This window comes from Cavia porcellus, unplaced genomic scaffold, assembly GCF_034190915.1.
Source record: "Cavia porcellus strain 051 isolate PalLab524CR breed Dunkin Hartley unplaced genomic scaffold, mCavPor4.1 scaffold_6, whole genome shotgun sequence".
NCBI lineage: Eukaryota > Metazoa > Chordata > Mammalia > Rodentia > Caviidae > Cavia > Cavia porcellus.
In genome coordinates this window covers 102,023,753-102,167,931 of record NW_026947489.1, presented here as the reverse complement: position 1 = coordinate 102,167,931, position 144,179 = coordinate 102,023,753, and the positions used below count along the sequence as shown (strand labels likewise).

General features: G+C 36.3%; 1 protein-coding gene across 4 annotated transcripts; it reads left to right on the top strand.

Annotated features, from left to right (window-relative positions):
• Nucleotides 1-43,413: 43,413 nt before the first annotated feature.
• Nucleotides 43,414-143,513, top strand: Usp47 (ubiquitin specific peptidase 47). 4 transcript variants are annotated; one of them, XM_013148075.3, is made up of 29 exons: nucleotides 43,414-43,632; nucleotides 65,931-65,990; nucleotides 71,834-72,037; nucleotides 76,243-76,356; nucleotides 78,245-78,383; nucleotides 82,619-82,715; nucleotides 87,508-87,653; nucleotides 88,171-88,250; nucleotides 90,272-90,421; nucleotides 107,181-107,276; nucleotides 107,364-107,516; nucleotides 111,084-111,251; nucleotides 116,195-116,326; nucleotides 116,594-116,670; nucleotides 117,269-117,324; nucleotides 120,089-120,201; nucleotides 121,086-121,190; nucleotides 122,007-122,214; nucleotides 124,299-124,414; nucleotides 126,401-126,520; nucleotides 127,880-128,657; nucleotides 132,961-133,136; nucleotides 133,485-133,565; nucleotides 134,882-134,997; nucleotides 135,318-135,436; nucleotides 137,879-138,009; nucleotides 139,315-139,362; nucleotides 139,458-139,588; nucleotides 140,368-143,513. In XM_013148075.3, the coding sequence occupies exons 1-29, from the start codon at nucleotides 43,594-43,596 to the stop codon at nucleotides 140,540-140,542; spliced, it is 4,128 nt and encodes a 1,375-aa protein (XP_013003529.1). In that variant the 5' UTR covers nucleotides 43,414-43,593; the 3' UTR covers nucleotides 140,543-143,513. The 4 variants fall into 4 exon arrangements, with proteins under 4 accessions (XP_013003529.1, XP_003465804.2, XP_013003530.1 ...); XM_003465756.5 differs by lacking the exon at nucleotides 65,931-65,990; XM_063251903.1 differs by lacking the exons at nucleotides 43,414-43,632; nucleotides 65,931-65,990 and adding an exon at nucleotides 69,745-69,879.
• Nucleotides 143,514-144,179: the final 666 nt, after the last annotated feature.

Below are 144,179 nucleotides of genomic sequence, written 5' to 3'. Positions count from 1 at the left end.
CCCAGGAAAGGTATAGCAATCACAAAATGTCCCTCTTGCACAGGCTGAGGATGTTTACAAATTAAGAACCCTGGCTCCCTGCTAAGTCTCTTAGATAAATTTCTAAACTTCTCAAGTTGATACAATATATCAACCTCTCTCACACACACACCACCTTTATTAATTTTTCATATTTAGTTTTTACAGCAACATTTATTTTTAAATATACACCATAGATGTCCAAATTTTTCCTCTAAATGGTTAACTAGTTATCAGGACCAATTATTATAGAATTCATTCTTTTCCCCTTGAACTAAATTACCACCTTTTCTAAAATATAAAATGCTTATATATCCCAGCATATCTTAGCAGTGTTTTTATCTATCCACCTATTCCTGTGCCAATATGACATTTAACTTACAATATGCTTTGATAGCTTGTATACTTTCTCTTTCATTTGCTTGTATTCTCTCTCTCTCTCTCTCTCTCTCTCTCTCTCTCTCTGTCTCTCTCTTTCTCTTTCTCAGTCTTTTTAGCATATTTTTCTGTACTGCTTTTGGTCATCTATCTTCTGTCTCCATTTTAAGATCATTTTATCAAACCATCTCACTCCAAAGCCACTGGGACCTTCCTAAGAATTGTGTTTAATATATACATTAATTTTGAAATAATTGACAACTTATACTATTATCTTTCAACCCAAAATATGGCATTTTTATTTGTTTATCTTATTGTATGTCCTTCTATAATACATAACTTCTAATGAATTATTTGCTTCACATAAGTCATATACCTTTCTGCTAAATTTTTTCTTACTTTAATCATAGAATATTGTTAATATTCCATTGGTGGGTATTTATTTTATAATGGATAAAAGCCCTTAATTTTTAAATATTTATCCTGCATCTAGACACTTAGCCAAACTCTTTTATTAACTCAAGGAAGTTTTTATCATGGTTTGCTGGATTCTCCATATACATGATCATGTGGTCAGAAGAAATTATTTTTCTTCTCTTTTCCAGTATTTTTACTAAAATATCAAGAATAGTCATTACTATATAGTTTTTATTTAAACTGAAATGGTTGCACTATTTTACCACTTAGTATAAAAACTGGCTATTTGTTTTTGGTAAATACTACTTATTTTATTGAGGTTTTTTGTTAGAAATAGTTGTTAACTTTAGTCAAATGTCTTTCAACTGACATGTTTGTTTTTCCCCTTTAATTGGTGATTGGTGGATTATGATGCTAGACTTCCTATTATTAAACTGTACTTGAATTGTTAGAATAAACAAAGCATGTTTATGATGAATACGCTGCTAAAATCTTCACTAGATTTTATTTTACTTCACTTGCTTAAAAGTTTTGCATCTATATTCACATGCAATTATTGGCCTGCAGCCTAGACTGGCTTATAAAACATTTAAATTATCTATTATTTAAAAATAAGATAAAACTCAATGGTGAGTCTGTCTGGTCTTACTGTCTTCATCACTTATACCTCTGTAATCACCTTTGTAACACCCTGAATAGTCATCGCTGAATTCACATTTTTCACTTCAGTTTATTCCTTCAGGGAATTTAGGTTCTTCTAGGAAATCAGCTGTTCTGTCTGTATTCAAATCTTTTTCCATAGAGGTGTATGTAATAGTCCTGACAATTACTTTAGTTCCTCTGATTTCTAATTTTTCAGGATTTTCACTTTTTTGTCTTTAACGACAATCAGAATTGGAGCTTTTGTCTTTCTGCTCCTGGCCTAGTCTTCCTATCACTTTCACATGGTAACCCAGAGGGTGATTAAAATTAAATCTCTAAGTGTAAATTATTTTGGCTTACTTGATTGAAAAGATTAGTCAATCGAGAGCATTATGTTTTTTACAACAAAATTACTCTAACTTTTCCTTGAACAATACTATCCTGGTCTCAGTAGGATCAGCAATAAAACGTTATTGGGCAAAAACGTGGGGAAATTGAATTATATTCTTTAACAAAGAGATTCATTTGTTTCCTTTGTCCTAAAACTGACTTTTGACCAGTATTAATAATTTCCATGGAAAAAAGCAAAAACTCTTATTTTGAGCTTCTGAATGTTATTTAATTCTACAAAATGGTATTCAAAGTAGCATGAGATTTCATTTGGTTTAATAAAATACTACCTAATTAGGAAGAAGCTTTACTACCATCTCTAGAGATGTATTAATATCATTAAAAAGAACATACGCTTAGAAGTTGTATGTACATTTATAATTTTGTTCCCTTCTGGATGTGAGAGACTATTTAATTAAGATTATTGCTATCTTTAAAGCTTTTTCTCAAAGGCAATATTCTTCATTCTAAGCTACAAATCTTCCTTAGTTAAAAAAATAATTAAAGAAATCTTGAAATTCTAAAAGTGCATATGCTCGGGTTGTATCCAAGAAGGGCCCCCCTCTTCTTCCCCTCTGATCACATTTCCATAGTCTGTGATATACATCGGGGTGGCTTGCTATGCTTGCTTTATTTCTCTCTGAAACAATTTTTAATGATATTTTTTGTGGACAAATGAGAAATATATCAATTCCCCATATATTTCAGATTAAGAAAAAAATTCTCCCCTGGCAGAGAGTTGAGAAAAGTACACCTATGACAGTCCAGAAAAAGGACACAGATTAGTGCTTATTGGCGTATTCTGCTTTGTCCTCAATGCAGACAACTTCTTCACTTTCATGGTTACCATTCTTCCAGTTACCTCGTGCTCTTCTCCTTCCCTTCCATTTCCAAGTTCCACTTTCTTACTTCCCTCCCCCAGTGTGCCATCTGACTTCTGCTGAAATAGTTGTCTCAGAGACCACCTTCTCTGGGAGAAGGGCTGAATTATATCCCCACAAATTTCACATGTTGAAATTCTAGCCCCCAGTGCCTCAGAGTGTGACCTCATCTAGAAGCAGAGAGGGTGCAGATATAATGAGTTAAGATGAGAGCATGCTGGAGTGGAATGGGCCCCTAATCCAATGTGACTGGTGTCTTTATAAAGCAAAAACATTGACATATGCACAAGGAAAAAGGTGAATTAAACAGAGAGTCCAATATTGAGTTGATGCAACTACAAGCCAAAGACTATCAAAGACCAACCACAAAATCTAGAAGAAATAATGGGAGAGATTCCTCCTGTACGAACTTTGGAAGAAACCAACTATAAGAACACCGTGATCTCTGACTTCAGACTCCATAACTACAAGGCAATATATTTTGTTATGGAAGTCACCCCGTGTGAGATACTTTGTTATGGCAGTCCTATTGGAAAGGGAATTTGGAAGTACAGGAAGGGGAATTACTAACATAAATTGAATGATATTTTCTCTGTGCTCATCCACATAGTTTCTTCCTTCAGGTGATAACAGTAGCTATCAAGTCCCTGAATCTCTCCTCTGATGCCACAATGCTACGCAGTCCAGAGATCCTCTTCTTGTATTTCCTCCTCTCGCCTTTTCTGATTTTCTCCACTCTTTAAAAATGTCAGTGCCTTCAAATGTGTGTTCAAAATCATTTCCATTACTAGTGGTAATATTTTTAAATAATTAGAATATCTGTAACTAGAATTTATATGCTAGGTATCCTTCAAAATATTTTTCATATATCATCTGGTTTAATTCTCACAGTCCTCTTAACAAAATGCTATTTTTGACTCCATTGTACAGCAAAGAAAACTAAATCTTAGAGAGAATAACTTGATCAAAGCCTCAAAAAGAATATGTGATAGAACTAAGATTCAAAATGATTCTGAGCATGGGATCTCTTTCACTTTTCCTCTCACTCTTTCTCTATTTAAAAAAAAAAACTTCCATTCCTCCTCCAAATTTTCACCAAATTCTATCACCTTGTTATCTCAGTACAGATAATCCTGTGGTCTATGTTTCTGAGTCATTCCCTTTCCATATTTCAAGTCTGGAGTTTGACCTCAGCACCCCACATGCAGTTCAGACTCCTCTATCCAAACTAGAACTGCTCTGTCTTCCAAGTCTGTTTTGCTTCTGCATCCCTTGATTGATTCTACAATACTTCCAGCCACCGCTTCTTGGTAACTTCATAACATACGGTATTCACCTCCATCCTTTACTCTTTTTATAAATTACCAAGTTGTATCAGTTCTATGCCAAGACATCTAGGTTGCCCTCTCCTACCTGTTCTGTGTAAACTACCCTAATAGTCACCTACTAGTCACCTCTTTGAATTCCATTCCTTACGTTCTCCCATCCATTCTACAGTCCTATCATCAGCCCCTCCTAGAACATCTAGCTCATCAAACTATGCTCTTTGCCTGAAGAATAAGATCCAGCAGTGAAGACCTGTGAGAACCTAGCCTCAGTCTACCTTTCTGATCAATCTCTATTATCAAGCAAAACATCTATCCATTCTACAGAGACCCAGGCTTTCCTTATATTTATACCCAGAATTCCCCTGCATCTCTAATCCGTTAAAGTTTCAGTTCAAATGGTTTTGGTCTACTCTTTCACCAGCTGTATGTTGTCTTGCTTCCTTAGAATTTACTTCACATTTTGTGTATACTAAGTCATTATGACTTTCCACTCCTATTTTAGTTACTTATCTGTCATGTAATACCCACCAAACTATGATTTCATGAAGAGCGGGACCATGGTTCATCTTAGAATTTAGCACAACACTAACGCAATATCTGGCTATGGTCGGTATTTATTGGCTGACTGTACTAGCCAAACTGACTACCAGACTACTTAAAATTCCCAGAACACAGAATGGCTAAACCTTTCAAGTAGACTTCAATCACCGAAACCACCAGATGACCTGGCTCCTGGATCTCACAGTCAGGTCAAAAGTTGTCATTATGTATAGCATTCCTGTTTTGCTCCTGGGGAGTACTCTAACATGACCCATTATGCTGGAGCCAAAGTCCTTTTCTCATCTTTCCCACCAGGTAAGAAGGTGTCATTATTCTTCTTCATAGTTTAGGCCATGGTGGATGCCTAAGCCTCTGTATGGTGATAGCAAAATAACTGATGCCAAAATATTTTAAACCTTTCAGATCCCATTCTATTGCTAAAGCTATTCCTGTGCCCAGAGGCCACCACTAGAAGGCTCTGATATGTGCCTGAAGCCTTGCAGTTTAGCAAATCTGTGAGAAAGCTTGAGGAGAAGCTCCCCAAAGTCTTGGTTTTTAATCCCATGGGAATGCTTGGCAATGCAAACAGATCCTCATCTAGCGGACAGCCAGATAGGATCTGGGAGCCCAGTGGGAAACAAGCATCTCATCCTTGCATATTTGAGAATCCTGAGGGGGGAATTACGCAGGTCTCAAGGCTTCTAGGCAGCACAAGGAAGAAGCTAAATCAGAGCACTGGGAGCTGGTAGTTTAATTTCTTAACCGGATCTGCTTACCTCCACTGCAAAGAGGTAAGTCAAGAAACTACCAGAAATCCTGTATAAGTTCCCCCATATTATTATTTAATGGTATTGTTAATGTTAACATGGCTGGTAAAAATGAGAGCTCACTCTCTGAATAGGAGCATGCTATCTGAATATGTTATTTGAACATACTATCATTTAACCTTAATGTTGCCCCTGTAAAAAATTAATCAGAAAAACTACATTTCAGAAGGATAAGTAATGTCCTAAGGTCACATGGCTTCTATACGCCAGACATTCCCAGGCACCTGTAAAAAAATAAGAAAAAAGACAAGGAAATGTGGGAAAATAAGGTATACACAGATACCCACAAGTAGCTGGGTATTCCTAGAGAACAAAACAGAAAGAAGAGTGCAGAGAAACTGGTTGCCCTTGTATACTATGTCAGACAATTCACTTTATCTTGCAAATGACTGAGAGCCTCTGAAACATTTTACATAGGAGGGAGACACACATCTGACTTAGATGAGAAAAGGACTTTGGCTCCAGCATAATGGGTCATCTTAGAGTACTCCCCAGGAAAAATTGTGGACCAGTTAAGATCAAAGGAAAGGAGACCAGTTGGGAAACTATAGAAGTTACAGTGGAAAGAGATGATGACAGCTCTGTGCTTTCTCCATCTCTTTGATGATAGAGGGCAAGTGTAGAAATGGAGAAATACCTGACAGATAAAATCAGCAGGTCTTGGCAAAGTATTGCACGAGGTTTAGGCTTGATCACATCTCCAGCCTATTCTCCTATACCTCAGACTCACACACACAAATTGACTTGTGGTTGTATGCTGGAACAAATGTAGCAGATTTTCCAATGGCCTTCTAGTTTGATAAACAATGTCAACTAAACAAGAAAAACACTCAGTGGAGACAGGCATTTTACATACATTTAAAATAAGACAATGCAGTAGGGTTTGGACTTCTTTATAACTGAATGGTCAGGGGAAGTTCTCTGAGGAGATGCCATGGGAACTTGCTAAGGCCACATGAAAAGCAGAGAAAGAAGAGGTTTCTGGGATTGGAAGAACCTACAGCAGGCCAGTGCAGCTGGACTAGAACAAGCAACGGAGAAAGGAATACAAAGTAAGATCAGAGAGCTAGGCAGTGGCCAGATCACACAGAACTTTGTAAGGTTAAGAGACTGGACTTTATTGGAAGTATCATGGGATGCTGGTGGAAGATTTTATTTTAAGTGATTTAAATTGTTAGATGGTCACTTGAGCTTCTCTATGAAAAATGCAGGCAGGGCAAGCAGTGAGATTTTTGTAGTCCCCGTAAGAAGTAATACTGGCTTGGAGAAAGGCGAATGGAATAGTTTAATAGTTTAAACGTGGAGGTTAAGAAACAGAATCAAAGGATAGGGGAAACTGAAAAGGAGAAGTTTGGTAGAAAGAAACTGACAGCTTTACTTTAGACTTGTTTAGTCCAAGACACCTATCAGAGATCCAAGGGAATATGCCAAGTAGGCAGTTAAAAATCCAAGTCTGAAATTTTGGGAAGATGTTGAATATAGAAATTTACATTTCAGCCCATAGCTGGAACTTAAAACCAGAGAACCAGGTGCAATTTTTCAGTGAGTAAGAAAGCAAAGAGAAGCCCAAGAAAAGAATTCTGAGAGACACCTTTAGAAGCTGGTGGAGGGGAGATGAGAATATGGGAAAAAATGAGATCAAGCAGCTACTAAGCGGAAAGAAACCAAGACAGTGTGGTGTTCCCCTGACCAAGTACAGATGGTGGTCGAGAGAGGACAATGGACCAATTATGTCTAATACTGATGACCAAGTTATAAAATGGGATGGAGAAGTAATGATTGAACTTCACAACATGAACGCTATCGAGGCATTTGATTTCCAAGCAATGGCGGGGCTCAAGTTAAGTCAGAGTAAGACAAAGGGAGAAGTGGATCATGGCTTTAGAGGCTCCAAACTGTGGTCTTTGCCCTATTGCTTTGGGCCATCCATCATGGCCCAAGTGCTTGGAAGAGGAAAACTATCGAGTTCATGGTGGTGAGAGAGGCACAGAAGAGGAGATAAAGGATCAGAGTCCCTGTATCTCCTTCAAGGGCACACCCCCAAAGGTCCAGCTTCCTTCCACTCACTGATATTTCTACTGCCTCCCAATGGCACCACCAACAGGCAACTGATCCTTTAGTACATGAGACAATGGAGAACATTCCAGACCCAAAATATATCATGAACTCAGTGTCCCTCAGAAGAAAAGCCACCCAACAAAGATAAGTAGCAGCGATGGCATAGGGCTTGAGGGGAGTGATAAAACCTAAGCCAGGTAAAGAGTTCTGTGGGAGAAGCTAAGCAGGACAGGGAGAAAGAAGAACACCTCCAGCTGAGGCTGGGGACTGTCAGTCAGCGCATGCAGTCTGTGTGGCTTTAGAGCTTTTCTTTCCAGCAACTCAAGAGCAGGAGCTAAGAAGACAGAGGAGAGGTGTCATAGTTTTACCATGAGTTTTTTCATAGGTGAGTCCACAAAAAGAAAAGGCAGTGAGATAATCCAGGGTTTTGACAAAGAAGAGACTCAATCAACCACATAAATACACAAGAAAGAGTATCCGGGTCCATATTTGTGGGCTGAGAGAAAAAGAACAACCAGAGACTGGAGAGTCGGTGTGGAAGAAAAGGCAGAGGAGGAGGGTGGTCACCAGACAAGCTGATAGGAAGCAGACCAGAAGGTGTGCTTCAGGATAAGTGAGGAGGTCCTTCACGAACCAGATAATTAGTTCTAGAATCACATTGAAAATGGCCCATCTTTGTCAAAGATACTTTGGTGTCAAGATTAGACACACATCCCCTTGAATTGGCCCTATTCTAACCACTGTACATGCAGACCAACAATGGGAGATGAGCTGAATTAATTGGTTGGCTTTACAATATTGTATGGGTTCACTACAGGTCAGACCTGTCTACTGAGGTAGAGGGGGCACTTTCCTGACCTTCAGAAAAGAGTGACGTGACTGTCATCCAAAGCAATGTCACTCTATGTTTCTGATGTTCCCAAGGTACTCACACTGAGGTTTAAGAACAATCCAGGAAAATCCTCCACTCAGAAATGTTGTTTTCCTCCCACAGGTGAAGACTTGATTTTGATTCAGCTTCTCTTCATTAGGAGAAACAGCTTCCTCAAACTTTAGTACAACTCAACAAACCTTATACAGGCCCACAACTCCATATGTGCCCAGACACAACTGACCCCTAAAGAGAAAGGGCAGCTTCATCTCAGGGGGATGCTGCTATATCTTCACTGTGCTGTGGAATTTGGGAAGAGATAGGGATAAGAAACTACCCTAGCTCCTTGGTATATAGCAAGTGTTCAGTTTGGATAAGTGTTTCCCAAAGACCCATATTGGTCCCTAGGGTGGTTCTGCTGCGAGAAGATCATGTGGGGCCTAGTGAGAGGTCTTCCAGTCAGTAGGAATGTGCCTTTGGAGTGTGTGTGCGTTCAGTCTGTAGATCTAACCAAGGGATTCATACATGGTGGCAATCCCAAGGGTCACGGCCTAAACAAGGATTGAGAACTTCAGCCCCTTCTTTCTCTTTCCTGTACCTGCCACACAATGAAGAGGATAGTGTGCCCACGTGCTTCTGCCATGACTTGCCGCACACTACAGGCCCAGACTGGGCCAATATAAATCCTCTTCCTAAATTGATTATTGCAGGTATTTCATTAATCAGAAAGCTAACTAATGAATTTTAATAAGCACTCAGTAAACATTTTTATTAAAATAAATGAATGAATATACTTAAGAAAAAAGAAACAGGAAAGACATGAAATGCTTGGGAAAAAACAAAAAAATGATCATTTTTGTTTGTTAAAAAAATCTCTTTGTAATCCATCAATAAACAAATGTTTGATTACTCAATTTTTTCCTAGTAAACAGAATGAGGATTATCACATTTTTTAAAATCTTCTTTTCCTGGAAAGGTAGACAACTAACATTTCCATTGTCTACTCTTATACAAATCAGCTAACTTCCCTATATTTGCTAATAATTTAGTGTTAACATTTCAAGAAATTGATATTACATACTTTTCTTTTCAGGGATTGAACTCATGACCTCGCACTCGCCAACAGGAGCTTATGCCACTGAGCTAAATCCCCGGCCCTGCACACTTTTCATAATAGCTAATACATAAAACGTAAATGTGCATCAACAGACAAATAAAGAAAATATAATATACATATATAGTGAAATACTATTCAGTCCTTAAAAATAATGAAATCTTGTATCATAAACATAAGGTAAGATTAACAATATCAACGTATCAACAAGAATGAAAATGCAGAAAGTCATTTTAGAGCAGGAGGGAGGGAGGCAAGAAAAAAGGGAAATGGGTTTTTTTTTTAAAAAGCTGCATTATCTACATGCACCCATTTTCCAAGATGATTGTACATTACATATACTACAAACATGTACAACAGAAAGAAAGGAAATCTAACTATGCACAGAAATGTGAATGGGCCAGGACTATGCAAACCAAAGTCAAATACACAAAGACAAATACTGTGTGGTTTTCCTTACATGTAGAATCTAAAATAATCAAACTTGAGCCAAATGTATGTACTTATTTATGTACTTATTCTAGTCCCAGAAACTTAGGACACTGAAGCAGGCAACTTAGTGACATCTTGTCTGAACATGAGAAATTGAAAGGGTTGGAGCTGTACCTCGGAGCAAAGGCCACAGGTTCAAACTCCAATACCAAAACTAAGTAAATATATATGCCCTTTATACCCAATAAGACAGCTTTTCAAAAAATAAATTGATGTTTTCCCAATTTCCCAGCCCATTTTCTTCAACTCGTACCAAAAAAAAGCTAATATTTAAATTATATCTGTAGAAATGCTAAGGTTTTTTTAAATGTTCTTAATAATACTTCAACATTAAAAAACTGAAAAACTACTTCAAAATTTGGATTCATTCATGTCCGTGTCCCTGAGTAATTGTTATGCTTCAATATTTCCCTTTGTCAAAAACTTTTTATTTTTTAAAGGCTCTTTAGGAATGTTGTTAGTATCATTTCTGCTTTTAAGAAATAAAGGATGAAATCAGTTTTGTCTAAATATTTTTATCTCATCTGGTGTTTTCACACTTGACACACACACATTTTCCCACTAGCTAGTGTCACTAAGGACAGGCAAAATTACACTCAAGTTTTCCTGACTGCTTTTCAGAAGGCTTGCAGTCTCCAAAACATTTTTAGGAGTCACATGAACTTCATTACCAGAATTCAGCATGTTACAAAACACACTCTCAGCCCCTTTTCGCCATGACCTACTTTTTCCAGGCAAATTCAAACCCAGAGGCTGCTCTTCCAAATCTACTCTCTCTCCGCCTCCGAATAGCAAGGAAAGTCGCTCTGGCTGAAGCACTGGAGAACTCTCCCAACTGCTGGGCCTCTCCAGTGGCTGCCTGGCTTCTGTCCTTCTTGGAAGACTCGCAGTTCCTCTCGGGGAGAGGAGAGGACTAGATCCTCTTGAACTCCTTCTGCCTTTCAGAGCTCCTCCCAGCTTCTGCAGACTCACTGAAACAATGACTCTTCCCCACATCCAAACTGACATGTTTAGAAGTTGCTAAAGATAAATACAGCCAGGATTAAGAGTACTGGAGGCAAGTCCTGGTTTTGTTAAAGAGCTTTTGAGTTAGAAAAATCTCTCGACTGTAATCAAAACTAGCTGCCTATTTTTTTTTCAGGGCTTATTGGGCCTGTCTGGGAATCCCTCTTATCTTTCAGGCTCTCTGCACCCGAAATTCATCTTCTGAGTTACATGTTTTCAATTCTAGCACAGATGGACTGGATGACAAAGGAGACTCTATGCTGTGAGGACAGCTGTTTATTTCAGAGATGGCAACTCCTAATACAAGGCCAACAATGATTTCCTTGTGTGCCCTTTCCTGCTTTTGGAATCTGCTTGGATCCCACTATCAAAACAGTAGGAAGAAGTTTTAAGAGCTTCATTGCAGTTACCTCTGGAAATACTGGCTACCTGGTGTGCTCTGTCTTCATCTAGACAGACAAGCATAAATACACACAGTGCTTTTAGGCTTGGTTTTACTTTTCTTGCAAAAAATGGATCATCTGCAAAATCTTTTATAGTTTAAATATGACAATGAGTCTTGACAGTCTTTTTTATAATTTTTTATAAGTGCATGTTTTCAGTGCACAATGTTTGCACTCCTTGCATGGTTAGTAGGTACATAACACAGCTTAATTCCTTTTTCACCCCCTTCTCCTCCTTTCTTCTCCCACCTCCATCTCTTGGTCCTTTTCTCATTGAGAAAGATCTATCTCCCTACTTTCTCTATTATTTTGCTCTTTCTTCACATTTTTAAGTTTCTCACATAAGGAAAATCATGCAATATTTAAACTTGTGTCTCTGATTTATTCCACTCAACATGGCCTCAAGGTGCATCAATTTCCTACATATGACTCAAGTTTATCATTTTTATGGCAGAGTAATAAAGTCTTTTTAAATGTGCTTTTCCCCCTTTTTTTTCTTGTCAATAATATGCAAAAGTAAATATGAAAGAAAAAACCCGTTGTACAAGAAAAATGTCATCTTTGATGACTTTGATTTTATCTAGATCCTTCTTCTCATGTTCAGAATGTTTTTTCTGGGAGTTAGTTTCTTTTTAAAAACAAGACCATTAGATCTATTTGAGATATTTTTCAAAAATTTCAGGTTTTCTAAATCACATCTTCAGGTTTCCTATATACCTGAGACATATTTTGATGATCCATGTAATTTTATATTTTCTTTGAGATGACTTGCTCTTAATTTTCCCTTATAGTCATCACTGTTTTCATCTAATTGGAACTGATTTTCATCTAATTGTAACCACATAATAGAGTCCTGCATGCCCCTGGCCCTACATTAGATGTTACCTATGGTCAGATCTTAAAATATTTAGTAGAGAAAGAATAGATATAGCTCCTTGGAAAGAAAAACATCAAGCCACTGAATTAACAAATATAAATAGGTGGCTAACAAGAATACTTTATGTCTAAGAATAAAACTGATTTTCTTTTGTAAGGTTACACTTGGTGCAATAATCTGATTGCAACACAAGTAGTACTTATCGAATATGTGTAGCAACAGAAGTGCAAGATGATTTGAGTTGCAATCAGCAGTGACTTGATGACTTTAGTAAGAAATGACTACTTTCTTAACTGTGTGCCATACCAACAAAGTGCATCTGTAGTTGGATTGTTAAGCAGAAAATTCTGGGGGCCAGGGATTTAGCTCAGTGGCACAAGCACCTGCCTGGCAAGCACAAGGTCATGAGTTCAATTTCTGGTAGCAAAAACAAGAAAAGAAAATTCTGTTTCCAACTCACCAACTTCAGGAAACTTAAAAAACATTTCTGTTGGATAAGGTTTATTATGGTGGCAGGGATGTTTTGAGCAGTAAAGCTGAGGGTGAATGGCAGGATTTTATCTGAGAACATCTACCAAGGAGAAAAGCTATTTTAAAATGACAGGCAATATCAAGTGACCAAAAAATAAAGGTGCCAATCACAATAACAGCCATATCCATCGCATAATGCATCATAAAACCAACAAAATTGTGTTCTGCTGCTAAGTTACTAGCAAATATCTACATATACCTCGCCTTAAGAATTGTATATTATTCATAATGTTCAATTTACCTTTGTGGAGTCTATTTCTACTTTGAAAATGCTTCAAATTCCATACCACTAAATATAAAATGATTTGTACATTCGCCAGAAGTAGCTATACCATAAATTGAGGGGGAAAGGTACTGGCTGTGAGGTAGTGGCTACAGTTAGGACAGCTCTGTCTTTGGCACTCTGCACAATGTGATGATAAACCCCAGTCTGTCGGGGTCGCTCCCGGCCGGCAGGAAAGACACACGACAAAGTCTGGCGGTGTGCAACCTTGCCTTTATTTGTCTCCGCGTGGGCCCTGTGAGGCCTCCGCTCTGTCGCCAGCCCTTTCTCGCCAGTGGACTTTCTCTATCTCTCTCTGTGCTTCCTCTGTGCTTCTCTCGTGGCGGGAGAGGCATTCACTTTTATAGGGTGACAGTAGCCAATCAGTTCAAAACGCGCGATGCGGGCTGACTGGCTAACATCAGTTGTTGCTAGGCAGACTATCTTACAGAGCGGGTTGTTTAAGTCGCCAGCGCAATCAGGGGGCAGGAAGCAGGCGCCAACTTGGCTCACTCGATGGGAGGGGCAATCTAGCTCAGGCTCCGCTCCCACCCACAGGCCCTACGTCCGCCAAGTAAGGCGACCGGTGTCGGCCGCGGCTCCCAACATCTCCCCCTAATTTATTTACTTTGAATGAATGTATGCATCGCAGCCCGCCCTGGATCGAGTGCAGAGGCTTATGCCCTGTGTTGAGGCCCACCGTAGGCCCTTGGCTTGGACCCTGGTCGGCCGCCCCCGGGTCCGCCAAGGCCTTGAGACCCTCGTCCTTTTTCCAGGGCCAGGAGTGAACTGGACGGAACCTGGATGCACATAGGCATGCACTCATGCCCCTCCGTGTGATCCCCTCGGAGAGGCATCTAGATCTGGGCAGATTCTAGTAATCCAGCGGCTTTCGTGCAGTATGGGGTAGGGCCTGGCTTAGGTCGAGTCGTGCTGGGGAGGCACGCTCTTACCCGTCATTGACTCACCTACCCTGCTGTGTAGTGTCAATAGGGAAGGAGTGCGGAAGACCCGCCACATCTAGACCCGGTCGTAGGCCAGTCGAGCGAGCCATGCGTAAGCCTGGGGGTCATTGTGCCCATCACGGGCTGCTGCCAGGGCCGCATGGGCAACCAGGCGTACTTGACGCCGGGCCGCCGCAAGGCGCCCATTAATAAATGATGTAACCCATCGGAGCAAGAATGGTCCTATAAGCAGGAGCAAGAACAAGGAGCATAGAGGGCCTAACAAGGGTAGCACATAGGGGAGCAAGCCGTTCCAGGCCCCCAAAAAGGGATTGTCCTGCAGTTCTTTTAGGGCTCATCTTGTTGTTGGGTCTGTGGTTGGCCCCTGGTGGAACAGGCCTGATCTTCAGTCGAGGGACTTGTCGCGTCAACCTCTCTGGGACCCACAGTGGTTTTCGTCCCGGTTCCTGCGGAAAAACACAAACCGCGCCTCGGTTCCAGCTAACCACCGGATCCGGGCCCATCCATTGTCATGCCATAGATAACCGCACCTTTGGAGGCAGGCCTTGGCTTACTCCCCCTTTTTGTTTTTTATTTTTTTATTTTTTTTATTTTTGGTCTTTTTCTTTTTTTTTTTTTTTTTTTTTTTATCGGTACCAGGGATCGAACTCGCGATTGCCTGCTTACAAGGCCGGCGCTTATGCCTCTGAGCTAAATCCCCAGCCCCCGTTTCCTTGACCGGCGTTTTTCTCAGCCTGCTCGGCAGAGTAGCCGCCCATGAAAATACCGTCCGCCCCGCGGCGCAACGTCATAGGACGGCGGTCGAGACAGAGTGGAACGGGGCGTCACTTCCTGTGCCGGCTGAGAGAAGGGAGGGTTCCCTGTAGCGGCCTCTCGGCGGGGAGCCGCTTCTGGAGAAGAGCTCCAGGGCGGAGCGGATGGCTCTCTATCTCCTCCCCGCAAGAGAGCGCTCGGGGGCCCTTTCTCCTCTCTCTGCTTTTCTCGGGCGGCGCACGCACACAATTCGCGGCGCAACTCGGCATAGGAGTCAAGGCACGCATGTATCATTTCCCACAGGGGGCGAATAGCCGGCGAAATATCGCCTTCCAATTCCGCCGAGGCGAGGTCCCCGCCTAACTTCTCCCATGACGGCAGGTTTAAATGCCCTGTGGGTAAAAACCAGGGAGCCACCCTATCTATCTCTGCTATGAATAGTTCCAGTGTTTTTTGACCTACCCTGAGGTCTCTAGCTTTTAAAAGCTTTCTAAGGGCCTTTACCAAGGGCCGCACCTCTGCGCTCGGTAAATTACCCATTTTTAACCTCTAAGGGCTGTTACTCACCGCGTGTGACTTAAAGAACCCGTCACCTACGCGTGAGCCTGAGGGGAGTCTAAAAGCCCTGTAGGTGCGCGCCACCCAGAGCCCAGGCTTATCCCCAACTCACCTGTCCGGCAGCACCACGCTGGAGCGTTGCACACCACCGCCGTGTCTCGGGGTTGATCAGTCCCCGTGCGGGTCACCAAATGTCGGGGTCGCTCCCGGCCGGCAGGAAAGACACACGACAAAGTCTGGCGGTGTGCAACCTTGCCTTTATTTATCTCCGCGTGGGCCCCGCGAGGCCTCCGCTCTGTCACCAGCCCTTTCTCGCCGGTGGACTTTCTCTATCTCTCTCTGTGCTTCCTCTGTGCTTCTCTCGTGGCGGGAGAGGCATTCACTTTTATAGGGTGACAGTAGCCAATCAGTTCAAAACGCGCGATGCGGGCTGACTGGCTAACATCAGTTGTTGCTAGGCAGACTATCTTACAGAGCGGGTTGTTTAAGTCGCCAGCGCAATCAGGGGGCAGGAAGCAGGCGCCAACTTGGCTCACTCGATGGGAGGGGCAATCTAGCTCAGGCTCCGCTCCCACCCACAGGCCCTACGTCCGCCAAGTAAGGCGACCGGTGTCGGCCGCGGCTCCCAACACCAGTCTATGAAGTAAAGCTCCAATCAAAACAAAATCAAATAAGGCTGACAAAACTCTTTGGAGAGCAAGGCAAGAGAAGCTTATCCGGTATTTGAATCAAACTTCCTAAAAAGCCTTCATCATCCTGTAATGATTTGATTAGTTCTATAATACGCAGTATATATTCAATGTGTGACAAGATGGGGACAACTATTTGAAGAAAACTAGAGACAATAAGATAGACAGTGAAGATCTCCAGTGGACTTGCTTTGAAATCTGTATTTCTTTAAATTGTTTCCTTATGAACTGTTGTTCTATTTTGATATATTTAATCTTACCCTCTTTAAGATAAAAAACACATGTGTAGGACTGATAATCATATTACTAAGTTTTTGTTGGATCATTGTGCAGAACTGTTGGCAGTGTCACTATTTGAATGTCACTTTATATGCTTTAATTTTGTAAGCTGAACAACTATTTCTAAGACAACAATATGTAACTTATCAACTAGTTTCTCACTGTTTATTTTTCTGTAATTCTGTATTATTTCTACCCTTTTTTCTCCATTTTTTTTGTTTCTTTCTCTTTAAATAATAGTAATTTTTAAAAAAAAAAACTTCCAACCACTGGCGACAACAGGAAGGAATAAAAGTAGAAGACGGGTCTAGATTCCAGTGGTTAATTTAAGTTCACATCATTTCATCTTTGAATCTACCACTCGGATGCATCAGGCCCAATTGGCATCAAGTAAAGAGAGTGTGATTTGCAGAAAGGAGTGAGAGACAGAGAAAACGCATGCTTCCAGCATTCTCGCTGAGCCCTACCAGCCTCTCCCCACAAAGGTGACAGAACTGATGCCAGAAAACACAAAGGAGCAAACCAACAAACAAAACAAACCTGTGGGTGAAGTGGCTAAAGCAGCTGCTGTGGTTTACGTCTAACAGAACCGCCAGAGCCTTCGCTGTTGGGAAGGCGACTGAATCACATAAACTTACTTGTGTTAGGAGAGGAGGAGGGCTGCGGGAGGTCACTATGGCAGGACCTTACTATGGGCAGGACCTTCCTGGCTCCTCTTTGACTCTCTCTGCCTCCAGACTGCCATGAGGTGAGCAGCTTTTCCTCTGCCGTGCTCCTCTGTCAGTTTCTTCTTAAGAGCTAGCCAATCATGGACTGAAATGTGAACTAAAACAAACCTCTCCTTTAAGTTGTGGGGCTCGTATTTTTGTCTCAGGGACAAGAAAAGTGACTAAGATGCAGCTTTCCTTTACAGTCCCTCCTTTCTTGGGCTTTTTCTTATTTGCTTGCTGTCTTCCTGTTTTCTCTAGTTCTGCACATTCACTTTCCACAATCCCACTCTGAGGCTTTGGATGAGATCTTCTGTGTCAATCTGTTGAGGTCAAATATTCTTTTTTTCTTTTTTATTGTAAGTACAATACTGAAGATTGAATCTGGAACTGAGCTACATTACCTGATTGGTTTTTTTCCTGAGGCAGAGTCATGCTAACCCACTAAGTTGCTTTGGCTGGGCTTGAACTCATGATCCTTCTCCATCAGGCTCCCTGAGACCCAGAATTTAGAGCATGGAATTAGATAGCCAGAAGTAACCCTAGAAGTCTCTTTTCTCCTAATTTCCCTCCTGCTGCATAAATTCTCCTATAATAATCCCTACATAAGGGATGATAACTCTGAGTAAACATCTCCCAGATTGTAAATCTAGGCCTCCTGGGCAGCTTCTTCCATTTCTGAAGTATTCTAATCATTAAAAGGTTCTTGGTCGTGCTAGCCAACATTAGTCCCCTGTAGCTTCTCCCCATGTGAGAAATATCAAACAAGCAATCCTTCCTCCTGGCAGCCACTTACTTTGTTTGAAGCCAGCTGTCAACTCCCCATGAAGTACTGTATCCCTGCACTTTAAACATGCCCAACTGCTCCTCATGATGTGATTTACAGGCTCCTAACCATCTTGGTCTTCCTGTCTTGAGTATGTTGCGGATCAACAAAGGCTTTCTTCAAAGGTGTCTTCCAGAAAGGGCCTAAATGTGAAATAAAAGCCTTTGTCTCCTGTTAAAACCCATGCACCAGGGATTGCATGAACAAGAAACAGTGGTGTTTTTATTGTTGCTATCAGAGGGAGGGTTTGGAGAAGAAGGCTTCACCAGGCTTTCCACTTGATGATTTAGGAATTCAATTGTAAAAACTCACAAATAAGAATTGGTCATTTGCAAGGCTGTCTGTTGGGAATTTTTGGAGAAACAAATGAACAAGAAGGCTGGGAATAAGTCCATATGCTATTCCCTACCCCTAGTCCTGTCTCTCCCTACGTGACTCACAATCGAACAGGGCTTTTGACAAGGGAGGCTGATGCCAGTCATCCATTTTAGACTGCCTGCACGGACACAGAATGTTCTCAGGGAGAGGAGCTTGACCTGGCCCCAGAACAGCTGATGAAATCTAGTCCCAAGAGCCACAGGAGTACTTACCACTCCAGCATCACTGGTGCCACTGATTCCCTTCACCCAGCCCCGCTGGGCTGTGCTGTGCAAGCCTCCCCAGTCTGAGGGTTCTTCTTGCTCCTTTGGACCTCAGCCTTCTCACTTGCTGAGACACTCGGTGTTGTAGTCAGGGGTTGTCCACAGAGAACAATTAGGATCAAGATGTGGAGTTTATAATATTATTTTTATAATGGTCACCAGGAGTTAACACAGGAAAATGCAGGAAATCTATCCACAACACCAAAGACATAGATTATTTAGTCAAGATCCTAAACCTCACAGCAATGTCCCACATGAATGCAGATAAAACTCAGACCTCAGGACAATGCCTCCCATGAGTCCAACTGGAGATCCAGAGCCCACAAGAAGGACTCACGCCAGTCTCTTTTACGGATCTGTGCTGGGAAGAACCAAGGGTCAGCGGTGGAAGCCAGAAAGTCTATGCCAGCAGGATGAAGGAGTTGTGCTAGTGGGATGAGGGTTCTATGCTGGAGCCGAGAAGCCACACTCACAACAAAGACCAGGGCTATACTGAAAGCTACCACAGCTGTCCTCAGGCCCCGAGCTCCTCCGACAACAAGCACAGTCAGGTATGTGCCAGGAAGCAGCGTGATGAATTCATCCTGGAGACCAAGCAGCACATGTCTTCCCCTCTGGAGCCAGGAAGCAATGCTCATGTGAGGACCAAAGCCCTCCAGAACCAACTGCTCAGACAACAACTCGTAGGAGAACCCACAATGCCTCCTTAACACCTCAACCTTCAACACCTCCCTTCTTCTCCACCTATTTATCCTGGCAACTTTCCTCAGGTGGAGCATCTTCGCCCAATGCCATGCTGATGGAATCCAGCTGGCGTTAGGTTGACCACCAGTTCTTAATCCATAACACCCGGATACTACACTCTTACTACCTCCCTTCTTGGTTCTGGTACCCACCAGGGCTTCTCCAGCTTCACTGTAGAGCGGGAACTCCAGGCACAGGCTTGTCTGGTTTGCCAAAGAAGTCTCTCGTACCTTGCATTCATTCATATTCCCTTCATATCTATTCACTACTGAAGGGTTGGGAGATTTGCGGCCACCATCTGTGATCAAAGGTGTAGACTGGGGTGTTCAGTTCTTCTGGTCTGCCTCTCACAGAATTGCAATTGATCTTTTTCCAGGTGACAGAACAGGGAACCCCAGCAAGGTAGCAAAGGAACCATGGTGTTAGAGGATAAACTACCTGAGTTCCTTAGTCTTCATCTCCTTAAAAGCTATACTTTTAGCATGTAGTCATACCTCAGTATCCATGGGTTGGAGAGGAAGGTTGGTTCCATGACTCCCATGGACATCAGAATCCTTCAGTGCTCCAGACCCTTATGTAAAATGACCTACACACATCCTCCTGTACAGTTTAAGTCATGCCTAGATTGTATATAATATGTAATACATGTATGTAATGCAATGTAAGTGCTATACTTCTAACTACAAGGATATAATATATAATATGTATTATATGTAATATATATTATGTGTTTTATATATATGTTATATAGGATATAATATATAATATGTATTATATGTTATATATTATATATGTAATATATACTATATATAAGGATATGTATATAATATGTATACATGTATGTAATACAATGTAACTGCTGTACTTCTGACATAAGGATAGGGTGATGTGTATCATATCAACAGATAACCTGCCATGGAGTTCGTTTAACCATATTTAACCACAATAGTTGTTTAAAAAAATTATTCTCCTTTGTTGTTCTTACTATTTACAAAATCCACTATAGTTTTTAAATTATTTTTTGAAAAGTTTATTTAATGGGGTTAACTTGTATGAAAACATTTTGAATTATTTTTAACACTGCTGGATCAATGGCTTGAGGAAAGGAGTTAATTATTATCTGTCCCATATTCTGATCTTTCAAGATAGAGACTTAAGGCCTTATAAGAGTGATGATCCTACAAGATACGCCTTCAAGGGTGTGCAGTTTCTGACACTAGCTTACAATAACACCATTAACAATATATTGTGGCATTTGGTGACACAGGCCTGTGGTGTAGACAGTCCAACCTTATCCTCTGGCCTAGAGGATGTGAGTTACGGTGACTGATGGAAGAGAGTGTTGTGCATAAGTTTAGGCCTGGTGTGCTGATTAATGGTCTCAGTATGAAATACTGGGTCTCTAACCTGGACAGATCATTAGCTCTCAGCAATGTCCAGCATTTGAAGGTCATGGTTATTATTACAAGCCAATAAATACACAAATAATATAAAGCAGAGCAAATGCTCTTCTTATGTGCTAGGGTTATTTAAAAACTACGCTGCATATTTTCATGAATATAGATTCTGTTTGTAGCATAAATCTTCTGTTGGCTTTCACAAAGCAAGTGCAGAGAGTGTTAACAGAATCATATTTCACCGTCACTATTGCATTAAATTTTAACCACTGCAGTCATGGTTATAGAAATATTTTCATTATAAACCAGTATTTTCAAGATCTTGCAATTTAGTTCAAAACTCTCTTTTGGTGAATTGATTACTTCCACATTCATCTCTTAGTTAAGGAATATTGATAAAACTCAATCTTGAAGGTTATTTAAATGTTAAAAATGATCAAATCCACACACAGACTCATATGTATTATGCAGGAAAATAATTCAGCCCCTCTAGGAAGGCAACATTGCTGGCCAGGGTTTCATGCTTATTAAGTACAATATGTTCCGGTGAAAAATAGATATGGTGCCACTATAAACTTATAGTACGGAAAAAGAAACCATAAGCTAATGGCTACTAGAATCATTCTGTTTATTTCTTTAATATCTGATTCACCTCTTCTTCAGTGGTAGAAGAAGGGAGAGAGAGAAGACAGGAGGGAAGGAGAGGAAGGAGAAGAGGGAGAAAGATGAGTTAGGTAATACACAGGGACTAATACAGTGATAAAGAGAGCAATAAAAGAGACCCAAAAAAGATTGCAACTGTCCCAACAATGAAAATTACAGAGATGGGACCAGGGATCTAAGCTCCATAGTACCAGGGTTGGGAGGGAAACTTGTTGGAAAAAAAGAAACTATGTGAGGTCCTCCAAGAACACTGATTGAATTTAGAAGCCTATTAAAGCTTATTCTAGCTCCATTCTTTTTAGCCAAGAGACTGGAACATCATAGTGATTCTTTGTTTTGGGGTGAATTGTACACTGCCAAAATTCATATGTTAAAGCCTTAGTCCCCGGTGGGATTATATCTGGGGATGGGATCTTTAGTGAGGAAATAAAGTTAAATGAGGGCATAAGAGGTATCAGTCAATGTTCCCTAGAGAAACAGATTTAGTATAATACATATAAATACATAAGGATTTACAAGGTAGCCTTACAACTGCTGTCTGCTGAGTCAGATGTGGAAGAGTACAGAAGGGTTGTAAAGTATGCTGGAAATCAGAAGGATCCAGTCAAAGATTGAAGGTCTGGAGCTTCCTACAGAGTCCCCTGTGAGCCTGTATCTGGAGGCCAAAGTGTCCACAATGAAAGGCTGAAGAGTCTGCCCTGCAGGCCAGGAACCAGAAATCTATAGCAAGAGGGAAGACGAGTCTCTCTGAAGAAACCCAGGTGAGATTTCCTTCTTCAATATCCTTTTCATCAGGGTCTAAGCACCCGATGGGTGCCACTCACACCTGGGGCTTCTGTCTTCAGTAAATCCATTCAGACACCCAGAACTATGCTAAACCCATCAGTTAGGTGTTTCTTAGTCAAACTGACACAACAGTTAACTATCACATAAAGGCTAAGTCTTAACCTTACAAACTGTAACATATAGGAAGGGGAAGATTCTTTTTGACTCTCCCTCTCTCTGTCGCTCTTTCTTTCTTCTGTCCCCTCTTTCCTATGTGAGCACACAGCCAGAAGGCCTGCAGTGAGGAGAGAGCCTCACCACTCCTCAGGATCACAGCCACGCTGCAGCCTGATCCTGAACTTCCAGCCCTCGCAACTAAGAAAATAAATGTCTGTTGTCTAAGTCACCCACTCTGGGCTATTTTGTTATGGAAGCCACAAGATACTAACACGTATTTGGATATGAACTGTACTTAAGACATGCAAAGCAGTGCACAATCAGGTGCCAAGAAAACTGGGTCTGTTCTTAGCTCTATATTTCCTTTCATGACTCCCCAATATACAAGACAAAACGATCTACTTAAATATTTTTACCTGGCCTATACACTGCAATAAATTTTAAAAATGAGTCTTTCTCAATATCACACAGTAAAGTTACACGTTTTCTCAAATCATATGGCCAGTCCATTTATTTCAGTCTGTTTTTAAAAAGTAAAATAAAAGGTGAGACATCTACACAGCTGTACAAGGACAGGACAATAGTAAATATAGTGCTTTGACTACCTAACTGGGAACTGTTGCTTTGGGAAATTTTGAAAAATATGTGCTACAATATTAAAAAACATTTAAATGACACAACAATTCTAAGGATAATATAAAAAATAAAAATGACTGAAATAGATGGTTGAAAGACGAATCACTTTTTCCTTATATTTTTATTTTCTAAATGTTGAATCTTTTTCTGTCATTTTCAATTTTTTAAAGTAAATCCAAAAGCACCTGTATGTTCTGTGACTTTTACTAATATATTTTATTAGCTTTTGAAAATTCCAATTGTGATTAGAGTTTCAGTTGATATATTGTCAATTTACACATACATTCAAACATGACTAAAGCTAACCAACCAAGTGTTTCGATTGCAATGAAGTCTGAAAGGTTTAATTTAGCCAAATACCTTCAAAAGACTTTTTCATGATGGATATTGCATAATTACATATATACCTATCTTTCTATAAACATCAAGATTGTCAAGTGCTTCACGATTAAAATGAAAATCTCTTCTTAGGAAAAAGAAAACATGCTATTGTCAGCAAAGCTGAATTCAGACTGCTAAGCATAAATGGGTAGCAAAGGCCTCGAACCATTTACCACTCAATCAACTGAGATTCATAATCACTTACAAGTTGTGATTAAAGCACAGGCGTGATGGCCAGATTACCTGGGTTTAAATCTCTACTCCATTACTTACTAGTACTTTCTGATTCTGGGTATTAGTATGAATTAGGTTTACTATGACAACATTGAAACATGAATGTTTGTTTCTTATTCATGCTATATTTTCCTCATGACGGGGAGGATATTTTGCTCCACATTGTCACTCAGGGATCCAGGGTGATGAAGATCTAGAACCTGGTAGCTGTAGATACTAGCTATAGATACTTTTGAGCACTAGAGAGTTTCAGAGCAGCAGTTAAATCTCTAAGAGAGAAGTCACACATAGCAGTTCTACTCACAGCTAATGACTGTTACTAGTCACTAGGCCATATAACTGCAAGAGGATAATAAAGAAGTCCCTCCACATGCCTAGAAAGAGAAGAGACCCAGGGAAGGATGAACACCTCCAGGATATCTTAGGAAAATTGCTTAATCTTTTTGGTGGCTCCATTTCTTCTTCCCTGGAATGAAGATCATAATAATGTGCATATTAGGATTCTCTAGAAGAACAGAACTAGGGCTGGGGATTTAGCTCAGCGGCATAAGCCCCTGCCTTGCAAGCAGGCAGTCGTGAGTTCGATCCCCGGTACCGATAAAAAAAAGGAAAAAATTAAAAAAAAAAAAAAGAACAGAACTAATATAAAATAGATGTATAATTACACAAAGGTATTTCTTAGGTAGGTTTACAGGATCAGAGGCAAAGAGTCACACTGTCTGTCTGGAGGATCAGAGGAGAAAGAAGGGCCATTTGCAGCCTGGATGGTCAGAGGATTGAGTAGCAGTCAGAGGTTGAAGGTCTAAGACCTAAATGGACAGTCTCCTAAATGGAGTGAGTCTGTGTTGGGAGGTGAAGAAACTGGACATCAGTGTTCAAAGGTAGTAGTGAAGGTTGGAGCTCTTCCAAAAAAGGGAGGGCTGGGGATTTAGCTCAGTGGCATAAGCAGGCAGTCGTGAGTTTGATCCCTGGTACCGATAAAAAAGAAAAAGACAAAAAAAAAAAAAAGCGGGGGGGGGGCACACTTCCTTTTTTTCTTTTTTTGTTCCATCTAGGTCACAAGTTTGTTGGTGCCACTCATATCTAAAATGGGTCTTCCCTTCCCAGTTTGCTGGTTTACATGTCAATGATCCACAGATACACCCGGAATTTTTCTAATCTGCTTGGCAGTTCTTACTTAAGTCAAATTAACATGTCACCGTTAATGATCACACTGTGTATCTCATAAAATTACTGTGAGGATTAAGTTATTACAGATAGATCACTTTGAGCCATGCCAAGGAACAGGGACAATCAGAGGAATCAAGAAAACTCTCTCTACCCTAGAAGTGTACATTATTTGTAGAGAATATAAATTTATATGAAATAATTCAGCAGGAAATCTAATTACTACCTCTCAAAAGTTATCTTAGTTCTGGTTACTCAGTAATGCAAAAAGGCAGAGTAGTATAGAATTATGGAACACAGCCTGTAAAACTGAGTAACGCTTGGTTTTCTCTTGGCTCTGCCATTTACTGTCTGAAACTTAGCCTTCCTAAGCTTCAGTATTACGCTCTATAAGGCAGTGGGTTTAAGAACATTCATCTGTAATTAGTTGTGGGAGTTAAATGCAGAGCAGTTAACAGAATATGCAGCATGTAGTTCAATCAAGAGGAGCTATTATTGCGAATATGTTCTTTTTGGGGAAAGAGTGGTACTAGGATGGTTTAAATCCATTGCACTGAGCTTCACCCCAGCCCTATTTCATTTCATTTCATTGTTTTATTTTGACATCAACTTGGTAAGTCACTAAGTTGTCCAGGCTGGGCTTGAACTGTGATCTCCTGCTTCAGCCTTCCAGAGTGTTAGAATTACAGGTGTGCCCACTACACCCTCTTGCACTGAACCACTAGAGAGGGATCTTCATCCCCCACCTGCTCCATAGCCCTGCAAGATGCTGTTATTGCCATTCACAGAAATGGGTAAAACAGTCCAGAAAAAGGATAATGGAAGTGTTTATTTTTGGTCAAGAATCTTTACTGTCATCTACCTCTTCTTTTGTATTCTTGTGCAGATAGTGGCATAGTCAGGGTGAGTGTTCCCTGTTAACCAAAAGTTAATTTTCAAATCTACCAACCAGATGAACTCACTTCTCCTTTAGGTTTGAAAGAAATGATTTCAAGCCTCTTAAAGTGATAGTTGGTATTTGTTAATGTGAATTCCTAATAAATATGCTCTTGCATTGTATAAAACACAATTTCCTCTAGGGGATCAGTAAATGTATAGTGCTAGTTTTTAGCATAGCAATAAATCAATGTAATTAACCTTATTGAAATATTTTCCACAGAATCAATCCTAGTTCTTTCAGTTTCTTGGTGAGCTTCTAGGAGTGCAGGGAGGAGCAATATAGCCTCTCCTTGCCTTATCCTTGGGGAGTGACAAACATCACAGATGCTGTCCCTCCCTCCCCCATTAGGCTAAAGCCCAGGGGCACAGCAGAAAGAATGCAGCCTTCAGCTGAGGCCCAGCTGCTCGCAGTACCCCTGCGTGACCCACATACTTGGCCCCAGGCTTTCTGCCTCGCTTTTCCCAAAAGCCTGGAGCATGTCAGGAACATCTGTCTGCCTCCCAGCTGTTGCTATTTTAGTCATGTCCACAGTCTCTTTCTTCCTCATCTCTCCCTGACAGGTGGTAGGGAGGACTTCCCAGAGGAGATGAGCCACAAATTCCCTGGTGAGAGTGAGGCTGTGTCTTCCTCTGATGGGGCTAGGTTCCTGACGACCCTGGAGTTGCCTGATTTAATGAAGTCTTTGCTTCCTTTTCACATGATTTCCCTTCTTGGAGCTGTTTTTTTTTTTTTTTCTTTTTGAATAGTGTGTATCAGTGTGAATGTGTATGTTAATGTATGTGTGTTCTTTAAGATACTACATTCTCTTATTTCTTAGCATATATTTATATTATGTCAACTTATACATTACTCACTTTCATAATTGTTTTTTCCTTTTCATAGCCCACAATTTTTGATTTAAAAATATTCTTATTGTATTTATTTAAACAGATTAAATAGCAATTGAAATATGTGATAAATACATGTTTTAAAAATTTATTACAATAAAGAACACTGCCACTAACCCCCTCAAAACACTCCTCTTTGCTTAGAACACACATATTCCATCACTCTTGCCACTTTCTGAAGCAGTTCTAGAAGCCTTCTTTCCAGAGTATGGTAATGTTTGGATCAAGACTGTCCCCCATAGGCCTCACTCATATACTGGCATAGCCAAGGCTTTTGGAAGGTGACTGAATCATGAAAGCAATATGGCTGACTTGCTGTGAGGGAGGGAGAAAGGGACAGTTGAGAGTGTGACCTGGAAGCACATATACCCATTTCCTCCTCCTCTTCCTCCTCCTCCTCCTCCTCCTTCTCCTCCTCCTCTTCCTCCTCCTCTTCCTCCTCCTCCTCCTCCTCTTCTTCTCTTCTTCTTCTTTTCTCTCTCTCTCTCTCTCTTTCTCTCTCTCTCTCTCTCTCTCTCTCTCTCTCTCTCTCTCTCTGCTTCCTGACAGTAATGATGTCATCAGCCTCCCTCTGCTACACCCCTCTGCCATTCCATTCTGCCTTGGAACCATCCAACCATATGTAACTGTAAACCAATATAAATCTCTCCTCTTTTCAGTTGTGAGTGTTAAGGATTTGTCCAAGTGACACGAAAGTAACTAAGATAACTGTCTTTACAAGATGTGATAAACAAATACAGTGAATGCTGCTTATGAGTGCCATCCAATGGAAGCAGGCTCATAAAAACTTGTGTCTTCATTTACCTTATTCACTAGATCTAACAGAGTATAACATCTGATTCTTCTCCAAAGTCAAAATGACCACGAAAGGTAAACATTTTGAGTTGATTCAGGACATCAAGGCAGCCATGACACCACAACTAAAGAGGAATCCTAGATGTGCTTCAAAAAGTGCCAAGAACACTAGGATAAGTGTGTTCAGAGCAAGGGGCAATATTTAGAAGGAGATTCATGAAAATATGTCTTTTACTATAATGAATTTTTAAAATTTAAATATTCACTATACTCTTCTCATCAAACCTTGTGTCTTGGTTACTTTTCTCTCATTGCTGAGACAAAATATCCAACCTCCAAAATTAGAGAAGAAAAGAATTATTCAGCTTACAGTTTTTGGAAGTTTCACTCTGTACTCAGCTGGCTCCAGGGCAGGGTGGCATGGCTTAGGGGAAGCCACTCAGCCTGGCCACAAGAAACAAAAGCAAAAAGACAAAAGGGGAAAACATGCCTCCTTCCCTCCCTTATATTGTATGCTGGCTCCCCACCCCTGGGTGGGTGCAGCATTCATACCACCAATCCCAGTGCAATCACAAATGCTAGATTCAGCCACTTCCATGACTGCATGAGGCTTTGGGGGACATTTAAACAAACCACAGTACTTTGTATTTGTCCCTGCTAATGCTATGATAATGATAAATAAAACATGTCTTGTAGAACTTATATTCTGTTGGAGCAACCATTGAACAACAAATAATATAAATACATGATTACAGTTGTGTTAAAGGCTAAAAAAGAAAGCAGACTGATAAAAGAGGAAAAGACAGGTACCTGACTTTATTCAAAGTGGGAGAAAGGATTCCTTGAGGATATGTTCTTTAAGATGAATTCTGACGGTAATTAGGTCAAGGAGGGGTGAGGAATGGTAGAAAGTGCCATAAAAGTGACCCCAAAAGCTGAAACATCTTCAAAGACCCTGGGGAAACAAAAATCTGGCTTCAGAAACTGAAAAAATGTGGTTGAAACACAAATCAACAAGAAAAATATCTAAAAGAAGCTGGTAATCGGGGAGAGGAAACATCATGAGGAGCCTTGCAGGGCTGGCTAGTGACATTAGTCTTTATTGTGTGAGCTATGGAAAGTCAAAAGAAACCTTACGTGAGTCCAAAATAAAGAAAAATGATACTGTGTGCCAAAAGTATCAGAGGGAGAAAGTACAGACAAAAAGATACCTCATTAGCTTTTGGTCACAGAAATGCAAAAAAAAGTGAGTACTTCAGAGATGTGTTTAAGAGATCAAATTGCTGATGACTAAGGCCTGAAAATTCAAAATATTAGATATGAATTTAAGATTAAAAAGGAAAAACAGCTTAGGAAGAGTCCGGGAACTTCCTAATTAGTAAGAGCACCAGAGAAGCTTTCTCTGAGACAATCACATTTATACTGATAGTAAAGGGGGATACGGCATGACTAGGTTTATGCTAAAAATCTGACCAAAATTTCTGGGTTGTTGGACACACACTCATACACGCACAATTTTAATACACATGAGAGTTTAAAGAGTGCCTATACGTTTAATAAAAAGATTATATAAAATATGATTACATGCTCATTATACATATGAATGTATGACTACTCAAATCGTATCTTTAAGAATCACAACAGACTCAGATGTTTGGCTCACATTCCAGTTCAATGTTGGGCCACAAAAATTGGGCTACTTGGCCTAATTGGCATGCTTGTGAAAGAATGGAATTAGTTAGAGAATGTGTTTGTATTATATAATTTAAATTGTACTTCCAAATATAACGCCATTGTGTTCTTTCTCATTCTCGACAGCATACAGATTCACAGCAACTGAAACTACTGGTTACAAGCAAAGCCAAACACTACTGGGCAGAAACATCTCTAGCCATCTCTATTTCCTTCAGCCTTCTACAGTCAAATTTGTTTCTGACTCTTGAGAAGGTCTGAATCAGGAGAGATGGTTCGTGGCCGTCTGGTACTTCTGGAAAGGTGCCATTGGATCATGAAGACATCAGCATGCTAGGAGTGAGAAACAGGAGTTCCAACTCTGGTTCTAGGCCTGGCTTTGTAGATCATGTTGAATTGATTTATTTCAATTTATTTAACCTCTTTGGGCCTTGATTTTTAAGCTGTAGAATTTGGACAAGATTAAGTTTAGCCATAACATTTATCGTATGATTCACAGAGAAAATATGAAGTCTCTCATATAACATTTCACATACACAATCTCTTTAATTACTCATTAATCCTTTTAACAAACAAGAACTCACAAGTATGCCAAGCATCATTGTAGAATCAGGTGCCCAGCAGTGAATAAAAACAGACTAATATCCTCATGGAATTTATATGTTTGTGTCTGTACTGGCTTCATACAAACCCTAAATCATCACTAATATCTTTAATAAACAGTTTTAAAAAGTGTTTGCTTGTTGCTTCACACTCAATAAAGGAAATAATTTTTCTTTCAATATTCTTCCCCATACCACCTCTTTTACCTAAGAAACCTTTTCCCTGAAGGCATGTATATTTTATGGCATAAAACTACTTATCCATGAGTTGTAGGTCTATTTATATATTAACACACGTAAAGAAATACTCCTATTGAAGTTATTTGTTAGTGTTATCATCACTAGACTATGAAGTCCTTGACTAAGTAACATTTAGCTAGGGATCTGCTAATGCCCAGTAAATACAGACTTAGGAAATAGATCTGAACTATTGGATTATGTTGTATCTCAAACCCCAGGCCTCACGGACTTGCGCAGAAAGAGCTTTACAGCAGGATGATGCCCAAAGCCATCTGACTCCTGGGCTCTTGCTGAATTTCCTTCCTGCCCCTACATTTTTCTCCAACCTCAGGCTTAGCCTCACTCCAGCTCTGCTTCCACAACTGTCCATTCCCATGGAGGCTGCAGATCTATTCTCAGCAGTGGGTCTCCCAGAAGGGCCTCCTAAGTGGGGTGAATGCACCAGAGGGAACAGAAAGTCCATTAAGAAAGAAATATCAGAATATATTCGGGTATATTTATATACACACATGTATACATAGGTATACATACATACACATATTTACACAGTTGTTCACCCACACATGTATACATATATGTACACACAAATGTTACACACATGTACACACATAAACATGTGTGCATGTGAGCATGCATGTGTATCCACATGCATATCTCTGTGTGCATATACACTTAACACATGCATGCATAAACACGTGTGTACATAAATACACAAATGCTTGGGTGCACATGTGTATATGCACATGTGTGTACCTACATATGTTTAGTTTTTATCAAAAAATAAAAATTAAGTTTTACTAACTTTTTATGCATAGATGAGCATTAATACTGCCACCTGGATTGCAAGTTTGATGGCTTTTGTCATATATTGTGCTCAGATCATGTGAAGGGGAAAAAGGAAGAGAGCTTTAAAGCAAAGAGAAGTCACTGAGGGTTAAATAAGGTATAATTACAGATTATGTTATGTGGTTGTAGCTAATATGCTATCACAAAAAAAAGAAGTAAAGATTCCAACCCCAAACCACCACACTCTAAACATAACGCCAACAATATTAAAAGCTCATGTGGCATTCCCTACCTGTTAGACACTGGTCTAAGTGCTTCTTCTCTATTAACTCAGCTAACTGTCCTAAGCACCAGCTATTGACTCCCACTTTAAATCTGAGCAGATGAGGCCTAGAGAGTTGAAGCCAGTTGTGCGTCAGTGGCCAAGTGTTCGCACTCCTTGGAAAGTTCGAAATCACAACACGACAGAAGGAAACTAGAAAATGGTCGAGTGAGTGTTTCTTCTCTTCCTTTTGGTTCACTGCTTTGGTCAGACATCTTAAGAAACTAAAAGCCACAGTGAGGGTGTCAAGTCTGACAAGTTCAACAGTCCAACAAATTGTGGTGAAACTATCAAGAAGATAATGAAATATGGATCTGCATTCATTATCTGCAGAGATGAACTTTGTCTTAAATTGTTTCTTAAATCTTGGGATATGAGTCAACAATATTACAACATACATCACATTTATGAATAAACTGTCAAACTTATATTGATGCTTTACTACATAAGTACCAGGCAAGAAATATTTAGAGGCCACTGTCCAAAGGATAAACAGATGGCCAAGCAACTTGCTCTGAAGACACAGAAGCTTATATTCCAAGATATTTATTGTAGTTACTTTCTGGGAAAGATTCTGTGGGGAAAATAGTTTTAAGCTAAACTTACTACGGATTGTTTATAGGTTAAATAATGTTGGAATATCCCAAACTACTATGAAAGATGTTATAAAGAAAATTTAAAGAACCTATTTTTTTTTTTGTCTCTACTAATAAAGAATGCCTGGCTTCCTAGCATGACGATTAAGATCTTGCACGGCACCTGTGATCCTCTTCTCCCGTCTTTCCCAGTGGCTGTTGCATTCAGGAATGTCTCCTCACTGTATCTCAGTGTAACAATGTTGTATGTTGTACATTTGCTAGTGATCTAGACAGGGCCCATCATTCATAAAGAGACCTCGTTTTCTCACCACAGCACATTCTACCAATCATCTCAAAGGTCATGCCCAGACAGAACCTGTTTACCCACAATGAAAATTTCGCAAGACATATCTACAACTGCATCTTTCTATCATATTCATTTGTTTTATTTATGATGAGGACTACCACGTACAACCACGCAAGTTGTGCATGCACACAAGTGCCTGGCAAAGGATGAGGGGAGCTCGAGTCTAGCTCAGGCTCTGCTCAGCAAGTCAGGAATTGTGAAGTTCCTTTCTCAATTTACACATCAGCCAGCACCAAACTGGAGTGTGAGATCCTTGGGAGTAGAGAACATTCTTAGTCATCTATCTGACATGGTCCCTGGCAACATGCCTGTGAGAAGACTCTCGGGAAGAATACATCGAACTGAATTTCAGAGTCCTTCTACAGATAGAAAGTCCTGACACACTCCATCATGTTTAACCTTCTTTATTCAATTACACAAGAAAAGATTAACACTTCGAGTTTATACTCTTTCAAGCATCTATCACAATACCTAATACTTTAGGGATATTTAGTGGAGATGAGATCAGTTTATTTATTTATTTTTTTGTCTTTTTCCTTTTTATCGGTACCGGGGATTGAACTCACGACTGCCTGCTTGCAAGGCAGGCGCTTATGCCGCTGAGCTAAATCCCCCAGCCCCTAGTTTATTATAACAAATGACCCTTGCTCATATTCCGTTCTTTTCATCATGTTTTCTGACTTATTTTTATAACTTACCTTCCAAGTTTTATTATTTTTTATCTCCCAAAGAGTCTGTATGACAGCAATGCTCACATGCCTATTTTTTAATTTTTTGTAGTTAAATCAAGTAGAATTATAAAATTTATGGTTCCTTGTAAGCAAAAGTACCATATAACATGCTAACAGGAACCAAATTAATGCTGATTACTGACAAAATTGGTGATAGTGATTGCGGTTAATCACTGCTCCAGGCATGGTGGCCCACATCTGTAAGCCCAGCACTCTGGGAGGCTGAGGCAGGAGATTGCAAGTTTTAGCCCAGTCAGGGCAACGTAAAGAGATTCTGTCTCAAAATAAAAAAAATTTTAAAAAGGTCTGAGGATCTAGCTCAGTGTGAAGACCCTGGATTTATTCCATAGTATAAGGTAGGGGGCAGGAGAACATCTGTACTATGTTAGAAAATAAGATAATAATGCTCCTGCAAAGACCCAGTGACCTGTGTGTATAGAAACTTCTATCGACAGCTAACATCTGAAGGTTAAACTTTGTTTTTCTACTAAAAGAAAAAATGAAGAGGGTATAAAGAGATTCCTTTATTTCCTTCTATTGATTCATGAAAACCTTGACTGACAAATTTAGATGAAGTACGCATAAGAAATTACTTTCTCCATGAAATGAAAAAGAATGAAGAAGAGGAAAAGGATAGGAATTCTTTAAAATTTTTCTCCATTGTTTTAAATTTTTTTTCACTTTTGGGGGAAGAAAATTGATAGTTGTTTAGAAAATACCGACTACAAGGATTAAATAAACAAATCTCTAAAGAGTGGTGAGAAAATAGGATCACTTAATCTAGTGTAAACTGCCAAGTACCTCAAAGACTAGTTTGAACATTCAAAATGTAAAGAACCAAAGAACAATGCTGATCAGCTAACATCTAAAAGGTTTTAAAGTGTCCAACTGGTTAAAGAGTAAAAATGATGAGTGTGTGAGGTAAGAAGGGTTGTTTACGTGGTTAGGACTCCATCTCCAACACCATCAAAACTGAAAAGAAACAAAAACGCTATAAAAATGATTAATAATTGCTTCCTTTCTTTAGTGGTAGAACACTTACCACATAATCATCTAGAAAGTTCAAAAACTAATAACTATAGATGTAACTACAGCTTTATCTGTGATGAAAGACACTGGAGTCAGACTTCTTGGATTCCAATCTGGGACCACCATTTATTCTTCTTGTGGTTTTACCAAGTTATTTTTTTCTTTCTGGTTTTTTTCTCTAGAAAGTGAGGATAATATGCATACCTGTTCAGAGAAGGGAATAAGGAGGTCCTGTGTGTAAAATTTCTAATGCAAGGCCTAGACCAGAGTCAGTACTCAAAACATGCTCGTGAATATTGTTATAAAAATAACAAGCTTACTAAAAATAGTAGCAAGCTTATGAATAACAGTAGGCAGTAAAAGACCATAAAAATTCTCAAATACTGAGTATTCACAATGTGGCAGTCATTATGTCATCAGTCAATTTTCATACTTTCATTTTTTTAAAATTTTCTTTTAGAGAGAACGAAGCAAAACAGAATAAAGCTAAGCAGAATAGAACAATGAGAGCAATACAAAACTTCAAAGCAAGATGACAAGAAATAAACAATGGCTATCATAATGTATCTTGTTTTCTTCAAAGTAGCTGCCCATATCATCAGACATTATAAAATCAAACAACACAAAATAGAATAAAATTAGGTAAAACAAAACAAGGAAAGCACATTTTAAAGGGAATAGAGCCAAACAAAACAAAATAAAACCAATCAAAACACTGAAAATGATATAGGACTTCAAACTAGGATACTAGGAAATCAACAATGGCTACCATAATGCCTCTTGTTATCTTCAAAACTGCTGCTTATACTATCAGACATAACAAAATCAAACAAAACAGAATAAAACCAATCAAAACAGGACATTGAGTAACATAAAACAATTAAATGGAACAAAGCAAAACAGTGAGAACAACTTTGGATTACAAAAACAAGATAGGAGGAAATCTTCCATATTTTCTGTACTGTATATCATTATACTCTTACTAAATACTTAGACTACTGGCTTTATACCTGCAAGTCAATCAATCAGTACAAGCATTAAGTTGTTTTTGTATCTCATCTGCTAACAACTCAGCCTGTCCTCTGAATCACCTGGTTGCTTGTGGGAAAGGGAAGCCGTGTTCTTGTCTCCAGACCCGTTCACAGGTTGGCTCACAAGAAGGGTGAGCTGGCTTCTTGTTACGCTTCCCAGGCCCAGCATGGCTTCCCTCTATTCACAAGAAGAGCAGATTGGCTTTTTTTTGTTTTTGCTCCTGGGCTCCACATGGCTTGCAGCAGCTCACAGGAAGGATGAATTGCCATATTTTATTTTAATTAGTTATTTTGAAAATTGTGAAAGAAGCACATATCCTCTGCAAAACTGAAAGAACACAGAATGATTTAATGTGAAAGTAAAAGAGAGAGAGACAGAGAGACAGAGAGACAGAGACAGAGAGAGAGGGAGAAGGAGAGAAGAGAGACAGAGACCCCAATTAACCCGTTTCCATTGAGTTTGAAAACCTCTTTTCCAGAGTCAGAGCTAATCCCTAATTATTTTGGAGGAGGAGAAAGGTACAGGATCGTGTACTGCTACAGACTGCTATGCCCATGCTGGTGCACCTATGTATGATCCCATCTGCTAGTATGCAAATACTATACGTATTATCTCACAACATTCTGGATCCTTTTTCACTTATTATGTCCTAAATGTCCTTCCACATCACTTTTGAAAATAGCTTTTGATATAATTTTGAATTCACAGAAAAACTTGCATATTAACATCTTACAAAAATTAAGGTACTTTTATCAAAAATAAGAAATTATTTTGGTACATTAATATTAACTAAGTTCTGTACTCTACTTGGATTTCACTAAGCTTTCCACAAATGTTTTTTATTTGTTGCAAAACCCAATCCAGCATACCATGTTGTGTTTAGTCTGTGTCAGTTTTTATTTTTTAATAACTGTATACTATTCATAGAGGGGTTATATAAATTACGGAGGCATATAATCTTATTGAAAGTTTTCATGTTGTTTCAAGTTTTTGGTTATTGCAAACAATGTTGTAATTAATATAAATATGTACATATCTGTGCTCTTATAACAATGCATGCATACCTGTGCTCTTTATCTGTGATGAAAGACACTGGAATAGAATAATCTTAGAAATAGAACCACTGAGTCAAAAGAAGTGTGTTTGGAATTGTGTTATGTGTTGTCATATTGTCTGCAAGATGTTTGCACTATTTCAGAGTTCTTGTTTTCTCACAAACATTGTTAATTTAAAAGTGGATTTGTTATTTTCATTTGCAATTATTTAATTAGGAGTAAAGAACATCTGTTTGGATGCATTTCATTTTTTATTAAGTATCCATTTATCTCCTTTAAGCATTCATTTGTTACGCTGGTCATCTTTTCCTTGTTGATTTATAAGAGTTACTTGATATTGAGGAAATTATCCATTTGTCATATTTGTTGCAAATATTTTTTCAGCTGATGTTTTGGGTTTTAAGCCTTATTCCTATTAATATTTTCTTACATACATACAAGTTAAGAATTTTAAATTACTATCTTTTTCTTTGAATTTCTAGACTTCGTTTTTGTTCTGCAGCAATATTTTTTCAAAATATTCACTTTTACGTACATTATTTCCAGACCTAACAGTGCTATAAAGTAATTATTATAGCTCATCCTTAACATTCTCAAAAAATATTGCGAACTCTTCTAATGTTAAATTTATAAATATTACTCTCTTGCAAAGATCTTATGAAATCTTTCAGTAAGATTAGCAACATGCCTCCAATTTTATTTTATTATATTTCTCCTTTTTCTTGCACCTTGAAATCCAAATGCTTGTAAAAGCCCAGAGAAAGCTAGGATGAATCACGGTCAATTTGTCTTTGGTTGCTTAAGCTCTGATATTAACGTTCCTCCTCAGGTATGTTTGCCAAGGCATTTTCTGTTGATGTGAGCTTCTTTTTTAAGCTGTTAAATACACTGACCTATAAGTTTTCTATATGAACATCTTCAGCTCAGAAATAGGTAAGCACTTCTGTGGCAGTGATGTTATTTTATGTCAATAGAAAAATGCTATTTCCGGTCCTTGAGCCAATCTTTTCTGGAGTCACACCAATGGCCTCCCTTTATTGCTTCATGAAAACATTTCTACGTTTTCCTATGTTTCTTCTGGATTATGTTTTATTGAGCATCATGTTAATTTTCTTATCTTTATACGAAAAGTCAGTTGTGTCAATATTCACTGACTTTTTGATTTCACTGATGACTTTTCAAGTAGATTCATTCACTGAAGTAATGTCCCAAATTTGGTTCTTATTTCCTCATTAATGGTGTCATGCCTATCATACATGGACACCATTAACTAACTTAGCCAGAGAGTCGATTATTTTGGCGAAGATCTATGACTTTATTAATTTTTTTCAATGTTGTTTCCAATAATTAAATTTGTTTTCAGAGACACTTGCATATAGAAATGTTTATTCATTTTCATGGAGGTGCTGCATCAGTGGAGAATAATAGATGACGATGAAACTCTGTGAGAGTAGAACTACTGGATGGTTAGTAAGGTTTATTTATTAAGTGACTGGTTCATTCATTTAGCCAATCAATATTTTAAAACATCTATTTGCCAAGAATTATTAGGGCTTTGTATTCCTTAATGGAGTTAGACTAGTGCTGAGATAATTATAGCCAGTCTATATTAATTGCTTAGCATATGCCAGGTAGACACCAAATGTTTTGAACACTGTATCAATTTTCTTACTTGTAAAATGGCAATAAGTAGTAAGACTTGTGCATGAAGGTATTGAAAGGATTGAACAAGAAGGTGGTATATAAGTCAGTTGTCCTGTACAGCAGCTAGAACAGGGCCAGTACACACACAGAAAAGTGGGGGAAATTTTCTTTTTAACCTTATGTAATACAGGCATGATGAAAATTTTTCTTCACTTGTATTAAATACATTTAACATCTTACACACAGTTTCACTGTATTAAATATTGGTAGTTCTTATGTGCACCATTAGTCTTTAAGTTGTATAACTTTGACCACATGCATTTTATAAGAAAGTTTATCCTATATGAATGTGCAATGAATGGCCTTGAAATAGAAAAGAACCATTTTAAGGATTGTCATTAACATTTAAAATACCTTTATTTTTGAATAATCTTAGATTTGTAGAAAAGTTACAAAGACAGAACAGTCTGCTTATGTCCCTCCCTGTTACTCCCATTGATAATATCTAACTTTTATCATAATGAATAGTGGTGTCTGAAATTAAAAACAATACAATTTATATTATCTTCCAAAATGAAATACTTAGATATAAATCTAACAAGATATGTATGAGGCTTTTTTCGAGATGCCAGATTTTTCCAATTTGATCTCTAGGTTTAATGCATTCCCAGCAAATTATTTTGTGGATATTGACAAACTGATTCTAAAGTGTATTTGGAAATATAAAAGGCCTAGAAAAATTGAGCTAATATTTGAAGAAGAAGAAGAAGGAGAAGGAGAAGAGAAGGGGAAGAATGAGTAGGAAGTGAAGGAAGACAAGGAGGAGGAGAAGGAGGAGGAAAGGAGAAGGGGAAGGAGAAGAGGGACAGAGTTGGGCAGTATCTGTTTTCAAGACTTTTGTCCAGCAACAGTAATCAAAATAGTATGATATTGATGAACAAATATATCAATGGAACCAAACTAGGACTAAATAGACATGCAGAAATATAGGCAACTGATTTCTAACAAAAAGTAATATATGGGGAAAGAACTTTTCTCAACAAATTATTGTGGAACAACTGGATGTCTACATGCAAGACAAGCAAGCAAACAAACAAATAATCTAGATATATTTTTTCACGAAAAAATGAAATTAAAATGGATTATAAACCTAAAACACAAAAGCAAACCTATAAAATTCCTAGAAGATAAAGCAGACAAAGGAGAAGAAGGATCTTCTGATGTTGCTGGGCCTGGGGCTAGTTTCCAGATGGAATACCAAGGGCATCATCCATGAAACAAATAACTGATATGCTATAATTCATTAAAGTTTGAAACTTCTGATCTATAAATGATAAAATTAAGAAGATGAAAAGACAGGCCACAAATATGGAGAAAATATTTGTAAAAGACACAGTTCTGATTAAACAACTGTTATCCAAAACATGAAAATAACTTTTAAAATTCATTATAAGAAAATAATATGATTAAAAATGGATGAGACATTTGAATATACACCTCATTAAAGAATAAAAAAGTGGCACGTAAGCATATGAAAAGATATTCTAACATCACATATCTCTAGGGAACTGCAAATTAAGCCACTAGTAAGTTACAATTATACTGCATACCCATTAGAATGACCAAAATTCAAAACACTGACTATAACAAATACTGGTGAGAATCTGACAACAAGAAATCTCATCCATTCCAGGTGAGAATGCAAAATGATGCAGACACATTGGAAAACAGTTTGAAAATTTCTTACCAACTTAACATACCTTAACTATTTAATCCAGCAATTGTTCTTCTTGCTCAAATACATTGAAAATTTATGCCTATGCAAAATCACTCATATGGATGTTTATATATAATTGCCCAAGTTAGAAACAACTGAGATATTTTGTAGTAGTTGAATGGATAAATGAACTGTGGTACATCCAAGCAATGAAATGTCATTTAGTGCTAAAAAGAAATGATCAAGTCGTCAAAAGACATGGAAGAAATTTAAATATATATTGCTAAGTGAAAGAAGTCAATTGGAAGAAGAGAAGTGCAATATTAGTCCAATATTATGACAGCGTGGCAGAGGCCTGACAAGGGAATCAGTACAAACTTTCAGACTACTTGTAAAGGAAGAAGAAGAAATAAATAACTAGAGCACAGAGGATTTTCAAGATAGCAAAATTATTTTGCATGATTCTACAGTGGTGGATACATGCTATGCTTTTGTCAAAATCCTTAGAATGTATGACACCACGTATGAAAATCTTAATGTAAATTATGAAAATTGAGTGATAATGACATATCACTGTAAGTTCATGGACTATAACAATGAAGGGAATTGTGAATGGAAAGGGAGGTTGTGTGTGGATAGTGAAAATATGGGAATTCTATTTTCTGCTCAGTTTTGATGTGAACTTGAAACTGATCTGATACATAAACCTTATTAAATTAGAAAAACTAAAAACTGACATTGTACCAAAATATTAAGCAAATGTAGATTTTATAGATATTTCACCAATTTGTCATTAATGACCCCTTCTTGTTGCAGAATCCAACCTACAGTACCACATTGCATTTAGATGTCGTATGTCTCAATTCTCCCCTGGTGAGTGCCAATTTCTTAGTCTTTTATTAGTTTTTCATTATCTTAACTATCCTGAAAAATACTACATATCCTGGAAAATGTCCCTCAATCTGGGATTATGTAGTTTTTTTTTTTTCATTTTTTGACTAGGTTATGCTGTAAACTTTTTAAAGTGAAGAGAAAAAAAAAAAAGAAAAACATTCCCAAAGAAATTGAAAGAGTAGCAGCCTCTGACTCCCTCTAATCCTGAAATTTGTTGTTTTAGATGTATGTCACCTGAAACACACTATTAATTCAATAAAAATTTATTGAACACATATTGTTATAGGCAGCTGAGTTAGTTAGAAATATTATAGGCAGTCAAATAGGGCTGGGCCCTGGAAGGAGCCAGTCCAGAAGGCCAGATACAACCTTGGAAGAGACAGACACCTCTGCTGTGGGCCAGATCTCAAGACAAAAGGCAAAACAAGTACAACCACACCCTAAGTATAAACCTCAGAGACTGATATTCTAAATAGGCATCAATCACCTTGAGGAAGGCAGCAGGAGGCATTAACCCACCCCCTTAACAGCAAAGACCCTATTCTGTACTCATGCCCACTTGCTACATGATTCACCTCCCCATTTGTCCCTGATTTAATCAATTATACCTGAGCAATTCATCTTATTGGTTGACCATAGTTCTATCCCACCTCATGCCTTGCGAGTTCCCATTTTCTCCACTTTGGACCCACCTCACCTTGTGGTTTTTGCTCTATAAATATCCCTGGAAAAGACAGTCTTTGCAAAGACAGAATTTTTCTTTCTCGCAATAAATATATTTTGTTCTTAACTTCTGAGATTCCTAAAATTCATTCTGTGATTTTAGAGAACACAAACTCCTACCAGACATCTAGTAGGTTGGGAGTTTAATTTCCCTATATCAATATTTTGTACCGTGCACTTGCTAGCCACTGACATATATTAAGGACAACTAGTATAGATTGGAAGATCATGAAAGGCTTCTTTGAGAAGCCTAAATAACAAGATTGGTTGGACTAGGTAAGAGCAAAGATGGAAAGAATTGTCAAGGAAAATTAACTAGCTGGGCTTGGGGGCAGAGACAGACTTTGTGCATTGAAAAACCAGGGGCAGTATAGCTCACATGCTCTTAGGAGGTGGGGCACGGCCGGAAGAGACTGGTCACTGGATGCGGACCCGAAGGGTGGGTGTCTCCCTCCTCTCACTCTCTGCTTCCTGGTGGCCATGATCTGAGCTGCTTGCTTCCCCACTTCTTCCACTCCTCTCAATTGCAGGTGGCTGGTATTGTGATATAGAAAGTGACTAAGACACTCACATTATTATTTCAATTAATCAATCTGTACTAAAATTAATATGTCTAAGAGATGCCCAGAAAGAAATCATGAGTTGTACATAATAGTAGAAGCATACATTAAAAAAAATTATGACAGACATGCTACCTCTAGCTCAAGGTCCACAGAGGCCATCACCTCAACATGTAATGGGGATAACATTTTAAAAATAGGCATTGGGGAATATTTCCATTATATAACCTTATGTGGAAATGACACATGTGTGCTACCCAAGGCTGGAACAATGGTGAGGCAATGGAGTTACTTATCTCCTGTTCAGAATGTAAGGGGATCTAAAAATTTCGGTAGGCAATATAAATAAATAGTTGTAATATTTTACAAAGTTAAATTAACTTAAAAAATCATTGACAAAATATCACAACTTCAAAGACATCATCATTACCATCCCAGAGCTCATGTATACATATTTTAACTTCAAGACAAATTTTCAATGTATTAAGAAATCTTCTGAGCAATGTATTTAAAGAGGCTATGATTTAATAAGAAATATTAAAAATGCATTTTCTGGATGACATCAGGGAAGATGGAAAATTACTAGTTGAATTTCAACAAAAACCTTTGCATGGGTGGATGGAACTGATAGGTACTTGTATTAGTAACAGCAGCCAAAGATGTACTTCTTCTATTAGGATCTACATCTTTCTTTGTTGTCTTTTACAGATTATGACAGCCATTAACCCAAATACAGAAATAACCTGACTGTTGAATCAGCCATTTTAATAATTGTTTCACAAAGGATTACAGATTTTCAAAATTAATAAAGCCTCGTCAATCATAATGAATTCACTTAGTTTTTAGTAGGTAATAGATTTTTATATTATATTTATATTATAAATATAAAAATGTTATTTTAAAAGTTTATTTTGTATTTATGATTTTTACCAATGTTTTATAATGTTATACACAGTATAATGTGTATATACTTACATAAATACATGGTTATCAATTTTTTTGTAAGAAGGAAATATGGGGGCTGGGGATTTAGCTCAAAGGCATAAGCGCCTGCCTTACAAGTTTGTGGTCGTGAGTTCCATCCCTGGTACCGATAAAAAAGAAAATAAAAAGAAGGAAATACGATCTAAAAAAGTTTGGAGAACATAGAACACAGATACATGTAGTTGATACTGTGGGTGTTAGGAACACGGCAGGATTATTTTCTATTATCTCAGCGTGCTGGAAGATCGGTTGCACAGAAGTCTTTATAAAGGACTCCTCGCTGTATTCATAAGGAAAGAAGGAGGATTAGGAAAAATGACTATTGCAACACTTGTTTAGTCTAACGCCTAGCACAATGCTTATTGCCAGAGACGAAAGTTCTCTAAAAACATTTTGAAAGAAGATTATCGGTGGAAGCACACTGCAGCCCTACTCTTGGAGGCTCTGCTCCAAGCTGGCCCAGTGGAAGAGGACGTTCAGGGGCAGCAGCGCTTCTCCAACGCAGTTGAGCTGGGGCCACGGCACCACCGCTCCGCAGGGCAAGGGGCGCCCTCTTCCCCAGCAGGAGTGGGGCCCCGAGGACTCTGCAGCCGGGTGGGGCGGTGAGGAGGGACAGGAATGGCTGGGCACGCGGCGCCTGAACGCGTCCTTTCTGACTCGCAGGTCCCGGGCTTTGTCGGAGGGCGAAGGCCAGGCGGCAGCGCCTGGTGTGGTTCCTTTAACAGGAACAGACGGGGTGTGTGTGCGAAGGACCCCGGGTTCAGGCGCTCTGCTAACCGGAAGCGCGAAGAGTAGGGGCGCTGGAGTCGGACTGGGTTTTCTGCTCTGGTCTCCTGGACTCACAGGGAGTGAAAGAGCCCGACTTAGCATGGAGGGAAGTCTCTGGGGCCTGGTCCTTTCCCTGCCGGCAGAGGGAGTCCCGGCATGTAAGGCCCAGCCTTCCCATAAAGAAAAGCGTTTGCATCTCTCCCTCCCTCGTGAGCCAATTCTGTACCCCCGCGGGCTGAGTGAGAGCTGTGAAGAAAAGCAGCCGACCACAGCTCCAACACCTCGAACGCCGGACGTCGGGCTTGCAGCCCGACAGACCGAATTCTCGCGAGAGTGGCGGCCGCCATTTTTCCATTGATTGAAGTGGGCTGGGGGAGGGGCCGGCGACGAAGGCGGTGGCGGCGGCGGCGGCGCCCTGGGTCGGTGTCTGCGCGTTGGTGTCTGAGGCCCAAGCCGAGGCCTCCGCGGTTGCGGGAGCTGGGCGGCGGGGACGATGACTGCCGTTGCTGTTCTCCCCTGAGACAGAGCGCCGCCGCCACCCTCCCCCTCCCCCCCACGGCGCGGCGGAGGGGAGCGGCCGGAGTGTGAGCGATGGTGCCCAGCGAGGAGAACCAGCTGGTCCCGAAAGAGGTGAGGGGCGGCGGGGGAGTTAGGCCCGGGGCCTGCGGGTGCTGGGGCGCCCCGGCCCGGGCGAGCGGCCGGGAGCCCGGCTGTGGGGGAAGAAGGGGGGCGTGTGGCCCGATGGGCGACAGGCGCGGCGAGCAGTTGAGAGACCGCTGGGTCTCGGGGGCCGGGGGCGGAGACTCCCCCCGCGCTGTGTAAGGGGCACGGAGAACAGAGCGGACGCCCAGGAATCGGATCGGCTCCTGGGTGGTGGTGCTGGTGGCTGAGGGGAGGAGGAGGTGGTCTTTGAAGTCCATATTTAATATGTCGAGCCTAGAGAGAGATCATTTCAAAGAAAACATTCTGGAACAGTTGCCGATGGGCACGGCGGGGTGACGGTGCTGCTTCTGGTTTTGACAGTGGCGGTGGATGGCTTACAGGGCTTGTGAAATCTACACCCGAGTTAAGATCTGTGGGAGGGCGGAATTTACTGTCGAGACTTTTCTACTCCTGTTATTTCGTGCGGTAGTAGTACTCGTTGGCCCTTCTAAATGGGACCTGCCAAACATCGTTGAAAAGTAGTGGATGGGACTTGGATGTAAAGCGGGGGAGATAGTTGAGTGTGACCATATGAGGAGCTGAACTCTTTTTGGTCGTTAGGTTGTGTGTATCAATTTGGGTGACTTCTTAAATTCTTAAAAGCAAGTGATACCAGAAACCTTGACTTCTTGGCTTCCCTTGAACAGAAGTAGAAGATTAAGGGTAGAATCTAGCACTGGCCAGTGAATTTCAATATATTAATAGTATCTCTCGGCTTTATAAATATCTCTAGCGTATTCAAACATGTATTTTTAACTGATGATCATCAAGCTAATGCGTTGGGTTTTTATTTCTCATGTATCTTAAATAGAGACAAGTGTTGCCTTGAACCGAGCAGTGTAGGATCTTGATATTTTTGAGTGATCATTACGCACTTAAAAGTTTTTAAAAATCTTTTTCTGTTTCTTTGTAGCAATTTGTTGCTGCATAAGCAAGTGAGACACAGTGTAACAGTAAAATTGGAGTTATGTACTTGTATAGTCCGAATATTGTTACAACTTTATCAGATGGACAATGAAGGTTGTTTCGCAGTTTTGTAAAGGCAGGATTGTGTCAGGATTTATTCATCAAGCATCGCTAACTAGGTGCCAAGCAGATGCACAAATGAATTAATAAATCTTGCCTGGAGAGCTTTCTAAACTACTAAGACCGGAAAAACTAATATTCCTTGAGCTCCAATCAGGAGCAAAGTACTTCATATTGCATAAGTAACTCTTGTGCAAGGAAGGAAGTGATAGGTGCCAGGAGAAAGGTATAAGCATGTTATTTCCTTTTAGAGCTATATATTGCTGGTTTTCATGTTACAAAAAACAATCCATTCTTAGTTTTTCCACTGTTATAAAAGTGGCATAGATTTACTCTGCTTTAAGAAAAGACCACACAAAAAGAAAAACCATGATTAGATATTTCCATAACAATTTGATTTATAGAAAGCCTAATATAAATACACAGATTCCTAGGAACTTATCTGTTGTGTGGAAACTGATCCCACAGTGCTGCTTTTTACCTTGTGGAAATTTAGAGATTAATCCTCTCTCCATTAAGACTAAGTTCTTATCTCAGACTTCAGGTTCATCATAACTTTTTTCCCTTTTTGCTCTTTTTTTTTTTTTTCTTTCTGGATAATATGGCTTTATTTTGTATTTATTTCTTGGTCTCCTCTTCATCTTATTTTCCCCCTGGTTTTGTTTTGTTTTGTTTTTATGATGGTTGGAAGCATGCCTACATAGTGCTTCCAGATCTGAAGGCCATCATGGGAAGTCCCTCCCTTTTTAAGCTAGCCCACTGATTGTTCTTTGATGGCCATACTCACTCTTCACCAGAGAGATTGCCTCCTCTTCCATGCTTGCTTCTGGATTACTGGAAGCTGTTCCTGAACATTACCAGCCATCTCTTCAATGACAGAATACATTGGGGTCCCCCTCCCGTTTCTCCTCTTCCTTGATTTTCTGTAGTTTGTGTATTTAAAAATTCCTCAATTTTAGTGATATTATGAATCCTGTATGCTCACTCATTTAGTCAAGGCCTTTCTCTTAATTTTTGTGTTCTTAATTATCACTTCTGCTTGATCTTCGTTATTCCTGAATCCTACAGTGCCAAAGCTAAGTGAAAATGGTAGTGATCACCTAGTAATTAATGGGCATTCCCCCCACTTCAAGATAAAGAAGTAGGCTAGGGGATTCAAAGTGATTTATTTAGGGTCAGATGACAAGTAAATGGCAAAGAGAGTAGGGACCCTCTCCCTCCTGCTCCCACACACACCCAGCCTCTGTCTAGGCAACCTCTGACCTTACTGGTTATAGACCTTGATTACGGGTGTGTGCCTTTTTTGCACACCTATAGTTAAATGGGTAATATATTATTCTGGTCCTGAAACTCAGGGACAGATGTACCTTGGAGGACTGCTGAAGAAGGCAGTTTAGTGTACAGGAGTTGACAAACTTTAGTCCATGCGGTTTACAGCCTATTTTTGTATAGCCTATGAATTAAGAGTGACGTTTACATTTTCAAATTGTTGAAAAAAAATATTGTGTGCCACATGCAAATAATATGAAGTTGAAATTTCATTATTGGTACACAGCCATGTCACTTCTTTTCTATTTCCTGTGGCTACAATTTAGAGTTGAGTAGTTGTTGCAGAGACTCAATGCAAGATAAATTTGAAACTATGGAGGGTGGTATTTAAGGCTCAGTATAGTTGGTTGTGGCCAGAAGTGCCTTTCCCCAGTTTATCTCTTTTCCCATGCAACAAGTATTTAATGTAGCCAAACAGGTTTCTCTCTGACTTGCTTTTCACTTGTATTTGTTTAGTCCCTCTTTCCAATTTCTGTTCAAACCTACCTGTTCAAACCTTCATAAATCTTTTTTCCATGAGAACCTCGTATCTCATCTAACTTTAGGGATCTTTTGTTTATAGAAGACCTTTATATATAAATAGAATTAATTTGGCAATTAATAGTACTTTGAAACATCTATTATGGTTTGTAATATACATTTTGTATATTATTTTTTGTGAATTGCTTGACAGCAGAGATCTTTGCACATTTTTCCCTCTTTGCTATTTGTTTTGGTATATATTATAAATCTAGGACAGTGTCCTTCCTGGAGCAGATTTTCACTAAATGTTCATTGATGTTGTTATAGGGTTGTAAGAAAACTTAGAATCCTAACCAGAAATCCTCTGTTTGGAAGTATTCCACAGCATAATTGGCAAGCTGTTTTTCTACTTCATGATTAATCTCTGATAACATCTTTTTCTTAGAAGAGATGTTATTTTAAGTTTTTTGCATTGAGAGAACTCTAGATCTCGGTAATGTCTTTTGATGGTTGTCTCTGGATGAGACAGAAATCTTAAGTATTTCCCATGCCACAGCCTTTTCTCTTTGAAGGTGGAGGAGGGGAGTTGGAGGGTTCATCTCTGTTGAGCGTGAACATCCTAGTTCCTTATCTGTTTCTCAGTTGCTATAGTTTGGATATGATCCAGCATTTTCAGTATTTCTTCTGAATTTTTGTACCCAAGAAAAAACAAAGACAGTATGGTCTGTTCATTGGTGAGAACAACAAAGCTTTTTCCATCACTGATTGATTTTGTTGTATATTTTTAGATTATGGTATATTCATATTGACTTTGAGATTACTTGCTTTAACAGGGTATCCCAATTTTAATTATTGTTTGATTGTTGTTTTATCTTTCTCTCACAAGGATTTGTACCATTAATAGGCAAGTATTCTCTATACAATACTGTACTCTGATATAGGGAAAAGTTAGAACAGGGAAAATTTATCCTTTTTTAAGTATGTTAGTATAATTAAGGGTAAGGTATATACTTATGCTCTTAAAATGATTTAAACTTAACTGCGTGGTGGTATATAGAGGGAAGATACTAATACAAATTAAAGAAAATGAGGGTAAATTAAACTTGCTTGTCTCCGTGCATTTTTATTTTTTTCTGTGCTATAACTACTACTACCATCTGGAGCTGATTTTTGACATAGTGATGATGACACAGTAACCAGTTGTTACTCATTGTTTTTTCATGTACAAAATGCATGTCACATATGTGTACACTTTAACTTACTTGGACTTCTTGACTACATAAAAGGTAGATATTTGAGAAACCCCCGATAGTAAGCTTATTTTTTCTATTATCTAATTTCTTATAAAATCCCTTATCAGTATCTAATGTGGAACACAGCAAATGAATATTCCTTTCGTTTTACTTGTGCTAATTAAATTACTTAGAAATGTGCTAGTGTGATTATTCTTACTTTTGGTAATTCTTATAAAATGAGCCTTTTCCTCCAATTTGAGGTGTTTATTCTTCCTGTAGCAGTAAGAAGCATTTCAAATTATACCCGTCAGTGTCTTAAATAATTTGGAACATTTAATAAAAGTATTTCAGTTGTCATTAGATATGCTCATTTAATAAATTGAAAAAGCTAAATGCAGAGTTATATATGAGTGAAGTATTGTCAAGCAAGAAATGAAAATTTAGGATTATAAATATTGAAAAGCTAGAACAAATATGCTAAAATTTAACCAATTGGTATTTCTTAATATGTGAATTATTGACCTATCCAATTATAGTCTTTGAGGTAGTTATTTATATAGTGTTTATGTTGTCATTTTTTATGCTCACGGTTTGTATTTTTCCCCTGTTGTCTTAGTCTAGGTACGGTGTCTGCCTTGAGTAATCTAGTCTATTCGTATACCTTCAACTTTGTAGGCCTTCCTTCTTCCTTTGCCATTTGCCCTGCAACTACCAGGGTTATTTCTACAACAAACAAGATTATGGCTTATCTGCTTTGAAGTTTCTAATTATTCTTCTCTGATTGCAAATTAAGTAATAGGTACTATTTATAATCACGTTGTGCCAGCCACTATACTAAGCAGTTTACATATTTTCTCTCATTTAATCCTTGTAAGAGCCCTTAAAAGCGGTTATTCCTCATGATTCATTTTACAAATGAAGAAACTGAGGTTTCAAAGGTTAGGTAACTTGCCCATAGTTATGTAGTTATTTGCTTCTGAGTCACAGTGGCCGTAACTAGTAGGAAAGCCCGTCATAATCTGGCTTAAACCTACATCTGTACTACTGTTGCCTTACGTTTGCTAATGTCTTTATGCTTCCTTTCAGTTCTGACTTCTGTGTCTGCTGTCTTTGTCTTTTTCTTTCCTTTCTCATTTCAACCACTTTCTGGAGGGAGCATAATTTTCCTGAGCCCTTACATATCTGAATTTTTTTTTGCCTCTTTTATTTTGTAGTTTGGTTGGGCGGAGAATTCTCAGTCTAACATTTTTTTTTTTTTTTTTCTCAGAATAATGAAGGCATTTCTCTGCTGTCTACTTGAGTTTTTTTCTCTGTTTTGAAACTTTTGGTCTTCTCTGCAAACTGAGGAATCAGTTTTGAAATTCCTGTCTTAGATATCTTGGCATAAGTCTGTATCTGTCTGTTCTGCTAGGTCCAGTGCAGCTTCATTCATTCCGGAATTTACCTCACCAATTCTGGAAATTTTCCTTAAGTAATTTCTTTAATTTTCTTCTCTTCATTTAGGTGAGCCTAGTGGCTGATTTAATTTTCTTGTGTGTTTTCCATTCCTTTTTTCACCTCTTCTTTCTGAGACGTCTTATGCAGATTTATCTTTCATTTCTCCTGTTATTTTATTTCTGCTATAATAAAACCAAACACCTTTTTTTCTTTGAAAAACTGTGTGTGTTTTAGTTGCATAGTCTTAGGAAATACTGGTAGTTTTCTTCTCTGCATATTATTTTTCCTCCAGATTACCTCTTTTGCTTTGAACTACTTGCTTTGGACTTTTGACTTTTATATCAGTCAGTCAGATGAGTAATACTCATTGAAAGTGTAAACATGTTTGAAAGAGGGGCCTTAAAAAGCTGAATGGAAACCACCTATTGATATTTGTTAATTTCTCTCTAGGATATATCTGGATAATTTCCTTATAGATTCCCAGTGTCTTACTCTGTTTGGCCTGCTATAACAAAATACCATAAACTAGGTGGCTTATAAACAACAGTAATTTACTTCTTACAGTTATGAAATCTTACAGTTATCCTGTGTGTATGTTTTGTTTTTAGTTTCCTCATATTAGAGAAAACATGTAATACTGTACTTATTTTTCTGAGTCTGGCTTATTTCACTTAACATGCTGACCTCCATTTCCATCCATTTCCCTGCAGATGTCATTCCTCTTTAAAATGACTAGAGGATACTTGTACTTTTCTATGCATTCAGTCCGTTTGCCTTTTCACTGATTAGGCTAGTTGTTTTTTTGAGTTATTTATGTGTTCTATAGAGTAATCCTCTGTCAGAAGAGTAGCTAGCAAAGATTCTATCATTTTGTAGGCTCTCTTTGACTGTTTCATTTGCTGTGCAGAAGCTTTTTTTATTTGATGTAGATGGAGTTTTTTGGGGGTTTTTTGCTGTTATTTCTTGCCCTATTGGAGTCCTATTTAAGAAGCTTTTGCATGTAGCAGTGACTTAAAGTGTTTTCCCTAGCAATTTCATAGTTTTAGGTCTTGTACCTAGGTAGGTGATTCACATTCTTTTTTGTTTTGGTTTGGTTTTTTGACTTTTTGAGACATAGGGTCTCAATATGCAGTTCAGGCTGGCCTTGAGCTCACTTGGTAGCCCAGGCTGGTCTGGAGCTTGCAGACCTTTCTGCCTCAGCCTGCCCATTGCTGGGATTACAGGCCTGTGCCACTATGTCCATCTTCGGATCCACTTTGAATTGATTTTTTTGTACAGTAGAAGATAGGGTTCTCCCTTTAGTCTTCTACTTAGGGATAGTTTTCTTGGAACCATTTGTTAAAATGGTATTTTTTCTCTAATGTTTGTTTTGGATCCCTTTGTAAGAATCAGATGGCTGTATTTGTGTGGGTTTGTTTCTGCATTCTCTGTTCCATTGATCTACATGTCTTTTTGTGCCAGTACCATGATTTTGTAGTGTAATTTGGAATTGAGTATTAGGGTACTAGCAGCATTGCTGTTTTTGCTAAGGGTATCTTTGGCTGTTCTAGATCTTTTTTATTTCCATATGAATTTAGGAATTTTTTTCTTTTTCTTTTTGTTTAGTTCTGTGATGAATGTGATTGGAATTTTAATGGGGATTGCCTTGAATCTGTAGATCACTTTTGGTCTTATAGCCATTTTAACACTATTCTGCCAATCTATGAACATCAGAGATTTTTCCATCTAGTATTTTCAATTTCTTTTCTCAGTGTTCTGTAATTTTCACTGTAGAAGTCTTCCGTCTTCCTTGCTTAGGTTGATTCTTAGGCATTTTTGGGGTGTCTTTTGTTGTTGGGTTTTGTTTAAACAAAATAAACTTTTACTAGCTTTTGTGAACAGAATTGTTTTCCTGATTGCTTTCTCCGCTGGTTCATTACTGATGTATAGAGAAGTTACTAGTTTTTTTATAATGTTTAGTGTGTATCTTGCTATATGCTAAATTTGTTTATGGTCTAAAAGTCTTTGGTGAAGTCTTTAGGGATCTTCATCTACAAATAAATAAGGATAATTTGACTTCTTCCTTTCTTGTTTATATTCCCTGTAATTCTTTTTCTTGCTTGTTTTCACTAAAATTTCAAGTTCTGTGTTGAGTAAAAGTGGTAAAAGTAGACATTCTTATCTCATTCCTGATTTCAGAGGAAATAGTTTCAGTTTTTCCCCATTCAGTGTGATATCACACACTTTGTTGTCATTTAATGTTATTGCAAAAACTGTTCCTGTTTTGGCCAGGGGATGCTATTTCTAGTTGACCTCCTTATTTACCTTCTTTGCTTTTGGACACTACATAATGCTTATTCTAGTCTAATATTTCCCTTGCCCCCGTCCTAGAATCAACTGTTTCTCCGAGAAGTTCAAAGGTCTGGTATACATTTATGTGCATATCAACCTGCTGTCTGGGTTTCCTTTAGGCTCATATTACAGTCAGCTTCCTTAGTTGAAATAATTGTTACCATTTATTCTTACAGCTTCTGAAATTGTATGTGTGTTTTTTTAATGGACTTGTGCTCTTTAAAATATTTTTTCTTGTTTTCAAGATATTTTGGGAGACAAATACTTGTACAGTCTATTGTTTTTTTGTTTCTGTTTTGCTTTTGGTACCAGGGATTGAACTCACAACCTCACGCTTGCCAGGCAGGCATTTGTGCCACAGAGCTAATAAATCCCAGTTTCTTTTTTTAACCTAGGAATTCCTAACTTAATGCTTTTGTTTACATTTGTACTGTATCCCAGTACTTCAGCATTCTCCAGATATGCTATATACATTCACGTCACTTTTTTGGCTTGAGGAAATACTGTAAAGTATTTCTTTTCATCCAGTTTTAAGTTTAAATGGGTAAAATTTGATTTTCACATGAAAACTACTAGTTAAGTACTTAGATTTATACCTCTGTTTTATTTTTTCTTTCAAACTAGTCGCATAAACTTTTTCTATCTTGTGCCCAGATAGTATAATGATTTGCCAAACTATAAGGAAAGAGATATGAACATTTCCAGAGTAGTAGAGTACCATGATAACCCAAGTTGGATCAGAATAAGAATAGAAAATTGGAAAAAACCTCAGCATTAAATATATGTTTAAACATCTACTACAAATTGCAGTTTCAAAAGACATCTATTAAAGCAGACTCATTAAGGTTCAGGCAACCTGTCTAGATGTCATGATTTGTATATGTGTATTCTTTTATGAGGTTCATTCAAGGATTTTAAAGTGTTCTCCAGGTATTGCTGTTTTAAAAATATAATGTATAGATACTCTTTCTAAAAAGTTTTCAGCAAAATTTTTTGTGATTGGTGTGGGTGGCAAGTAATTTTGACATCAAGATTCTTAAAGAGCCTGCCTGTTTTGCTGAGCCCAGTTTTCAATAGCTGTAGTATAAGGTGGGATGGATACGAATCTATTAGTAAACTGATATCTCTTTGCTTTACTGCACACTTCAGTTTGCACTGTTTGTAGGTGTGGGAATAATTACCCTATCCTTTACATAATGGAACTAAAGTGGACCTTGCATATGTAAACTAATAATGGGAATAAATAATTTCATTTGTACAGAGCTATTGGTGCTGTAGTTGGGAATACAATTTTTATGAAAATTACTAAGATATGAGTAATATGTTTGTGTACATCTTAAATTTTGTTGTTCTTTAAAATGTCTTTGAAAATCCTGCCCAATGAGCAAACTACCCCTCTTGCTTCACACAACAAATCTTTCCTGTTTTTTTCACTTAGCCTGATTGCATTTTTCTAACTCTGAAATCCCATAGCTTTGGCATTTTTGGCATTTGAAAAATTTTATCCTTCTAATAAGTTATTTATATTAGTGCTTTTATTATATTAGAATCTCCTCAAAGTCAAGACATAACTATAGTCCCTAGTTTCTAATACCAGTTATGCCATGTCAGTCAAGTAAGTTGACCTCCCAGTGCCCTAATAAGAATAAAAGTAACTACCCACTAACATTGTCAATAAAATTGAGTTGATACATGTACAGTGAGTTACACATCATAAACATGCAATAAATGTTAGCTGTTACTATCTTTTGTACTACTGTCCCTGTTACTACTGTATTCAGCCTTCTATCCTCCTCAGGGGCCAGCACAGTGTGCTGCTTTACATTGTACAATGAATACTTACTGATTAAGTGAAAATGAAGTCATATTTTAGTTATGTTAGTCATTTGAAATTATAGTTCTGATTACAGCCTATCAGCTGAATAACTTAATGATCATAGTACTAAACTAAATGATTGTTAGATTTGGCAGGTTCTCCTGTATGATCAAGTAAGACCTATCCTTACCGCTTTGAAAAATAGAACGTTTAACAAAATGCAAATACTAAAAATGTTGTCTAAGCTAATGAAGTTCTGAGAAAAACTGGTCTAATATATTTAAATAAACGATTTACTAGATTAACAAATTACTTGTTTGTAAGGATTCAGTGTGAAATGTTATTTTAAAGATTCATTTTAAGAATAGCTTATTTCTGATAGAACCTTGGGTGTTTGATAATTCTGATCTTCTGTAACTCTGGAATAGATTCATTGATGTGGATAGAAAAGATTGTCCCTATCAGTTGTATTATCATGCTTTATTTAAGTAAATTTCTGTTGTGTAGCTGACTGATGAACGAATTGTATTCTTTCACATATTAATATACGTGTTTGTATCTAATATAGGACTTCATAGCAAAAAAGAGCCAGGGCTGTTAAGTGATTTAATTCAGATAAAAATCTGGAATTTATATCTTTCTGAATACAGTGACTAATACCTCTGGCAAAATGATAGGTTGATCTTTAGGAAAGCTATAAACCTCATTTATGACTTAGGTGGAATTTTCCAGCATAATGAAAGCATTGTAGTTTGACTCTAAATGCCTTTCTTTTTTTCAAATGATGCCTGTTTTTATTTAATAATGAATGCACTTTCATTTTTCTTAATGTGAAACTAGTGGTGGCTGCCAAGAAACAGATTCAAAGATGAATAAGGAGCCTAGCCGAATTCTAGGTTCTAGTCTAACTTGTTGGAAGAGACAAAAGATGAGATGTGTGTGTCATGGAGACATAAAGTGGGGTCATAGAGGAGAGAGCAACTGATTTTGTTTAGGTATTCTGTGAGAATAGGACATTTGATCTAGGTCACAAAGGAAGACATGACTCAGAGGAGATGGTGAGAGCCTTTCAATAAAAGGAATAACTTTTAAAACAAGCATTCAAAGTGCATTTTAATTGGCAAAAATCTATTTTAGGTGCTGGGGTGGGGGGCGGGGTTAGTGCATATGGCTGATTGTGTCAAAAAATTCCAAAGGTTTTGTATTGTCTACAAGTGTGTAGATTTTTATTGTTGTAGATACATTAGGGAGCAAGAAATGTTTTGAGATTTTTTTCTCCAGAAAAGGTTAACACATCTGTCTATAATTTTTATAAATATTAATTGATAAAACTTGTTCACTTTTTTTTTTTTTTTTTGGTACCAGAGATTGAACTCAGGACCACATGCTTGCAAGGCAAGCGTTTATGCCACAGAGCTATATCTCGGCCCTTGTTTACATTTTTTACTTACATAAATTTTTTGTCTGTCACATTAAAATTAAAAGTTTACACAAAAATGAAAATGAGTGGAAGACTTGCTAGTACCTTTTTTCTCATCTCTTAAGTTTGCAGTTACATAATTAGGTACTTTTTTATTTTCAAGAATGAAATGTTTCCCATCATAATGCATATGAGTGCATGTTATACATATGAGCCACTTTGGCACAGTGTCCTTTAGCATAATTGTTATTTATTTCTTGTAGGTAGTGAACAGTTTGATGTCTTTAAATAAGCTAATGATAAGACCTCTTGTACTTAGAAACATGCCAGTGGCTGCTCTTTGGCTATGTAGATGTGTAGTCCCAAGCAGTTTCTCACACCCGCTTTTAGAAGGGAAGTTTGCAGGTGAGAAGTTCAGCGTACTAGACATAACTTCTGCTTTTCCCTGGGGGCTGAGGCACAAGGCTTCTAATGATGTACTTTGATAGCCGCTAGTGTGCAAAATGTATCTGTGTGTGCCTTCGGTAGCTGTTGCTTGTTGACTACTTCATCACTGGTCTGTTTGTGGGCACTTGTAGTGACAGGAGCTGTAGTACAGAGATTTCTCTCATTTACTCTTATTTCTGGGCCCCAGTAGCAGCACAGTGACTGAATACATCAAAAAGAATGTTTGAAATTATGAAATGAATGAGATCTTCCAAAGAATATCCCCAGTATTAGTGACCTGGCCTGGATCCCAACCTCCCAAACAAGTGTATGGCGAAAGCTTAAAATAAGTGAGACAAGTGGTATGATTCTAGGGCTCCAGGAGAATCAAAACCCTCTGCAGAGCTGAAGACTAGGGGCCAAGAGAAGTCTCTGGGCAGCCTGTATTTATTTTTTCAGTCAAGAAAAAAATTAGAGTAGATATCACAGCAAACTCAGCAGGATCTTGGGAGTGGTTTAAAGGTTTTTCCTAGTAGCAGATTATGTTAATTTAGGAGAAGTATCTTGACCTGGAGTATAATCCTGAGATGATTTTAGGCTAAGAAGAGTCAATGGGAAATCTCAGATGGGTGGTACCGATAATCCCAATTCTTCCCTTTTATCCCATAAGTAAGTATGTAAAATCAGTCACTGTGAATTTGTCGTCCCCAACATCCCAGTACTCCAAGTAAAATTAAGGCTTTAATACAGAGAAAGCTTGATTACAGTCTCAGTTCTATGCTTGTGTGACTCATCTCCTAAAAGATATAACTGGTTTTAATAATAAATTACCATCTGTGAGATTGCATTTGTTTCATTTTATAAACACAAAATCCTGTGTTAGGTATTTTAATTTTATTTTAAATTTACAGCAAGTTGTTGATTTATTATGTTTGTTTATAGACTTAACAATAATGAAAGGAGTTTGTGAAAAATTAGGTCCCTAAGAACCAACTTCGTTGTTAACTTATGTGAAAAAAATTAATGTATTTGAAACACTTATTTACCACTACATTGTTTACCATTAACATAATACCAATACTATTTTAAGGACTGCAAAAAAAATTAAAAAATAAAGGATATAAAAAAATGAATACCCATGTCTATTTTCTGGGTGAAAAATACTGTATTAGCCTAATCTGACATACTTTGTGATAGTATCAAGTAGTAGAAGAACTTGAATGCAATCTTTTTTAAGAATTCAGGTTTACTGACTTTTACAGGTTTTATATATATATGTATAGTTTCATATGTAATAAAGTTCACCCTTTTAGGGTACATAGTTTTGTGCAGTTATATAGCCACTACAGTAATAAAATATGGATAATTTCTGTAATTTCAAAAAAGTTCTTCTAGTTAACCTCCTTTTTCTGCCTCCAGATTTTAGCAACCACAGATTTGTTTCTGTTGTATTTTGCTGTTTACAGAATGTCATATAAATGCAGTCAGGTAGTATATAGGTTTTGAGTCTGGCTTCTTTCACCTCACATAAAAGATTTGAGATTCATTGATGTTGTTTATATTAACAGTCTGTTCCTTTTTTAATGATGAGTTCTACAGTTTATTCACTTACTAACTGATGGACATTTTGTTTCCAGTTTTTTTCATGATTTTGCTTAAGGCTCTGTAAATATTTGTGTTCATGCTCTTAGGTAGATGTATACTTCATATTGAATGTTTAATTTGTAACAAAAGCTTATTTCTGAAATGTTATGCACTGTTGTGCATTCTAGTCACAGTGTGAGAATTCAGTTGTTCTACATCCTTGTTGATACTTAGCAGTTTTTTAAAAACAAATTTTAATAAGTGTCAGGTAGTATCTCTTTGTGGTATTAATTTGCTTTTCTCTAATGATTAATAATATTGAACATCTTTTTATGTGCTTGGTTTCTTAGAAGCTTAATCTGAGATACTTTGTGCAAATAGTATGTGTTTAAGGTTTTGCTACGTACTTACAGGGAGTAGGAATAAAGAATATCCTCAGAGAATAGGCTTTTTATGTTTTTAAAACTTTGTGAGAAGGTGTGTAGTCAGAAAACAAAAGATCTTTGCAGTTTCCTCATCTCTTACTCTAATCACCGAGGATAACCTTCTGAATTTTTAAATATTGTAAATTGTAGGATTACCTTTATTCTATGCAGTTATTGGCCTTAAATCTACTTTAAGGATACTAACTGATAGTTTTATAATAATACCTTACTTTGTATGGTATTTATTATATTTATTATTGTTGTTGTTGTTACAAGTTATAGAGCTTTTTTTTTAGTACCTGGGATCGAACTCAGGACCTCGCGCTTGCCAGGCAGGCACTTACGCTGCTGAGCTAAATCCCAGGTCCTATAGAGCATTTTCAAGAAATTATTTTTCAATATTTAGAAAAGCTGTAATAGAGGATATGTACTTGACATCTTTGAGGATGCTGAGAGTTGGAGACAAGCGGTTTGTAGGATTCCCCACCTGAAAGGACGATTCTTCTGGCCTGGGAGGAGCTGTCTGCAGTGTTGCACTCTTGCACCGCAGGCTACGTCATAGGAAAAGTCTTTAAACAGTTTTAAATGCCCCTAACGTTTTAAAAGTGGTGTGCTTTCGTGTTCAGAGTATTATAGGAATATAATCATTTTAGTTTAAAATTATCATCCTTGCTTTTAAATAAAACACATGGCAACAGATAAACAAGCTCAGATTTGGTAATAGTAGAACATTCAAAACCTGTAAACAAGTCAATTCTATCCCAAGCTGAGTCACCCCCAGTCAGCAGTACCCTACTCACAGGAATAGTAAAGGGTTTGTTCTCCTCCTGAGAATAGTTTTAGTTTCTAAGTTTAAATACCTAAAATATATTTTTGTAACCTATAATCAGTACTAGAACAATTATTAAATGGAGTAAAGTGTAAAGAATATTAGGATAGAAGTGAGAGGAAAAATAGTGCCTTTGCTATTTTAATGCCACAGACATAATCAGCATTAAAAAGTTTCCCATAGGCCTGTATTACTTACCCTAGAAAACCTGTGTTCACGTGTAATTTTGGGCATTTTGGGTTTCTGAATTTCTTTTACTTATATTTGTAAAATTAGGAGCCTGGTCTAATATCAAAAGGATTATCCAGCTTTAAATACAATTTTGTGTCATATGTGATTAGCTATTTAGTTGATTGGCTTTTAACTGTCAGACACGTTAATTGTAGTCAGATATATTGTAAACAGTTTTAAAGTTCTGAAATTTTATTTACATTTTTAGTTTTCTAATAATTCAGTGCTGTTTGTTGCAACAACTAAAAATGAATTATATAAGATCAAAATGATTTAGTAATCTCTATAATACTGTGGGGTTGTGAAAGCTTGTTTCATGAATATTTTAGAAGAAAATGGAATGTGCTTACTTGATGTGCTTACTCTAATGCTAGAACAGGAGATAGGTATTTTTACTAAATTTTGAAAACATACTTTATCCAGGTAAACCTATTATATTGTATTACTTGAGTATTTTTTAATGCTGTATAACTTGAAAACAAATGTTATATATTGACACGCAATTAATGCTACAACAAGTTACTAATTTAAAACCAGAAAATCCAGATGGATATGTAATGGCATATACTTATAATTCTAGCACTTGGGAGGCTGAGGCAGGAAGATGGCAAATTTGGGACTAGCCCAGGCAGTTTGATGATAGAGGAACCTATCCTAAAATAAAAATACATATAAAACAAAAGCTGGGAATGTAGCTTAGTATAAAGACCCTGAATTCAACCTTTGTACTGTAGTAAGTAAACTTAGAAAATCCATATCATGATGTCTCTCCTAGTAACACAAAATTTTTATATAACTTAATCAGTAAAACATAATCCACTTACAATACCTTTATGCAATGAACTAAGCTTTCAGAATAGTATGAATTCTTTTTTAAGGCCACATATGCAGATTTGAATTTAGAAATAAGTTAAAATAGAAGTCTTTGTTACACTTAAAAACTTAGACACTTATAACCAGTTTGTAAAGTCACTTTCTGAAAATTTACTTTAAAGTTTTGAGAGCACACTTACACTTCTCAAAGTATCAGCTTTAACACATTATATGGTTTTTCTGAATGAATATATTTTGTTTGGGGAATCCTGAAAAGATTCATAATTTCCTTCTGTGCTTGTTTATAGTAGTAAAGACAGTAAAACACTTACTCTCATTTCTTAGCTAAGAATCACGCATATTAAGAATTTGCTTATTTTTCTATACATTATGGCTTTCATATTTTTATTACTTTCTACATTTATGTATTCTTGAATCCGTAAAAGTGGAATAGGCTTCTAAAACCCTTTGACATACTTAAGTATATAAACAAGAAGAGCTAATTTATTTTTTAAAAAATACTGATACAAATCCTAGATATCAGAAATAAATTTTTGAGAAATTTGAGCCTTAAAAATATTCTGGGTATAATTTGATAGTGATGGAACACTTGTAATGGAAGCACATTTCTACAAGCACTTTTGAGTTTTTTTGTGGAAAACAGTACCTTACAAACCAAGATATAATTCATGTGCTCATTGTTATAAGGATGTCATTACTTCTAATCCTTGTTAGAGAAAGAAGCCAAAGAAATATGTACACAAACATGTGTAAGTGAAATCTACATTTATCTTTGTCTGTTTTTTTCTATTTATATATATGTATATACTTGAATTGTATGAAAGCCCTTAATGAACAGGCACAGTTTTAGTTTTTTAATTCCAAGAAAGAAATGGAAGTTTATTTCATGTTTATATATTTATACGCATTGTAGTATAACTATGGATAATATGCAAAACTGTTAGAAACTGTGGAGGCACACAGTTTTACTACTTCCACAGATTTACAGTTTAGATTTTTTTTAAGTTTTGGTAAAATATGCAGAACATTACCGTTTTCTGGCAGTACTGCAGATGGGATCCAGGCCTTTGTATGTGCTAGTAGACAAACACTGTGTCACTGAGCTACGACCCCCCCACCAATCTTCACCATTTTTAAGTGTGCAGTTCAGTGGGTTTAGCACATTGTTGTGCTGTCATCAGCATCATGCATCATAAAGCTTTATTCATCTTGTAAAACCAAGGCTGTACCTGTTAAACAGCTCAGTTTCTTCCCTTGCCTTAGCCATCATTCATTCTACTTTCTGTCCATAAATTTCACTTTTTGGTACTTCATATAGATGGAATTAGGTAATAGTGTTTGTCCATTTTGACTGTTAGAGTTTGTGCATATTATGTACTGAGCTCATCCTCTTATCTCCCTTTTGTTTTTTCCAGTTCTGGTATTAAACCCAGGGCCTCAAACTTGCTAAGCAAATACTTTACCTGATCTATTGTGACACTGATCGATGTGTCTGTTTCTGTATTGGTACCATACAGTCTTCCCCACTATATCTAAATAATAGATCTTGAAATCGGGCATCTTGTGTCTTCCCACTTTATTCTTTTAGTGAGTCCCTTTTGGCATTCTAGTTCCTTTGCTTTTCCTTGTAAATTTTAGAATAATCTTGTCAATTAAGTTACAAAAAGTTCTTCCTCAGATTTGACCTCACTGTGGTTTGAGTGTTTGTTCTAAAACTTATGTTGAAATTTAGTTACTGTTGTCAGAATACTGGACAATGTTTAGGTCATGAAAATTCTACCTCCCTTTACTTATATTTGTAAAATTAGGAGCCTGGTCTAATATCAAAAGGATTATCCAACTTTAAATACAATTTAGACTAAAGGGATTTTCACAGGAATGGGTTCATTGTCTAGAAATGAATTCACACGTACATGCACGAATATACACACATGCCCACTTTGCTGTCTCTCTTGCCCTCTTTTTGCCTTCCTGCCACGTTATAAGAAGGCCCTTAGCAGATGCTATTGTCTTCCTAACCTTCAAGCCAAAAAAACCTGTTCTATGAATTACTGAGTCTCGTGTACTCCTTAGTAGCAGCATATAACAGATCAAGATAGACCTGTGTAATTATTTAGGAAGCATTGGTATCTTTGCTGAGCTTTTCTGTGTAAGACTAGACAGTGTGACTCTTATTTTTAGATCTCTTACTTGACTGATCAGAGGACACACTTTTCTGATTCATTTCTTTTAGGCTTGGTGAAATTTATTTTATGGTCCAGGATATGGTTTTATGTTTTTACTCATGTTTGTTGGGATGCTTTATAAATGTTCATAAAATCCTGTTGTTTTATGGTAACATTGGGAATTTCTGTATTCTTAGTGATTTTCTGTCTGGTTGTTCAAGCACTGTTGGACAGAGGAGGTGTTGAAATTTCACAGCCTGGCTTGTAGATTTGCCTTTCAGTTTCATCAGTTTTGACGTCACACATTTTGCAGCTCTGTCAGTTGGTTCATGCACATTTAGGATTGGTGTATTTTCTTGTCTGATAACTTTTGTTCATTCTGAAGTCTGCTTTTAATTTTTAAAAAATTAACCTATTGCTTCTTTGTTATTGATAAATATATGGTGTATTTTCCGTCCCTTTCATACAAAATATTTCGCATGAAGTCTATGTGCCAAATGTAAATTTACAGAAATATGTATTTGATACATATATCATACATTCTACACGTAGAAACACATATGTATGATTCTACATGAAGTACGTGAGTATAAATATGTATCAAGTTTCTTATGTATTTATGAGACAGGGTCTTATGTAATTTAGGATGGCTTTAAACTTAACTGTATAAGCTAGACTGACTTCACAGTCATGGCAGTCCTGCCTCAGCCTCTCTAGTGCTGGGGTTACAAGCGTGCACCACCATGCTCAATACTGTGTTGAGTAGGGTGTTTTGTTTTATTTTGCTTTGTTTTATTTGAGACAGGGTCTCACATGTAGTGCAGTTTGGCCTTCAATTCACTGTACAGCCCAGGCTCTCCTTGAACTCACAGTGATCCTCCTGCCTCAGCCTCCTAGGATTACAGGCATGAACCACCATGCCTGGATTATATTGAGTTTCTTTAAGGCAGAATATGTTGTTTTTAATCCAGTCTGCCAATCTGTCTTTTAATTGTGTATTTGTACCATTTACATTCCATATCATGATTTGTTATAGTTTGTGTGTCCTTTTTTTTCCTGTATTTTTCTTTTCTGTGAATTACTTACACATTTTTAAAAATTGTTTTGATTAATCTGTAGTATTTGTTATACTTTTTATGCAATATTAAAAGTGATTTCTTCAGATATTACATTTGACATCATAGTCTACTAGTATTATTTTACTATTTTCAAGAAAAAAATATCTTTTTACTGACCTGTGTTTATACTGTGATTGTGCTAAATATTTCCTTACCTATATTTATTACCACATCAGGCAGTGTTTTAATTTGTACTTTTAACTTTTGAGTACTTACAATTTCAAGAGAAGAAACTTGTATTTTATTATAATTTTGCTTAATGTGGTCTTTATTACTGTTTTTCTAAGATCCTTTCTTTGTTAGAAAACTTCCTTTGAGTAGTTTCACTGAAGCCATTTTTAATATTTTCCTTCATTTGAGAAAGTCATGGATTTTGCTTGATTACTAACATGGTTCCTGAAGGGTAATTTTGCTAGATATAGCATTTTGGGTTGGCAGTTATTTTCTGCAAACAACTAAAAACTATTGTATGACGTCTGCTGGCCTCTGCAATTTCTGGTTAAGAGAGCTGTCTCAGGGCTTGGGACAGCATAAGAGAGCAGCATAAGCGCCTGCCTTGCAAGCAGACAGTCGTGAGTTCGGTCCCCAGTACCGATAAAAAAGGAAAAAGACAAAAAAAAAAAAAAAAAAGCTGTCTCCCTTTTCTGTTCTTTTCTTTTTTCTTTCTAATTTTATACTTTCTAGTACTGTTGTCTTCAAATTCATTAATCTTTTCATAAGCAGTGTTCAGTCTGTCCATCCCATCCATTTTATGTTCATCTCAAGTAGTACTTTTCATTTGTAGAAACTTCAGTTTTGAAAAAAATCTTTCAGGATTTTTCTTAACATACAGTCTTCCAGTCTTTAAATACAGAATATGGTTATAAATTTTTATGTGCTAATTTTGTCTTCTGTATCATTTCTGTTAGTTTTTATTCATTGAGTTTTGCCATGTTCTAGGTCATCGTTTTTGCCCCTTTTCATGTCTGCTTATTTTCAGGTGGATACCAGGCATTGTGAATCTTAACCTTGATTGGCATTAGGTATTTTTATTCTTGTAAATAAATATACTAAAATTTCTTTTTAATTATGCACAGTTAGTTTACTTATAACAATTTAGTCCTATTCAAATTTGCCTTTATGCTTTGGAAAGGTTGGAATTACAGCCTTTAGATTTGTGCTTCATTTGGTACCATTAAGTACTCTTTTGCTTTGATGCCTTGTGAATTAGGAGATTTTGTTTAATTCTCTTTGCTAGGAACCTGTGTGTTCTCCAGGGATTCTTTCCTGCACCTTGTTCCTTTATCTCAGTTTTTTCATAGACTTTTGCTAAGTATTCAGCTGAGTATTCCAAGCACATGCCTCTGCAAAGCTCAGTGACTTGCTCTTTAAGCAACTTTCTCCTGTCCTGTATCTGCCCTGTAAATCATAGTTGAACTTCCTTCCCTTATCTTTTGAACTCTCCGTTTCTTTGCAGCTGAAGGAGTGCTTGGTTCTTTCTGAATTCTCCTTCCCTCCACTGCAGGTTGGAAAGTGTCTCACCTTGTTCGCCTTTGCTTTCACAGGAATCATTATCCTGTGTTGCCTGTGGTTCAATGTTAAAAATTATTGTTTCATATATTTCATATAAGTTACTAGGTGTTTAAGAGAAACAGTAAGCCCAGTGTGCTGCATCATCTTGTCTAAAGAGTGGAATGTTTTTGGAGATAGAGAATAAATAAAATATTAGCAAGTGTCAGGTGCTATAAGAACTGTGGGGAAATCTGAGTAAGGAAAGGAGGTAAGTACCAAGGAAATTGTGATTTTTAAGTGCAATGGTAAGAGAAGATGTCTCCTGACTGACAGTTTCAGTTACCTTTCAATAATCTAGTGACTTTTGCTTAAAGATACGCAATTTGGGCAAGGCAGGGCTGTGGCAGCTTGTTTGTGCCATGCTAAGGTGCTACAATAATCTGAAGGCATCCTCCATCAAATGTGTGGTGGCTGATGCAGTTTGGGGTCCCATTTGGGCCACAATTGGTACAGCTGCACGGGTATTTCCTTTTGTCTTCTTGGCTTACTGACGCCGTAGTAGCTAGGTTCTCAGGCAAGGATTGAGCACCAGCCAGCAGTTCTAAACCAGGAAACACAAGGAGTCACTAAGACTGGTCTGCAGTAAAAATGGAGTTGAATTGGACTCTTTCTTTTGCTGGGAGTCGTGTCAAAGAATTTATGGACGTATTTCAGAGCCACCACAGAGATATTTGAGTCAAGGAAGTAAGACTGTCCAGAGAAAAGTGGCTAGGTGCACTGTACAGAAATGTGAAGACCCTGAGGGTGGTGGACGCCTGAGAGTTTAGCTTTATTCGTGTTTTAGTTCCAACTGTGCAGTGTAGCCTCCTTTACAAGGGCTTTGTTTGCTGCTTTTAAGTGCCTAGAACAGTTTTGACAGCTGGTGGCAGTTAGTACTATGTTGTCAGAAAAACAGCCAACATTCTGTATCAGAAATCCTAAAAATGTCTTCATGATCTTTGATCTACTAATTCTTTCTTTGAGAATTATAATCAAGAAAAATTGTTCAGATAAGCAGTTCTGTAGTAATGTGGTGTTGCTTTGATTCCTATTAATAGCAGTTTAGTTGACTAAATCATGGTTTATCTGTAATAGAACAGTGCAGTTTTTACACTAAATGTTTTGGCACGGGAAAGTGAGCATTGAAGGATAAACAGTTTAAATGATCTATAGAAGGATAAAATTTGGCTAGAAATTAACAATCTATAAAATACATCTATAGAATAGAGAAGGCTCTAATAGTGTGTATGTATATATATATATCAAATTATTAATTGCTGTAGACATTATTTTTAGAGTTGCTTTTCTAAAAAGTATGTACTGCTATTAGAATTACATTCTACTGTAAAAGCAGAATCACTTTTTGAACCAATATCTTGATCTCTTTATTAACCAAAGGAGATGAAGGAGACAAATATGAAAAATAGGAGTACAAAAGGCATAGAATGATATAAAATTAAGATTTTCTGAGAGATTATCTTTTCATTGTTACTGTTTGTTTATTTTGTTAGAAAAGCAATTTATGTAAAAATATTTTGTTAGAAAAATGTTATGCAATAAAGAGATTAATATAAAATAGTTGTAGGGCATAATGTTAAACAAACTTATTTTAAGTATAGCTAATGTGGGAAACCCCAAATTTATAAACTAGCAAAATTAGGAATCTCTTGATTTCCTGTATTGTAAGGAACTGAAGAATTCTCTTTAGTAGACTGAAAATATTTTGTGGCTTATTAGTATATTTGATTTGCACATAATTCTTAAGCCACTTCTTGTGCTTTTTTCCCACATTAATCTTACTCTTTATCACTATACCTTAAGTTTTTAGTAACCACACAAGAGCAAGGAAGGCCTAAGGTAAGATTTACAAGTGCAACTTAGGAATCAAGGCCTAGAATGTATACTCATACTTTTATTAATACATATTTTATCACATAAATGTATTTATGTTAATTGTTCTCATTTTACTATCTTCCTTCTTTCTTTTATAGAAGTAATTTGTAATTCATTTTGTTCTTACATACTTAGGATGTGTTTTGGAGATGCAGACAAAATATCTTTGATGAAATGAAGAAGAAATTTTTACAGGTAGTCTGCTGATGTAATTGCTTTAGTGTGATAATCAGCAGAGCAAATAACAGCATGTTAGTATTTTTATTTAATAACAAAGCATGTCTTTTGGGGGGGTACTGGGGATCAAACTCATGACCTTGCACTTGCTAGGGAGGCACTTAAGTCACTGAGCTAAATCCGTAGCCCAGCAAAGCATGTCTTAAGCTTTATACTTATCTAGTTATTTTATTTCTATCCTTTTTAACAGTATGAAAGTCATCTTAATGAATTTGTGTCTGACAGGCTCTTATTTATAACAAGTGTATAGAGAAACCTTTTGTTTTGATTTTTGATATGGTGTTTATTGTTTATGGGCATTTGTTTTGCAGACCTTTTGTGGGATAGTAATAGTGCTAGAAATTAAATAATTTACAAAATTATAACCTAAAACCTTATTTGAAGAATTAAAGCTGTTACCTTCTTGACAGCATTGTGTGATTACTGACATCAACTTCCTTTATGGAATAACTGTTTCTTTAGGTCCCTTGAGCCTCAAGTTTTTTTCTCCCCCAACATCCCCTGTTAATTTCTTCCATGTTGCTCAATGTGGCAAGAGATTAGTTAGGAAAAGGTACCATAAGTAGCATCAGAGTTGGCTGGGTTAGGGAGGGTTGGAGAGAGAATCTTAAAAATAAAACATTTCTTTCATGTAATTTAGTGCCCATGTACAGGAATTGTCACCTATTAAAACCTAAATGAAATTTTATAAATTTCTGTCAGCAAAAATGCATACTATCAAGTTTTTCTTTTAATCTGTGGAAGTGTACTAATAATGAATACTCTTAAGACTTAATTTCTTAGCTCAAATTAGCTTCTGTCCCCAAAATGTACTGTGCATGTATATATTTAAGTTTACAACCATATTATTCTTTCTAATGTTTTGGAAAGAGAGACAGTCTTGAGAGAAAAACAGATTACCTTACTGAATGTAGAAGTTAAAAAAATGGTCTTTCATAATATTTTTTAAAAATCTTGTTTTTTTCTCGGAAAAATCTAATGATAATTTTGTATTTTGTTTAATATTATTTTCTATATGCTGATCACATGTTGAACATGTATCGTCAGTTTTACGCCTTAGTTTGTGTTTTATAATAAGAAATACATAGGAACTATTTTGTAAATAAAAATTATGCTTTCAACACCAGAGAACTCAGATTTGAATTTAGAAATGCTAGAAATGTCAAAACAAGGGGACAGGACAAATTTGCCTTCAGCAGAATTTAAGATTTCTCAGAGCAGTTATCTACAGCAACCACTTCTAACTTTCTTAGCAGCAGGTCTATGCCTGGAAGAATGTGATATGTTTTATGCTTTTAAACCCAGTATGTTTTACCTTTTGTAAAACAAGATTTTGTTGTATTTTTTTTTTTTAAGATTCTTTCTTCAGATTTTGGTTGGAAATTCAGCTTTGTTTCTGCAGTGAGCTTAGACAAACTACAATGTTCAGCATACGCAGTGCTGTATGTAACTGCTGTTGGCTTTATTTCTGGTCTTAGAACTGTGATATTGCCATGAGTTGTTTGTAAAACAAGTTATAATTTTATAATTCACATTGGTTTTTTATATGGCTAGATATTTCTGTATAGAAAGCTTTGTGCCTTTCTGAGAGCTCATCTAGATACAATAAATGGTTTCCTAAGTAGAACACGAGGAGGAAAAGCAAAAAAACAAAAACCTTTGTATTTGTTTTCTTTTTCATTAACTCTTTTGATTAAAAAATTTTGTCCCCTTCCCTAATTTATGATAAATCCCCTAATGTCTTTCCTTAATGTTGGATGTGGTATTTAAATGCCTCCTTCCGCTCCCATCATATCTATCTCAACTGTAATTTGCCTGTTTAAATTTTTCTGCTGTTTTTATCTATTGCTGTGTAACAGCCTGCCCTAAAATTTAGTGATTTAAAAGAACTTAGTTGGTTTAGTCACAATTCTGCGGGGGTGAAATTTAACAAGGGCTCAGCTGTTTATTTCTGCTGCACGTGACATCATACTTGGCTCTAGTGGGCTGGTGGGTGGCTTTGAATGCCATGTCCAAGAAGGCTTTTCTCATATGTCAGACACTTGGGTGCTTCCACTGAGTGGCCACCTTCTCTGCATGGTTACTGGGGCTTCCACTCAGCATGTTGATCCCAGTGTAATTGGATTTCTTACGCACTGACTAGTTTGTAATAGGGAAGCCTCTTGAGAAGTACTAGAGCAGAGCTTGCTGGTTTCTTAAGGCCCAGCTGTAAGTTTATACATTATCACTTTTTTCAGAGTCTGCTGGTCACATGATCAGCCATACTGGGGGGAGAAAGGGAAAAGAGGAACAAAGAGTATTTAGCCATGTATAGTCCTCCTGAAAGATATTACTGTTTTTTTCTTGGGGCATAAATGGTATAAATCTGGAGTAGAGCCTCAAAGAAATTAAGGTAGCAACCCTGATTTCCCAGTTCTAAGAAACATTCTTTTAAATTTACTTATTACATACTTAATTTATATTGTAGAGGACTTTCTCTATTGAAAAACTGTTATAAGATTATTAGTATATTTTGTATCTTATGATGGAATAAAAATTTTCTTATCAGCCTCCAAATTGGATGTGGGAAAAGAGGAAATTTAGTTGGCAGTACTGATTCTGAAAAGTTGATGAAATCTGTGGATGTGGCCACCTGTTAGATTAAATTAGGGTTGAAATAAAGAATGGTCCAAAATACTGGGTATAAAATAATAATTTATGAGTGGCTAGCTTACAGCTTTAAAAAAGCATTTTATTTATTTGTTTAAGTAATTCTAGAATTCAAGTGTAAAATTAATCAGTCTAGACATTTTTGTACAAAGTTTTACATAGGTGTTCATCATAGAAATATTTTTAAAAGTGTAATAAAGTCTGACTTAAGAGTATAATAGAATTGCAATTAATTCATGTAGTAAAAACACTCCTCAGCTGTTTAAATGATGAGTTAGGTGAGTAGAGCATGACAAGAAAATATTTCACAATATATTTATAAATAAGAAAAAAGTTGCACAACATGTATATTTTTTGGGTTATTTTGCTGTTTTGTTTTTGCTGTGCTAAACTGAGCTACCTCCCTAGGCCATACTATAAGCATTCTACTTTAGTGTTTGACTAAGAAATCTGCAGGTCTGTGGTATGCAGGGAAAAAAACCCCAGAAGAATATGCAGGGGTGAGTGAGTGAGTCAGTTGGTTTGTTTGTTTTTGCAATACTACAAACTTGGCATTGAGCTATGTGCCTTTAGCAGGGTTTAGGATTTTTCAGAGCAGTTATCTACATCAACCACTTTTGAATGTTCTTAGCAGCAGGTCTCTCCATGGAAGAATATGATGTGTTTTATACTTTTAAACCCAGTATGTTTTACCTTTAAAAACCAAAGTTTGGTTGTATTTTTCTTTTCTTTTCTTTTTTTCCCCCTCCTTTTTTTGAGATGGGTCTTACTAAGTTTCCCAGGCTGGAATTCGGGAGCTTCTTGCCTCAGTTTCCCAGATTGTTGGGAGTACAAGTGTGACTACAACAAGATGTTAATAGTTATCTCTTGAGTCGTAGAATTAGAAGTCATTTTCCTATTTTTCTTTATAGTCTTACTAGTTTTTTTTTAAAAGAAACAACATAATTGTATGTACAGAAAAATAACACTGTTATTAAAAAAAATAAAAGGCACACATGAAATTAAACTTTGTGTTTACTGTTGCACGAATCCTACAGGTACAATTGTATGGAAGAAAAAGAGTCTAGAATGCTTACACTTTGCACTCAACATATTTAGGGAAAGAACCAGGAACTGATCAAGTCTGGCCATATGACGTTGCCACATTACCATTGTTAAGTACATGGCCCTACAGCACTTGTGATTTCCACTTTCTTAGGTAGGATCCTCTTCCTTGCCATCAACTCTAACTTGTCTGAAGCTTTAAAATTTTGCTACAAAGTATTTTATACCAAGAACACTTGTTTTATTCAAACCTGATCTACCTTTGCAGTACATACTACTATACTACTATACTTACTACTATACTACTATATAATTCAGTATATAAAAGTGGTTGTTGAAAGTATTTTGAGTTGTTCACTCTGTCAACCAGAGTTTTTAAAAAATGGTCCATTTTGCATTTCTTAGTTTAGGATTTAAATATTAATACACACTTTGGTACAGGCTTTTTTCCCCCTAAGAAAAACATATTAGTAATGTTCTTTTTTACTTTTTTCTTATAGAAATGAATTCTTGTTATTTTTAATTTTATAATTTAAAAATAAATGGGCTACTGTTGGTAAATATTTTGATTTGTCTAAAATGTGGTGCTAACCAATCTGTTTTAAATATTCTTTAATAGCAACTTATTTGTGTTCTAAATTGAGTTAACCTTATTTTATATGCTCCTTTGGAAGCCCAAAATTTTTATATTGCAGAAACAAAGTATAATTGGATTACTTCATCAAACAAACTAAAAACTTTGTGGCTGTCCTGTTTTCAGTACTAGTCAATAATTATTTTTAAATGGATAATAGAAACAACAAAAAGTTGGGGTTGATTTTGTTGAAAGAAAGAAATTAATTCTTGGGTTCAGTTCATGTGTTTGTAGTGCCCGATATAAAGATAGTAAGAGTTTCCACATCTGACTTCCATCACCAGATTTGTATAGTAGAAATACTATTCTGAATGAAGGAATACAAGATTGAAAAAATCAAACTTAGCAGGAACCCATTGCCATCATTTTGATGAGATATTCTGATTGTTGCAGGCCAAAATAAAGAAACGTTCAAAGGATATCTAGAAGGTAGAATTGGTAGGGTTTGATGGTGGTGGTGGATGCAGAAAAGAGATAACATGAGAGGATGTTCATCTTAGCTGTCTGGTTTTAGAAGCTGGGCAGATGATGATGCTAGTCATTGAGATGGCCATTACAAGAGGAGGAAAAGGGAAAAAAAATTCCTCTACTTAAGTATTTGATGTAGTTCAGTATACCACTGCCGTGAAAGGTGGAAAAATAATGTTTTTCAAGAGCTTCAGAAAGAGCAAGCTTATTTGAGAAATTCTCCTTTTAAAAATGTTTGTCTTTGTATGTGTGTGTGTGTGTGTGTTTGAGACAGGGTCTCACTATGTAGTTCGGGCTGGCCTTGAGCTCACTTTGTAGCCTAGGCTGGTTTTGAACTCGCAATGATGTTCCTGCCTCAGCCTCCCGAGTGCTGGGATTACAGGCATGAGCCACCATGCCCGGCTAAAAATGTTTGTCTTGTTAATCACTGAATTGTGCACTAGACAAAAAAAGAGAATTTGTGACCCTGATTTGTTTCTAGGCTGACAATTGAAAAGTTGTTGTTGGTCCCCCCACCCCCTTATTTTTCCTTCTCTTCTTGGCTGATCTATTTGGATAAGTTTGTCAGCTCCCAACACATTGATAAATGAATGCTTTTAGGCATTAGTTTATGGGTACAGCAGCATGAACGTTATACCTGGTTATCTATATCCTTAGTTATAGAGTTTATAATCTTTAGTCCTCACCTCACTTCTACAAAATTCCCTTCCTTTCCTCAGGAGACCCTAAAATCTATCGTTTGACTGTCCTAGCCTGGTAATGACACATTTCGAGGGATTAGATTTTGTAATATTGATTCCGAAATGGGCCCCAGTTTTTACAAAACAAACATACATAGTGTTTATATGTTTGATATATGCATCGGAGTATGTTTCAGATATACTATTAGTACTGAATGGGTACTTTGTGAGTTCTAATACATTTAATTATAAATTTTATGGTAATTAGAGTCTTACTGTTTTCCTTTAAAGATAAATAATACTTAAAATGTGTTTTTAAATTTCAGATAGAAAATGCTGCTGAAGAACCTAGAGTCTTATGTATAATACAAGATACTACTAATTCAAAGACAGTGAATGAACGGATCGCTTTAAATTTACCAGCATCTACTCCAGTCAGAAAGCTCTTCGAAGATGTAGCCAACAAAGTAGGCTACATAAATGGAACCTTTGATTTGGTGTGGGGAAATGGAATCAGTACTGCTGATATGGTAAACCCCCAGTTTAAAGCATCTCCCCTAAGCTGCCAGTACTATAATTATAGCCATTATTGTTGTTGTTGTCACTAATGATTATGGTAAATCCTGGCTGTTGTGGTGCCTTTAGTATCATAATAACTACAGTAAGAACCTGTGTGCATCTCAGTACTTAGATCCCTCTTCCCTCTGCTTCCATTCTGGATTCAGCTTTTGTTGTCCAAAAGTTTGCATAATGCCATGTCATCTGTTCTTTCATGTTTGAAAGGAGCTATTATAATGCGGTGTTTACTTTTATATTTTTCAATGAAAAAGTGTCAATCACACATTTTGGACATAAAAGCAAGTAATACATACTTCAGTGTTAACTGAAATTATCTTTCGGTGGTTTTTATTTCTTGGTATTTGTGTTTTTAAGGGCTGGGAATTTAGCTTAGCAGTGCAGCACCTGCCTGACAAGTGCAAGGTTGTGTTTGATTCCCAGTACAAAAAATTAATAAAATAAATAGAAAGAAATAAAGGCAATACAGGATGATCTGACACATTGGCGTTCTTCTTTGGATTTATATTTGTGTCTAGATATATTTCTGGATAACTGTGTATAAACATGTAGCTCTTACTATCAAGTTTAATAAATAGTTTTTAAAGACTGCAGCCTTCTTAGATACCTTCAATGATATGTTTACTTACTTCAGTCTTCTGATTGTTGATTCCTTAGTCATATATCTTCCTTCATTTGCTGCATTTATTTCTTTCATAATATAGCATTTTCTCATATGTTTAGTAATTCTTGTTTTCTATTCATCTTTGTATTTGAGAATCTCTGTTAACTTCTCTGTGGATGCTGATTAAATTTGCTGTGTTGCATTCCTGATTTTTATGAGGAAAGAATGGGACATGCTGCTGGATATGGTGTGTTTATAATTTGTGCTAGAGTCAGCTAGTTCCTGATTGTGAGGTTGGAGGTGATCAGTACCAAGTCAGACAGCACGCTCAGCCTCACCGGCCACAGAGCCCCTTCTTTCCTCTGGGAGGAAATGGATACTACTGTTGCTTAACCTAAGGTAGAAAGGAAGAGAAACCAAACTTAGCCTTTTCCCGCAGGCTCACTGTAATGGCTCCGAGCTCTGCCTCTTGACCTTGGTCTAGAATTTCTTATTATTCTTTTATCTCCACACAGTTTTTTTCCAAGAATTCTGGGCTGTGTTTTCTTCTAGTTTTGTTTGTTTGTAGAATTGTCCACCTCTTTGTTTTTTAATTCCTCAGAATTTCTGGTTTGCTAACGGCATTCTTTTTTTCCTGCATTGTTGCAGATTTCTCTTTAAAAAACTCTTCTTAGACATTTCTTAGAGCTTGAAGGGGATTATTAGTAGACATGTGTTTAGGTTATCATTGGGTCCAATCCTGCGTTAATATGAAGATAAATAGTTACAACTACTGAAATAAAATCTGAAGAACCTCTGATAGACCTCTTTTTTGGGGCCTTTTTTTTTATATAAAGGAGCTAATCTCACTCATGAGGGCTTCACTTTGAAGACCTCCAAAAAGCCCCATCTCTTAATAATTTTGAAAGGATACCAGCACAGCACTGAGGACATGGCAGGGGCACTGATTTTGCATGAGATGGCAAAGGAGACTGTTGAGTTGGACTTCATCTGTACTATTAGGTTTTTTTTTTTTCATCTCCCATCTTAGTTCACTTTTACTCACCTACTTCCTTGAGAATGTTCTTCAATTACCTTAAATCGTAGCACTCACATTACCTTGTTCTAGTTCTAGTTCAGAAAACTTCTGTCATTGTTGACTACCTACTGCTAAAAAATCACATTCCTTGGTTAGCATTTACAACAAACTGTGATTGGTCCTTTACATCTTTGTAACCTTAACTCTTTTGTGGAAACTTTCAAATTATTTTTATATTGCCCCTTTTTATCTTGTGCCATTGCTGCTTTGTTTTCCAAGAAAATGCTGCTAATGGCAAACAAAATGGTACACATCTCTCTTTGGTATGTGGAGACCATTAAGTTGTCTCCACAAGAGAATCAAAAATGTTTGATGTTCCCTGACTTGCCTTTAAAATCGTATTTTGCTGTCTATTTCATAATATATACAGTATGTGAATTTTTAAAAAATGCAGAACTACTGTTTTAAAGTAGTTAACTTTTCTCTCAGTATTGACCAATATGTTGATATTCCCAGCAAGATATAGAAAGATAAACAGTAATCTTAAGATTTGAATATTTCCTGGCATACTACCACATAATTTTTGGAGTTGCCTCTTCTTTTTCAGTGTAAAAGGATAGTTTTAAATTGTCATGTGTCTTCATACATCCTGTTTATCTTTGAGAAGCCTTACTTAATGTTTCATCATGCCACTTTGGAAGCAATTTCTTCTTCTTTGAAGTTCATTGCACTTGTCGTTTGGCCATAAGACTTAACATGGTCTCCTCTTACTGTAGTCACTCATTTGTGTCTTCCCGTTTGGCAGACTGTATTTTGATGGCAGGAATCTCAGTACTGTTTTATGTCCTGCATAGTCTTCAGAGACATTCTTTTATGATAACTTCAAGTAGCTCTACGTTGGGATACCCGTTTCTCCTCAGGATAGCTTCATTGCCGCATTCCCACTTGCCTGCTACATATTGCTACATGTATGCTTGTTTTTACCTTCTTGCTACTTGAGCAGCCCTCTAAATACCACTCATTTAGCTGCCAGCCATATCAACTCACAGACATGTTTATGGAAGTAAAATCTGTGTATTCCACCTCTGTCGTCTGATCTTCTATGTCTTGCCAGAGGATTTAAAGGGCTCAGCTATACCTTCGCTCCGTCCATGTGGGTCCTCATAGCCTTAGGTTTTCTGTGTCCCATTTTTTTTATGGATTTCAGAATGTGAGGTAAAGTTAAGAGATATAAAAGTTTTGTTATTTACTCAACACTTATTTTGCACTTAGTATATTCTTCATACCAGGTATAACTGAATAACTGAATATTTGAATTTTTAAATTGTTGCAGTAAAAAATACTTTGCCTCTTTTAGTCCCATTCTGGACACTTTCTGAAGCGGTTCTGGAAGTCCTCCTCCTATGGGGTTAATGGCAGTGTGTCTCTTACTGTAATAAAATTTTTAATTTAAACAAATGCATCATGTATTTTGTTTACTTTTTGCATTATTCCTAACTCTGTACCAATAATACTTTAATTAGTCTTAATTAACTTCTGAGGTATTTGCTGTTGCAACCTCATAGGTGAGGAAGCAGTCATGGGAAAGTGAAATTCTAAAAGCCTAAATTTACATAGATAATAAGTAGTAGGATCTCTTAAAATTCAATTTTTTTGGGATAATTTCCCAACAAAACTATTTCCATAAAATGAATCTTTTTAAGGAGACATCATCTCTGTTCTTGATGTAACAAAATGTTTTAAAACAGAACAAGAAGATACTCGTATTTTGTCTCTTATTTTTCTCAGCAGTGTTTCAGAGTATGAATAAGTAATCAGTAGAGCTCACCGTTCTGTTTCTCATGCACCAGTGGGAACGTGCATGTCAGAATAACAACCACATAAATGAGTTAGATGAAAACTACTGAGTTTTAGACATTTAATTTTCCAAGGAGTGTTCATTTCCATCCCCTTGGGATCCTTTGAATCCTGGTAGTAGACTTGAAATTGGTATCATTTTCTTGGACACACTTTTCTTTCAATGAGGGCTTTTTCTGAAGCTTATATTACATTAGTTATATTTTAGTTACATTATGTAATTATTTTGATTTGGCGGCAAAGTATATTGCTTATCTGGAATTCTTACTGTATTCAGATATCAAAACATTTATAATTTTAAGTTTATAGATTATCTTTTGTAATTTTCATGAAAATTATTAAATATTATCTTGCATACATTTTAGGGAATAAGAAAATACAGTGCTTATAGATTCTGTTTTTGTGTAGTACTTAATGCTGTCTCCGAATGCCTGCTGTTTCTCTCTGGTTTTGTGGATGTTGGAGCTGAGCCTCTGTCAGTGTAGGTGCACTGTGACTGGGTTTAGCCATCTCAGTTCATGTATAGATGAATTCATTCTAAACCTAGATGAACAGAAATTTGCCAGATTCATTACTGGAAAAAAAATACTATTTAAATCTAGATATATGCCCAATTATTGTATTTTTTAATGACAATTAATGTTCCTCATAATCTGAAATACTATGTTTTATGCTTATAGGCTCCACTGGATCATACCAGTGACAAGACTCTTCTCGATGCTAATTTTGAGCCAGGAAAAAAGAACTTTCTGCATTTGACAGATAAAGATGGTGAACAGCCACAAATACTGCTGGTGAGCTATTTAAAAATCCTTACATTAAAATTTTTGTGTACTTTTACCTACTACCTAGGAATATAATTTTTTCAAAAGAAGGAACAGATGTTTTACAATTGGTATAAGAAATTGCTTTTTTTTTCAGTTGTAATAAGGTGAACACAAAGAACATGTATAATCTATTACCTGTGTGTACAGTCTGTTAATATGGGCTGCTATTTCCTAGGTTACCACTATACCAGAGGTGGCAGTAGGTCTAAGATAGGTTGTAACATCAGAAACTCCTATGTTTTAGTACCCTTTCCTTTTGGTTAAGTATGTACTCACTTGGTTGCTATAAATTATTAACTATTTCAATTTTTTGGTATTTTGTGGAAGAGGGTTTCCACTTCTACTCCCACCACACCCAACTCCACCACCCTCTTTTGGAATAATTAGTGCGTAAGATAAACCCTTTCTGTCCTTCCAATGTTTATTGCAGTTAACATGTATTTTAATACACTTTCCTTTCAAGTCTACTGGCCTAAGAGAGTATCAATTCCAGTTAACTCCAAATTTGAGGGAAATTTTCATAGACAGTTATGACTTTTGAAAGGCTTACCATCTTTAAGTTTTAAAACTACACTTCAAAATACTTTTTTGTTCTCAAATTTAAAGCTGTGGCTAAGTGTGTAATCCAAGGTACTTGGGAGGCTGAGGCAAGATCTCAAGATCTCAAGTGAGGCCAGTTCAAGCAATTTCTTGGGGGCCTGTCTTAAAATGGAGTTAAAAGGGAAGGGGATATAGTCATCACTCCCAGGGTTCAATCCCTAGTATCGCAAAAGAAAACAAATTTGAAAATTATTTACTGTAAAGTAAATCTTATCTGCTGGCTACAGACATATGGTATAAGAATACATTATAGGTTGTGCATTTTAAAAGATTAAGAAAACTTGGTCTGATTCACCTTGCTGTGGTACAGACTGAGGAAACTAAGTTCAGAGAGTTTATGACTTTGTTTAGGGAAAATCTTATTGGATACTTTTCATTTAGAAGTCTACCATGACTAAAATGCATTTTTGGACAATGAATAGTAACTAAGCACCACTTGTACCGAAGCAGTACCAGAATATGTTTCTGACTTTCTTAATCTTGTCTGAAGATTTTGCTTAATGTCATCTATAGCCATACCACCCTGCAAACACTCGAATTTGTCTAATCTCGGAAGCTAAGCAGGGTTAGCCCAGTTAGTACTTGGATGGGAGATTTTGCTTAGTGTCAAATGATACTCAACTATAAATTTACTATGGATTTGGCAAATTCTGGATTCAGAATTTGAGGATTTATGATTTTAAAATATATAGTAATTATTTTTCAGCTCTGTCTTGTTTGTACTACTTTAATGTTCCTTAATTTTTTCAACATCTTCCACATAGATGGGAAGTTTCTTATTAGAGACCATGTGTGACTCCTAACTCCTAACTCACCCAGCAGTCATTGACTGTTCTCTACCGGCCAGGTCTAACTGGCAATGGGAATGTAAACATGAATGTTGGACATTGAGGAGCCCATAGTGGTACTTTGATTTATTAGAACAAAGAAAAAACAGAGAGAAAAGAAAAGAAAAGAAAAAAACTCCTTTGCCTGTGTAAATCAATTGTAAATCAATTTGAAGGAGAATTCAAAAGACAAATTGAGAAAGTAAGCACTTTGGATGGGTACCATCAGTACCTCTCCGAATGTTCATATCAAACATTTTCAAACCTTTATACAGGAAGTGATGAGGATATGTATTCATTTGAATGCCTTGGTGGTAAGAGTAGTGGTAATACCACATCTTTTTTCATTGCCATAGCAATTAGCATGTCTGTATTTATTGTTTCAGAATATTTCTTATTCAGTAAATATTGGTTATTCTGCATTTCAGGAGGATTCCAGTAATGTAGATGACAGTGTTCATGACAGGTTTATCGGCCCTCTTCCAAGAGAAGGATCTGTGGGCTCCACCAGTGATTATGTCAGCCAAAGCTACTCCTATTCATCTATTTTGAATAAGTCAGAAACTGGTAAGATTTGTTGGTGTTGTATTTTCATAAAATTGTGAGGCATGATCAATTGAGTACTCTCCTTGATCAAGAGTAATCTTAGCAATTTCCAGCCTAGTTCTTTCATTTTATGGTTAGGCCAGAGCAAGATTACAAGCTAGCAGCAGCTAAGTTAGAATGAGAGTGTGGTTTCCCTTTCCTTTGAGCTATTGTTGTTCTTAGTATTGTTTCTCTATTTAGTATTAAAGATAACTGGCTGTTACATTTTTTTTAATTTTTATTTTTATTTTAAAGGGGGTAAAATTAAACACAACAAAACAGAACAAAATAGGACATAAGAAAGCAGTGTAAGAGATATAAATTTCAAAGCTAGATGACCTGAGATCTTCACTATCTATCATATTGTCTCTTGTTTTCTTCCAAATAGTTGTCCATGTCTTTACATACAGAGAATTCATACAAAACAACATAGTATAAAACTGATCCAAACAGAATGAGGAAGACGTTTTAGGTCTTCAAAACCAGACAGTAGGGAAGTCACTAATGGCTGTCGTAGAGTCTCTCATTCTTTTCAAAATAACTGTCCATACTTTCATGTATATTGAAGTTCAACAAAACAAAACAGGCGCGGGGTGGGGGGGTCGCTTGGTTTCCTGGTGCTCCAGGTCCCAGCACGGCGGGGGTCCCAGTAAATGCTGGAGGCTCCGGTCCTGGGCTGCTGTAGCCTGCCATACTCACAGCCACTCACCAGGGAGGAGGGGTTGCTTGGTTTCCCTGCGGCCCTTCAGGTCCGAGCTTGGTGCGGGTCCCAGTAAACACCAGTGGCTCCCATCCCATCCTGGGCTGCCAGAGCCTGCCATGGATATTACATTTTGAAGGAAGACTTTTTGATAATTTCTTATTTCAACTCCAATGTTAAACTTTTTTAGTCAACTTTAGAAAGTCTTTGTTACTTCATTTTAAGATTAAAATAGACTTAATATGTTTCCATTTTGAACTGGGATAGACTATGTATTGGGTTTGTTGTATCTTTTAATGTTATGTTTGAAGGGATGGTATTATTTTTAAATTTTTGTATTTTTCATGTTGAAGGAAATAGAAACAGATTATCAAAGAAGCCTTGGCATGGCTAATTCTATAGAGTTACATTGTGGGTTTTGTTTTAATAACATCTGTAATTTTCCATTTACTATATTTTGTAATTAGAGCTTAAAATAATTTCCTTATGGCTAATCACATTGCAGACTGGTAAATAATAATACAAATTAGCCATATTAGTATTTGGATAATTTATATTAATAGAACCTTTGCTGCACACTATACAAAGCATAAAAGAGGTTGTGCTTCAAAATTATTTTGTTAGTCACTGTTGAGTTTGCATTTTCTAAAGAAAATACTATAAATCTTGGCACCATTTGTGAAATGTTTTCATTGGAAAATGCTCTCATGATTTCAGCTCCGTGCTGTAGGAACATGTTTCTCAGAAATGCCAAGGGTTTAAGGCTTAAATTCTTCCCCATCTTGTCTCCCACCTCGTTCTGGGAGTCAGCACTGTTGACAGATGATGGGTGGGAGGATGAATTTTGAGGGGTAAATAGCAGACTGAAGACTGGTGTGGTTCACATGTAATTGGAAAGCAAATTTATGACACTTATCTTTAGCTAGTTTCTTTGACATTAGTTTTACTCTTATCTGTTCCAAGAAGGGGTCTATTTGAATTTTCCTTCCTTATTGGTTCATGTAGGATTTGCTTCTACATGTGACTTCAGTGGGAAGGCATATGTTCTCACACTCTTCTTTCTTACTGGCTGTTACTAAAAATATTGATTCATGCCAAGGATTTAGTTCAGTGGTGCAGTGCCTGCCTACAAGCTGAGTTTGATTACCAGTTCACCCCCTCAAAATAGAACTCTTAAAAATATTGATTCACAACTATTTCAGATTACAGACCCACTTGATAATGGCTGTCACATGAAGTTTGATTTAGATGCTACATAATGACGGAAGATTTCTATGAATTCGCTAGTACTTTTATCAGTCTCACTAAAATCTTCGTATTTGGGGAAAAAAAGTAGTACATTCCATGTGAGACACTTGTACTAAGTCAAGTATAAAAGATCATAGATTTCTGTGTTTTTAATTGCTAATGGCAAAATGAACAATGAAAAAAATAATTGCTGTTACTCAACCTCTAACTTCTGCCTGCATCCTTTAATTCTTTTAGACTACAGAAGAGAAATAGAGTCACAAATAAATGATGTAGGATTGATCTTTAGTAACACAAAGGGCAATAGCAGTAATCATTTATCTTGTAAGGTTCCAAATAGATGATAGTCTCTGTCAAGGAAATGGAAGAGGATGGAAAAGGGAAATCCCAGGCAGGCTCAGCTTGTCTGACTATTATTGTTGTAGGGAAGAGTCTGTTTATATGAACTAAGAATGCAGTGATGCTTTTCATTATTAATAAATAGGCCAGATTTCACATAGATTTGTGTTACTCGTAAGTTGCACACAACTCCTTCACATGTAGCTGCTACTGTGCTAAACAGTAGTAGAATAAAAAAGAAATGAGACTTGAGCCCTGGTCTTACAGTCTGGTAGAGGAAGAAATAAGTAGGTAGTTACAGAACAGGGAGATGAAAGTTTAATATAAATGGATTAAGAAGAGAATGTATGAGAAACTGAGGTTGGGGCAGTCAGGGATTGAAGCTGTTTATGGATTATGTAATAGTGTAGAGTAAAATACATAAATGCTGTACACATGTTCTTAAAGATGCACAGCATAAGAATGCACAAACTTGAGCCTTAACATAAAATGAGATAGCTGCTTGGTCTCTTGGAATCATATTAATGCAGATGGTGTGGGTCTGTATCACTCTTTGCATAGCATCCCGTATCACTCTTTGCATAGCATCCCAATCTATATGATTTCATATTTGAAGGCCTTGAGAGGAAGTCACTTTGCATTACTTGACTTCTGCTTTTGTCAATTTTCATTTAATAAATTTGTGTCTTATTAAGTGTGATCTAAAGGTAAAATAAATGTTTAAATTTTTAAAAAATTTACATTAACTGGGGATTTAGCTCAGTGGTATAAGCACCTGCCTGGCAAGCACAAAGTCTTGAGTTCAATCCCTGGTACAAAAAAAAAATTATCATTAAGAACACATTAGTGTTAGTCCAGGTCTCGTGGTACAACACCTGTAATCCAGCTCTAGGGTGGCTGAGGCAGGAGGATCCCGATGAGTTCAAGGCCAGCCTACACTACATAGTGAGACCCTGTCTTAAAAAAACAAAACAGAGCAACAAACACATTGCTATTAATTTCCCTCAAAGTATTTTCTCGCTCCCAGACACACTTATCCCATCATTATTGCTGCTTTCTGAAGCAGTTCTGGAGGTCATCGTTAGTAGTGTCTTTAGTTATGTATCTTAGCTTCAGTGTCCTGAATCAAGTCCAAACATTTACCTATCACAGTCATTCTGACTTTGGGGAAAAACCAGAAGTCAAACAAAGCACTAGATCTGATGAATAAGGTGGAGGAAGACATACTGTAATATTTTTGCAAGTGTGGCTTTCCACTGAATAGCACTTAACAGCATATTTTTTATCATACCTTGTAAAAACACTCGTAAAACTGGACCTTTAGAACTGCTTCAGAAGGTGGCAAGAACGATGGGATAAGTGTGTTCAAAATGAAGGGGGGAGGTGAGGTACTTTTGAGAGTGATTAATGGCAATGTCTTTTACATTATAATAATTTTTAAAATTTGTGTTCACTGTATATTTGGATCACACCTCATAGTTCACTAATTCTTGGTAGAAATTGATGTGTAGGGCAGATAACAAGAATGATTGGTTATATTCAGTCTACCTGTGTTGCAGATTATATGTTACTTAAAGTGAGAATGTTTATACTTTTCTGTTTAAATCCACAACTGTTAGATTTCTGGAAGTTTATTTCTATGGTAACATAACATATAATATTAAATATATTACTTTCAAAGTTTCGTTAAATGCCATGTAATAGCCATGTATAAATCTGGACATCTATAACAGGATATTGTAACTTTTTCTGAGAAAAAAGTTTCATATGATTTACGTATTAGAGAAGAGATCTTCCTTAGGAAGGGCAAGGGAAGCTTATTCCCTAGAATAAAAGTAATTTCTCAATCTCAATTATGTATTAAATTCATGTAGTTACCTTTATTATAGCCACATGCTAATTTATGTATATTTGCATTTTCTCTTTAAAGGATATGTGGGATTAGTAAACCAGGCAATGACTTGCTATTTGAATAGCCTTTTGCAAACTCTTTTTATGACTCCTGAATTTAGGAATGCATTATATAAGTGAGTATTTTTTAAATATTCTATAACTAATATTGATTTAACTTGCAGATCTTATTTTTAATTAAAGTATAATGTGTTTAATTTATGTGTATATATGTATCTAAAAGACTATTTACATTAGATACTTCAAAATGTTAGGGAAGAAGTCCCTATTTAAATAAACTCTAAAATCAGTCATTCATTTTTATTACTGTCCTATTATGATTCATTTAGTATACCCTTGCTTAACATTTTAATACACATATATAAATTTTAAATGCTTTAAAGTAGTAGTAAGCTGATATTTCCTTTTTGTATTTTTTAAGCAACACCTTTGAAATGATATAAATACGGATTTGAAAGAGTTTTGAAAGTTTATATTACTGGTTGTATTTTTCAGCATCATAGTGTATTATTTTCATCTGCAAGTTTTTGATTTGACTTCACTTGTAAAGTTGACTTTTTTCATTCAATATTGTCTTGGTTACTTTTACTTTTCTCTGGTTGCTGAGACAAAACACCTGACATCCAAAATGAAGGAAGAAAAGGCTTATTTACTCACTGTTTGTAGAGATTTCAGTCCATAATCAGCTGGCTCCAAAGCAGTGTAGCATGGCACAGGGGCAACACTTCAAGGCAGCAGCCAGACAAAAAGGGAAGAAAACAAGCCTCTTCTCCTGGCTTATATTGTACACAGGTCATCCTACCCCTTCTTCAGGGTGGGGTGTAGTACTCACAAAATCTCCCTGCCCTCCTTTGGCACAGGATGAGAATATTTGCATAGTAAGAACCCTGGCTCCCTGCTAAGTCTCTCAGTTAAACTTCTAAACTTTTCAAGTTGACACAATGTATCAGTCATAACATATAACATATATAATTGGTTGCTTAATAGTATTTATGTGCTAAGCACTTAATAGGTAGAGAGTGTTAGAAATAAGATCTTTATTGTTCAGTAATATTTGGATCTTGCCAAAATAGCAGTATATATACATACAGTCCACCAAAAAATAAATGTGTACACAGCTCAGGAAAGAAAAGTGAGCATAAATATTTTAATTTATTAAGATATTATGAGATTAATACAAATTATCTTTGGCCTCCATAATTACAAAAGGTGCTTGAATTTGGTGGCTATTAGCTTCCAGACACTTAGTACAGTGAACTTGTGGTTTGGATAACCTTGGCTATTAGTCACATGCATTTTCAATTTCTCTGAGGGTCTGCAGTATAATGAGTTTTCTGCAATAAGTGACATCTTTCAAGGGTCTCCCATAACTAACACCATCTGTTGAAGTATCCCATCATACTATTTTTCTTTTTCTGAAGTATGTATGTTTTGTTGATAGAGTATGTGTGTGAAATAGTTTAAATAAATGTTTAAGGACAGCTAAATGCTGTGAAAGTTTAGAGAGTAGGGAAACGGATGAAGCTTGGAAGAGTGGCTCAGTGTAAAAAATAGAGCTTGAGCTGTGTCATGAAGCCAAGTTAAGTACTTGTTCAAGGTCATACTGTTAAGTTTTCCGTGTTAGAAGAAAAAGGTCATATTAGAAGGTTCAAGGTCATACTGTTAAGTTTTCCGTGTTAGAAGAAAAAGGTCATATTAGACAGGAAGACTTCTAAAAGCCCAAATGAGTAACATAAATGCTACCCAAGTGTCTCATGAGTCTTCCTAGTACTTCATAAACTTCATTTAATTGTCACAGTGACTACAGGAATTACATGCTATTATTACTCCCATTTTACAAAGGAAGTAAACTGGAGAGCACAAAAAAGATTAAGTACTTTGTCCAGGGCCACACTTCTAGAAGTGACACCCAGTAGAAGTCAGAACTATTACCCTACTGTTTCTATATTGTAGCTCATCTGAATAAATACACTGTGGTGTATTTTATGCAGATTGGCAGATTAGCATAACCAGTTTTTTCAGAGTACTGGAAAGTGAGGTAAATAGACAGAGTGAAGCCTGCCCTTAACTCTAGGAAGACTAAGTAGTCCAGGATGATGTGCATGCTCTGGCACATACTGTGTAGCAATAGAGAATTCCAGGAGCTTGCTTGACTATGAATTCTAATACCTGAGAGTAGTCAGTGAATTTATAGCACTGTGGGAAAAATTAAGAGCATAGTCAGGGTTAATCATTCACCGTACAGTTATTGGGCACTTATAGTATGTTTTCTATTTGGTAGGTTTATAGTGATGAATAAGATAAAGTCCCTTCTTCAAAGTTTCCTGAGGTAAACCTATACAGATAAGTTCATTTTATGCAGTATGTACTGTCCTAGTGACTTTCTCATTGCTGGGCCAAAATACCTGATACCCAAAATTTAAAAGAGAAAAGGCTTATCTTGGCTCATGGTTCAGTCATCTTAGTCCGAGGATGGCATGACACAAAGGCATGGCAGAGGAGAGTTTCTCGTGGCATGGTGGTAGACATTAAGCAAAGAGTCAAGGAAGGACCCAGGAAGGGAGATACAACTTTCTGGGTCCCACCCACAGTGATCCGCCTCTTGGGCCAGGTTCTGCCTCCTAACAGCAAGTCAGCTATAATGCTGCTGTATTTCAGTCACTGTTAAAGCTCCACCTATGAGTATGTGAGGGTCTTGGGGGACACTTAGATACAAACCATAATGCATACTCATGAAGAAGACAGTCATGTGGACAGAGTAACTCTGAAGAGGAGTAACTTTAGGTAGGTAGCCCAGCTGGCAACACTGAAAGTCCTAGGAAGAGCGCTCAAGGCCTGAGAGCCACAAGTGCAAAGGCCTTTGAGGAGCCAAAGAAGTCCTGTGTGAGGGAGCTCAGGGAAGGGAGTTTGGGTGAGACGTGGGTCAGGGAGGATGGCCACATGCTTAGTAGCCCGAGGGAACAGAGTGAAGTTTATAGCAGGTGGCAAACAAAGCCTGGGAGCACTTGCGGTGTTTCGTAATGTTCTTCACTGACTGAGTACCTTGCTGTACTGCGCTGGGTAGCACTAGCATGAAGGATTTATCTGTTTGCTTTTATACTGGCCAACAGAGATCCATTTTGCCTAAGAGACTTATAAGTAACATGGTAAATACACTGTATTAGGAAAGTTTACATAGTGCAAATATGCAAGATTGATTTGAAAGATAGCCCTGGAAGAATATGTCACTACACCAGACATGGATACATGAGTGTCAAGATGATCATGGTAGCAGTGGTAATATAATAGTCAAAACCGATACAATGATTCCTTTTTTAGTTACGGGGAAGAATCAACATACGGAGCCCAAGTTTCTAACTTTAGTTATCCGAATTAATAGCAGGTACTAAAAAGATTTGAAAACCTTTAAGGAATTTATACCAAGAATAAAGGACAGGTAAAAATTCGGTTTTACTATACAGTAATTCTCCACTAGTGAATTTCCATTGCAAGAAAAGTGAGCATTATCTGTTTTAACATCATGGTTCCCTCAAAGCTAGTGAAAGAATTTTAAATTCTGTAATGTCAGTTTTAAATACCTTCCACTGAGGACATCTGGCATAGAAGAGAGCAGGGAATTGGGTATAGAAAAGGGGAAAGTTAAGGCAGGTGAGGTGTCACATAAGGTGTAGAAGTGTTTGCAGGAAGCCTTGAGTAAGAAAGTGAAATGTACTTAGTTAACATCTGAGATACAGGGGCACTCCAGTGTGTAAAAAACAGGGCAGGATCACAGAGCTGTGATGTTTTATTCAGTACTTCTGTGGCAGACTATACTCAGAATTTAAAAAGTTTGTAAACTGCAACAGAGAAAAATTAATATTCAAGGCTTTTGTGAAACTGAAAATTGAGGAAGTGAAAAGTATTAATCATATTACTAACTTAAGATACAGAATACCATTAATATCATTGTTAATATTTTATTTTCAGTGTTTTATTGAATATAGAATCATCTTAAAAGCTTATATGGGTACCTTAATCAGTATTCAACATTAGTCTCCCAATCTTTATTTCTACCGTGAGGTAGGTCCTTTACATTCTTCCACTGGGAATTCACCTATTGCTGAGACAGACCTGCACCTCAGGCTAGCTGACTGTTTATAATTTGCAGTTGTTTCATTACTTCCACAGTATTCTAAAACTTTTCATTATGGACAATTTTAAATATTCAAAATTTTATAATGAATTCCTCTTTAGCCATTGCACATCTTTGCACATCATCAGCTTGTGGTTAGTCTCTTCTTAATCTGTAACCTTCCACCCTGATTGCTTAGAAGGCATATCCCTGTTATATCATCTGTAAATTATATCAGGGGGTAGTATTACCATTTCTGTAATTAAAAAAGAAAACAAACAAAGATCTGTGTAATTGCCTCTTAATTTTGTGTTCAAAGCAGGCTTCAAACATAATTTATATATTACCATTCATTAATAAGAGCCTTGATCTATTTAATCTGTTCTTAACCCCCCTCCCATCGTCTCTATAATTTCTGAAAATTTATATGTTGGAAACTGATTTTTTCATTTTATATTTTTTCCAGAATTTGGATTTTGATAATTGAATGCCTTGATGTCATTTAATACTGTTCTATACTTTGTGAATTAATAATTAAGAGTTTTCAGCTTTTACAGTTACTTGTAAGTGATCTTGCTTTTCATTCTTAGAAGACTTGCATTTTCACACTTCTTGGTAAAATCTAAGATTCTTCTGAACTTACAGAAAAAGAGTGTTTCATTAGATATTCTTAGTTTGAGTTAATATCCAAACTGTATATCTTTCAGAATAAGACTTATGTTGTTATGATTTTTGATATTATGCTTTAAAGAATAAAACTATTTTATAAATAATTATCAAATGTTTCATTTTAAAAGGTGGGAATTTGAAGAATCTGAAGAAGATCCAGTGACAAGCATCCCGTACCAACTTCAGAGGCTTTTCGTTTTGTTACAAACGAGCAAAAAGAGAGCAATCGAAACCACAGATGTTACAAGGAGCTTTGGATGGGATAGTAGTGAGGGTACTAATTTTTCTTTAATGATAAGAGTTTCTCACACAAAGGAATGCTGGAAGACAGGAATATAGACACATTACACATGTTAACAACTTAATTACTTTTACCTTAAACTTTCTCATTGATTTTTGCTATGATTTTAAAGTAACTTGTTTTTCAGTATTTAAGGTATAAGGTGTAAATTTTCGATCAGTTAAAATTTCATTATGTACTATTTGTTTGAACTTATGCTAGAAATTTAAGAATTTTGTCTTAAAATTTTTAAACACATTTTTAATTCTGTATTGAAAATTGAAAAATATTATTGTATCAGAAAGCTTGTAGTATTTATAAAACACTGAGATCTCAATTATTTTCCTTATGATTGTCTTTTCCTTACTGTAATGTGTATTTTTGTGCTACTATAGAATTTAGCATTATTGAAAGTAAACTTTCTGTGGCTACTTGTTTGTTTTTAAACAAATAACTAGTGTTTCATTATGCTGTGTATTGCTATTTTTAATTAAATTTTGTCTTAAAATAGCTTGGCAACAGCATGATGTACAAGAACTATGCCGAGTTATGTTTGATGCTTTGGAGCAGAAATGGAAGCAAACAGAGCAGGTAATTTCTGTTTCTCAAGTCAAGGGAACTGTGTCCTGATAAATCATTACATTTAAATAGCTTTTATTCTATTGGCATGTTTGATGATTTGTATTATTCTAGTGGTTAAAAGCACTGAATACAGAATTGAAATTCCTAGATTTACATTTGACTGTTAACTAAGTCATCAACATCGTTGTTAAACTTGCCTAGAACTCAGTTCCTATCTTTAAACTAAGAAAGTTGGGCTATCTAATCAAGAAGATACTTTTTGACTCTTAAAATTATATAACATATGTATAATCATATACAGTATAATATATGTATATTGTATATGATTTTGGAGGGATGATTTTTGAACGGTATTTCCAGAGACTTGTGAGGTAAATTATGTCTGATAATCTATAACACATTTTAAAATGCAGTCATCTAGTGTTACCTTCATTTTGCCCACTGAAATATAATCATATTCTTTTGATATTGAGAATTTGTAGTAGTGTGACCCTATTCTTAATGGAAACAGGAGCAGATTAGGAGTAATCTAATAATATAGATTATATACTATAGTTATTAGATATATAATGGGGATGAGGACTGAGGCTGAGCTTTTTCTAGCTCAGTGTGCCGTAGAGTATCACAGGGATGAAAGAGGGAAAATATGTGAGGTAGCTTGGATTGCAAACAGTAGGTTGCAATTCTTCCACGAGTTATGAAATCAGTGTGGGGAATCCATTAGCAGTTTCAAAACTGGAATTGAATAGAAAAGTGTAAGAAAGCACCACATAAGTAAAGGTAAGTCATTTTATGAAACTTTAGTTATTGTTTAATATTCTGGCTTCTGATGTAAATTGTTTTCTTATGGTGGTTTGATATTTAAAAAGTACTGGCTGGAATCACTTTGTAATACTCTCCTATATGTAGAAGACAATTACGTTTAAGGCAATGAATAAAGAAACCTTCATTAAATAAATAGTATTAGAGTAGATAATAATAGCTGATTCAGTTTAAAGACTTATGGGTCTTACACATTTTAACATTTTAAGAAAAAGAAATTTAGGAAGTATACTGTAGTGCACTTTTCCTCTGGCCTACTCCTATTTAGGAAGTAATGGAAAAACAAGTTTATTTAGAGTAGTTCATTAAAACTCAAGTTCTACTTAGGCCTGTGGGGCTTTCTTTTACTAACTTATGTAGATAGTATTTAGGGCTGTTTCTTCTTCAAAGGTACGAAGTTTATCCTTCTTCCTCATTGCAACCCTAACCATGGGCCAACACTTCCCTCAGCTTGGGCATTCCTACTGCGTTCCCAAGTTTTGATAGAGGAAACTTGAGGCAAGACATTTATATGGAGAGTCCTTACTTAGGGAGTTACCTGCCTACTTTGAGCAAGAAGAGCCCCAGCTGGCTGAGGACTAGGCGAGAAGTCCTTTCTTTAGGTGAGAATAATTTGAGAGAGATGTTTTAAGATATTGTTTCAATTTCTGTACATTTAAAAAGTTACAGAATAATATTTCTTTTTTAAATTGTTCCATGTATATTATTGACTGTTACAAACTTTTGTGTCTTAAGCTACAAGATACAGCTTTATAAATCAAAACATATATTGAGAGATTGGTAATATGCATATATAAAGCTACAAAAACACACCATTGATTTAACTGTATAGATTTTATCATGCCTAAAGTGATAAATTAGGATGTATTTCCATCCTAATGAAGCAATACTTTGGTGACTGATTTCATGGAAACTTACTTTAATAGTTGAGGTTTTTAGTGATTTGGAATATTGAAATAGTTTTTGCACAGTGACATAAATTTATGTTAATTTGATTTTATTTTTCAGTAAATAAGGTGACTTGTCAAGCTTTTCTTTTTTTTATAAAATTTTAGATAAATCATGTTAAGGCTTTTTAAGACTTTTAACAGTAAAATTCAGTATCCTTTTATAACCCATTGTAAAAAAGCATGAACTGTTGTATTCTCACGTATCTTAAGAATTATTTTTAATTAATACTTTTTAAATGCAAATTTTCATATTTTTAGGCTGATCTTATAAATGAACTATACCAAGGCAAGCTGAAGGACTACGTGAGATGTCTGGAATGTGGTTATGAAGGCTGGAGAATCGACACATACCTTGATATTCCGTTGGTCATCCGACCTTATGGATCCAGCCAAGCATTTGCTAGTGTGGTGTGTACCTTTCAGCTGACTGCTTGTGTATCCTTACACAGAATACATAATAGCACAGTGGTATAATCTCTTATATGGTAATTATCATCCTAGATACACCTTCTTGGGTTGTTGGTCACTCTTGCATTTAATCTAGCAAGATCTAGAAGATTTTTGACCCTTCAGCGAGTGCTATTAGTGCATGTGTTAAGAGGGAAAGTGAATGCAAATATACTGCCTCATGGCTCAGTATTTTATTCGTTCTGATAGGCTATAACTTTTAAACCATCTAAGCAATCTTTTATAAATGCTGTTTTTGTAGGCATTTTTTGCGTTGGAAAGTACTTTTTTGGTGGAGAGATTGTCTTGTTTTGCACACTTTTAAACTTGAAATCACTTCTGATTTTTATGACAAAAATCATTGAGTTGTCTTATTTTAAGGAAGCATCCCTATTCTACATATTTGGTTGAGAGTATTCTATATGCACAGATAATTTGAATTATGAAAACTATACCCCCCGTGATTATTCGTATGAAGAGTATCTAACTGGATACTATCTGGAGTCTTCTCATTCTTTCTCTTGGCATCCTTTTCTTGCTTTATTTTCTTATTTATATGTGGTTACCCGGGACAAAAAGATTCAAGGAAAGAATTAAGTTAATACTTGAAGTTAGTATTCAGAAAAATTTATTTGAACCTATCATATATCCAGGAAAATTAACTCAGCTAAATAAAATATATTTCAAAAGTAGAATTTGTTATTTTTATATTTACTGTTAACTGTTAGTGACTTAACTAAGACACTGTTTTTAATGCTATTCCATACTTGATTTTCTAAAATAATGCTGCAAGTATGGTTTAGTCCTCTTTCCTGTAGGATGTGGGACACTTGATTTCTTTTTCTTTCTTTTTCCCCCTGCTTATATATGGCAATCAAAAAAAAAAATTAGCAGAAAGTTTTGGAATCATTGGGAATTCAAAACACGCATCTAAGTAAAAGACATTTTCTTGGACCAGGGAGATCAAGTCTCCTTTCCTCTGCAGTTTTTCACAGTCTGCTTCTTGGATATATTTACAATTTTTGATATATACTTAGTAGTACCATTTGTGAATTGCTTTTCTGGATATCATTAAAATTGGCCTTGATTTAGATGCTAGATTATGGTTTGCATTTTTATTTTATTCACCTTTGAGGTAAAAAATAACATCCTGAAAAACTACTGAAAATTTTAAATATTGGCATTTCTGTGGCAAAACATACTAGGGAAATACTTGACAATACCAAAAGATAGTGACTTTTTTCTACTCACCTGTGAAAATATTTTATTAAAAAGTTTTCATTTCAGTTTCCTTTTTAATATATTAAATTTGAGGGAATTAGTTTTATATGTACTGTTATGTTGGATCTTACTTTTGACTATTCAGCAAATAAATTTTTATGCCATTTACCTGCTGATTTGCTTCCACTGTCTTGGATATAGAATAGACACCACTGTAGAAAGATTTGGAGGATACTTTGGGGGAAATAAATAGCATTACATTTCTAAATTAAATTCCCCAAAGGTGGTGTCCTCTTATTGATGTGTGCATGGTAGTGGTTGATAGCTCAGCATAAATTGGAAGTGACAGCTATGAAGCAGTATGTGAGCAAGTTTAAACATACATGTGCTTAATAGGGCTTGTGGAAAGGAACTTAAAACTTCATAGACTTTGCTGGAATCTCTTATGGGAAATCACAGCAGGTGAAACTACCCAAGATAAGGGTCTGGGGAGGGTGCTACCTTCAGAGAACTGTAGTTAAAGGTAAGTGATTCTTGTTGTTTTCTGAATTCAGAACTTTTATTCTACACTGTTTGGTCTACAGACATACAGCATTGAGAAATTAATTTTATATCACTGCTTGCCGTTGTGTATTTTGTTAATTTTATGTGTTTTAATATTTTGGTATAAATATGGATTACAAAAATCTAATTAAAAGAAGCATCATAACATTCCTCATTCAGACTATTAAAACTTGATCTTAATTTCAAGCAAACACCTAACTTCACTGGTAGATTTTGGTATTTTTGTGTTAGAGTAATTATAAACACACTAGTATGCACACAAACACACATGCACATACAACACTGATGATTGTATGTTGTATTTATTTGTGGTCTGTTCAGTGATCTGAAGTGTTATGAATATGGAGTCAAGTTAATCTGAGATTTAATTTCAGGCAATTAAATATGAGATTATGCTAAATATTAAAGTTTTAATCTTAAATGTATACTATCTATGGTTATATATTTCCATGCTTAAATTGAGAATAATATATAACATTAAAATATAAATGAAATTAGTGCTCACTTAATTTATCATTTTAATATCTGTGGTCAGTTTTTATGATTTTCAGTATGATTGATAGATTACAATTAATGATATAAATTTGCAATTTAAAGAAAGTCGTTTTCTTCATTGAATTATTTTTATTACAAATGATGTTTATTAAATTTCTGATCTTCATTTTATCTAGCCAAGTAGCAAATCAATATTTAAGGGCACTTTTATGATTCTTTATCTTTCAAATTGAGTTCTATTAACACCAGTTTCTAACAGAATTTGTTAGATCTCAGGACATCTATTAAATAAACTTAGCAAATTGTAAGTATAGTCCTCTTTTGGAAGGTCACAGTCATTTTATTTTGAAACTTCCAGTGATTCCTATAGTAGATAAAGCTGTTTATTAAATCTGCTTATTAAATATGTTTTAGCATTTTCTTTTTCTCTGGGACATCTGTTAATTTCTTAAGGGACTTTAGGATTCTGAGGAACATGTTATGAAATCTGTTAAATTTAGGTGATTTAAGGACTATCTTTGCTTTGTTAAATCAATATGTGTGTCCTAAAGGGAAGTGGGAATACTACATAATTTCCTATTTTATTAATCTAGAAAAATTGTTGATAGCTGAAGAAATATATTAGTAGTTAGCTAGGATTTTGTTCTTAATGATTTATTAATTAGAACCTTCTAAACTTTGAATTGCTGTGACCTTCAATTTGCTTGTTGCCAAGCACATTTGAGAATGTGTTCTTATAAGGATATAGTTCTACGTACATTCTAATAAAATATAGAAATCAGAAATCTGTTTGTTGGCTAATTATGGAAGTGTATTTAATAAGTGGTATATAGCCTCATGTGTTTTACATTCCCTAAGGAAGTCTTTTTCTTTTTGATAGTCAAATCTTAGACATTATATTTTCATGGGTCTCTTTTATCATAGCACATATTTATTTCATGTCCATTCTGACAGATACTATTCTAGACCATTTTCTTTATGACAATATATATTCAAAAGTTTGAAACTGAATTTAATTGCATAATTCCTTCTATGTAATGCCTTTGGAGAGATCAGATGATGTGAAGACTTTAGTTCCCTAAGTAGACATTGTTTAGTAAGTCTGACTTAAAGGTTTGAATAGAAAATGTTAAGCCAGTAAGTATTATGAAATCAGAAGCATTTTAAATATTGAGTTTATACAAATTGGCAAGTCCTATCTTGATTTCAGAGGTGATTTGGACATTCTTAGCTAGCTCAGCTACATAACTAATTTGAATTAAGGAATGGTCTAAATTTGCCCATGTATGTAACCATCACATTAAAAAAAATCTCTACCACATATTCTACCCTCATTTTTCCAGGAATTTTTATGTAGTTGGGCGTAGAGGGAACCTGTTTAAAAACGAGAACTTCTGCTTTCAGGAAGATAGAGTAGATATATACATTCCCTAATTCTCCCACTAAAACAACAAAAAACCTTGAATATTTTATATAAAATAAGTACAAGAAGACTGAAAGATGGAGAGAAGGCATACATATTAGGGACCTCAGCACCCAAGGAATAACATAGTGGTGAGTTCCCTGGGTTTTCTATTTGCCTCATATACTCCAGACTGGAGCCGAAGATGCTGGCAAACTGAGAACAACAATGGGCACAAACTAAAACATCCTGTACTTGTTAGTTAAAATAGTAGGAAAGACTTCCGGGAGAACATGGCGGACAGATAACAGCAGCTACGGAGGTTCTCTGAAAGACTCGGCTCAGAAGTCAGGAATGGTGCAGAGTAAGGAGACATAAGCCGGTGGAGATATGCTCTGCTGACCCAGGAACAAACTGGGCTGAGAGAAACCAACTTGGAATGCAGTCCTGGTGCTAGAACAGGAACAGAAAAGCCTCAGTGTGGAGGCTGGAGCCCACGCCATTGGAAGCCGCAATTTGGGTCTCCCGCCGCGCGGCGGCTGCCTCTACATCGGCTCGGCAAGGAGAAAGACGTGTGGAAGCTCTGAGAACGGGAATCTGCGAACGGAGTCGAAAACAGGACGGGCAGGGAGGCGTGCACTGACTTGTGGTGAGGTGAGTGAGAGAAACTGACACTCTACCACAGTTTGACTCCAGCGGAGGACATTCTGGGACTGGACAGACTTGCGGGAGCAGGGTGTGGTGGCGACTTCAGCCACAAATGCCCCTCTCAGGCAGGATTGGTGAGAAGTGCCTAGCCTACGTGACACTGCTGGCGGACCCCGTAGGCTGGCCCAACCCAGATCCCAGAGCCTGACGGTGGCCTTGAGGGGCAGCCCCGCGTAGGCTGCCTGGTCTGGAACTTCCTGGTGCGCTGTGGTGGGCGGGAACACCTAACCGGTGCAATTCAATCAGACTGTGGCTGACAGGGAAGGAAGCTGGGCCTCCTATATACGCTTGCATATATAAGGAACAAAGAATATGGGGAGAGGCAGCAACAAGAAAGGCTCCTCGGCCCCCAATCCTGAGAAACAGATAATAGCGGACACCGCACCAACAGACATAAAGCGCCATCTAGAGAGCCTCATAGATCAGTTCAGGAATGAAGTTATCAATGACCTGAAGCTAGAAGTAAGCAGAATAGTTAGAGAAATGCTAAGCACCACCCAAGAAAAAACAGAAGGTGGAATGGAAGAACAGAAAAAGAGGGGAGAATTGTTTGATGGAGAAAATAGAGAAAGCATAGAATACATGAAGCAGGTTCAAAGGGACTACCAGGAAACTAAAAAGTCTATCGAAAACTGGCATAACAGCTTGAAAGAAACTAAAGACAGACTATCTGAACTGGAGGGCAGACTTGTAATATGGGAGAATGAAATGAAAAACTTCTTAAAAATAACAAAGAAACAAACAGCAATAATACAAAGACAAGAAGATGATAAGAGGATCCATAACTTGAGAATTAAGAACATAAAAGAAGAAATAGGAACACAATCAAATGAACTACAAAAGCTACTCACAGAAATAAATCAGGAGAATTTTCCTAATTTAGCAAAAGGTAAAGATACTCAGATGTATGAGGCATACAGGACCCCAGCCACCTACAACCCAAACAGAGCAACATCCAGGCATATAATAATAAAAATTCCAGAAATTCAATACAAGAACAGAATATTAAAAGCTGTCAGAGACAAGAAACAGACCACTTACAAGGGAACACCCATCAGAATTACAGCAGATTTCTCTGCACAAACCATCAAATCACGAAGAGCGTGGGGGGAAATAATTCAAGCTTTGAAAGATAATAATCTCCAGCCAAGATTTAGATATCCTGCACAACTGTCCCTGGAAATTGATGGAAAAACAAGGTGCTTCCAGGATAAGGAGGAACTGGGGGAATTTGCAACCACCAATTCAACTCTACAGAGAGTATTGCAGGATATTCTAAAAAAAGAAAAATACAAAGAATCCAGAAATAGTGGCGGGGAGGCCACAATGGAGCAGAGAACAAAATGAAGAAGACAAACTGACAGCTAATGACAGAAAAAGAGCTCAACAGAAATGAGGCAGAGAAGATTGGATGATAGGAACAGCTATTTTGGAAAAAATGATGTCTTAATAGGTAATACTGATTTAGTATCATCTTGTTTTGAAGTCTCATCAAGCTTTTGTTCTTCTGTCTCCATTGGTCTAAACAGGTTGTATCTTATTGGATTTTATTATGTACGATAGTATAAGCAAAAACTTTTAAAGACAAGGAGATTATACAGAAACCATTGTTCATTTTCTGTTAGTCGATTCTAAATACCCTGTAATGCTGTCATTCTCTTAAATGGTTTTACATTGTTTTGATATATTTAATGCTACAGTATACGAAGTTGTACTCAAGGATTTCAAGGAAAGAGACAATTTGGTAACTACTTTTATGTCAGGATTATCTTGTGGTGAAACACTATTCTGCTTAACTGGTTATGTTTTGATCTGTGCTGTTTGGCTGTTATGCCCTCTTTTATCTCAATCTCCACTCCATTATTTACTTTTTTATTTTTATCCTTTTAATTAAGGGAAAAATAAATAAAAATAGCAGGATATATTATAGTAACCCACTTTGACTTTCCATTATCTTGATTTAAAGCCCTATACTACTCTCACCATCTTGTTTTTGACTGATGTTCCCCTATTCTGTTTTGCTGGATAGTACCAGGTTCGAAAGTTTAGGCAACAGCTGTGAAGATAGTGAGATTCATTATGACGCCCATTCTCGTTGACTTTTATCTACTTTTGAAGACCTGCAATATCTCCAATGTTTTGGTTTTGTCGGTTTTGTTCTTTACTGTTTTGTTCAATTGTATTATAACTAAGGATATAGGCAATTCTATTAGAGATAGCAGGAGGCATTATGGTAACCATTGTTGATCACCTTGTATTATGTTTTTACATTATCTATTATGTCCACCCTTTTGATTTGACTGACTCTGTTCTGTTATGTCACATTTGGTTTTACTCTCTTCCAAAAAAGTAATAAGAATCGTGGGAGCAATAAAACCCAAAATGTGTAATAGTCATTGTACAAAAGAGAGGAAAACAAAGTGCTCTAAATGATATAACTGCATGTATATTTAAGTGTATAAGATAGAAAATGATATCACTGAGTTTTATTGGATCATTGAACAGAACTGTTTGCAGTCTCACTGTTGGAATGTCCACTTTACAAGCTTTAATTTTGTGACTTGAACAATTATTTCTAAGATGACAATATGTAATCCATTAACTAGTGATTTCCTACTGTTTATTTTTTTCTGTATATCTGTATAACTTGTACCCTTTCTCTGCTTTTTTTTCTCCTTAAATAAAATTAAAAAAATAAAATAAAATAGTAGGAAAAAGGCGCCATAGCAAGTTAGAAACTTAGCAATCACTGTAGCCAAATACCACCGAAAAACTGTGATCTTAACTCATGCCACTTACAACATTGTAACAAGGCTCCTTAGCCCTCTACTGGGCTGGTATCAGAGACGGCTGAGTAGGGAGTCAAGACCTGCATCTTAGCAGGTCCTACCATTTCCCTGTTCATGGTCAGTACAGTACCATATGAGAAAGTTGGACTTTACCTGCACTACACAGTGCTGCTTCTCTGCCCACCAGACTAATGTGAGAGGAGGCCTAATAGAGGATTAGGACTTGGCCACCTTCCAGGAATAATGTGGCCATCCTCTTCCCGTTTGTGGTCCCCGTGAAGGAATCAAGGGTACAGTAGTGAGACACTCCTGCTTCTTCCACCCAGAGAGATATCAGCAGAGACCTACTGAGCAGCCAGAATTCCTACCCCTGCTCAGTAGTGATAAGGAGCCACACTTGAATGGGAAACCTAGACTTCTCATCTCCTTTAACAGTAATGAGGCAGGGGGCCCTGTGCGCCTGAGCAATGTGAAAGGAAAGCAGACAAAACAGATTTAAATAATGTCCAGAATGTCATAGCAAATACAGTATTTAAAATATCCAGATTGCAATTTTTTTAAAATCAGTACTGGGGATCGAACTCATGACTGAGCACTTGCAAGACAGGCACTTATGCCTCTGAGCTAAATCCCGAGCCTCAGATGGCAGTTTTTAAAAATCACTATGAAGTACTAAGAACAGGAAAGCCTTAGTTTGTATTATAAAAGAAAGTTAATAGATACAACTACTGAAATGACAGATGTTGAGATTATTTGACAAATGTTTTAAAACAGCTGTCATAGAAATACTTAAGTGTGAAATCCCAAATTCACTTAGAACAAATGAAAGTCTCCGTGAAGAAATAGTGGATGTGAAGGGATGGAAATTTAAAACTAAAAAATGCAATAACCAGAGTTTTAAAATCTTAGTGGACAGGTTCAACAACAGTATGAGACAGTAGAAGAAAATCAGTGAATATAAAGATAGAGCAATTGATATTACCCTTGGATACAGAAAAAAAATGTAAAAAAGAGAGAGAGACTGAGTGGGTGGGGCAGTCTCCAGAACCTCTGGGACAGTAATAAAAGGGAATGGGAGTAAAGAGAAAACAGAACTTAAAAAAGTACTCAAAGGAAAAGTGACTGAAAACTTCCTGAATGTGGCAGAGGCCTTATAGATCCAAGGAGCTGAACAAATCCTAAACAGGAAAAGCAAGCAAGAGGTGTCTACATCAAGTCAAACACAGCCAACTTTTGAAAACTAATGTCAAAATATCTTAAAAGTAGCAAAAGAGCAAAGACATCTCTTTTATAGAGGGAAAGCTCTGTAATTTCTCATAAGCAGATTTCTTTATTAAAAACCATGGAAGCCAGAAGGAAGTGGCACATTTTTTCAAATATTAAAAGAAAAGAACTATCAACCAGAGACTTATACCAGTGAAAATCCTCTTCAGGAATGAAGAAATCAAGGCATTCTCAGATGAGGGGACTAAGAAATTTTGTTACCAGCAGACCTATCCTTTAAAAATGACTAGAAAGTTCTCTAAACAGAAAGGAAATTATAAGGGAAGGCATCTTGAAACATCAGGAAGGAAGAAAGAACAAGGTAAGCAAAAGTATGGATAAGTATAATAGTTTCTCCTTCCCTTGCTGAGTTTTCTAAATTATGTTTGATGTGGGACCAGAATTACAACACTGATATGAGTCTCAGTACAAATAGAAGAAATGCTTAAGACAGTTATGTTGTAAATGGGAAAGGGTATAATGACAGAGAGAAAGTAAAGCTTCTGTACGAAAACTATAAGCAAATGGCACTGATAGACTTGATACTTTTCATATCTGTCTATATACAGAGATATAGGTGTCTGTAATGTTCATAATTAGAAGCTGAGAGAGATACATTCAAAAATACTATAAATGGACCAAAATAGAATTTTAGAGAAATACTCAGGTAACCTGTGAGAAGACAGAAGAAAGTAAAAGAGAAACAATAACAAAAAACTGAAAAATAATATGACGAACTTTGTTAAGTGTAAATAGTTTAAATATACTAACTAAAAGATACAAATTAGCATAATAGGTTTAAAAAATGACCCCATATTGCATCTGGTATAGGCAGATTTAAAGTATAGGATTTTAAGTATATCTGTGCAAATATTAATCAGAGGCCATTAAGAATGGCTATATTGATACCAAAAACTTTAGAGAAAGAAAATTACATTTTAATTTGGGACATTGTATAATGATTAAAAAGATCAATTCACAAACACAGTAACCATACTAATAACAGAGCTGCAAAGTATGTGAACCAAAAACTGTTAGAATTGAAAAGAGAAACAGACAAATCTATAATTATACTTAAAGACTTCACGGTCCCTCTCTTACCAGTTTATAGAACAACTGCACAGAAATAGCGCAGAGAAGAGCTGAACACCATCCAATAGATTCTTATAAAATGACGTTCTCCAACAACATCAGAATAAACATTTCAGCTCCCCATGAAATAAATACCAAGCTAGTCCATACTGTGGGCCAGAAGAAACTCCACAAAATTTTTTTAAAAAAATCATGGAGTATGTGATTTCAAGCCACAGTGAAATCAGAATACATATTAGTAACAAACCAAGAAAACTACCAAACTCTTGGAAAATAAACAGTATACTTATGAATATCCATAAGTCAAACAAAGTATCTCAAGAGAAATTTTTGAAATGACTGAACTAAATAAAAATGAACATGTAGCATCAAATTCAGGATGTTAAAGGGATACTTTAGTATCAAATGCTTTATTTAAAAGGAGGAAAAGTTTCAAGTCAGTAATCTATTAGCTTTGATAAATAAAATGAACTATGGCTGGGGATTTAGCTCAGCTGCCTAAGTTCCTGCCTGGCAAGCCTGAGGTCAATGAGTTCAATCCCTGGTACCAAAAAAATAACATAAACTAAAATAAAATTAACCAAGTCCTTGAAAAGCACAAACTGCAATTCACCCAATCTGAAGTAGGTGATTTAGGGGATGAAGAAAGAACTAAGATATATTACCAAATTCCTTATGAGGATTGTAAACATTGTATACTTCAGACATTTAGTAGTAAAAAAATTAAATATTTTTAAAAAATGAAATAGATAATTTGTATAGCCTCATAATGAATAAGCCAATTAAATTCATAAATAAAAGCCTCTTCAACATCTCCAAGTCTGGAGTTTCACTGACTACATGTACCAGACATTTTAAAACAGTGAGCGGTTCTATACAATCTCTTTCAAAAAAAGAGGGGTCCTTCCCATGTATTTTATAAATAAATAAATAAATCTTCCCCTTGATACCAAAACCAGACAAAGACAATTTTTTAAAAGACCACTGTTACTTATGCATATAAGATAATTCTTAACAAAATATTAGTAAATGGAAACTAAGTAATATGTAAATGAATTTTTACATCATGATTAAATACAGTTAATTTCAAGGGTTGAAACCTGGTCAGTATTCAAAAATCAAATGAGTATAATCTTCCATTTAGTTGACAAAAGTAGAAAATTCACATGGTTATGGTGATTGATTCAGAGAAACCACTGGACAAAATTCAATATTCATTTGGGATCATAACTCAAAAAACAAGGAATTAGAGAATGGTTTCCTCAGTTTAGGACTTCTCCAGAAGACATCATTCTTCATGGTAAAAGACCATGCTTGCCGCTGGGGGACATCAGGGGTGTCAACCTGAGCGGTCTGTTGTTAGCACTCTTAATCAGTGTCGTGCTGAAAGTGCTAGTCAATGAAATAACACAAGAAGAATAAAGAAAAAGCATACCAATTAAAGGAATAAAATTGCTCTTACTTTATGTGACATGGTTGCCATGTATTATATCTAAGCATCTTGTGTTTTGAATCTCAGACTAATCAATGAATTTAGCAGGGGAGTGGGATATAAGAGAATCGTACAATTGATTTTCAAGAAACTACTAATGAAAATGTAAGCAGTAAAATTAACTCGTGTACTGAAAACAGGAAAACTCTGAAAAGAATATTTATGTAAATAAAGTTATACTAATTGAAGACTCAAATGTAAAGATATTAGTTCTCTCCCAAATTACTTAGTTTTCATGAGTTCTTACTAAAATCAAGCAATATTTTTGAGGCTATGTACAAGCTCATTCTGTAGTTTACATGAAAGAAAAATGAAATAGAATATTTGATAACTAAAATAATTTTTTAAAAGAATAAAGTAGGATCAGTCTCCTTGAATTGGAATAGAATACTATGCAGGGAAATATGCTAAGTGAAAAAAACCAGTCCCAAGAGGTCACCTACTGTAATTCTATTTATATAACACCTTTTTTACATTTTATAAGAAAATTTTAGAACTAGGGGACAGACAGTGTTTGACAGGGTTCATGAATTACATGGGGCCCATGTGGTGGAGGGTGTATAGATAGAGTTGTGGCTACAAAAGGAAAGTATGAGATACTCTTGTGTAGGAATTGTTTAATCTCCATACTGCAGTGGTGGATACATGACCCAAAAATGAGATAAATTTGTGTAGAACTTAGTACACGTCCATAATACTCAAATGAATAACTGAAACTGGAAAGATCTAAGTAAGATGGGTAAATCATACCCATGTCATGATTGTGATATTGTCCTAGAGTTTGCAAAATGTGACCATTAGGAAACTGAGGAAATGTGCCTAAGATCTCTAATAGGGTATATCTGAATTCAATGGTATCTCAAACATTGAGAAGAATGGATGACTGTGAGGAAAGTGTCTATAGTTCTTTCTTAGTTCAAAAAAGAAAAAAAAAAAAAAAACCCAAAAGAGGTATGTCCTGACTAAGATAGTTCAATGTATCTATAAAGAAAATACCATGTTGCTAAACATTGAGTTAACATACAGAAAATATAGGTTAACAGTAAAAATATAAGAAAATTCATAGGTGATACCATACCATAGCTATATTTTTTATTGCATTGTTCCTAGATTATCTATATTAGCTACACAGTTATGATAATCAGTATTTTGGGGGGACTAAGGATGTAAAAATTCTCTGTGTTCTGTCTTGAACACTGGAAGGTATAGGCTAAAGATGTGCAAAGAGGGAGAGGAAGCTCTAGGAAACAGTTATTTTCACTTCGGAATCATGGCAAGCAAAAATCATAGGCGACCCAAAACTAGTTTGGAAGCATGACTTAGGAATAATTTAGCACACCACAGAGGACCGTTTTTGGTGAACAGTTCTGTTTTTTATTTGTATATATTGCTAACAGTACAGTATTTATACCATCTTATTCCATTTATATAGCTCATGACCTACTTTGTTTGATACCTGAAATGTAAGTGGCATGATTTTTAATTCGGTACATCACATTAAGTACAAATAAGTGTATATAACCACATTAGTTGATTTATATAGGTTTTTTTGTTGAGTAGATGGATAAGTTAAAGTAATTTTTCTAACTGGCTGATCTTATTTATCTTGTTGACAATTCATTAAAAGCTAGAAATAGAGTGCATTAGTGCAGTTTTAACTGGTTCCTAGGTGTAAAGGATAATGGCGACTGTCCAAATCTGATTATCTCTGCACATCTCCTCAAATATGTTACACTGAAGGAAGAGAAATGAAATCCGTCCAACCCATACCTTCCACATAACTCGCAACAGAATAACCTGAACTTCAGATTACCTGTAAAAAATTGCTAAGTATGTATCTAATTCCAACAGAGTTTCACTGCTACTTCCAGGTGTGCATATGTGGAAAGTATAGAGTGAGATGTTTAAGAGATTATTGAGGAGAGGGAATTAAAGAACTTAAACACAACAGAGACAAAATCACACTCACACTGAGGAAATACGTCAGTGAGTGCCTAAATAGTGAACACAGAGTGGGACTTCGTGGTTATAGGACCAGCTGTAGGGAAAGGGTTTTACAGTGAATACGATGGCCTTCTTGCTCGCAGACCTCTGGTGTACAGGCATCACATGGCAAGAGCAGAAAGCCTGATGCCTGGTCTCTCATAAAACCATCAGTGTATGGTCAGGGGTTTCACCCTCATGTCTCTGAGCCTAAACACCTCCTAAAGACCCCACCTCTTAGGCAGTTAATTTTCCATCCTTTTAGGATCTAATGGGATTAGACACCAATATGAGTTTTGGAGGGAACAAAACATATTCACAGCATAGCAGTGTTCAGATCCATAAAACAAAAGCTGATACCTAGAACTTAAGGTGAAAGATGTATGTGTACAGGTACCAACTCACCATAAAAAATGTAATCATTTTGTATTGCAAACATGCTCTAGTACTTAAAGAAACAGGAGAAAATGCAATGAATGCTCATCAGACAAGAAGGAAGCTAAAGATAAACCTGTCTTACAAAGGGATAAATTGCAGAATTCTTGAGAAAGAGTAGAAAGAATGAAAATCTGAGGGATAGCAAATGAAAATGAGATAAAGTGAAAAGAATGTCAGAAAAAAATGAGAAGACCAGCAAAAGAGCTCTGGTATAATTGGAATTTTGGAGAAGGAAAAACATGAGACAGGACTGATGGTTAAACTATAATCCAGAAACCTGGGGCTAACAAAAATGTTAAATCTACCTCTTAAAGAATTTCTCATGTACCTGGAAGAATTGACTTTGACATTGAAGTGTGAAATGTAAATTTCCTGAGTTATTAAACCAAAGACAAATTGGATTGGCATCATATTTCTGAAGAGCAAATCATGATAAGAGTAGCAATTTCACAAGGAATGAAACTACAAGCCAAGGACTTGCTATCCAGCCAGTTTTCATTTGTTTTCTTGTTTATGTGTTTGTTTTTCTTCCCAGTTAGGACAATAGAAAAACAATGAATTTAAACATGAGCTCTTGCATTTATTGGTTAGATGAGCTTAACCCAACTAGGAGATCTCCATGGAAGTTTCACAAAAGTACTGTTACCTCCTTAAATGCTTTGTAAAATTAAAAACTAAAAACAAGTGTGGAGACATGGGCAGTATAATAGTGTGAAATGTTGTATATAGTTAAGGGCAGTACAAAGGCTACCACCTTGAGAAAGGAACAGAAGGAAAGAGTGAAAACAGAGTAAGGTCACAGACTTGTGTGTATGCAGGAAAGAGGATATATAAAATAGGCAGATCAGACTCTAAAAGCTTGGGGTTAAGAAAAAGGCATAAGGAAGTAAGAGTACTAAGAAAAATGTTAATGTAAAAAATAACTATTAGAGCAAAATTACTAACCTTGCTAACTACCAAGAAAAATGTAAAAAATAATCATGTAAAGGAACATGTAGAAATTGCATGCAGTAATTATATAGTAATAGTTGAAATAGAGCTAAATATACTAGCTATATGAAATATGAAGGGGCTTAAATTGTTGAAAGAAAAATTTTCAAGTTGGATCTGAAAAATATCCATTAAAATTTCATTTAGACAAGAATCTGTTAGTAAATGCTAAAGTCCAGGATGGCACATTTGATAAAGCTTTTTCGGGATTTTTGTACAGCCTCCAGTGTCTCCTTATAGATTGCTTATTAGCTGCAAGAAGAAAAATAAGAACTTTATCCTGGAGAAATTGGACAGCACCAGGTGATCAAAGCTCACATCACCCCAGAAGTTGAGGGACCTCATGGCCCACAACTGTGATACTGTTGGATGCATCATCACTTACACAGTAATCAAGCAAGGACTGTGTGAAATGAATGTGAAAATGCAAAGCATCAGGCAAACTCAGAGTCCAGCAGACTTTGTAAAATAACTCATCTCTTAAAGGAAGAAAGGCGCGCGATTAAAGAACTCAGAGGACATAGGCATCCAAATGACAAGTCTGTGAACCTGGGTTAATTCTGGGCTAGATAGGGAAAAGACACTGCAAAGGGCATTATTAGGGTAATTGATAGGACTGGAACTTGGACTGACAGAAGCGCAATTCAATATTAGATTTCCCTCCATTTGGAACTCTTATTTATGTAAGTCACACTGAAGCATTGAACATGAGGTGTGAGCTTACTCTTAGATGATTTAGAAGAAAACGTGCTGTGGAATGATGTAAGGGTATCAAAATGTTTAAAAGTTGATACAAAAGTGAAATGTCAAGAGTTCTTTAAGCTTTTCTCTAATTTTAAAATTCTTCGCAAAGATAATAGTCTTAGTTAGGAAGTATAAGCCAGAAACCTATATACACCTTAGTTTAGTAAAGTAGAATTTGAGTTAAATAAATGTTTTACTCCCTTCCTCCATTTCTAGGACAATTAAGTGTTTTATGAATTGAAATTGCTTCTTTTCTGAAAGCCTTGCAGATTTGCTATCAGCCTTTGTTAGCTACAGTGATTTCTTTCAAAGTTTTTCTGTTATGTTTTTATAGAATTTGCCTTGTTTTTCCATACTTAAAATGTGCTTAGGAAATAAATGTGTTCTTCCCTGTGACCGTCAGTAAAATGCATAGTCAAGGAGAAGCCCTGCTATTTGTCCCCACCTCCCTTCCTGTTGCTTCCTTATGGCATGAGAGAAAGAAAACATAGGAGATGGGACAAATTTAAAAACCATTGCGTATCTTTTCCTATTTTTATCTTGTTCCAAAGTGAACTCTTGTCAAACAGTATGTGGAGAATAGTTTTATGAGTCTTGCCAATTATTTTGCAACTAAGTCCATTTTGACAGATCAAGTTCTTTATGTATATTTTGAGGAACAGTGTGTTCTTTATCAACAGAAATAGATATTTGAAGATACAGTGATTCAGTTTCTTTTTGTTTGTCTGTGATTAATTAGTAGTTTTGCTTGAACCATGTATAAAGAAAAGAGAGAAAATTGGGTGAAACTTGAGATTATGCAGTATATGTTGTACTAATTTTTTAGTTGTGAAAATCTGTTTATCAAAAATTAACTTTATATTCACCAGTTCTTCTGCACTATGTATACTGAATTTCTAGCTTTTGTTTGAAAATTGAACACAGAAAAGAAAAGCACATAGTTGTACTTAGGTCAACCTTTTCCCATAAAGCAGTATCTCACGTGCAGTGAGAAGGCTACACAATGGTTTTCTATCTTTGTAACTAATACAGTGCTGGATTGCTGACTCACCCTGACTGTAGTGATATAAGGATAACTGTATGATTACAAGCTTATGGATAGTGTGAATCATTTGCAATACAGTACAGTGTTATATATTATATAGTACAAAATTGCCTTCTTCTACAAGTTTAGTAACACACTCAATTACATTTCTGAGAAGTGTGGAATAACTTTTTACTGTAAAGATCATGAACCTTTCTTTTAGCTTATTTAACCAAACACCACCATGTAAAACCAGTAAAAACTAGGAAAAAGTAAAATACTAATGTACAGTACTGTGGAGACAAAATTCATTTAGAATGAAGTAATTTTTTAAATTCAATTTTCATAGTGGAAACATTATTTTGCTGTTGATTATTTTTGTTTGTTGTATTTTAAGGTTCTAATTTTCTAACCATTCTACTTAAAACTGTTTTGGTAATTGTGCTATTTTTATATTTAGGGCATTGTCATTAACATAGTATTTTAAGTAATTACAAATCAATTTTTCTAACTAGGAAGAAGCATTGCATGCATTTATTCAACCAGAGATCTTGGATGGCCCAAATCAGTATTTTTGTGAACGTTGTAAAAAGAAGTGTGATGCTAGAAAGGTGAGTATCATAAGGAGATTAAATAGTTAATTATCTACGATAATATTTACTATTCAATAAAGTCTTCCCTCTTTTGTTTCTCCATAGGGCCTTCGTTTTTTGCATTTTCCTTATCTGCTGACATTACAGTTGAAAAGATTTGATTTTGATTATACAACGATGCATAGGATTAAACTGAATGATCGGATGACATTTCCAGAGGAGCTAGATATGAGTATATTTATTGATGTTGAAGATGAGGTAAATAGCTGTTACTTTTTTATTATAAAATAGTAATCTGCTTTAGTTTGCATATTTTTTTCCTCTTTGTTTTTGGTACTAGGGTTCAAACTCATGACCTCATGCTTGCTAGGCGAGCTTACGCTGCTGAGCTAAATCCCCAGCACTTAGTTTGCATGTTTTTAAAAGAGCTGTTTGAAATAAATGAAGACAGATACCATTTATCTTGGCATTTTGATGGAAGTTTTTTCCTTTCCTTTTATAATGCTGAGTTCTATTAGAAGCAAAATTAGACACCAATATGAGTTTTGGAGGGAAAGCTTTTGTATAAGTTTTGCCTGACTATAAATTATATCTCAAATATTCTTGTTTGCCCCTATATCTTAGATACACTGTGAAAAGAGTTTCATAATTTCCTGGTTATTAGAACTTGTGTATTAGTAAGTTGTGCCTGTGTTTCTGGTACATATAACCATGGAACAAATATATATGAATGAGTAAATGAACAAACTGAGTCTAGGGTGGACTTAATTTCTTGTATTTGTTTTAGAATCTTTTTTGTGGATTAAAGTATATGAGGTATTCTCATTAAGGTTTACTAGCTCTTATCTAAGTTAGAAAGATAGAAAGCACTAGGCATTGTGTCTATTTTCCTTTTATAATTAGTTGTTTGTTTTTAATTTGAAATGTTCTTTAAATAGTTTGACTTTGAGATTTTTGACATGAACCTGACATGCTCTTCAGTTTCTCTCAACCTGCCAGGATCCTCTGCTTCCTCGAGTCTTATTCACTGACAGATTTATAACATCATACTCCATTGTTTTGGAAGCTTTTCTGATTCTATTGTATAAAATATTTACAGTCATTTAGCATAATTATTATAGAGTGATACTCTTCTAAAAAGTACCATTTTTTCTTATTAGAACTGACTATTACAGCTATAAAAAACTGCCTTTTCCCAAGATCTCAAAAATAATTTTAAACATTCATCAAGTTTTATATAATATTGTTAAAGAAAGAGGCAATGTGAGATAAATGTTATGGCCCTAGCGATATGTCGGTTCAAATCCTTATCTTGTTATTTGCTATCGTCTTGACCTTGGACAATTTGTGCAAGCTTTCTGGGATTTATTTTCATTGTCTGTAAAGTAAGAATAATTATTGGTTTTTTGTAACTGTCATAAAAAGATGTCAGATTAAGTAGATACCTGTTGAATCTGTGACCAGATAAAATTTTAAAAGGTTAGGAAGTCTACCCCAAACTATGGTTCTTTCAAAGAAAATAGATCTTTGTAGAATTTCTACTCACATATAAATGAGAGATCAGTTTTTCTACATATGCTTAATGTGTTTTTCTAATGGGATGTCTTTCCCAAAGGAAGGAAACCTAATGTTTGACAGGTTTTTTTACTGAAGTTCTAGGTCAGTAATGGCAAATCTTTTAGAGCATTCAGTGATAACAAGCCACTGTAGCACATGTGTCATAGGTTTACCACCACTATTCTAGATATAAGAACTTAAGGGAAGGATATTTTGGCTTCGCTGAAGAAATTTCAGACATGATCTCTTTCAATTTAGAGTTCCAATGTTGGTTTTCACTATTTTTTCTTGAATCAAAGTTTCTTGAGGTATGCAATATCTATAACAGAGTTTTAACCAAAAAATGTTTGTGCTTGCTGTTTATTGTTTAGTCAGTGCAGGAACTTCTATACCATGCCTTACATCAAGAACCTGCATTTTAGAGAATTTTTCAGCTGTTTAAATAAGAACATTTTTAGGTATGTTTGAAAAATGTGAAAGGAAAGCAAGAGAGGGTTGTTTGGGAATTTCTAAGATGAGTTCTTCAAGTTAAATCTGTAGAATGTGATTTTAAAACTGAAAAGCATGGAAAAGTTACATTTCTACCTCCTAGAGACTGAAGTTATTTAGAATAGAAACAATGTCTCATTTTTCTAATTATCTATAGCACACAACAGTGATACACTGAATTGTTCTTTGTGTTCAACAGAAGACATAGTATTCTATTGGGATCTAAGAACAAGAGGAAAGCAATTTAAGGGTTAGGTTCTCTTTAATGAATTTGTTGAAAGAAGTGGTAATTTTATATTACTTATAACAAACATAATGGAGTTTGATAGACTTCTGCATCACTCCTGTCCATTGCCCCAGGGCAGGTAGGCCGCATCGGCATATGGGCCACTTGTGGGAATTCCTTTCCGGTACATTTGTTGATATGACATCTCAAGCTGGTGATAGTGTACCTGAATGGGCTTTGCCATAAATGCCTCTATCCGGTTATTAATGAGTGTCATAATCCTCTGAAAAATATAAGGACCTATAGAAAGGAGAAGCAACAGGGCAGCTAGGGGACCCAAAAGGGGCGCTAGGTAAGGGAAAAGCTCCCCCCCTCACACACATCGAGGAGAAGGGTTAGCGGCCATTTGTTGTCATTGCTGTTGAAGTCGTTCTTCTATTTCTTGGAGCTTTCGTCACATAACACCAGACTGATTGACAGAGAAGCAACATTTTTCCGCAGTCTATTTGGCTGGTTTGTGTTCTTCCAGACCAAAAAGAGCCTCTTCCGCAGTCACAGGGGGTTCCGTACATGGCTGTCAGCAGTTGTAGTCTGTTTGGCGGGGGTCCAAATCCACCATGGGTGTGGTACGGTCCAAGGAAAAGGCTGAGTAGGCAGCATAAGGCTCTGAGGAGTTGTGTCATCTGTAAAAGAGCACAGGGGGTTGTGCCTCAGGAAATGACATTATTCCCGGGCGTTGCATGGGGTCTCTGAAGAACTGTCTACTTGTTTTATAAGGCGCTCAGGTAGCCATCTAGCCTCTCTGTCTTGTTCAGAGTAAACACCTATTGAACCTCGTCCCCATATGAGAACGGGGTCAGGGCCAGGCTATGAATTAGTCAGGGGGTCTCTCCATAGTACAAGAAGCAAATTGCTTTTGTGTTTCAGCATGCCAAAAACGCATGGTTGTTGACTGTCCAGAAGCATCCAAATTTAAAAAATTAAGGATGAATAAGGCATGAGATAGACTATTTTTAGGTGTCCTTCTTGTGGAGTACCATTCCCCCTTTTTTATTTTATCAACAGTGAGTTTTAGGGAAAGATGTGCCCTTTTAACTATGCCTTGACCTTGAGGATTATCAGGTATCCCTTTTATATGATCAATATTAAGATGTTGACAGAAACGAGCAAAGGCAGAACTAGCATAGCCTGGGGAGAAGTATAAATGAAACCACTGAAGATATCTGTAGTTACATGAACATATTTAAGATTGTCAAACTCAGGAATGTGGGAGACATCCATTTGCCATAATGCACTGGGGATAAGTCCTCTAGGATTAACCCCAAAGTGTGGAATTAATATTAGAAATTTAAAGACATAATAAAATGCTTTTAAAATACTTTTTTGCTTGTTTAATTTTACTTCAGATCTGACAATGATAAAATAAATTTACTTACGATAATTGTATTAGAATACGTTAAACTGTGAAAATGTTTGCATATATAGGTAAAAAGTTTTGGTAAATATATTATTCCTGTTTGACTTCTGACTGAAGATAATTATGTTTTATAAAGAAATCCCCTCAGACTGAAAGCTGCACTGACAGTGGAGCAGAAAATGAAGGGAGCTGTCACAGTGACCAGATGAGCAATGACTTCTCCAATGACGATGGTGTTGATGAAGGGATCTGCCTTGAGAACAGCAGTGCAACCGAAAAGATTTCAAAACCTGGGCTTGAAAAGGTACCTTTTGTACTTGGTGGCTTTGTTTCTGCTTTCAGTGCTGGAGACTGAACCCAGCTTCACAATGCTTGGTGAGCGCTCTGCTGCTAAGCAGCACTCCCAGCCCCCGTGTTGGGTTTTTTTGACGGACGCAGAGGTGCTAGGATCGATCCTCAGACCTTCATACTCTGCCACTCCTTAGTCCTTTGATTATTTTTAATTTCGATGCAGGGTCTTGCTAAAGTCACTAAATTGTCCAGACAGGGCTCAACTTGTCACCAGGCCTGACTTCCTTGTATTTTTAATTGAAAGAGAAAATAATCTCTGAGCTTCTATATAATCCTGTAACTGCTGTGACTGATAAATATTAACAAGAAACTTCATTTTTGAAAATTAAGACTTCTTGAAGATAGTGCTTATCTGTAGGTTACATGTGTGTGTGATGGTAATTAAACTTTGGAAAAAACTACTTACATTAATTTTTGAAGGACTGAACCGTAAAAATGTATAGACTGACTTTATACAAAGGGTGCCCTGCAGTCAGGAAACCAAGTCTGTTAGCCTTGAACACCACAGCAAGTCTCTGACTTACATATCTCACCTAAGTTTTCTTATATAGAAAAATGAAAATAATGGGTCTTTAGTTTAAAATTTCTACCCAAGGAACACTTTTGAAGCAGTAAACACTTGATCTTTTTAGATAGAGGAAAACCAAAGCCCTCAGTCTTTGCTCTCAAAATTTTTAGGCACCTTTGAAAACTGAACGAGTTTCATAGATTGTAATTTGAAAACTATAGAATTGAAACTTTTTCTTTATTCCTGTGAAAGTAAAGGTTTAGCAAACTATTTCTTCCACATTAATGTATTCTGCTTTATTGAAGGACTGACTTTGATTGGTTAGTCTTTTGCACAGTGTCTGGTTCACTGCTGTTGAAAAGTATTGGTCGATAGTGTTTCATTTTTGTATCTTACTTGGTTTGGGTAATGCTGAACTCGGACAATGAGATGGCTTGCCTTACTTTCTTATGGTTGACACACAGTACCTGACACTCCCAACTTAAATGAGCAGAGGTTTATTTTGGCTCACATTTCAAAAGTTTCAGTCCTTGCATGGTAGGCAGCATGGAGGAAGGGCCTGAGCAGAGAAAAACTGCTCATGCCGTGGAGGACAGCGAGCAGGGAGAGCTAAGGGAGGAGCCAGGGATGGGGATGCACCAGGTCACGTATGCAGTGACCCACCTCTTCCAGCAGACCCTGCCTGCACCAGCAAGCAGCCATGATGCCCCATAGTCTCATCACCTTTCACAAGCCTGCCTCTGAGTGCAAATGGGGCTTTGCTAGGACATCCAGATATAAACTTTAGCAAGGGTGTTCCTTCTGCTTCTATTGTTGGGTAATTGAAACTATTTCTACATTAAGTGTTTGGAGGAAGGGGAAGGAAAGGGAAAATAACAAGAACTAAGACGTGTTGTGTACGTGTACCAATTCCTCCTGGGGAATGTAATCATTATGTCCTGAAATATATATATAATAAAAAAGGAAGAAAACAATGTTTGATAGAATTTACTGGTGAAATCATCTGATCCTGGTGCCAAATTCATTTGTTATTTCTAACAGTGGGTTGTTGTTTTTTGTTTTCTTAACCTTTGGGATTTTCTACATAGAAGTTCTTGTCATCTGTGAATGGGAATAATTTCACTTGTCCCAAACTGACTTGGATACCTTTAATTTCTTTTTGCCTGACTTCTCTGGCTATAAAATAGAAGTGGTTAAGAGTGAACAACCTGGTCTTATTTTTGATCACAAAAAACTTTCAGGTTTTTTTTTACCATCGTGTATGACGTTAATTGTTGACTTTTCATATGTTGAGTTAATTTCCTTTTCCCAGTTCATTAAGTTTTTATTTTGAAAGAATTTTGCACTTTTTCAGATGCTGTTGTGGTATCAATTGAGACAGTCATGTGGATTTTGTCTTTCGTTGTTTTAATGTGGATTATCACACTGACTGATTTTCTTTAATCATCCTTGCACAAGTTGTATGTTTGACAAATTTATCCACTTCTGAGCGATCCACATTTTAATATATAATTGTTCATGACAGTCACTTAAATTTTCTTTATTTATAGAGTATCAGTAGCAATGTCTCTGCTTTCATTTCTGAATTTTACTTAAGCCCCCTCTCCTCACTTTTCTTAGTCTTGATAAGGGAGTGTTAATTTTATGAATCATTTCAAAACACCAGCTCATAGTTTTACTGAATTTTCTATTGTTTTTCTATTCTTTATTTAGTTTGTTCTGCTCTGATAGTTTTAGTTCCTTTCTTTTGCTAACTTTGGTTTGTTATTTTTCTAGTTCTCTAAGGTATGAAATTAGGTTTTTTATTTGAAATTCTTTCTCTTTTGTAATGTAGCTTTTTACTACTTTAAACTTCTAATTCTTGCATACAGTACATTTTGATAGGTTGTGTTTTTGTTTCCATTTGTGTCGAGATAATTTCTAATTATTCTTGTGATTTCTTTCACCCATTACTTGCTTGAGTGTGTTGTTTTATTTCCATATGTGTGAACCTTCTAGTTTTCCTCTTACATCTGATTTTTTCTATCACTTTTGAAGAATTATTTTTCTGAATATAGAATTCTATAATTTTTCTTCCAACATTTTAAATATTTCACTGTATTTCAATAACAAAAACTTGTTTCTTCCATAGAAATGGTGTTACTTCTCTTCTGGAGCTCTTGAATGTTTTTCTGTTTTTGCACAACTTTAATAAGATATGCCTAAATCTAGATTATCTGTTTTAAGGTTTTTTGTTTTGGGTGGTTTTTTTTTTTTTTTTTTTGAGAGTGCAGATTGCTATTCATCTTGTTTGATGTTCTTGGCTTCTGGGTCTGTTGCTGGTAAAGTGCACCACTCTTCGTTTACCATCTATGGCTTTTAGTGCTGTGACAGTATTGAGTAGTTGTGACAGAGACTACATGGTCCCAAAGCTTGGCATTTTCATTTTTATTCTTGCAAGTGAGAGTAAAATAAACAATTTTAATTCTGACTGTAATTAAATAACTATATCACTTTGGGCAAATCATTCAATACATGTGTCCAACAGTTGCTACCTTTTGGAGGAATTTGAACTGCATTCTTTCTGTTCTACTCAGATTTACAAATTTGTAATTGTTTGTGACTACTGTGTTTTAAGATTTATATCTTTTTCATTATTTTCTTGGCCATATTAAAACTTTTTTAAAAATGGCAAGTGTATTCTGTGGTGGAATTTTCTTTGTTTGCAGTACTGAGGCACTCTACAACTGAGTTATATGCCCAGCCATTTTTTTTCTTTTATTTTGAGACTGGATCTTACTAGGATTCATCTTGGACTTGGGATCCACCTGCTTCAGCCTAAGTAGCAAGGATTACAAACGCGTGACCCTGTACCTATTTTTTATGTAATTTTATTAATGAATTACTCATATGTGGAGGAAGTAACAGCTACATTTCTACTTCTTAGTAATTACTTTATTATTTGACACTAAAATTGTTAGTCTTTCGTGTAGAATATTTTGTTTATAATGAGACATACACAGTTGTAATTTAGAAGGTGATTCAGTCCTGTGAATCTACTGCTGTTGTTATCTAGAAGTTGCTACCTCAAGAAATTTCTAAGGAAACACTTTTTTTCTGGCTTTGCTAATTATGATGAAATATTTATTTATTACACTCAAAACATTTTAATATTGACGTTCCATGCTTCATAATTTGTTCAGTGCTTTAAAGGACTGCAGATGAATTCTAAAATTTCCTATCACTGCTTAATTTTAGTTTTAGGAATAAAGTGAACAACATAAGGAAGTTTTCAGAATTTGTACTAGAAGTTTCTCCATTTAACTATAAATTTCAATTTAAAGTTAAGATACACTAAAATACCTTGAGGCTCAAATGCTTTTTAATCAAAAACTAAAGCACAGAGGGATGGCTGGTTTTAGAGGAGGGTAGGGGGACAGGAGGAGGGGATGCTCCTTAGGGGTGGAGGGCCCTATGTGTGTGCATGCTTTTGGGTTTGATCTCCAGCATGGGAAGTGGGAAATAAAGAAGCGAAACTCCGGTTCTCATAGAAAAATGACTAAAATACAACTTGCTTGTTACCACTAGAGAAACTTTTTGAGTCAATTCCTTTTTAACTTTCTTACTGTCTCTTTTATATTTTTCTCTCCATCTCCTCCGTGACAGAATTACTGGTCCACAGGATCTCTAGTATCTCAGAGTCTCATAGGAGCTGTGAAGTACCTAGGCTTTCAAACTAAATATAAAAACATGTCACTTGTAAATCACCTCTTTTTTAAAATAAATCTCTTCATTCCTGTTTTTTTTTTTAAGAAATACTTGGTTTGCTTAAAATAGTCTTTAGTTCCAAGCATTGAAGTATTTGACAAGACACAGTTTTAACTTATTATAGCTATAGTATAATTCAGTATTCATTCTTAATATAAATGAGACACTAAATTGACAGATCATAGATAAATTACTGTATCACAGATATTGTACAAATACATTAGAAGATGTTTTAAGTAACTGTATTGTTTGGCATTTCTGTTTGTATAGGAAACAGGAAGTATATTTGATTTTTTTTGATATGAGATTTCTTGATCTTGCATATTCAAACAGCTTGTTTTGGGCCCATGCTTCTAAAATTTTATGTTACTTAAATAAGTTTATAGAAATGTATCTTTCCAAAACAGGGTATACCATAATTAAAATATGAAAGAGTAGACTGGATGAAACTTGAGTTTGTTTGTTTTTGGTGGCTTGTCATTTTAATTGAAAAAGTGACCTCTAATGTGTAAGACAGCTATCATGTTACTTTATTATGTGTTAGTAGAGAATAGGAAATAGGCAAATAAGGCTTTTATAGATTTCCTCTCCTGAATTACTTTTTATTTACTTATTTATTTATTTATTTATTTATCCCTTAGAATTCCTTGATCTACGAGCTCTTCTCTGTTATGGTTCATTCAGGAAGTGCGGCCGGTGGTCATTATTATGCTTGCATAAAGTCTTTCAGTGATGAGCAGTGGTACAGCTTCAACGATCAGCATGTCAGCAGGGTAAGGTGGCTTTTAACAGATTAGTTTGAAGGACATTAGTAAGAATGTTTCTGAATCAACTCGTGCTTCTTGTGAGTTCAGGGACATTAGAATTGACTGAGTGGAAAGCAGCCACTGACTGATTAAATTTTGTGAATTGATATCTGATCTGTCTTGAATATCTTATGTAGCATTTAACTGCAAAGTTAACAGATTGGATTACATGTTGATGCTAAATAGTGTCACAGATTTTACCAAAAAAAAAAAAAAAATGTACCAACTTTTTAGATAACGCAAGAAGACATTAAGAAAACACATGGTGGATCATCAGGAAGCAGAGGATATTATTCCAGTGCTTTTGCAAGGTACATAATTTCCTAATTTTTAGTGTTCACAAGTTAGAATGAATTGTAACCTCTCTGTTTTATATCTCCAGTTTTATATCTGGTTTTAAATCACCTCTGTTTTATATCACCAAAGATTTAACAGTCAGCACACTGCCTCATAGACCAAATGTAGCCCATCTGCAGATTTTAATAAAGTTTTATTGGAACACTGATGGAATCATTTATTTATATTGTTTGTGTTAATGCTTTTAACAACATAGGTGAATAGTTGCAACACAGACAATCTGGCCTGCAAAGCCTAAGATATTTTTTTCTATCTACCCCCTTTCAGAAAAAGTCTGCTGATTCTGACGTAACTGTTACTGTAATTGTGGTACAGTTTTGTTGAAAACTATTACGTTATCAAGAGTATATAAAGAATTGTTTCCTAAATGTGTCGTTAAATACAAGAAATTCCATTTCTGTCTGGAGTATTTTAAATTTCAGTGTGTGCCTGAACAGTGGCATGACTTTCTGATTGTTTGAAGGAATAAACCACACAGTTTTAAATAAATATTTGATGCTTAGTAATGGAATCTAGCTTTTGTCCCTATTAATCTTTTTATATTTCTACTAGCTCAACAAATGCATATATGCTGATATATAGGCTGAAGGATCCAACAAGAAATGCAAGTATGTTAACTTACAGTTCATTGATTTTAATTCATATTGTAAATTAATTTCTTTTGGAAATTTTGCAAACTCAGATAACTACTTCTAAATGATAGACCAATTTGGATTTTTGAATGCATGAAAGAATTCATTATAAAGTCTTATATAAAATAACAGTGGTAAAAATACTTAGAAAAATATTGTCTTTCTTTAATACATGAGAGAAGTAGAAAGTCTTCCTTAAATTAAATATATTTATTTGCAGTAAAATGATACTTTGTGAAATTTTCTACAGTGATAATTTAGACCTGTATGGTTGTCATAATTATGTGTCCTAGAACAAGTTATTATTTAACTTTTCTTTCTACATCTGTAAAGTAGAAATAATAATGTTTTATAGAGTTGTCTTATAACATAAGATAACATTTTAAACATTTAGTATCCTATCTCCAATTTAGCTATTACTTTTTCAATTTAAAGCTTTTCACTTAAATGAGTATCCAAATACTCTGAATGAGGACCCCAGAAGACCTGAAATACTATAGAAATATTTTTAGAGAGTGAAGTGTATCTGTTTACTTCCTTACTTAGAATCAGTACTTTATGACTCAAGTATGCACTCTTTATTATGCTAATTTTATTAAGAATACCAGAAATAATCCTGAGTATGAAATGCATATTTGTTTGTCCCTTTTCTTTTCTTTTTTCCTGTTTTTGGAGGGGGATAATTATGGCTTTTAAAAATGACCATTTTGTTCTTGCTAATTCTGACAGATTCATATAGAAATATAAATAGGGGTGTGTTGGGCCGGAGATTTAACTCAGTAGCATAAGTGCCTACTTGGCAAGTGTGAGGTTGGGAGATCAATCCCCAGTACCAAAAAAAAAAAAAAAAAAGGAGAGAGAGTGTGTGTGTATCTGTTAACAAACAGTAGATCCATACACAGATGATACATTTGCTCATTCTTTTCATAATTAGTTTCTTTTGTTTAGAAACTATCGTACTATTAGTAAATCCATTTTAAGCGTTGTGTTTTGTTCATATTTTTGTGAGCTCTCATTATGGATTTAGTTGCTGCAAGGCTTATAACCTTATAGCTTTTCAACAAAGCTATAATTCTAGGATCTGTCACATAGTCATTTAGTAATTTACTGTAGACTTAACTGAGAAAAAATAGATGGAAATTATAACAATTCATTTCGAACAGAGACCTAACAGATTTGATCATTCTTACTGTATTATAAGAAACTGTATATCAATATGTTTCCGGTCATAACTACCTAAAGGCAGAACCAGGATTGTAATTTATATGTCCTGTGTGGCTCAGCCTTCCAATAGTGCAAAATTGAGCCTTTATCTAATTCCAAAGATGAAGCACCAGAGGGCGCTATGTGATATGATAGGAAATATTTTAAAATGCAAACTCATTTCTAGAAACAGTGAACTGGGCCTGGGCCATAGCTCAATGGCACAGCAGCTGGCTGACAAGCACATAGTGTTTAGTTCAATTCCTAGTACCAAAAAAACCCACAAAACAAAACAGTGAACCATTATTTCCCTCAAAGAAATGATTCTGTTGCTATCCTTGTTCTCATTTAATATTAAATAATAATTGAAATTATTAAACAGTGTCATGGCCTCATATTGTTACTTACAGTTTGGTTCACATGTAAGAAAAACATTCTTAAAGTAATTCATTTTGCTGATCTTTTTACTTACATTAGTACATGTTTGTACTCACTGCAGGTGACTGCTACATGTACATAACATATTCCCTTCTTTTCCCCTCCTTCTACCCTGCTTCTACTTCTGCAGCAACGCTTTTCATTTGTTTATCGTCTAAGGCCTTATGAAGTTAATTATCATGAATACAGATTGAAAACCAGATGAATAGGCCAAAGAATACAAAAACGTGTACGACAAGTGCACTAAGTCAGATATGCTTCTACCATTGTCTATACTGGATTACAAAGCCTTTTTTTCCTTTTCCTATTATCTTTCATTTTGTACTATATATATATATATATATATATATATATATATATATATTGCGTTTTTCATAGAAGAGAAACCATGTGATATTTAAGTTTGTGTGTCTGAGTTACTTCACATAATATTGTGAATATATAAACTATTTTCCTGTGTGTAAAGTATCGTCAGAAGTGATAATTACTTTTTTGTATTTAAGTGGATATTGACAGTATAAAGAAATGTAATAGCTGAAGTTACCAGTTTTGTGACTTGGTCTTCTTTGGTTGGAAGGCACCTAAAAGATAATTAAGAGAATAGTAACAAATGAGTAGGATTTGTAGTAGTAACAGTAGCAGTTGAATTTTTTACATTATTTTATATCCCAGGGAGTAACTTTATATAATAGGTGCTAATTAGGAACCTAAAAGCCTAGGGGTGGAGAAGTAAACTTGCCCAAGGTGATGCATACAATTGAGTGGTGATGGCAAAATTTTAAATCAGAAAGGATTTTATTTTCAAGCTTGGTAGTGTCTTTTTTATTCTAAAATCTCAGTCTACATACTTGAGTTCTGAAGTCAGGATTCATTTTAGATCAGTATGTGGCTTTTAAAAATATGCGACGTGAGCACGCTGTTATTACTGTCTTTTCACTTCCGCCTCGCAGGTCATGTTCCAGGTTGGTAGAAGGTAACTGGACTGTATATCCATGAACTCTCTAATTATCAGGGTGTACCGTAGGAGCATAGTAGGACAGAATGACCAAAGGAAGCCCAATTTCAGTGACACTGTCTTTCCTGTTTTCATTATTAATAGAATTTCTAGAAGTGGATGAATACCCTGAACACATTAAAAACTTGGTGCAGAGAGAGAGAGAATTGGAAGAGCAAGAAAAGAGGCAACGAGAAATTGAGCGTAATACATGCAAGGTTAGATTACATAATTATATTTTTAATTGAAAAGTGCCATGTAAATTTGCCATTAAAGTTAACTATAATTTTCATTAACTATTTAATTGATTCTATAGACAGTTTCACTATCAGGACCATTTAAGTAGCATAAATGAATAGCCCTCAGAAATAAATTTTGATTTGATTTGATGTTTAAACACCTAGTAAAATAGAGCAACAATGTTCGATGATGGCAAGGCTGCAGGGAGAAGGGCATTCTCATATCCTATTAAAGAAGAGTAAATCAGCCAGACATGTTGGTGGACATCTGCAGTCCCCAATGCTTGGAGGCTAAGGCAGGAGAATCAAAGTTAGGGACCAGGTGTGGCAACTTAGCAAGACTCTGTCTTAAAATTAAAAAGGATCAGTACCGTAGCTTTATGGTTAGGGTACTTGTCTAGAATGTGCAAGCAAATAAAGAACAAAGCATTTCTGAACAAAAATTGAGTAATGTTTATGAAAAACCTTGAGCAGAGTCACATTCTTATATAACTTATCTTACACAATATTACCTAATCATCATGGATACTGCAAAAATTTTGGCCACAAACATATTCATCACAGCGTTTTCTAAACTAGGAAGAAATTGCAAACAGCTTAAATGTATATCAAGAAGGAAATGACTACATAAATTACGATATATGCTTTCAAAGAGATAGTTTCATTAAATGAAAAATACAGACAAAATAATCACAAAATACTATAATTTTTTAAAATATAGACAAAAATATAGACAAAATAATCCCAAAATACTATAATTTTTTAAAATTATAGTATTTAGACTGTTAGGAAAAAATCACATACAAAAGAATTAAGCTTTAACTCCTGGCCTGCTGAGTTGGTAATGGTTTTACATTTTCTAGATAAAATTATTCTGTTTGCATCCTGTGAAACAAGTAATGATGGAAAATAAATTGGAAGTTCATAAAGATAAGACATTAAAGGAAGCAGTTGAAATGGCTTATAAGGTATGTTCAATTGGATTATTGGTTATTCCATTTTTATTAATCTAGTGCATTTAACAGTGTGATGATTTCCTGAGTTTTTATTATATTTAATAGTAATATAAGCATTGACAATAAACTTGATAGCCTATTAAATTTGTATCTCTCTTACTTCCCTTGGGAACATGCTCAGTTTTTAAAACTTCTTCACTAGGAAAGCCAGTTAGGTTTTCTATATACCAGAACTAAAGTCAGAAACAAAATAGTTACTTTTTCATCTTATTCATTTACCAAATATTTATCTAATGCCTTCTCCATGAGGCATTATAGATACCAGAGAAAACACATGTTTGTAGAAGTATGTGGTGTCCTTTGGCAGGCATAGAATCTGTAGTGTTTGTAGTAGGTATAAGATACCCTCCTGTAACTAGTGTGATGTTACTATATACATGAGTTACCAATTCTGTTCCAAATTACATTAAAAAACAAGGTACATGGTCTGTGTGGCTGATTTCCCCTTACATTTCTAGCTGAGTAATTATAGAGCAATACATTATCATGTGTTAATTTTGAGTCCATCTAAAGTTTAGAGTATCTTTTTTAAAGTAAAAATGTCTTTAAGATACGTTTAGTGCTTCACTTGTATGATTTGAAAATAATGATACATGGTTATTTAAAAATAATTTTTAAGTCATCTCTTTAACTTTTATGTCTTTGGTGTAAGTCATAAATACATAGATTTTATTGTTCGTTAGGACGTATTGGTAGGGATATTATGCACCAAACTAAAACACTATATATATTTTTTTTCTCTTGCTATTGGGGTTGTTTTTCTTTTAGATGATGGATTTAGAAGAGGTAATACCTCTAGATTGCTGTCGCCTAGTTAAATATGATGAGTTTCATGATTACCTAGAACGATCATATGAAGGGGAAGAAGATACACCAATGGGACTTCTGCTAGGTGGAGTCAAATCAACATATATGTTTGATCTGCTGTTGGAGACAAGAAAGCCTGATCAAGTTTTCCAGTCTTATAAACCAGGAGGTAGGTGATTTTATACTGTTGAGTTATACTGGGTTTAAAATTTTCATGATAAAATTTTTGAAATGAATATATTGTAAATATTTTATGTGTCTGATAATGTAGAATAATTTTGATAGGTTGGGAAGTACTCAGCAACAGGCTTGGAATAAAGTTCTAGATTACTTGCAAAGAGCTATGTACAGAATTCTAATGAAAGGCGCAGGAACAAAACTTCTGGTTTATAATCTTCAGTGAGGCAGTGAAGTTTTTCTCCTCTAGTATGTAGTACTGGATTGTTGGTACTGAATGGTCCTATATGCTCTGCTGTAAAGCAATGAATCAGTCCCTTCCCCGCTCCTACTACCTTGAGGCAAAAAATGTGCGTTTCCATAAAGTCTCAGAAATAGATTCAACCCTGTTGCTGCCAACATTTTAATTTTTCACCATCCTTTCTACTTCTACAGGTCCCAGGGACATTTTTGCTCATTATTATCTGTCACATTCACTTGGTACATTTGAAGTTTTTTTTTTCTTCTTCTTCTTCTTTTTTTTTTTTTCTTTTTTTTCCATTGAGACTGACTTGAACAGTGAAGTACCATGCCCCTGGTTTCTCCAGAGTAACTAAAGGCAACTAACATGGCCTTTCTCATCTGGAGTTTTCTAATAATCACTGTGTGCAAACCATTGAAAAATATAAGAAAAATCCAAATATTTAACCAGTGTTACAGAATTCTTATTACTCTGACCGGCATGGTGGCACATGCTTGTAATCCTAGCACTGGGATTTCCACGAGTTCGACACCATCCTGGGCTATACAGTGAAAGCCTAGCTAAAAAAACAAAACAAAACAAAATTTAAAAAAAACGTACCATTGTATCTTGATCCTATCTCCTCCTGTCTCCTTTGTGTCAGTGGTAAATCAGAATTCAGTCTTAATGATCTGTATACTTTTATCCCTGAAAGGTGAACCTCATTATGCACTTTCAAATACTGTCCTTTATTGATCCCATATACCTCCTTATTTTATGAAGGCTGCTCTTTCCAAAATACATAAAGGATCATATATCTTATACCCACTACATAATACTCTTCCAGGGTCCCTGCCTTCCAAGGTGTAGAAAAGACTGTAGAAACGAGATGGTGGTGCCGTTGGATTCTTTTTTTTCATATACAGTCCCTTTGATGGACTTTTGGGCTAGGTAGAAAAAATATGACTAAAATGTAACATATATAAGTGTTAAAGCCAATTTTTTTCTTAAAAAAAACTCTAAATGCAACTATAGATTGGAAGATTAATCCTGTCCATTGTTCATCAGTATCTCAGAATATTTTGTCACTTACATCATCAACACAGAAGGAAAAACTGAGGGTTGACATATACAGGTTAAAACAGAGTATTTATTAGATCCAGTACTTTGAAACCATTTATTTTAATAAAAATTTAGTTATAAATGTCTCCTAAAAACAAAACAAGAAGCAATGATAAAATTGTAATATGAAAGATTTAAGTAACAAAACAAACACATACACCAGACCACTTTTTATGCAGAATTTTCCATTAGATGTAGAGAATATTATTTTGAGGCGAGGAATCTTAGATTATGAATGAAGTTATGAGTGGTTTAATTAAGGTTGTTCAAAAGCAATTGGGGTACTGTATTAACACCATTAGTATTTGTTTTACAGTCTCTAGTTGTATATTTAAGGTTGTAGTTTTGGATTTATGTTTTTAATGCACTTAGTAAAATTGGCACTGATGTTATATTTTAGGAGAAAACAAAGCATATATTTTTAAAAATCACTTTGACTTTTGTGGTAATATGTAGTACATGAATCCAAAATATTTTATAATGAGTACTGTTTAACATTTGAAGAATAATCTAGGAGAACTTATTAGCCTCATTTCTATTTATGTATATAGTATTGCTTATACTATGATCAGTTGTAAAGTTCTTAACGTGCTCTATATAATGTACACTGACCATGTTAATAATTAGAAATTATCTTTGCTTCTACTTGGAAGCAGTTTAAGAACACAATGCTCATGTGAAATAATCTTAAAAGCTAACCTCCAATTATGTTTTTATATCTTCAAATGTGACAGAAGTGATGGTGAAAGTTCATGTTGTTGATCTAAAGGCAGAAACTGTAGCTGCTCCTATAACAGTTCGTGCTTACTTAAATCAAACAGTTACAGAATTCAAACAACTGATTTCAAAGGTAAGTTTTAAAACTGTTACCCAGGTATTAGTAGTGGAGTGTTAATAGAGCTGTCAGGTGGAGAAGCATTAGCTGTATTGTTCCAGTTAGTGATAAAGAATGCATGGCCATTCTGAAATTTTGAGCTGTAAAAAATATTATTAAAAGTATTCAAATGTCCTTGGGCCAAGAGACTAATCCACTTCAGTCAAATGTTTATTATCCTTTCAAGGGTCATATACTTTATAGAACCTTAAATCACACAAACAGACAAAACTTTGCAAAATTCCTGAACTTCAGGTTAAGAATCCTCAGTGTAGTGAAAAGTGTTCACTAATTTTTTTTTTTTTTTTTTTTTTTTTTTTTTTTTGCCTTTTTCCTTTTTATCGGTACCGGGGATCAAACCCACGACTGCCTGCTTGCAAGGCAGGCACTTATGCCGCTGAGCTAAATCCCCAGGCCCGATGTTCACTAATTTTAAGTCAAAAAGTTGGATCCCATTTTCAGCCTTAGGACTTATGATGGTCTTGTGTTTTATCTCATCTAGGGGTGTTATCACTCACAAAATAGGTTTGTCGTACATATTTATAAATGTTTGTGAAAAAGTTGCAAAGTATCATGTAAGAGTTGGTGGTTATTACTATGTTTTAAAAAACAACAATCATTTCTACTTTTGTCAGTGTAATATCCAGGAAACAAATCATGGTGTGAAGTCATTTGATGATTAAATTGCTTGTACTTACTATGTTGATTGATTACTTTATGTATTTAAAAGATAGGAATCCCAGAGGTAAAAAAAAAAAAAACAAAACTCAGTTCGTCTAGAGTGTAAGTACTGAATAGATACATATCTTATTTTCTTTTCTCATTGCTGAGACAAAATACCTGGTACCCAAAGATAAGAAGGAAAGGTTTATCTATTAGCTTACAGTTTGTAGAGGTTTTGGTCCATAATTGACTGCCTCCCACGGAGGACAGCATGAGAGAGGGGCATCACAGAGGAGAAACAGTCCTTGCAAACTGGGGCAGGCAGAAGGTAACCAGCAGTGATGTAGCAAACAGTGACAAGCAGCCCTCTTTCTATCCCTTATATTTTATCCAGGCCACCTGCCATTAGGGCAGGTGTCGCTCAACACCCTTAAGCCTAGCATCACACCATGAGTCAATCCCAGCTTCACATCCTTGATCTCAGTATCACATACCCTAGATCCAGCCACCTCCAAAAATCCCATCTAGGACTGCATGAGGCCTTGGGAGGATATCTAGATAGAAGTCCTAACAATTCAGAAACACAGGCACATACTTTAGTCCTTTCCCTAATGAAGCTAATACTCTTACTGGGAGAAAAATATGTTTAGAGAATAAATGCAGTTACAAAAATTGTGTCAACAAATACAATATTTTATTGTTTAATAAGATTATATAATTTAGTCTTCATAATTATTAGTTGTATTGAAAATAAATTGCTTTTTATTTATAAATAATTTGTAAATAATTTTTATGGGTTCATTTCATATGAAACTCAAGAGTCCACAAATTAAGGATGTAGAACTTCAGAATAACTTGCTACTAGTTTGATCTCATTTACTTAAAAGCATTAACAACTATTCATAGACTGCAGTAGAGCCTACCATAGTCCAAAAAGTTTAATAGTGTTGGTTTGAAATCAGTTCTTGGACACTGAATTCCTTGGAGTCATATCACCTTATCTAAGTGATAATTGTGAAAGTAATAGGGTCTTTCGTGAAAAATTTTAACCTTTAAAATAGTTTCAGAGCATGTATGTATAGATGATACTTCAGTCTCCTAATTTATAGCATAATTAATGGATGCGACTGATATTTTTTGCCTTGGGTTCTCTCAAAATTTTAAAAGCTCTACTAAAATTATTCTCTTAATTTTCTTCTTATACTTCTGAGAACTCAGCACTGTGTTTGCCCCATGTTTCTAATCGGGCAGAAGTGCTTTTGAAAGAGTACTTTCTTAATTAAATTGCTTTCATTGTAGGCCATCCATTTACCTGCTGAAACAATGAGAATAGTGCTGGAACGCTGCTATAATGATTTGCGTCTCCTCAATATGCCCACTAAAACTCTGAAAGCTGAAGGTTTTTTTAGAAGTAACAAGGTATGTTTTATATTTTCATTGCGATTTTCTGTGCTCATAATTTATGCAGTTAAGCTCAAAATGCCTTAATAACCACTTTATTAGCCTGGCCTCTAGACTCTCCACCATCTGTCTGGAACTGACCTTTTAAATTAACAAATTTAAATTACCCAAAGTCTCCCAGTAATTGCCTTCCTCTGAAATCAAGCCAAAGCAGGCTTCTTTCTATCCTCCGTAACAGGCTTGCTGTTCTTCCTCCTCTTAACTTTGTTCACATTGTGCCAACGGGGAGCGTTAGTTCACCGCTGCATTGATTTAGAGCCCTCATGAGCCCTGCTTTGTTGGTGAAGCCTCACCTCGTGGGTAGACATGTCTTGTGCACTTAGTTCACCCTTACACTTCTCCCGGAAGACAGAACTTCATACTCAGAACCAGACATGCCTAGTGTCACCTTTTCTATTTTCGTTTATTTTAGTCAGCTTAGTCTTTTGTCTCATTTAACCTTTTTAGTGTTGTTTTATTAATCCTATGTAATTTTTATTCACTCAATTTCTTCTAATACTTTATAGAAAATCTCAAACTGTACAAAGTAGATAGTGGTGCAGTGACCTTCTATTCACCTCTCTCCTGTAATTATCAACTCACGTTTCATCTGTATTTGATCACCTACTTCCCCTCGGGTTATGTAAAAATTCCTCTGCATTGTATTTCACCTATGTACAAATAATGTGAACATAAATCTCATGAGGATGAGAACTCTAAAAATTTAACTATAGTTACATCATGTACCTAAAAATGTTCTGATAACCATTTTTACAACATTGTTCAAATTTATCTTATAAAACTTTTCCAGTTTGATTTATTTGATCAGGATTCAAACAAAACCTGTAATATACTTCTCATGTCTACTTTAAGCTAGAAATTCTCATGCATAAATTGTGTTAGTTTGCTTTCTTGCTGTTATTTGCAGATTCAGATCATCTGCCCGTTAATTTTCTCCATGATCTAGATTTATCTTTTGTGTTGCAAGACATCTTTCTATATGTTCCTCTCTGTATTTATCCTAAACTTTGATTTCCTAAAAAGCAGCATGTGTAATACAAGACTTTCTGAAATTAGGCAGTCCCATAACCAAGGTGTATGTGTGTCTGTGTGGCCGTGTCTACCCATTTACTCATAAGTATAGTTTTGTGGCTATTTAGAGAGACATATAAGCTAAATAAATATTTAATCTCTAAAATATTGCAGTATCCTTTGCAAACTATCACAAATTTTATAACTTCCTGTGCACTGTCTCATACAGTATTAGTGTGATGTTGTTTTTTTGACAAGAATATTAGTGACTATTGCTGCATAGTAATTCTTTGACTTACTGTTTAGGTGTTTGTTGAAAGCTCTGAGACTTTGGATTACCAGATGGCCTTTACAGATTCTCACTTATGGAAACTCCTGGATCGACATGCAAATACAATCAGGTTATTTGTTTTGCTACCTGAACAATCCCCAGGATCTTACTCCAAAAGGACAGCATACCAGAAAGCAGGAGGTGATTCTGGTAATGTGGAAGATGATTGTGAAAGAGAGAAAGGACCTGTGGGAAACCTAAAGTCTGTGGAAGCTATTCTAGAAGAAAGCACTGAAAAACTCAAAAGCTTGTCGTTGCAGCAACAGCAGGATGGTGATAATGGGGACAGCAGCAAAAGCACAGAGACAAGTGACTTTGAAAACATTGAATCGCCTCTCAATGAGAGGGACTCTTCAGCATCAGTGGATAATAGAGAACTTGAACAGCACATTCAGACTTCTGACCCAGAAAATTTTCAGTCTGAAGAACGATCAGACTCGGATGTGAATAATGACAGGAGTACAAGTTCAGTGGACAGTGATATTCTTAGCTCCAGCCACAGCAGTGACACCTTGTGCAATGCGGATAATGCTCACATCCCTTTGGCTAACGGACTTGAGTCTCACAGCATCACAAGTAGTAGAAGAACTAAAGCAAACGAAGGGAAAAAGGAGACGTGGGACACAGCAGAAGAAGACTCGGGCACTGATAGTGAATATGATGAGAGTGGCAAGAGTAGGGGAGAAGTGCAGTACGTGTACTTCAGAGCAGAGCCCTATGCTGCCGATGAAGGCTCTGGGGAAGGGCACAAATGTATGTACTTCAGAAGGAAACGGCTCCTTCCAACAGCATCCATTTTCTTCACGCTTAATTTAAACTGTAGCTAAGAGTTAGGTACTTAGTTCTAAAGACTGTTACTTTTCATTGACTATAATTGACCTTTCTTTCATTTTTAATGCCATTCCAATGAACGGTATTCTTAGACCTACTCAATACACTAAACGGTAATTATGTTGAAACTTTGGTGAAATAAGAAAAAAGTACTATTCAGACTTAGGAAGGAATTATAAATGTGCTAAGTAAAAGAAGTTGGAAATAGCTTAAAAAGTTAATAATATACCACGCCCCCTTCCCCCAAAAGCCTATATGCTTTCAAATTACTCAGTGCCCAGGAGTCTTTTTTATTTGTGCATCCTCTCCTTTCTCTCCATTCCCCCATGCAAACAGCTCATTTTCCACACCCCTAAAAAGTTCATAACTCACTGGAAAAATCAGAGAAAGGAAAGGGCTTTAAAAAAACTTTTTTGTTTTTGTTACTTTAAAGTAATTCTAGGCAAGCTACAAACTAGAAGCTTTTAACTGTATAAATCTCAAGCTGAATATATCTTTTAGTGTGGGCATTTGGTAATATAACAGCATAACAGCATTTTAACATTGTATGAGACTTGACTTTTTTAAAAAAAGAATTTCTCATTTTTGCAGTGCTGGAGAGGAAGCCCAGGGCTTCATGAAAGGGCAAGTGCTCACTTCTTGTCTAAATTCCTAGCCCCCGTATGAGACTTTTTAAAAGTACTTTTGAGAAAAACTTAACATCAGACTAAAACTATCCAAAGAATTGGCAAGGTTCAAGACCCAAACATTTTCTTCAAGTGTAGAAGGGGATTCGTTAAAGTTAATTTGCATTGCTGCTTAACAAAACAGATACTAATATTATCTGTTACATTTAAAATTTTCAGAATACTAATAATTTCTCACTTAAAACTTCTCTGAAGTTAAGCACACATCGGTATCTTTATTTGACAAATAAAAGGAGTGGCGTTCATAGAGGATGGATGACTTGCCCAAAGTACATATATAGCTAGTAAATAGTGGGACCAACACTGTAATTTAACACAGTCCTGCCAGCTTGGTGGTGTTTATATGAGTGTCCCAACCAGTGGCTTGTACCACTGCTGCTACAGATGGATCTAATCACTTCTATCATTTTTTTACTAATAAAATTAATAAAAAGCCATGTACCACAGTGCTTCAAGCGACCCCGCAGTAAGGCACCCAAGTTACAGCCCCATTGTGACTGTGTTAAGGCTTCTAATAGAAGGCTATTAGAAGGAAAGATGCCTAAAATGTAGCCTTCTGTTTCATGTAATGGGAAAGAGGCTATGAGCAAACACTATTAAAAACAAAAAGTGCTATGATGCATGTAGTCTCAAAATTATTTTTAAAAGAAAGCTGGCTTCAGTGACACACACCTGTAATTCTAGCACCGAGCTCGGCCTAGGCGGGAGAATTGCAAGTTTAAGTTCTGTGTGGGCAAATGATGAAGACCCTGTCTTAAAATAAAAAATACAGAGGGATTGGGAGGTGTAGCTTAGTGATAGCTCACCCCTGAGTTTGATCTTTAGTATCACAAAAAGGGCAAGAAATAGAAATTATAGGATCAGTAATAAAAGTACATAAATTGGTGTTTTAACTAACTAGGTTGAAATAACCCTGGAATCACATGACATCATACATATATTATGTACATCTTACAGAAAGTCAAGTGTGCAATGTGGGCTGGTGGGCCAAAGTGGAGAGAGAAATGATATATAAGTTTCAGTGAAACTGTTATTCATAGGCTCATTAACTTATTATTTCATTCTGTTCTTGTAACAGCTGTGTGAAATGGAGGATGTTAGTTTTTCCTGATGAGATAATTGGCTCAAACAAGTTAAGGGGCTTACCTGAGGTCACACTGCTGGGGTCAGGCTGCTATTGTGATTGTGAGACACCACGCCACGGCTGCTACCATTATTACTTCCCTCACATCATAGTAAGAGGAAATAGCCAGTAGTCACTGTGCCCTCATTACAATGGACCCATCAAAGGCACTGGAAAAATTAAACCCAGCTCCTCATAGGAAGAGGTTGGAAATTTCTTAAGTGGTTAGTTTTAGAATGATATGCTGAAAATTTGGGTGATGAGTCTCAACCTTAGGAGGAATTCAATGAGGATACTTACAATTATAGTTTGAAAAGTTTCATTTCCATATCCGGATAGTTAATAAAGTTTTTAAAAGAAAAATTTCTGGTCCTTTTAACTTTTTTGGAAATCTATTCCAAGCTGGTTTTTTAATGTTTACTGAAATAGTAAACATGATGATAAGGAAAAAACATTTGCTATCATCATTTATATAGGTTTCCAGAAACTATATGAAAGTCTTCTTTGAAAAGAAAATCCCATTAAATGCCTTGTCATGTTTAGAAACTGGCGTGGAGATAGGCAAGGAGGAGTGATAGCCAGGATTTGGGAGTCCCTGTAAGTAAGACTGATTAATCATAGCGATCCAAAAGTGGGTACCTGAGAAAACGTAGGTGAAGAGACACACAGGTTCTTCACAGTGAGAAAATGGCCAGATATACATAGTAGGTAAAAGAAGAATTTGGTGGCTGATGGGTGACACACTAAGCCTTTGCCAAGGTTATGGTAAGCTTTTTACATGCACTAACCGGGAAACACAGTATGAGATAAAATACTGTTATCTCCATTTTACAGTGAAGGAGTTTACTTGAATTTAGAAAAGTTAAGAAGTCACTAACAAGCCTAATACTAGAGGTTAGGAGAGAAATCAGAGTGGCAGTGACACCTTAGTTTCAAGTAACGTTTTAGAACTTGCGGTACTATCGTAACCACGGCCTGTGAGCCTGGTGTTAGGATCCCATGGGAAGACAGACCCTGAGATAGTGCCCTGCCTATGACCACTGATCAAATTTCGGACATCTAGCCATGGGCTTGTGATTTCTAGTTAAATAGTTTTTCTGTCTTCATTCAGGAATTTTAATTACCTTGCTCTGTTGGGTGACTAGAATTTCGTTTACCCAGAGGTAGATTATTAACATTTAGAAGCATTCCCTAAACCTTAGAAACTGATATTTGAAGCCAATTACAATAAATGTACTCAAAAGGTATACAGTAAACAAAGGCAGTTACCCCTTTATGTTTTTTTCTAATTTGTATTTTCTTTGAACTTGAACCTGAATCTGAATTTTATAACAGGATTTTTTTTTAAATGGAACTGGGAATCAAATTCAGAGCCTTGTGCTTGCCAGGCTGGCACCATGCCACTGAGCTATATCCCTGACCCCTATAACTAGAGCATTTTAAATAGTGACATTAATTCACTTGAAAAATCAAGAAAAATATTCAACAATCTCAAAAAAAAAAAGCCCAAGAGTTGGGAAATCTGAGGACATGGCACAGGAGTGCTATAGAGCTGCACCCTGTGCCTTTGTAGGACTTTGAGAAAAACTTCAGAGCACAGAAGCAGACACAGCTAAGTTAGAGTTTTTGAGTCTGAGAGCTAGAGTAAATAGAAGCAGTCTGATGAGTGGCTTACAAAATTAGGGGCAAAAGATTGAAATTATAGTTATCAGAAACCATGTGTTTATCAAAGATAATTTCGTTACAGTGCCAGAAGAGCTTGACTTTACATACTGGGCGGTAGGAATTTTTGTTCTACTTAGATACAGTTCTCATTGACAGTCCACATCATAAAATACACATCTTACTGTGCTATTCCTGATTTTTTTCTAATAGAAATCCCAGAAGTAGATGGCATTACTAACAGTTTTAGGGTACTTGCTACATATGTCTCTGGCACTGTGCTCAAAGCATGATAAATGCCTGAGTTCATCGAATTCTTACTGCACCACTCTGAGGGTCAGGCTGGTACTAGTTAGTCTATATCTTCATTTTGAAGGAACAGACCCAGGAACTTAGAACTTGTCCCGTGGCGGGAAAGGCAGGAGTGGAAACCAGCCAGAGCCTGGGCATTTACTACGTCGAACTAGAAATGTATGTGTTTCTAAAGAATGGACAGGATTGGGTTTTGAATTCAGTAACATAAATAAGCACTTACATATCTCAAAACATTTAAAGCTGTCAGGTTTTACTTATTCTATATATACTTAGTCCTTGTGTTTTTATCCATTCAGTCTTGAATATTAGCTAAAGACCTAACCAAAAATGAGTACTTTTTACAGTATAATAAAAATGATATGGTCTGTTTTATGTATACTCAGAAAGGCTTCTTTTACATTTGTCCCTGTTTTTTTTTTTTTCCTGTGTGTGTGCTTAGGGTTGATGGTGCATGTTGATAAAAGAATTACTCTGGCAGCTTTCAAACAACACTTAGAGCCCTTTGTTGGAGTTTTGTCCTCTCACTTCAAGGTCTTTCGAGTGTATGCCAGCAATCAAGAGTTTGAGAGCGTCCGACTGAATGAGACCCTTTCATCATTTTCAGATGACAATAAGGTTGACTACAATTATCTTTGACTAGCTAGTCTGTTTTAAATGATACATTGAAATATCTTGTACCACCATGTAGGGTAAAGTAGATATCCTAAAAGGGTGGTTTCAGTTGCATCCTAAGTAGTTATTTTGGGTGTCCCCTGTTTTTCATCTGATACGCAGTTGTTAAATGTTAACTGTGTATAGTTACTGTTCCAGGTGCTGGGGATTCAGAGGTAAAAGATACACTTGTTTTCACATAGCCTACAGCCTAGGAAAGTTTGGAAAACAAATCTGAGCAAAGGGGTAAGGATGGGTGGCTTTTTCTGCTAAGAATAGTACATCTGAAAATGAATTGTTTTTGATTTGTAGATTACAATTAGACTGGGCAGAGCACTTAAAAAAGGAGAATACAGAGTTAAAGTCTACCAGCTTTTGGTCAATGAGCAAGAGGTGAGTGCTGGGTTTAAGCAATGTAAGTTCATGTTTTGGTCTTACTAAAAACATAAATGCAGAAGTTTTTGTTTTTAAACTGATGGTTTCTTTTTAAGTTTTGCAGTGATATAGCTATCCAATTCAGGTCCATAGATAACATGTAAACTAGTGAAAATGACTGCATCTCAAAAAATTATAGTAGAGGCGGAGGATTTAGCTCAGCAGCATAAGTGCCTGCCTTGCAAATGTGCTGTCATGAGTTCGATCCCTGATACCAAAAAAAAAAAAAAAATTATAGTAACAAGCAGCAGTGTGAATTAGGTGCACAAGCTGTTTGTCATCCCCCTTTGCTAAAGTGGTGCTACCATGCTGGAGTAAGGCAAAAATTGTCTGCTTTTAGAAGGATGTTTGCTTGTGCTTGCTTTCTGGAAATGATGCTAAAATACTGTGGCTGGATAGCTGCTGATCGGCATAGTGTCCAGAATCATGTTAGCATTTAACGCCTATTGATACAGTGGTTACTGTGTATTTTAAGTGCCTGCAAGAAAAGACTAACTCATTTAACTCTATTAATTCCCTAATGGATTTACAGTTCTCCTTATATAGATAAACTCTGGTACAGAGGAGTTTACTAGTTCATTTAAGGTCATATAACCTGTAAGTGGTGGATTAAGGATATAAATAACCTATTTTAGGAAATCAAAATATTTTACTTGCTCTGACGTACAAGACTTGTGGGTGATAATAAGGCAAAGATCATATTTTCAGGATGTTTATAATATCTTACTGGGGACCTAGACAAGTTTAAAAACCTAAACTTTTCATAAAATGCTTTTATTCATCTAACAAATACTATATCAAGCACCTATTATATCTCTTATTTGTGACCTGTTACAGTTATTTTGACTTAAATGCTTTCTATGAGATTGGGGGTTTTGGAGACTGTGTCTTTCTTGAGACAATTAATTTGTTTAGAAATTTAGTGTGTATTTCTCTCATTTTAACCCATAGAAATGTTTCCTTTTACTTTGAAAATTGTGACCATTTTATTACAAGAAGCAAAGTATGCATGCATTGTCTTAATGCTCACAGTGAGTCAGTGAGGAAAATAGTATCCCTAGTTTATAAATAAGAAATTGAGGCAGGCAATAAATAAGCTGGCCCAAGGTAGCTGAGCTAGTCAGTTAATGAGGAGCTAAGATTTGAAACAAGGAAGTTAGCCTCCTAAAAGTTGGGCGCTTCATTGTTAAACTGCAAAGTGCAGATAACATGTCTTCATCATCCTTTCTTTAATGTGTAATTCAAGCTGTGATTATTTATGTTTATATTCCTAGCCATGCAAGTTTCTGCTCGATGCTGTGTTTGCTAAAGGAATGACTGTGCGGCAATCAAAAGAGGAACTAATTCCTCAGCTCAGGGAGCAGTGTGGCTTAGAGCTCAGTGTTGACAGGTAAAGTCGCGGTGTCGTCAGCCACGTCAGCATGATTGTATGGTGTGGTCAGTTGGTAAAGGCTGATGCAACTGTCCTGGAAAATCCCGGTACTAGTCAGAGCTTTCCTACTGCAGGTTAATGAGATTAAACAATGTATTGGAACTTTATTTGAATTTCTTGTACAGGATACTAAATTTCAATTTCTGGGAGCACTTTTTTACATTTTCCACAAATTAACCATTTGACCTCTATATTTGAACAGTTTATCAGATTAATGTCAATGTTTTAAATTAGAAATTTCAATTATAGTAGTTTTACAAGTGTTATCATGTTTGTAGGTTTCGTCTAAGGAAAAAAACATGGAAGAATCCTGGCACTGTCTTTTTGGATTATCATATTTATGAAGAAGATATTAATATTTCCAGCAACTGGGAAGTTTTCCTTGAAGTTCTTGATGGTATTCACAATATTTTTTGTGGGGAACTATGAGTTAGAAATGCTCTAGAACTAAAGAAGCCTGTGGTACATAGTGAAATAATGAATTAGTGGAAATCTAATATATAGTATAATATTTTTATACCTTTCAACATAAATATACATTATTGTGGACTGATGCAGTTCCTACCCTGTCCAATTCCTGAGAGATTAACTTTCTTCTTGGGTCCTAATATAACTGCCTAAGTTATTTTTACAGAATATCTGATGTCTTTCACCTTTTAGCTTTCCCCTTTCTCTGGGTCCCATTGTTTTTGAAATACCTTTTTTCTTAATTTTGAGATGAATCCCTTCTTACAGGGAAATTATTAGAAAGACTTTCATAGTACATTGTGCAGAAAATTCTGCTGTTTTCTTAAGCTATGTTTGTTATTTTTATTTTTCAGTAGGGCCTTTATTTTGTACTGAGACTGTGGTACTGATAATTCATTGAAGATTTTGAGAGTGACAGCTGTTTCGTTACCCAGCTGCCATTACAGAGCACCACAGATTGTGTAACTTAAACAACAGAAACGCAGTGTGCACAGCTATGGAGGCTGAGATCAAGGGCATTTCCTGCGGAGGGACCGCAAGGAAGTAGCAGTGCCTCTCCCCCTCGCTTCTGGAGGTTTAATGGCCATCTTTGATTTTCCCTAGTTTATGGATGTATCTCTATCTTCATATGCACAGAGTTCTCTCTTGTGGGCTTACCTGTACCCAGGTTTCCCCTTTTTAGAAAACTAGTCATTTGGGGGTTAGGGTATACCCTGATGATGTCGTTTTAGCGTGATTACCACTGCAAAGAATCTATTTTCAAATAGGGTCATGTTATGAGTTACTTAGAGATTTGAACTTCATGTCTTTTAGTGGGAAAACAGATAACTCATGGCGGTGCTCTGCAACAGCACTTGTATTTGTCATACCTTTTGGTTTTACTTTCGGTGCTGGAACATTGTGTTTTTAGAAGAGGTAATGGGAGGAAAGTTGGCGTTTAGGAAATCACATCAAAATAAACGGTTCTACGTTCTTTTGTGATTCCTATTGCTCAGGAAGATTTAATTTGGATTTTATGACAGTTTCTAGAGAGTTCGTTAATGCTAACACCTCACCTCATACAGGCTTTTCAGGTCTAATTTGGTTTAAATTTAAATAATTAAAATTCTGATGAGTTGACTAGTTAATTGAGGCAAAGAACTACTGGGACACCATCTGCTGTGGTTCGTGCTCCAGATCATGATTCTCTTCTCTGAGTGTCTGGGGCCTTGGAAAATAAACACTGTGTCTGAATAGGGTAGGAGCAAATCCTGAAGGATGTAGAAGGGAGGAATTAAATACGATGTACAAGAAAAGATGGGTTAACCAGAAAATGGTACTGCTATTGGTGGGTAGGTACGAGCATCAGTATCATTTCAGTGTCTGCTTTAGCATCAAAGTCATTAAGAAATTAGTCATGTAATTAAATACAAAAACATCTGTTCCGCTGTATTTGCCAGACACTGCTAACTCTTGGTGCTACAAAAATGAATACGCACCAGAGACTGCCTACTGTACACACATAGTTCATGGGAGAAACAGAATTGCATACCTGTCATTCTGAGACGACAGGTACTAAGGGACCAGTCAGTGGAAAATGGCAGTGGACGATAGGTGATAGTTTGGCTGAATTTTGAAGACTCACTAAATTTGAGAGTAAATGCAAAGAGAAAAAAAATGATAGCTTGAGTGAAAAAAGAAGATAAAGATGACATGGTTATGATTTTAAGTTGGGGTAGTAGCCACAAGAGAAGCAGAGATTGAAGGGCCCAGATGGTCAAGCAGTGTCCAGAAAGGGTGAGAGGGAGTGGCTGAAGTTGGCTTGCAAAAGAACAGTTGTCTGCTGAGACTGAAGGGAACTAAATACAGAGTCTGCAAAGAGTAAGAAGTATATGCAGTTCAGGAAAGAAAAACTTGAATAAATATGTTAATAGTAAATTTATTAAGACATTATAAGATCAATGCAAGTTACCTTTGTACCTCTATAATTACAAGAGATACTCAAAGTGGTAACTAGGGGCTTTCAGACACTCACTAGTACAGTCATTGAGACTTCGGTGCATTTTAACTTTCTTCTCTAGGGGCCGGCGATGTAGTGGTCTGTGATACATGACATCCTCTGCATCCTCTAGGGTCTCCTATATGAGGGTACCACTATACGTTGAAAAAATATACTTTTTTTCTTTTCCTGAAAAAGTATGTTTGTTTTGTTTTGTTTTGTTTTTTGGTCAGACACCGTGTTTCATTCTTGAAATTCTTGGGATAATTGGTTTCTTTTGTGCCCAGTTTTAAAGAATGTACTTGAAGAAAATCTTTGTAGTTAGCCAGGAACTAAGGAATTATGAAGCTTTGGAGAAAATAGAATGATGGGTGTTATCTTGCACATTATTAGGGGTGGAGAAGATGAAGTCCATGTCACAGCTTGCGGTTTTATCGCGACGGTGGAGGCCCTCGGAGATGAAGTTGGATCCCTTCCAGGAGGTGGTGTTGGAGAGTAGTAGTGTTGATGAGTTGCGAGAGAAGGTGAGTAGACTTTAAATAAAATGAACTACTTCTGTTATTCTTGTATTGTGTTAGATCCTGTAAGTGACACCGAGCGCTGCTGCTGCTGGCAGCCTTTCTCAGTCTGCACACCTTCTGCCAGGCCCTGGTCATCATTTAGGGCTCTGATGCCGTAGGAATTACTTTGTCTCCTTGTTACTAGACGAGGACCTTTGTGTTACTTGGTCTGAATAGTTAGAATTAGCTAGAAGTTAGTAAATTGCTGTATTTCTTAGAAAAACAAATGAATTAGAATTAAGTAGAGAATCGGGTGAAGGTCTGTTATGCTTATTAAGATGGGAACTTTAAGAACCTTAGGGAAAAGGTGAAATATTCCATTTATGGTACTAGTGCAATAGGCATTTATAGAACGATCTATTTCCATACTTCATTCCAGACACAAAAATAAATTACAAGCATGTTAAACTTATATAAGAAATTAGAATGATAAATGTACTGGGTGAAAATATTTTAAAATATTACATTTTGAAAATAAGTTCATAATCATGGAGAAAAATATTTATAAGAATAGCATCAGGATCCAAAAAAACAAGATATACTACGTGAAAACTTAAATCATCTGCACAGCCAAAATGGGAAAAGCAGTATGTTTTAAAAACCTATACATTATGTAAAACATGATTTATGTCATTTATAAGGAGTTATTACCTTAAAAAGAAAAAAGTGAACAGTCTTAATTTTGTGAAAAGGCAAATAATATGAATAGATGAAGACAATTCATAAAAGAAATACAAACTAATGTAATATTTTTATCTTACCTATTGGTGAAGATTTACAAGATGAAAAATGCCCACAGTGTCAAGGTTTGGGAGAAACACGCAGACTCACACAAGTTTGATGAGTGTTTGAATTCACAGGGTGCTTTTCAGGGCTCAGTTTGGCATTGTCAGCATCTCATATCTAGGAAAAGTGATCTATGAAGTTATGTTTATCCTGTTTTTCTATGTAAACTATATAAAATTACTATGTAGAGATACCCTATAGAATTCCCGTATTTTAGAAATAGGGGAATGTGTTTCTATATAAGGAAAGCTCTAGGAGTATATTAATTTGACGTGTGGGAAGCTTGGTATTTGCATGGTGGCCAGCGGAGAGAATTTTACTTTTGGGTTTTTCTTTTTTACGAATATTTTTTTGGGGGAAAAAAACAAAATAAAACAAAAACAAAAACAAAGCTGTTTCTGCTTGTAGCATAAAACGAAAATGACTTTCCTAGGCAAATTTACTCTTTATTTTCAATTTATATAAGACATTTTTCTTTTACAGCTTAGTGAAATCAGTGGGATTCCTTTAGAAGATATTGAATTTGCCAAGGTAAAGCCCTAAAATGTTTGCATTTGCATTTGTGTATTCATACACAATAAGCGTGGCTAATGGCATGGTACTTTCCTTCATTCTTTTCTTCTTAGGGTAGAGGAACTTTTCCCTGTGATATTTCTGTGCTTGATATTCACCAGGATTTGGACTGGAATCCTAAAGTTTCTACCCTGAATGTTTGGCCTCTTTATATCTGTGATGATGGTGCAGTCATATTTTATAGGTAACATTCTAATATTTTTGTTGCTTCGAATGATAAAACATTTTTGGTGTATGTAAGTAACTTTACCATTGATTTGATATGGGACAGCTCTAACTAGTAAAAACACAATAAGAGCCACATGTTATTATTTAAAGCTTTCTAGTATCCCCTTTAAAAATAGTAAAAAGAAATAAGATTTTCAGAAAATACTTTTAATCCAGTACAGCCAGAATATTATCATTAAAACACATCATCAATATAAAAAAATCACAGGACAGTTTTCTTTATTATACTAAGTATTAGAAATACTATGTGTGACAATGTCAGCAGATCTCGGTGTGGCCCAGACACAGGTGAGTGTGCAGTAGCCCCGTGTCCAGTGACTGCCCTAGTGCACAGTGCAGATGCAGAGGAACAGTAATAGTTTTTGGAGCCTGGCTTCAAATCTGGCTTCCTTACCTAGTTCCACTCGTCTACAAAATGCTGACAATGGTAGCTTCCTTGCAGGATTTTATGAGGTTTAGAGCTATTGGCATAGTGCATATGACAAATGTTCAGTAGTAATAGCTATTATTACTTTTAATAATAACACGGAAATTACTCTTTGCCCTTTTAGAAGTAAGCTGTGTGCTAATAGGCTAATACATTAGCAATGTAGATACCCTGGCATCTTAGATTATATATAATGTCAGCAGTGGCAGTCAGATTTTATTACCTTGCTAAGGGTCATCATAGTACTGAATTATAATTAGCAACCATTGGCTACCTTGTCTAATATATAATTCATATTTTAAATAAAGGGATAAAACAGAAGAAGTAATGGAGTTGACAGATGAGCAAAGAAACGAACTGATGAAAAAAGAAAGCAGTCGACTCCAAAAGACTGGACATCGTGTAACATACTCACCTCGTAAAGAGAAAGCACTAAAAATATATCTGGATGGAGCACCAAATAAAGATCTGGTGCAAGACTGACTCTGCTAACGTAGCATTTTCCCCGGGGTATTTTGGTTTTAATAGATGGTTCACTACTACTGTGTAGTGCCATTATGGCCGGACATGGTTGGGGTAACCAGTGACACCAGCACTGATTGGACTGCCCTCCACCAATCAGAAGCACAGTGCCCAATGGGCCACTGTTGTGACTTGGAATCATGTTGTGCACTATAGTCAAATGTACTGTAAGTGAAAAAGGGATGTGCAAAAGTAAATAAATAAATAAATAAAAACAAAGAGCAAAACCTGCTACTAGAAAAGGGGAAGGGGAATGAGTAAGCTTCCTTTACTGCAGACAAATGTGCACATAGCTGCTAGTAAGACTAGCCTCAAACAGGATGCTCATAGCTTAATAATAAAAGCTGTGCAAAGGCCATGAATGAATGAATTTTCTGTTTATTTCACTGATACACACATTACCTCATTGACAATTCAGAAGTAAATGCAGCGTATATTGGCTCTTGGAAAGCAGCAAAAATAGGAGTTAAAGAAAGAAATTCTTAGAACCAGCTGTAACCCAGAAATGAATTGTATTGTAAAGTTGTGTTTTTATTTCGTTTGAGTTTATGCAAGGAATTAAGAGCATAATCTTGAAACATCAGACATTTCCCGTAGACCACTTCCAACACGTGGCAGCTCAGCTTGCTGCAGTTTTGTAATTATAACTGATTGTACTTAAGTTATGGATGTAGAGAATATGTTTCACTAGTTCATTTAGCATGTAAATAAAATCATCCTATTGAGTTATCATAGTTACAGTTCAGCTATTCCCATGGTTACTTTTTTTCTCATATCTGTTGTACATTTGGGTACATTGAGAAGTTTAGCAGACTTTGTAACTGTATTCTCAGTGAGGTTCCTCAGTGCTGGGTCACATAGATTGTATTTGCCCTTGTTAATGAGGTTTTTCTGTTCGGTGGCTTACTTTTTTTTTCTCTATGTACATTTATTTTTGAGGATTTACTTCAAGTTGGAATCTTCTAGAATGTTATAAGTCCCATTTTAATTTTAGAGTCAGTTTGTACGTACGTGTAGTTTAACTTTGGGGAAGCACTTACCATCATATTGAAGAAACTTGCTAGTGAGGTCAGGTCATGGTACAGACTGGTACAGTCAACATGATTTCAGTGCAGTCTATTCGAATCAGCAAGTTTTGCTTTGTTAAATTATATAATAAACACAATTCTACACAATTTTGAAATGCCATCTAATTTATAAAAATCAATAAAAAGGTTTTGGTAAAACTATCATGCCAGATGCTGTTTACAACAATGAACATGCCAATAAAACATTTGTTCATTCTGTTGTGTTATTTTAGTCATTAAACTTTTGTGAATGGAGAATCTGAGTTAAGAATAGATTTGTCATGTTAAATATAACACTTTATAACATGTATTGGATAAGTATTTCATTTCTAAAGCTATATTTATAGCAAAGTTCTCATGAGAGAAGTGAACATGTTAATATCGAACTTTGGGGGATCCTGCCAATGTTTTGAGATCATATTTTTACCGTTTTTTCCTTTCAAGAAAGATATAATTAGAAAATAGTATTAGCAAATGTTGGCTCTACAATTTGAATATAATCACTGAGAATTCCATAATGTGTTTAAAAATCTCTTTAATCCACAAGGGGAAAAATGTTTTCTATGATATTTTTCTTGCTAATTTTTATTCCATGTAAACTTTAGTGTGTTCAGGTAAATTTGAAGTACTTTTCTGAGTTTGCGTTAGTGGGCTTAGGATGTTCTCTGAAGAAAATGTAAAGCATTTGTGATGAAGTGTCTGTAGGGTCACTTGGATTTTCTGATGTAAGGAGACAAAAAATCAGTTCTGACACAGGCCTGCTGACTGGGAAAATGGGGCTTCATAGGGCTGTGCTTCCTGGAAAGCAAAGGAGGCAGATTTGTAAGCAAAATGGGCTCTGGGGTGGTTTCATTTGGTATTCTTTAAGAGTCTGGTAAAATCCTTTTGCCCCTTGGTCTGTGCCTTTTGCTCTGGTTTTGTTGTTTTGTGTTTTACTGTTGCTTCTGAATTGCAGGCATACTGCAAATACCTAGTAGAGAAAATATATTTCATTATATAAGCAAAAAGTTTAAAACTTCTTGCTTTTCAGTGCCTGGTAGAATAAATGAAAACACAATGTTACACTTCAAGGAGGTAGCAGGTTCTTCACAGTGACTTTGTGGGGGTGGGAAGAGTAGCTTCCCTGGGGCTACCTCCCCAGGACACCGAGAATTAAGGGAGCATCTGTGTCCCCTGAGTGGTTGTCAAGCTCAGGGGCAGTGGCTCCTGGTGATCACGCAGCTCCCCCGCTCCCCACAGGTCATGCAGAGGCTTCGGGGAGCTGCTCCATGGGCAGAGGTGTTCATGTCAGCCACGCAAACCCTGTAAAAACTGAGACTGCAGTGCCGAGGCAGGTGCTGAGTGTGTTCTGGCCCTAGAGAACAGAACTACGGTTTGGGGTCACACCCAGTTCGCCTGGTCCCTACAAAAACTCACCAGTGATGAGGCCACTTCTCAAAGAAGGGTGTTGATCTCTTATAATGGAAGTCACAGTTCTGAGAAGATAGCACCTATGCCCCAGTCGAGGTGGGGGGGGGGGCACTGGTTGCCAGCCACGCCGACAGGAGTGGTGTCATGGTCCACCTCAGGCCATGAATGGGAGAGCAGCACCGTCACTGCCCTGTGGCGCTGTTACTGAATCTGGAAGTGACTGTGAATGTATGGCATACAATAAAATCTTTTGTTCTCGTTCATCTGCTAGTATTTCCTTTCCAATCAGATGTTGTTCTCCCTCTGGATTTTGTCCCTTTGTTGAGCATCAAGGCTCTGACCACCTCTTTTGAGCTTGCAATTTGCAGATTGTAGTCTAAAGTGTGGTACATGGAAAAGGAGATAATTTTGAATCAGCAAGTTTTTTGTTTGCTAAATAAAATTGTTCATCCAAACAGTTCTGTGTAATCTTTGAAAAACATACCAGTATTTTGGTCACTGACAGAAGCTTTATATGAAGGCTATGAATCCTAAAATCAAATGCAAAATTATGACTTTCTAGAGGCCTACTAAATGGTCTTTATTGGACACCCAAATCAGTTCATGGTCCCAAGGAGGCTCATAGTCCCTGAGATTTAGTGTACTTGAAATCTGAGATGTCGCTTTAATATAGTCCACAAGGGGAAGAAGGAGGCTGTGATTATTGGGTCACACTGGTGTTAATTTTCACAGCTCAGAAGCTGAGAAGCAAGACAGCTTCTCAAAGCGCGGACAGACTCCAGAATGCACTGAAGCATCCGTGACCACTCAGAAATGCATCAGTAGGGGCCAAACTAGGAAGCCAAAAAACGTGAAGAATGTTCCTCCTCTTTCCACCCTCGGCTCCGTAAGAGTTGATCTCGATTGGTTTAGAACCCAAGAATTCACCAGGTCCAAATTACTGGTGGACCCTGTAGCCTAGCTTTAAAGATGCAGACTGGACAAAGCACCTTCCTTCCACTTCCTGTGCTCCCAGTTCCCCCGCTTCCCAGTACACAGAGGGCACACTACAGCCTGTGCTGTAATGCTTAAGCATCTCACCTGGTGGAGGTATGGGAGGTAGCAATGGGTGCTTTTCCAGT

Bases quoted from the DNA above. Each gene is read 5' to 3' on its own strand.
- Usp47 (XM_013148075.3), top strand. From the start codon at position 43,594: ATGGTGCCCAGCGAGGAGAACCAGCTGGTCCCGAAAGAG. The intron at 122,215-124,298 runs GTAGGTGATTTT...CAAATGTGACAG, and splicing joins CCAGTCTTATAAACCAGGAG to AAGTGATGGTGAAAGTTCAT. The intron at 133,566-134,881 runs GTGAGTGCTGGG...TTATATTCCTAG, and splicing joins TTTTGGTCAATGAGCAAGAG to CCATGCAAGTTTCTGCTCGA.